The sequence below is a fragment of the Xyrauchen texanus genome, chromosome 23, assembly GCF_025860055.1.
Source record: "Xyrauchen texanus isolate HMW12.3.18 chromosome 23, RBS_HiC_50CHRs, whole genome shotgun sequence".
NCBI lineage: Eukaryota > Metazoa > Chordata > Actinopteri > Cypriniformes > Catostomidae > Xyrauchen > Xyrauchen texanus.
In genome coordinates this window covers 10,132,776-10,250,856 of record NC_068298.1, presented here as the reverse complement: position 1 = coordinate 10,250,856, position 118,081 = coordinate 10,132,776, and the positions used below count along the sequence as shown (strand labels likewise).

Here is a 118,081-nt window from a genome sequence, read left to right as displayed (position 1 = left end):
CATTACTTTTGAACGGCAGTTTATATACGAGTACGCTTAAGTTGTTTTAAAGCTGAATATATTGTGTATATGAATAAGTATTGTAAGAATTATATATTAGATATATAATATTTATAATACATAAATAATTATATTACTATATATAGAATTGTAAGAATTGTAAACAATAAGCTTCATTTCACTAAATTTTACATTTACGTAACTGCTGCTAATAGTTAATAGTTCATTGACCCATTGTGCGGTGCGAGCGGAAATCACCTGTCACCAGCCTGTCTCTGTACTATCTGAAAAGTCATAAATATGACATTAGTTACCATGAGATTAGTGAAAATAATGAACATGAGGTAACATAAAAAGGCAACAGAAACCCTAGCCTGAAATAAGTTGAGGCAAATAACGGTAGCTTAAAACTAATCCTCAAATATTAGCTGATTTGATCTTTAAAAAAACAACATCGCTGTAACAACATACTCATGCTACATACGTATGTCGGTGTGTTACATAAATATATAAAATAAATGCATTTATTGACTACTAATTACCAGAAATCGCAGTTCTGTCACTCTACTCTAACAGTTTGGAATGACCGCAAAAGCACTTCCTGGAACTATCTGAAGTCTACGTGAATCACGTGACGATCAAGCATTTAGAACTTCCGTTGTCGCAACTCTCTCTCTATATGGCTCTGGTAGACAGTAGAGAGCTATACAATCTAACATAAGCACTGGCTAATTTTGTGAAATGTAATCTTGCAAAATGTTTGTGTTATCATGTCTTGTGAATTATTTACAGATACTTCTGCATTTGATGTTGACTGGGTTTTATATGTAACAATAGTTGTTCAGAACATAAAGCAAAAACCATATATTCAAGGTATGCAATGCATAGGGGCACCATGTAAAAGGGGGTGCCAGCGGCTCACTAAAGGTGGTGCAATCATGGAAATGTTGATTCTTATAGGAATGTTCTGGGTTCAATACATATTAAGCTCAATTAACAGCACTTGCAGCATAATATTGATTACCACAGAAAATATTCTCTATGTACCTCATTCATTTCAGAATCATGGATACAGTAAGGCACCCTTACAAAAACCGATCATTTTCACATGCAAATGAACTTTGCGCAAACTGTCCATTGTTTGCTGAAGGTTCACCACAACCGGTGAAGAGCTACAAACTTCTGGCAAACATTTACCATTTTGCAGGCAGCTGTGGTAGAGCAGGTTGGCTGCTAATTGCAGGGTTTGCAGTTCGATTCCCGGCCCACATGACTCCACATGCCAAAGTGTCCTTGGGCAAGACACTGAACCCCAAGTTGCTCCCAATGGCAGGCTAGCGCCTTGCATGGCAGCTCTGCCGCCATTGGTGTATGAGTGTGTGTGTGATTGGGTGAATGGGACACAGTGTAAAGCGCTTTGGTAAACTCTAAAGTTAAAAAAAGAACTATAAGTGCAGACCATTTACGGCGAATCACAAGTTCATTTGCATGTGAAAATAATGAACTGCAATTTTGTTACAATGGAAGTGAATGGAGACAGTCCATAAACATTAGAATACACACTGTTTTAAAAGTATAGCCACTGGAGTTAAACATTATACATGTTAACACGATTTTGGTGTGGTAACATTTTTATTCTACTTGATTTTAGTCTTATAAATTCGCTTATAGGTTTTACAGAGTTGTAATATTGGTTATAACTATGCTCATTAAGGTTAATAAGTGATTTTATCACACTAAAATCATGTTAACACATAAAATGTTTACGTCTTGTGGCTATGCTTTTAAAACAGTGTGTATTTTAGCGTTTATGGACTAGCCCCATTCACTTCCATTTTATGTGCCTTACTGTAACCTGCTTTTTATTTTTAATAAACGAGTTGAAAATATTTTTGTGGTAATCAAAATTATACCACAGATGCTGTAGATTGAATTTAAAGCTGAGGTATGTAAAAACATTTTGGTGTTAAAATACTTTCTTCTATCCCAGCTTAATATATAGCGACAACTATAAGTAAGCCATTTCATGGGTTAAGTTTCTCGAAAACTGTACTGTGTCTCTATAGCGCAATGGATATTGTCTGTCTGTTCGTTGCGACCAGTCTATCCAAACACAATTACATTGGCTCGACCAATGGTGTGATTTGGGGGCGGGTCTATCTATTTCCGTGATCAATGATATACAAGGGGGCGCATTCAGAAAACTGTTTTTAATTACGTTTATTTTTGTAATTCCATTTGGTTGTGCTAGTGGCGCAGAAATTACATACTTCAGATTTAACTTGAACTTGGAATATTACTTTATAAAATAAGGTAAAAAGAACATTTCTGACAGTTTGCAATTTTGAACAGAATCTATATCACTAGACTAAATACAACACAAACGTAACTTCAGATACCTTGGCAGCAAAGCAACAACAGTTGTTAAAATGCAGACGAGGTCAAACATGGGATCGGCCATTTGTTTGTGCATGATCCAGTAGGGGTCAGACAGAGGGTTGCAGCTCATACAGACGGCGCTGTAGGCCAGAGTCATTATGAAGTACACTACCACACTGCCTATAATGATCACCCAACGCACCACCGTCTGTATTTAAACAATCCTGCCATTACTACTGAAAGTGGCAAATTTTCACAAGACAACTAGGTTATTAAAGGGGTCATTTCATGAAATGATTATTCCTGCAGTGTGTAAGTGGACTGGAATCTCACCCAGCTCTTGATCTCAATGGGCAAATGCAAGGATGATGGTGAACAGAGACACTGTGTTAAATGGAGGTCTGAATGAGTATGTCCCAGTGTCTAAACCACTGTATGTCTTGAGAATGTAAAAGAAGTGATGAAATAATTCACTATTCCAAACAATACCAAAGAGAAGCTTGCAGATGTTCTTACACAATAAAGCAGTGGTTCTCAACCTTTTTGACTCCAAGGCCCCCCCACTGTCCAAGACAATATTTGAAGGCCCCCTCTCCCGAAACTAGACGTGTCTGATTAAAAGAATTAATCACGGATAATTTTTTTATTCTTGAAGTTTCAGAGAGTCTGTTTATAATTTGTAGCCATACATCTTAAAGTATTTTTTTAGCATTTGAATTAAGTTGAATTATTTTAATGATTTTTATATTTATTAATTTAAATACATTTTAAGTCAACTTGAGGCCCCCTTGGCAGTGTGGTGAGGCCCCCTAGTGGGTCCCGGCCCCCTGGTTGAGAAACACTGCAATAAAGGATAACAAAGCACACTAGGCTCTGATAAAAAGCTTCAATAATAGTGATCCAAAACGTTGATCGTCTGTATCCCTGTAAACAAACAAAATAAATGCACCAACTTCAATGATTTTACATCAGTCAGAAACTGTACCATGGTTTTTGTATAGTCAGCATAATTTAACTGGTAATTGTACCATAGAAATATGTTTCTATGGTTTCCACGAATGGCTCCTTATTACAATAGTTGGATAAATGTAACCATGGTTTCTATAAAACACACAATTGTATTTGTTATGAAAATAGCAGCTAGACACATTTAGAAACTATACATTTCTTTTTATATATATATATGTATTTGTAATTAATTTGCAATTTTCACTAAATTACAACATACTACAAATTGAATTACTGTAGTGAAACCATGGTACTGTATACTGTATTTATGACATAGCTCAGGCAGGCTCAGTAAAGTGGACACTGACACCTCTTTGTCCACAATGCCAAACATGATGGGAGGAGCAGAGGTGAAGAAGAGGTTTAAGAATATCATGAGCCAGTAGTCGATCATGGCTGTGGCGGAGAACCCACAGAAGAGTTAATACAAGAACAGGAGGTTCACATACACCTACTTATTTGCTACTTATTTAAATTATGTTAAATACTTTACAATGGGACTGAAAATAACTGAATGTAATTTAAAGTATAAATATTTGAGGAAATAACAGAATTACTATTTTCAATGTTTTCTGGACATGGTGGCCACAAGTTGATACATTTCTAAGTACACAACACAGCCAAGAGCAGATGTTTACATTTTTAAGAAAATCAGAGCGCTGCTTTAATGACAAAACTTGCAGGGTTGTGGTTGCTAAGTTGTTCAGAGTGGTTGTTGGTGTGTTCCTTTTTGTTGCTATTGTGTTCCGGGTGGTTTCTATGTGGTTCCTTGCTGGATCAAGTCAAAAGAGCTGACCCACAAGTCTCTATGATATTCAGGTCCCCATTTTTTATTGCTTCAATTGCTTCGAAAAGTAAAAACATAACTCTCCTCAAAAAGCCACACGATTTGAGGTATTCATGTCCATAACAGTGCAGGATGTGTTACTTGCCCAAGTTTGTTGTTAATATTCCTAGCCCCAAGTATGAGCAATAGTAAAAGTGCTAGCCTTAGCAATAGAACGCAACAGTCTGGTTCCGGAAGAAAAAAACGACAACAATTTTTCCACAGACAAATTGATTTTCTATAATAACTTTTAAGCCTTTAAAGACCATGAGATCCAAGGTGTAACACATTGCAATGGCAACGATGAAGACGATGATGATGAAATGAAGAACACAAGTGCAGTTTAATAATCAATGTGAAAACCAAAAACCCTAACTATAAACACAAATAAAACATAACATAATTTTGAAACAGAAACATAAACTTGAAATTGGTAGGCTAGGCTTAAACTTGACATGAACTAGAAAGGTGAAACAAACATCAATACTAGACAAAGGTAAACATGTGGGCTTAAATACATGACATGGGGAACCATAAACCAATGATCAAACAAAACACTAATCATGATAACAAGACTAATAACCTTAAACCAATGACAGATTAGAACTGATAAGACAATACACCAATGAAAACAAGACACATGAACATGGAGGGAAACATGAAATCACATGAGAAGGGAAACAGGAACTACAATTCCCAAAAAAAAGACATGAAAACAAAACATGAACAAATACACATCTAGACATGACACAAGGTTGTTCATCGATGGTATATGCTTCTGTTGAAGCCATCAGTCTGCATTATTTCACCTTCATTGTATAAAAATCCTTTTTAAAGTGTAATTTCTGGTAAACAACTACATTTCCCATGGTCAATCAGAGAAAACAAACCAAGGAGCGAACGCCCTCTCCCATGATGCACTGTGAATGATGCAATCAAGATGGTCTCACTTCACCCCTAAACTACTTATCTATTTGTACATATTGGAATATTTTACAATACAAAATGTAAAACATATTGCTCCTATACTTATAATCAACAACCTTGGAGTTGATGTTGATACTATAGAAATTCTGCTGCAGAGCGATGACATCTCGGATCATTAACTCATCTCTTGTTTGCTGCAATCAGCTAATGTCACTCAATCTATACCACGCAATCGTTCAGTAAAGCTATTCTTTCGACCACTAAAGATAGCTTCACCATTAATCTTCCAGAATTGTCTCACATACTCAGTAAGCCAAAAAGTCTAGAAGAATGTGATGTTATAACAGAAAATATAAATACAATCTTATCCAGCACTATTGATAGAATCACCCCCCTTCAATGAAATAAAATTAAAGGATAAAACCATGGTACAATGATCACACTCATGCTCTCAAGAGAGCACCTCGGGAAATGGAGCACTAAAAGGATAGTGTCTGCAGCTACAGACAGGCATTATAAGCTGCAAGGTCAGCGTTTTTATTAACAAACTCATAGAAAATATCCACAACAATCCTAGGTGTTTATCAGTACTGTGACTAAACTGGTTTGGAATAAAGCTCGACTGAACCAGATATTCTGTTGCAGCACAATAGTAATGACTTAATTAATTTCTTCACTGATAAAATAAAAATCATCAAAAATAAAATGGAATTATGCAATCAACTGTCACAGCTCCTCAGAAAACAGTGATATGATTTTCTGCCAAATTGACTTGTTTTTGAGTATTAATAGGACACCTGATATTTCTATGTCTGTCTTATGGGAGACACTGAAAGCTTATATTAGAGGTCAAATTATCTCTTACGAGAATTACGATAGAAGGCTGAAGAGGGAGAGATTGGTCATCCTTACAAATCGCATTGCCCAATTAGATGCCGTGTATGCCACTTCTCCAACTCCTGAATTGTACAAAGAACGCCTTACAGCTCAGTCAGAGTTTAACACATTGACGGCGGACCGTGCTGTTGAGCTGTTACTTAAAACTAGTAGTGCATATTTTGAACAGGGGGACAAAGCTGGTAGAATGTTGGCACATCAATTACGGCAGACTATCTCCTCTCATCAGATTCCGGAAATTGCCACATCTTTAGGCACTACGACAGACCTAGAAAAAATAAATGGTGAATTTAGAGCTTATTACACTTCATTATATACATCAGAGATAAACGTGGAAAGGTGTGATTTTGGTGTGGATATGGCGGATCAATTAGAAACCCCAATAACTGTTCTAGAAATTTCAGGTGCTCTTAAAGCGATGCAGTCTGGCAAATGTCCAGGGCCAGACGGCTTTCCTGTAGAGTTTTATAAATGCTTTCAAAATAAGCTAGCCCCGGTCCTGATTGATATGTTTAATGAATCTTTTCTGGCTGCTAAACTTCCTCCTACACTTAATCAGGCATCGATTTCTCTAATTTTGAAAAAGGACAAGGACCCTCTTAGGTGCTCTTCATATAGACCAATTAGTTTATTAAATGTTGATTTCAAAATTTTATCTAAACTGCTTGCTTTTCGTTTGGAAACTGTTCTTCCAGATATTATCTCTCCCGATCAAACGGGGTTTGTTAAAAATAGGCACTCCTTTTTTAATTTGAGAAGGCTCTTTAACACTATTTATAATCTTCCGTCAACAATCTTACCTCAAGCAATTATATCGTTAGACGCGGAAAAGGCCTTTGACCGCGTGGAGTGGGCATACTTATTTTATACTTTAGGGAAATTCGGCTTTAAGGAAAATTTCATTTCTTGGGTGAAACTTCTATATTGGTCTCCTTTAGCTTCAGTTAGGACAAATAATAATCAGTCGTCTTACTTTCCATTGTATCGTTCAACGCGCCAAGGTTGCCCTTTAAGTCCTCTTTTATTCGCTGTGGCAATTGAGCCTCTTTCTATTGCACTTCGTGGTGACCCACACATTAAAGGCATTGTGAGTTGTGGGCAGGAACAGAAAGTAGCTTTATACGCTGACGATCTTCTTTTATTTATTACTGACTTCTCTGTTTCAGTCCCAGCCACACTCGCTGTTCTTTGTTCATTTGGATCCATATCTGGTTACAAGTTAAATTTAGGTAAGAGTGAGCTTCTACCTCTTAATAAGGCAGCACATGAATACCCACTTCACACCCTATCGTTTAAAGTCGCTCAGCACGAGTTAAAATATCTTGGAATTCAGGTTACTGCTAAATTCAAGGATCTTTATCGTGCAAATTTCACTAATCTCCTGTCTCGAGTACAAAGCAGTTTTAATCGTTGGTCAGTGCTAAACTTGTCTCTATCTGGTCGGATTAATAGTATCAAGATGAATGTCCTTCCCAGGTTTTTATATTTGTTTCAATGTATACCGATTTTTCTTCCGCAAACCTTTTTTCTTAAACTAGACACTGCTATTTCTAATTTTGTTTGGGACGGGAAGCCACCGAAATTATGTAAACAGTATTTGCAGAGCCCGAAGAAGCAGGGAGGAATGGCCTTACCTAACTTTAAGTTTTACTACTGGGCGGCTCATCTTAAAATAATTCAGTTTTGGTTACATCCTGGTTCACGGTTATTATCATCAATTTGGTTGGGAATGGAACAATCTTCTTGTAAGCCTGTTTTACTTGCAGCTTTAGCTCATTCACAGCTCAAATCATCTATCACTAGTTATACCAAAAATATCATTATTAAGACAACGGTGAAGATTTGGAATCAGTTTAGACGCTGCTTTGGTTTTCAAAAATATTCTATTTTGGCACCAATAACAGCTAATCACTCCTTTCCTCCATCGTTAATTGATCGTGCATTTGAGGTTTGGTCTTATAAAGGTATTAAAGCATTTAAGGATCTCTATATTGACAACACTTTCGCTTCATTTGAACAGCTGTCCAAAAATTCTCCCTCTCAAATCAACACTTTTTAGGTACTTGCAGATCCGTGATTTTGCTTTACATAGGTTTCCTCAGTTTCCTTCTATACCTCTTGACACTCCTCTTGATATTTTCTTAAAACCCGCTCCTGCTTTGAAGGGTATGATTTCATTCATTTACGCTCAGATCTACTCACTAAAATCGGTTTCTTTGTCGTCAATTAAGGCGTTATGGGAGGAAGATCTGGGGATTACATTCACTGAAGATTTGTGGGGGAATGTTCTTGACAATGTACACCACTCTTCAATCTGCGCCAGGCATGGATTGATCCAGTGTAAAATTTTACACCGTACTCATTTGTCTAAGACCAGGCTTTCTAAGATGTTTAATAACATTGACCCGACTTGTGACCGCTGTCACCAGGCAGCAGCAACACATATACATATGTTTTGGTCTTGTCCTGTCCTAACAACTTTTTGGCAAAATATTTTTGATTCTCTGAGTGAGGTCTTAGGGAAGAGAATAGTTCCTGAAGCTGTTACAGCACTTTTTGGGGTAACTCCGGTCATATTGTTGTTGTCTACAGAGCTCAAGAGGTTCATAGCCTTTGTTAGTTTGTTAGCAAGGCGTTTGATACTTTTGAAATGGAAGTCTTCAACACCTCCATCGCACATTCATTGGATTAGGGATGTCCTTTACTTTGCTAAACTGGAAAAAATAAGGCATTTGTTAAGGGGCTCCCAGGCTAAATTTTCAAAGACGTGGGACCCCTTTTTTGAATATGTTGGGAAGTTTACCTTCCCAGACAATCCTGAGTAAACTTAGTGTCCCACGTTTTTTTTTTTTTTTTGCGGCAAATGACTGGGCAGTGATCCTTGGACTGTCACTCACAGCTATTAGGGTTTTTTTTTTTTTTTTTTTTCGTTGATTCTTGGTGTTTATGTTTTTGTATAATTTTTTTTTTATGTGGAGGGAAATGTTGTTTTGGGTTTTTTTTTTTCTTTGTTTAAAATTTAATAAAAAGATTGTTAAAAAAAAAAAAAAGAAAACAGTGTCTCATAATTTTCCTCACAAGCATCTTCAATCCTTCGCTGTCATAGGTCATGAAGAGCTAACAAAACAAAAAAAAAATCAAAAGCCACAACATGTATTTTAGATCCAATACCAACTAAGCTCTTAAAAGAGGTATTCCCTGTAATCTCAGACCCTTCTTAATATTATTAACTCCTAGCTATCCTAAAGACATATCCAAAGAAACTTTAAAATGGCAGTTATCAAACCACTTATTAAGAAGCCACAACTTGATCCTGGCAGACTGGATAATTATTCAAATAATTTCAAATCCCCTATTTATGTCAAAAATACTAGAAAAGGTGGTGTCCTCCCAACTATGTTAATTTCTACAGAGAAATGGTATATACGAACAATTTCAGTCAGAATTTAGGCCACATCACAGTACAGAGACTGCACTTATCAGAGTTACAAATGACACACTCTTATCATGTGAAAGCATCTGCATTTCTCTTCTAGTGCTTTTAGATCTTAGTGCTACAGGGATCAGTTTTAGGGCCTCTTTTCTCCTTATATATGCTTCCCCTGGGAGATATTATCAGGAATTGTGGAATACGTTTCCACTGTTATGCCACTGATACCCAACTTTATATTTCTTCTAAACCTGGCAAAATTTCACAATTCCCCAAATTAGCAGAGTGTATCAATGAAATCAAAGATTGGCTGGCCAGAAATTTCTTTCAACTAAATTCCGACAAAACAGAGGTTCTAATTATTGGACCAAAAACCTCTAAAAAATAATCCACTAAAATATAAATAGACTCTCGATGGATGTACTGTTACATCGTCTTCTACTGTGAAAAAAGTAGGTGTTTTATTTGATACCAATCTGTCCTTTGAAAATCTAATTTCCAATGTTTATAGAATAGCATTTTTCCACCTCAGAAATATTTATAAATAAAAAGTTAAGACACATGCTCTCTGTTGCTGATGCCAAAAATCTAATTCATGCATTCATGACCTCAATACTAGATTATTGTAATGCATTACTGGGAGGATGTTCTGCAAGTTCAATAAAAAAACTTCATTTGGTTCAAAATGCAGCAGCCATAGTGCTGAACCAAGAAATATGATCATATTAGCCCAAATGTACTGTTGTTACATTGGTGGTAGATTATTTTCCAGTTTGGTTCCAAAACTATGGAATAGTCTTCATAACACTGTTTGGGAAACAGACACAGTCACTCAGTTTAAGTATAGTCTAAAGACTAATCTAGGCATACACCTAATTTATCCATCAACTCACAAATAGGCTGCTTTAGTTAGGTCTGCCGGAACCAAAAACATTTCTCAGAAACATTTCTCATAATCTATAACTCTGCAATTAATTGAATGGCATCTACGCTAATATTATTCTATTTGTTTCCCTGTCTCAACCTCGGGATTCATATATAAATAATATTGGCATTATTTTCATGCTGTTTAACTAGAGGGAACCAGCTCCCACAGTGAGCCTGGTTTTCTCCATTAACCATCATCTTCAGAATTTTTGTGTTCCTTGCCACAGTTGCCTTCGGCTTGCTCTCAGGGGTTCTAAATTCAATTATTTATTTATTTAATTACTTATTTTTATACACAATTACACAATGATGACTCTAAGACTTTATAGATATTACAGTTGAATTTTCTGTTAAAGCTGCTTTGAAACAATGTGTGTTGTGAAAAGCACTATAAAAATGACTTGACTTAAACCTAAAATTACTTATTTTATATATTCCCATCATTCTTGTTTATTCAATTACACATTTGCAATGCTTCATGGGATTGTAGTTCATGCCCTTGTGAAAGACACAGTCTTGTAACTTCGCCTTTTTGTCAGATTTTCAAATACAACGTTTGTAATTGATTTTTTTGAAAGGCCTATGCAACAAAATGAATGGGAAAAATACTAGTATTTTTCCAGTATTGTGCTATATAACCAATAATTACTTCTCTAAAAATGGTAATCAAATGTATCCCAAGATCCCAAGTTGATAATTACCATATACTTTAAGAAGAAATAAAAATGACCACGTTGGCCACTCTTGAGTAGCACCAGTGACCTTGTGATTGCAAAGTCACTTGCAATGACGGCCAACAGAATATAAACACAATGGTTAACACTCCTGATCCAGTCAATAACATGATTCTCTTATACAAATGAAGGGCTTATAAAGGTTGATAGATAATATTTGTAGTGCTATACACCTTAGTGTGGATTCCGAAGACAAAAATACAAACCTGCATCCCCTCTTGTTCAGATATGCCAATTCCAACATCTGCAGCTTGAATCATGTTCACATCATTGGCCCCATCACCTGAATTGCCAGAAACAATAATATATCGCATCAAAAACAGAACTAACACCTGAAAAAAAAAAACTAGCATAAGTTGGTTTGCTGGTCTTTTCTGGTTTCCCAACCTCTCCAGGCTGGTCTGTTCGCTGATTTCAGAGGGGCTTTGGGGCTGGGAGACCAGCTACACCAGCTTAAACCAGCTAAGACCAGCTTAAATCAGATAAGACCATCTTAGCTTGGTTAAAGATTTTTTTCAACTGGGATGCTTCAAAAACCAGCTCAAGAGTTTGGAATATAGTCTTTCTGAAACGTAAATTACTTCATAAACCCCTCCGCCCCTATGGTGAGAGTCATGACCCTGAGTTTCTTCCATATCAGTTTAACCACTCTGTTCTTTTGCAGAGGAGTGACTCGACAGCAAAGTACTGCACGACAGTGTTTGCAGAGTTCCTCAAACTGGTCCACTAGGTTGTCTGACATTGTCATGCTCAAGGTCAGGCAATCTATCACCAGCCCAATGCTGGGCTTCATCAATGGGCTGGAAAATGCTGAGTTATAACCCCTGAACTGGGGTCCACTCCGGCTGATAGGGTGCTCCATCGCACCTCTAAAAGTGTGTCATCCAATCTCATTTTACACACAGATTGCATTATACAAGAGATCTTGTTAAAAAGCATCAAAAACATTCTGCCAATCGAATTTTGCGTTTTCAATTAGTCACGTTTACAAAAGTCATGCCATGCCTGCCAGTAAGATAAACATCTAGCTCCTTTATATTCACTAAAGATTACCATATATGTCTTAACATGTATGGTTTGTGAATATATCTGTGTTGACTCAATTCAGTTTCAGTTGTTGCCCATTACACTACGTTGCGTAAATAGATATGATGCAGGTTTTCTATCCAAACTTATTTAGGGAATACATCAAGACATGAAAGATAATGACAAACATCTAATGAAAAACTACTGTAACAACAAAAGTGTGAGGTTTCAGTTGCATAATTGAAGAAGTGCTATTTTATAAAATGCGGATAAAACAATATGCGGAAGATTTCTGGAATGGATTTAATGTTGGAATTAAACTAAAATGTTTTCCTGCCCTCATCCGAACTGTGAAAATGGGTTTACAGTGTAGCAGTATGAGCCATTCAGAATAGTGAATGTACTTTTTTTTCACCTCTACTTAACTCAGACTGGGAGAGACATAAAATAAAAAGCAGCATATCTGACAAATGTTGCAAGCGTATTTATGTGTTTGAACAGGGAACGTAGAACTATAGTCTTGAGGGGATGTTAATGTGTAACACCGAAGACTCTTTTGTCCCAGATAAACCAATTAACACTTTTCCTTTTGTTGGGGTTCCATACATCATAATAAACCCTAAACAACATGTACTGTAAGCCACATGGGAAAATAGTGAAGTACCCAGCATGTTCTTTTTGAGAAATCTGGCCAAGTTAGAGCTGCAGGGTGTAATAACTTCTGGGAAAATATAACTACATTGTTACATTTTTCTTAAGAAAATGTGAGTGGTGCCTGCCTATTCATAATTCACATGGCATTGGTAGAGCTCAAACAAATAGAGCAATGCTTTAGAGTCACACTGTTTATAATCTTTGGGAAACCAATCTGAAGACTTACTTCTACTGTACAACAGCTGTCTATGCATATTAAACTGGGTGAGTAGATTGTATTTTAAAGGGATAGTTAACCCAAAAATGTCAATTCTCTCATTACACGCCCTCATGATGTCTCAGGTGTGTATGACTTTCTTTCTACTCCAGAACACATTTGATGAAAAATATAAGCTCAGTAGGTCTTTAAAATGCAAGTGAATGGAGATTTCTCTTTTGAAACTCCAAAAATCACATATAGATAGCATAAACGTCATCGATACTACTCCAGTGGTTAAATTAATGTCTTCTAAAGTGATACAATCAGTTTTGGTGCAAAATAAGATCAATATTTAAGTACTTTTTAACTATAAAACATTGATTCCATTAGGCTTCACGAGAGCGTGGTCTCTCGTGTGACGTATTCGCGTTGCCATGATACAGATGTAAAATCACGTTCTCAACTCGGTTGAGAGTAATTGTGAGTAAAAAAAAACAGATAAATAGAGATCTAAATCAAAACCAACCAAGCTACCGCACAGCATTCCTCCTCCTCACTAGTAAACAGCACAGCTCAGTTCTCGCGTTTCAAATTCCAATGCGATTATATTACAGGCGCATACTGCTGCAGAACGACATCGTGATTTAGAGTTAAAAAAATACATAAATATTTATCTTTTTAGAAGACATTAATTTAACAGCTGGTGTCGTATGGATGATGTTATGCTGACTGTCTCTGATTTTTGGAGCTTCGAATGAGAAATCTCCATTCACTTACATTTTAAGGACTTACTGAGCTAAGATATTTTTCTATTTTTCTTCAAATGTGTTCTGGTGAAAAAAGAATGTCATTCACACCTGGGATACCATGAGGGTGAGTAAATGATGAGAGAATTTTCATTTTTGGGTGAACTATTCCTTTAACACAGAACAAAAAATATCAGCTTTAAAGTCTAATGATTGGAAGAGTGCATGCAACGATGAAAGCATTGGTTGTGGAGAGCTGACACTGACTGGCATGGTATCAGATGGACAGAAAAATGGGTTTGGCACCTTCTTCACTGTGATGAAGGTGAACACCAGGTCTTCATGGTCCAGCAGCTTGCAGGAGTAAGCAATGTTGATGGCTGTCTCAAGTTTGTCCCCAGTCAGCACCTACACCTGTCTCAGAGCCTGGATGGTTTCCGGAATGTTCTCCTGAGGCCGGTCCTCAATCCCAGTCGCCCCTAATGCCACATATAATTTAAGTTTAAAGGAATAGTTCATCCAAAAAGGAAAATGTTCTCATCATTTACTCAACCTCATGCCATCCCAGATGTGCTTGAATTAGTTTTTTCTTCTGCAGAACCAAGATTTTTAAAAGAATATCTCAGCTCTGTAGGTCCAAACAATGCAAGAGAATGGTGACCAAAACTTTGAAGGTAAAAAAAGCACAAAGGCAGCATAAAAGTATAAAAGTTCATATGACTCAAGTGGATTAGTCCATATCTTCTGAAGTGATCCAATCGGTTGTGGGTGAGAACAGGCTAAAATATAACTTCTTTTTCACTACAAATCTTGACATCAGCAATCTCCTAGGCGACCATAATTTCAAGCTTGATTACACTTTTTAGCGCCGTCTAGCACTCTGCCTATGCATCAAGCACTAGGAGGTGTAATCGCATTTAAAAACATGATCGTGCCTAGAGATTGTAATGGCAAGGTGTGTAGTGAAACATTAGTTATAATTTGTTCTGTTCTCACCCAAAATCATCTGGATCGCTTAAGAAGACATGGATTAAAAACACTAGTCAAATGGATTACTTTTATGCTGCCTTTATGTGCTTTATGCCCTTTTTGGAGCTTCAAAGTTCTGGCCACCATTCACTTGCAATGTATGAACCTACAGAAGAGAAATATTCTTCTAAAAATCTTTGTGTTTTGCTAGAGAAAGAAAGGTATACACATCTGGGATGTCATGAGGGTGAATAAATGAATAGAGAATTAACATTTTTGGGTGAACTGTCCCTTTCAAATCAGGGTTACAAATTAGGATTAGGATCAGATTGATCGGAATTATATTCCTGGAACAACAAAGAATTTTGATTTAAGAAAATATGCAATTCACAATTTGTGTTCTTGCAGAAATATATGAGAATTTTAAAATTTTAAACAGTTTCATTAAGACTCTTTTGTTTGGATAGAAAAATGAAAATCTACAACAACAACATTAAATGTGCATTTAGTAATTTTTTGCTCATTAAAAAAGTTTTACCCCCAAATATATGAATTTTACTTGAAAAATCTGTTTAAAATCATGTACACTCTCATATGAGATGAAGACTGTAGTAATATCAATAGCCTAATAAAAGCTGCCTCATGGGAGCTGCCATGTTGATAACATAACCAGTTGAATACTACTTGCTTTATCTCACTAACCACCTTATTATTGGGCATTTTCGCTTACAAAATAATTGGGTGACGGTGAAATGGGTACTTTTACAATGCCAGTAACCAAAATGTTTGCTTTTACAAGATACTGCATCCACGCTGCTTGGTGTCAATATAAGACCAAAAGACCATTAGCGCAGCATACACAGAAAAAGTACTGAGTGCACCTTAAAAGGAATGCAGATTATATCCAGTAAATTAAGTTGGTTTCTATGTAGGTTGTAGTGTCAATAAGACGCTCCTCTTTCTCGTCAATGGCTGACACCACTTCCTGTCTGATTGCCGACCAGGACTTGTACTCCCGTTCACTGATAACCTTGAGAGACTAAGACAGATCTTGTCACAAGTAAGACAGCTAGAGATCTTTGAAATGGAATTAGTTAGACAAATTAATGAAAAGTAACACAATAGAACCAGATAAATGTAACTTTTTAGCAAAGCACAGCTTTCGTTATCCACTCGTGCCATATCTGTGGAAAAAAAAGGTTTGCCTAATTATAGTTCGACTGGTGGAGCATGGCTAGCAACAACAATGTCATGTGTTCAATTCCCAGGGAACACATAAACTGTTAAGATGAATAGCTTAAATACATTGGAAGTTGGTTTGGAAAAATATGTCTGCTAAATGCAAAAAACTTTCATGCTCACCTAGAAAAAAAAAAACATTCCCCAGTCTTTCCATTATAGCTGAATTAGCCCCTTTAGTATACACGATTAATTGATTGGTATGTGGATGTCAAACTATTATGGACATCCTCCTTCGTGTTGAGTCAAAGGCCAGGACGTCCAACACCTCAAACTTCATCAACGTATAATTTTGGAGCCTCACGGTTACATAATGTGGTGTGTGTTCCACCATGGTGAACCCATAGGCTTTAGCTGCATGTATGAGTGCAGCCTCATCTGGTCTGTGGGCTTCATAACACACCTCCTCTGACCCAGAAACATTGCGCTTATATTTGCATTAACTTGAAATGCCCTTCTTCTGTGTGGCGGAGATGAACTCATAGTCATCTGTAGAATCAGAGACAATAGATTTGTGCAGGATGTCAGAGTCGTCTTCATCTATGGTAAAGAGATATAGTTAAGGGATCTGCAAGGGTCTCCCACTTTCTCTTGTAGAACTTCATGGAGGTTTCTAAACAAGTTGCCAAATGAGTATGAGGAGTTACATCTTCCTTTGACCTGGAAATACAAAGACATTTAGTTACTTGATAGTGGCTATGTTTGGAATTGAATACTAGCATACAGTTTATTGTATAATGCAGATTATGGACAGTAATGTATATTGTATTGCCTAATGTTATGTGAAAAAGTGTATGCAGTACGCAATGGTAGTATATATTGTTGTCACATGATTGCATGCTAATTTAGTGAGTGGAGTCCAGTTATATTCTTGGAAATAAAAATAGTATTTTTAAATTAAGTATGTCTAAAAATAACAACTTTTGGCAATCCAATTAATTTATGAGTCAAGAAAGAGATGTTACAAATTGCGGCTAGTATTACTTCTAGTTCATTCATCACACTGAAAGGTTAAGTTAAGCGTTTGCATTCTGAGAGACAGAACCCAGTGCAGAGTATTCTGTTGTATAAATACAAGTAGGTCAAATATTGTAGTCAAATATAGTAGGTTATATAAAAATGTACATACTGTGCATAATATACATGCTATAGGATATTGCTTGTCCTATTTCTTATATTATAATATATATATATATATATATATATATATATATTGTATTATAAATAGTACGAGCAGAATGGTACTGTAGTATGCATAACATAGCCAGATTCTTAAAAATACACGTGGAAAAGAATATTTTTTTTATTGTTTTTTATTGGTTTTTATTGGTTAATTGAGTAATGTCACAAATGGTCCACTTATTGTAAATATCATAGTACATGTTGTAATTAAGTCATCAGAAGGTTTTAGTTAAGTGTGCTATATGGATTGTTTATATTAAATCAACGTATATTAACCATTTCTGAAATTAATCAGTTACATTATTACAAATGTGATCAGATTTCCTCCAGGATTACTGTGTGTTCTATTAGTGACCTTCATTAATTATGTAAAAACTGAAACTGCCATTATTGCAATTGGAAATGGGCCAATGTTCTTGCATGTTGGTCTAAAATTCCTGTACCGGTAATCTTTCTCTTCATTTACTGTGAATCTGCATACATTGTGACTGCCTCTCAAGTTCTGATGGACCCAGGGTGATACAATCATGCTCCATTGGTAATCAACTTAATTAATGTTGACCCAGTGTCTCTGAACATCTCAGTGCTACAGGTCTGAGGCCAAATATAATTTCTACCCTGGACAAAGTGCTTCGCTCTGGGTGCTCAAGTGCAATTTGGGAAATTAGCGCTGACCAGCAGAGAAGGAACTCAGCTAGACTAAACTTCCCTCACAGAATCAACTCATTACAGACGTATTGGGGAGACTGCTCGTCTGACTGATGAAAAATTTAATTGCCTGGACCAAGTGAGCCATTGCCGTTTGCTTAAGAATTATAATGTAGTAATTATAAAACATACCACTGGGCTGCAAACCACTGGCCAAAGAAGAATTAGTCATTCAGGAGCAGTAATAAAATGTCTTGGGGCAGAGAAGCTACAGCCACAGGTACTCTTTGTGCAAGAGGAATAATTGACATGGTGGGCTATTATTGTTTTTATTTTGACATGAGGGCAGTTTTTGTGCTGTGAGTCAGAGTGGCGAGCATGTCCCCAACCCTCTTGGCTCTAGCAAGGTCAAAGCAGTTGTATGCAGCGTTATTATCATTAACAAAAACTAAAATGAAAACTAAATGCTCCCATTTGCCATTTTTCCCATTTTCTTTTCCAATTTTTTTTTATCAATTTTAAAATTATGCATTTAAATTATAGAAGCTGACATATAAATTTTTGAAGTACAGAAATATATTAAAATAAAATAAAAATTTTCTGAAAACTAAATTAAACTGAAACTAGAAAACACTAACTAAAATTTTCACTAACTCACACTTCACCCTCTTGCCATCCCAGATGTGACGTCCAAAACATTTGAAGCTCAAAAATTCACATAAAGGCAGCATAAAAGTAGTCCATAAGACTCCAGTGGTTAATTCCACATGTTCAGAAGCAATATGATAGTTGTGGGTGAGAAACAGATCAATATTTAAGTATTTTTTACTTATAAACCCTGTTTAGCAGAAAAAAGAAAGTCATACACATTTAGGATGGCCTGAGGTTATGTAAAATGTTGATGAACTATCCCTTTAACTAAAACTACACTTTGGTTGAAAACACATTGATTTCTCATTCACGCTGGAAAAGCATTTTCATCCACCATATCCGCATACTTTGGAAAACTTTGTTGGTAAAAAATACGTTTTCAACCAAAAACGAGTGGAAGTGGCCTAAACTGAAAAGACAAATTGAAAATAATATAGAAATAAAAATTAATTAAATATTCAAACCTATAATAACCCTGGTGTGTGCTCACCCTCTGTCTCTGGGCTGTTACTGTGGAAACCACAACTGTGTTGCAGATGGCCAGGGCCAGATAAAAGTCCAGGTAGGCCCAATTTGGATGCTCACCATCTGACTGTCCACTTCCTGCATTAGTTTCCTGTCTGGAACCACTACTGTTTCCTGTTCGAGAAAATACAAACGGTTTGGCAAGGTCGTGTGTACAACAGAAAACCGTATACCTGATTACATCATTCACAAGACCATGTGGCATGTTTCCATAGTTGGAAAATTGCATGATCTTATGACAACAAAAGGTGTAACGTCATACAAAGAGGCCACAGGAAGTAAGACAATCTGTACAGTATCAGTAGCCCATGTTTAATGCACCCCAGCAGGCCCATATGTCAACAGATCGAAACTGCGCAAATCAGAGCCAACATTGCTGTGCTCATAACTGACACCAAACTGCTCGTCCATCTGCAGGGCAGACCGTGAGCGTGCAGGAAAATGCATGTAAGATGGGTCACGTATGGTGCAGGGACGAGACATCAGCAGTCCACCAGTCAATTCCATTTTGATTAGGCTATTTACAATCAAATGGATTTCTGATGGAAAAAATCTAATTCCACCTTGAACACTGTTTCACTCAGAAATACATCACATTATGGAAGTAAAAATGGTTACGAATGGCAGTTTGATTTTGACTTTAAAGGGGAAGTGTGTATGTTGATTCGTAAAAGGATTGACAAGCAAAGTGGGCCTGTCTACTGAAATGCTATATAAAAGATATACTACAACTTTGAAGAAAGCTTAATAGAGACATAGTGGTGGATCCTGTCATCGGCGATATAGGCAGCCGTCTAGGGTGACAATGCTCTCTGGGGTGGCACGACAGGATACCTGAAAGTAGGTCCATAAAAAGCATGTGAATGTTGGCCAGAACTTTGAAGCTCCATAAAGCACATAAAGGCAGCATAAAAGTAATCCATAAGACTCCAGAGGTTAAATCTATGTCTTCAGAAGTGACATGATAGATGTGGGTGAGAAACAGATCAATATTTAAGTCCTTTTTTACTGTAAATCACCACTTACACTTTAAGAAGTGAAAGTGAAACTACACAGGCATCAAATGAGATTTAGAGTACAAAAAGGACTTAAATATTGATCTGTTTCTCATGTTGTTGTTGTTGATATTAAGGGGGGGTGCCACTTCGGATCTCACTTAGGGCTACAAGTAAGCCATACCCGCCACTGAAGAGACATCTCTTTCCAAATAAATATAAAACACCAATTCTTCACCCTGAAACACAGAAAACAACAATTTCTTGTCTGTGAACTCACCAGAGGACTGCTGAAGGCCATGTCTCTTTGAGCACCCGCTGTGACTTTCGATATGCGACGAGGGGCAGCTGTGACTTGAGTGTTGGTGAGATTTTTGTCTCCTGTGTAGCTGTCCTGTAATTCATCCAAAGGGAAAAGTGGAGGAAGCTTTCTTTGCTGGTAGATGGTGACCTCCTCCTCATTTGCCCCACTGAGAACCAGCAAGCATGCAGCTAAAGAATGACAGAAATACAAGCTTTCTTTATTTAATCCTTAAAGGAATAGGTCATTTATTAATTAAATTGTATTCACCATTTCAACTAGAGATAGACCGATAATCGGTTTGACCGATATTTTTATCCGATAGTTACACTTTTCCACTTTCCGGTTCTTTGATTTGTGGTTTTCAGATAAAGTTACACACAAACAGTTATTAATAATAAATATAAATTTTTTGTACAATTGTGTATTGCAACTTAAAAAAGTTAAATTAATTATTTGTAGGCACAGTAATACTTTGCACATTTTTACCGGTAGTTTTTTAAAGCAGTTCACCAGAGGTTAGTAATAAACTATTAACATGATATCGTGCCTAAAATCAGAAAATACACTTAATTACACTTTGACACTTAAAATAAAAATTAAATGACATTAAATGACATTAAATAATTAGTATTGTTACAGATGGATCTTTAATTTGCACACCCTTCATGTTGTCACAATCTTGTATGAATTTCTGTGTAATGTGGAACACAAAAAGAGATGTCAGCCTCAGTCATCATTCACTTTAATTGCATCTTTTTCCATGAAAGTGAATGGTGACTGAGGCTGTCATCCTGCCTAACATATTCTTTGTGTTCCATAGAAGTTTAAAGTTTAATAACGAGGGTTAGAGGTTTGTTCAAATCCCTAACCCAAAGTATGAGCAATAAATTGCATTTGCAAGCACCACTAATAACGAAATAGATTATAAAACAGACGATATAATAATATATACAGTAGAAGATCCTTAATATAAAAACTTTCAAAAAGAGAAGGTGAGGTGATAAGAAAAGAAAAAGAGTCTAGCAGAACACAGCGACGCACACTTGAAATGCCCCGTTCTCATAGTGACAGTATTCAGTCCCATGATGGTGCAGCGATGGAAGATCATCTTGTTTTCTGTGAGAGTCCCTGTCTCATCTGAGGAGATGTATTGGATCTTTCCCAGGTCCTCTGTGATGTTCAGAACGTGACACTGTACTCGGCTGTCCAGCTTTTCATCATAAAGGTCAACATCCTGAGTGATGAAGAGGATCTGCCCCCTCTTCACCAGCTCAGTCGACACATACAATGACACAGGAATCATTACCTGGAGAGAAATTTGAGTGTTAAAAAATAAGTTAAACTGAGCAATCTCAGTCATTACTCTTATGAACACAAAACGGAATGTTGGAACGGATATATATAATGGAATGTTCTGGGATCAGTGGCATGTTGTTGATTACCACAGAAAACAATTTGGACTCGTTCAGATGTAAATTCAGGAGGAGCTTTTTATCTAGGCCTGCCATTCATATCCCAAGGATATACTGTAAAAGTAGCTGCTTTCTTCACACTGGTGATGATTCTTACAGCATCCCTCCACCTCCCCATCTCCATCTTTACATTATAAAACGCCTATACCAATTATTATAAAAAAAATTCTTTTTCTCGCTTTAGTCAGATAGTTCTAAGATAGTAGATATCAAGCCCAATTCCATGCTTGAGCCCCTCAATTACATACAGTGCAGTACAAAAATTGTGTTTGGACTGGGTGAATATTAAAGTGCACACTATTTTAAAGTACAGTCACAAGACTTTAACTTTGTCTGTGCAGTTATATACCATGTTTCAACTCCTGTTGCCAACTGCCAAGTAAAGCATATAAACCCCGAACCTTTCACATGATTTGTGTAAGGTTACCAGAACTTTCAGCCACCTAGAACAGGTGTCCAACTGCTAAAAGGACAATTTACACAACTTTACAGTTAACGGAACACACATTTTGACATAATATAATAATAATAATAAGAATAAGAATAAGAATAAGAATAAGAATAAGAATAAGAATGCTTTTAAATGCTCTGGAAAGCCTTGCTCCATAGACTTCCATTGTGCATTTGTGTCCATATACATTTTAATTTACTATCACAAATTGAGGGATTATTTAGTCTATTTTTGAATAATCAGATGCTGTCAATAGAACTGATCATGTATTGAATCCGGAACATTTTTGTAAAATGTGCAAATGCTGCTAAAAGTGTACCTGCAGTAAGATGATCATGGTGAAAAACATGTCAAATCCTGCTTGTACTGAAGGAGTGAAATTTCCATTACTGTCAGGGACGATGTGGGGGGGGGTGTGCATGGTGGTAAAAATGTCCAACCAGATAGCATGACCTCATAGATATAGAGATTCATATTTTATTATTTTTGCAGTTCAATTCATGAATGACATTGCTTTTGGCAGTACTGTATTTTAACACAGATATCCCTAAAAAGCTTAATTGTGGTTGAACTAGAGAGAGAGAGAGAGAAAAAGAGAGATTAATCATAGCCTTCATAAGAGACTGGAGTATAAATTATATTCTGGGTGTCTCTAGTGTCCTTACGCCTTACAGAATGAATAGGGAACAAGAGAATTGCGTGAGGTCATAGCAGCACTTTATTCTTTATATCTGTAGACTCTGTAAGATCAGCCTGCATGCTAAAGGATCTCAGACTGAGAGAATATAAGATGAAGCTTTATTGTGTTTGAGTACCGAGTTAAAGTGTCATTTTGAAACTTGTATTTTGATGTACAGTAACACTGATTCTTCAGACCTGGGACAAAAGTTTATTCAGTAGGCAAGAATCAGAGGTAATATACTTTCTGCTCACTGTGTGCTTACTGTGTAGTGTGTTTTGAATGAATGTGGTTGGGAGGGATATTCCCGGTACTGTACCCAGGGCATTGATTTTGTTTATACCTGGAGCCATTGTTGTTTAACATGGATTTGGTCTTGTGTCCTGCAATAAATAAATTACAATCTAAAAACAACAACAACATCTTTAAAACAGCAATGGGCGTTTACAAGCAGTGTCATGTGTATAATTTATCAAGATAAAAACAGTTGGCTCCAGAGAGTCTGAACTGTCATCTTCATGACACAAGTACACTGCCATAGAGTGACATAATGCAACAAAATAAAATGCCTCCATTATAATCAAATAATCTGTTGCTCGCTTACATTGTAGACAGCTTCATTGATTATAATGGGGGAGCGTTCTAGTTTGTTGCATTGCTGACAACGTAAATGGGGTGTGAGAGATTTAGAACCAGACAAAATACATTATATCTATTATATTAAATGCTTCATGATTAGAAATAAGAGTGAAGGGTGATTTATGAAAATTGACACCAGCACTTAATGAAAGTTGTGAATTATAAAAACAAAAAATGAAATGAAATATGTGAAAACTAATAAAGAACAACAGTGAATGGCAAATGTATATAAAATAAACACCAATTTATAATAAAGTGTCCATATTACAGATCATTAACAAAAAAAGCCTGAAAAAGTACAATTGTAGCCTACTACTATTTGAAGTGGTACATTTAAAAATATTAAAATAAATTATAATATTATATCCCACAATAATAATAATACATTTATTAAAATAATAAAATATTTTTTATTTTATTTACTATAATTATTAATATATATATATATATATATATATATATATATATATATATATATATATATATATATATATATAAAATTAATATTATTTTATTTATTTAAATTTTTTATGTATTAATAATTCCTATTTTTTTATTAGTAGTATTTTTATTACATAAATATTACTACTATAACATGTTAAACCCATAAACAATTGAATTGCAAAGAAAAGTAATAGTAAAAAATGTAATACGAAAGCATATATTTATTTCTTCACCCTAACCCTTACTCCTTTCCTCTACGTAAACACAGTAATATGAACCCTGTTATATGAAGTTTGACTATGTACCTGCATAAACCACTATTCCAGCTGCATCGTTAGTATTTCTCACAGTGCACCCACGCAGCAGAAGACTATCAATGCCAAATCCCGTTCTCTTCTTATCAGGCCTCTCCCTGTGACATCAAACACAGCATCTTCCTTAGTCACCCAGACTAATTACCTCTGCATGTGCCACGTGAATGCGGGGCTTATCTTTTGAATGGAGGAGCTTTATAATACTTGGGAACATCAGAAGCATCTCTCAAAATTGTTATAACCCAGTTAATGGCTTCAACAGGACAAAAATGGGGCTAAATAATAATAATTATAATTTGTTATGTTATTGCATGCTCTGGCTTGTGTGGGAAGACTTTGGATATACTGTATTTGGAATAGCACACCATATTACTCTTACTGTTGCTGCAGTATAATATTGGTATAGTATAGTTGATGTAGTTGAACGTGCATGTAATTGAGTGTTCAGTACACACACATAACCTTTGAACAGGTTAAGAATGTGGTTGGGGTTTTCACACACTACAGTACTGTTAAACGTTTGAGGTTGAAATGGTTCACCCTAAAACCCATAAACAACATGACAGTGCTTACACGTTGTTCCTGATTTATATCTTCATTATTAAAATAATAGAGTGATTTGTAACTACTTGCAAGGGTTGGTGAACAAGAACTGCCATTTAACAGTAAAAATCCTCCTTCCCGTGTTTCGGCACCAGTGTAAAGGGAACAAGGGAAAGGAGGAGGCGAGAACTGGCTTGACAATACAAATTCTTTTTAATTAAGAACTTAAACCAAAAGACACAAACACACACATATGACGGACAGCTGCCCATAAACGCTCTCTCTCTGTCGCACCACCGTCCGCAGTCGGCCTTTATCCCTCTCGGAGGCTTGGTTAGCCTGATAAGGGGCCAGGTGTGTAGGATCCAGACCTGGCCCTGCCCTCCGCCCTGTCACACAGACTCTGGCATTACTATTTTCAATAACATTCAGTATTATAGTAAATCTGCTCTAGCACAAACATCAATCACCAAAATGTAGAACTTTAATTAACTGCTTTATCTGAGTGAGTACGTACTGTAAAATGCAAATTAAGAACCTGTTTGAAACTAATGTACAAAAATATATGGTATGACGCCACTGTTTTTAAAACTTAAATCTCTGATTGAAGTCCAAAATAGTTAATGATTTACATCCCAGTGAAATCCCAGTCTATAAAAAGTCTATATAAGATTTAAAGAGTTCCAAAATGATCTTGTTTATGATTGTTAAACAGATATTTTTTTGCCATTAGTTTTTTCTTCTTCCAATGGGCAAGCTGTAAGATTTTCACCACAGGTATAATTTTTTTGTCATCAGCACAGAATGGCAGTGTCTTTACCAGAGTGGAAAAGCCTGGCACCACCTTCCTCTGCTTGAGGTTGGTCTCTCCATCCAGATTGGCCGTGTCCATGTGGCGCACTCCATTAGAATCGGACGTATGCAGGAGCAAAATGCCAGCGGGATGCTCTCATTAGAGAGCACTCGCACAAAATCACCCACCCGAACATCCTTCCATCCTCTCCCCACAAAGCACATCTGTTTCCAGGTAGAAGGCGGGAAGTAATATCTCATATAGACCTATCTGATGCATTGTGGATGTTCTATGTCTACATAGAAATGCACAGACACACTTGGACATATTAATTATGGTCAAGAAGACATGTAAACATGCATATGGATGAAAAAGTAATCATTATGTGGTAAGATGAGACGAAATACAGGACACATTTTAATCTGACCAAATTGCTCTGATTATGTGGGGTCCACAAGAGATCACTAGAGGAAAATGATTCAATTTAGCATTTTTTATTTGATTTAATACATTATTTTTTATTACAAATTATATTATCAGCATAACAATTTGAGAGAAATGATGCGCTGAATATTAACATGAAATTCAGAATTGCATATTATTTCATACAGTATGTTCCCTTATTTCCTTTAATGATAGTATGCACTGAAGCTGACATGGTCTCCACATGTTTGTGCAAATCTGGATGTTCCACGTTCTCCTAGAAAGATCTGAGATGCTTCAAAGAACCTCTTGTGTGTGTCAATGGAAGCATGGAAACTCAACTGATTTATCATGCTCAAAACTACAAATTTGCTTTTGATTAGTGACCTAGAAATAATGCAGAATATTCTTGAATTTGAATATTGATTATTCTTTGTATTGTTCAAACTCTATCACCATGATTTATAACTAGATAACTTTGCCTGACATGGTTTTAATAATGTGAAATCTCTAACAATTTATATTTTATGTCTGGAAAGGATGTAGCAATATGTCTGCACAATAAAACTAGATGACTTTGTATCGTGGTATGACAGCTGTTTACAAAGAACGCATGGAAGAAGATTCCTTTAGCTGGAGTTTACATGCAATGCTGTTTTACACACACGACTGGGTTGGGTTGATTCTTTACTGACAGCATTATTGAAGCGCCTAACACACAAAGGCTGACGTACAACAGAGGAGTCATTTTAAACAACTTTTGTGTGGAGCTCAGATATTCTCTTAAAATAGCTGTCAAGTTACACAAGCTCCACTCAAATGATTATAATACTTTATCCTATTTTTTATATTTATGCATTTAAATTTCATAACAAAATTCCATCAAATTGAGGAATCTTTAACTAAATTAAATTATAAATCAATAAAACTTGAATAAATGCATGTTTTATTCATTTAATTTAGTTAGTACATTAAGAAAGATTACTTATGAAATTGATTAAATCCTAAACTTGGCTAAAATATTATTTGAGTGTTCTCGTTACTGTAATCAGTGGTGTCGCCAAGGGTGGGCAGGGGTAGGACCTTGAATATTAAAGATTATTCTTTGACTTCAAATATATCTATTTATAAAATAGTTTTTTGAATGTGCCACTCCTCTGTAGTTAAGGAAACTTTTGTAAAAAAAAAACACATTGGCCCATCCATTTTTATTGAGGTCCACCCAACCTTGACTGTAATACAGTAAAACAAATACTGTAATGCAATGTTTTTATTTTATTTAAATCAGCATACTGTATGTTAAAAGCAATCCAACAAATACTTCCATACTTTATGCTATAAATAATTTTCCATTTAAATAAAATATATATATTTTGTTGTTGTTGTTGTTTTGTTTTATTTTTTTTGTATTACAGAAATGAGAATGTGGTTTCTATGTAAAATGTACTTAACTGGCATGAATAATTGTTTTTTAAATGGAATAAATCTTAGGGATGGGCTAAAAAGGGGCCTGAGTTGCTCAGCGAGTATTGACGCTGACTACCACACCTGGAGGTGCAAGTTCGAATCTATGGTATGCTGTGTGACTCCAGCCAGGTCTCCTAAGCAACCATATTGGCCCGGTTGCTAGGGAGAGTAGAGATACATGGGGTAACCTCCTCGTGGTTGCTATAATGTGGTTCTCGCTCTCAATGGGGCGCATGGTGAGTTGTGCGTGGATGCCGCTGAGAATAGTGTGAAGCCTCCACACGCGTGTCTCCGCAGTAAAGGGCTCAACAAGCCACGTGATAAGATGCGCGGACTGACGGTCTCAAATGCGGAGGCAACTGAGATTCGTCCTCCGCCACCCAGATTGAGGTTGAATTACTACACCATCACGAGGACTTGGAGCGCATTGGGAATTGGGCATTGAAAAAAACAAACAAAAAAAAGGATAGGGCTAAAAAAATAGAAATGGGCATTTCAAATAATTTGTAGTTGTAATCGATTACTGGAAATTTAGAACAAGAGAATGACAAGATTTAGGTGAGAAAAGCACATTTATTGTTGCTCACGGCAGGCAAAGGTACAAAGAAACGTCAAATTGCAAGTAATGTTTTTATTAGTCAAATATTTCAAATTTAACAAGTACTCGATTAATTGATTACGCTTGCGCATCCCTAAAAATACGCTTCATTTTCATTAAGCAAAATATTTTATATCTTTTTTTTCCATATTGAAATATGACATGCTCTTGAAAGGTTTCATGAGATACAAGTTACTGTATGTCCGTGGTTAATTGTCATAATTAATTTGGTTGACATTTATTCCCCAATGTCAACCAAATAACTGCCATAGAAAACCTGATTTTGGCCACTTAATGTCAACCAAAAACATTTTGAAGATACCACATATTGAAGACAATTAATTTCAAGTTAATCAGACAAAATCAAACAAGAATAAGTTTGCTTTCTGCCAAGCAAGCGATTCTCTGAATGAAGTACTTGATGTCTGTTTCACTGTGAATGGTGTGAGATAAATCTCGCACGGAGCACTCCTCCAGAAGGACACGAATTGTCACGAATTTGCAGTCTGTGATTAGCAAAATGTCTATTTCTGGCATTTAACTGTCAGTCAAATGAGTGCGTGTGAAAAAAAGTATGATGTGTGAGACAAACACCTGCTTGTGAATACTTTATCTTTGAACGTGAAGCATCACCTCTTACCATTTTTGCAGCACATGACAGCAGTGAATTTAGACTCATCTACACACAGCGTCTTTAGAACTAAACTCTCTTTAAAGTGACTGGGCCTGAAGTTTTTGTTTGCATAAAATATGAACAGACACAGCAGGCAATTTAGGATAACAATTCATAATAATCAATCATTATCACCAGTTCACATATCTCGCAGGAAGTTCTCATCCTATCACTCGCACACTCTTATCTGTACGGGATACAGAATGTTTACTTCTAGCAAAGAAAAATAACAAATGTTATATTTAATAAACAGGATAAACTAAATTTACATTTATACAATAGCTCACATTTTTTCTAAATGACATATTGTTCATTCATTTTATCTGTATGTTTGTTTCCTGGGAATCAAACCCATGACCCTAGTGTTGCTAGGGTCATTGCAATGCTCTATCAATTGAGCAACAGAATTCTGTATCAATCGCAATCAATAGTTTCTCAGAAAATAATGATTAAATGGAGACTTTTGCTCAGTCTCCTGCTTCACAGGTATTTCTCCCAAGAAAAGAAGATCTCAACAATGCCTCAAACTGTGCTCAGATTTGCCAAGATACTAAAGTCTATAATCAGAAGTAAAAAAAAAATGCACTATTTGATATTCATGGCACTTGTTAACTATGAAGAGGTGTCAGTGAAGAAGGTGCATTCAAATGTTTTTGTGAGGTTTTTTATAGTCTTTTTATTTTAATCCACAAAAAAGCAGCATTCCTCTCAGTTAAATGGCAGGGGATAGAACAACATTCCTTTCAGTTCAAGACGCAGGCGTTAGACGAAAGAGTTGAGTGACATTGAATACATTTTCTCCCCTTTTCTCTCGCTATTCTCCGCGGCATCCACACCCAACTCACCACGTGCCCCACCGAGAACAAAAACCACATTATAGTGACCACGAGTAGGTTAACCCATCGGGATTGTAGCAACCGGGCCAATTTGGTTGCTTAGGAAGCCTGACTGGAGTCATTCAGCAGCCCTGGATTTGAATTTGCGATTCCAGGTGTGGTAGTCAGCGTTTTTGCTTGCTGAGCTAACAAGGCCCCCATATGTTTCGCTTGTTAAACTTTTGAACTTAAATTATCCTGTTTGTGCACATGAATGGTACCTCAAATCATGCAGATTTTTAAGGAGGGTTGTCCTATTGTCTTTCTAAGTGATCAGACCCAAGCCATGTCTGGAGATCAGAATATAATAGAGACCCGAGGGTGGATTCTATTGACTTGGGCCAGTAAGCAATGCCTTAGCAACTACCCAGAACTCCCTCGCAACCGCATGGCAGCAACCAACGCACCATGTAGGCGACATCTATGTGGGCAAACACTACTCATATTTTCATCAGAAAATGTACAAATCTAATTTATTGGAAGAATGTGTGAACTTAAGAACTAACTACCTATTTTCTCAAATATTCTAGAGCAGAGAAAATTCTCATTTGGAGTAAATTAAACAGCCAACGTTGGAATAAGCTCACTTTTTTGCCTTGAGCTCTTTTAATGAAAGGGATTTCGACAATGTGTGTGAACATTAAAACTCTTTCTCTCTTTGGGGCTGAATAGAAACTAATCAATCATAACATTGGAGGAAAGCACCACACTTCAATCTGTATGGGAGGGAAACATGAACTGTCGTTATACGCATTTGCAACACTGTACAGTGTAAAAGCGTGTGAAGTATTAGATTAGGGTAATGATGATGTTGCTTTCAGACAGCAGATCTGCTTGTGGAGCCAGTGGATTGAGGGAATGTCTGAATGCTGGAAACTGTTTGAAATTCAATTGCTTATTTTTGGGTATGAAAAGAAAACATATAAAAAGTACTAAAAGAGAAAACAGCACTTTTAAAGGACCTAAAAGTCATAAATCATTGTCCATAACTCCAGCGGACATGATGTCTGTATATTTTTTCCCTGGAGATCATTTACTGAGCTAAAATAACATATTTAATAATAAGTTACACTGTATAGACAAAAACACCTCATGCATTCTTTAAAATATCTTAGTTTGTGTTCCACAGAAGAGAGAAAGTCATAAGAGTTTGGGAAGACAGGAGGGTGAGTAAATGATGAGGATTTTCTTTTATTTTTCAGGGTGAATTATCCCTTTAAAAATTATAAGTATGCAGTCTTTGTCCATCTTCTTGTCTGGTTTTCAAATTTTGTTTTGCTTCAAGTCAACTTGTAATCTTGACATTCACATCAGAGGTAGTTGGTTTGGTTAATGGCTTAGAACTCTTTTATGAAGTGCTTTATGAAATTTCAGTGGAAAAAATTGCCATTATCTGTTGTCAATATCTTTGCAGTTCCTCTTGGTGATGCAAGTGGCATAAAAATTACACACTTATCTTTAAAAAATAATGTGCTAGTACAAACACTTATTGTGGAAAAATAAAAATGGCTAAGTGGTTGTTTTAGTAACATCCCCTGGGTTGTGACAGGCACGTAAAGACAGCAATAGTCGAGCCCTGGATATGTTCTGACCCATGCCAGTTCCTGTGCAGGCTGTGCTGTAGGGCCACCTGGGCTCCCCCGTATGGAAGCACTCCGGGAATCACAAAATGGAGCAGCAGCTTAGCTCAAAATAAAATGAAAGAGACCAAGTAACCATGGCAATAAGTGATGGATTTGGAATCTCTTTTGGAATAAAAATATATCTCAGAGTGTACCTGTGACGGTTGAGAAATCTCTCTCTCTCTCTCTCTCTCTCTCTCTCTCTCTCTCTCTCTCTCTCTAACCCCTTCTCTCTCTCTCTCTTTCTGTACCTCTCTAGTGTGGTGAATTACTCATTTTTCCCACCAGCTATTGAGTCATTCTAAAATAGATCTAAATGATGCCTCTCTGTCTACTCTTCTGATGCAACACAATGATGAGGATCTTGTCAAAATGCACACAATGCGTTGGATGCAAGACATTGTGCAGCTCTTCAAAAGATTGGAAAAAATCTCCCACACAAATTTTATTTCTAGGTCAAAAATTCCCATGGGGTTTTGAAACACAGATGAAGTAAAACACAAATTCAAGAGAGCCTGCACGACAACATAGACACTCACAGAGCGATGTGGGGAGAGGGGGGGGGGGTAGAGAGGAAGAACGAGTGCAGAGAGGGAGTGAGAGATTTGACTTAATCATTGTGTAGTCACCAAAAACTTTATAAATCCAGGTTTTTTAAAAACCCTATACAAAATTGTGCAATCCACAATACATTTTGCACTGAAAACCAGGGACTAAAAACAAAATGTTTTCATTTTGGTTCGTTCTGAGCAAAAACTGTATTTTTGTTCCAGTTCAGAAGTTCTGTAGCCTCCTTTCCAAATGGTTACTGGATAGAACAAAATAAAAGAACAGTTAATAATGTTTTTTTAAAATGAATGTACTCTGAGCAAAGGGGTGGGTGAGTGTTTATATTCCTCCACAAGTGTGTGTGAGCGCAGCACTGCAACAGCTGGCTGATCAGACCACAGACATGGAACAACAATACACTGACTCGCTTATTGTTATTCTCTGCAATTTTTACAGAGCCAACCTCATCTGTGAACAGCCAAAATACAGACAGCACATTACAGTTAACAATGAGCCAGGAGAGAGAGAAGTTAGTGAACCCAAATGCAGAATTTAACGAAGAAGACAAATATACAAATTTCAAGTAACACAAGGCTTGAAGAACAAAGGAACTATATAGCTTAAATGCTACTATGGACACGACTAGACAAGGAATAACTGAATATGATGGTCCAAATAGGGGCCTCAAATGAAGGTAAATGAAAAACAGCTGAATACAATTATGTAGGACAGGTGAGGATGATGACTTGGCATCTTGGGAAATGTAGTGCAGAAGGTGATTTCAACATAAGAGTTTCTTGAAGACTGGGGAAAACACAGAACAGTTCCTCTAGGGCTGGAGCAGGCATGAAAGCAGCATTGCTTGCACTTATTCCCGAAAAGAGAGGTTCCCCATTTCTGGAAGAGCTGTACTATGGTGGTATCCAACACTGTAGGGAATCGACAACTGGCTGACAACCTGCATGTGTTTTACTGTAGATTTGAATAGCCCAGTCTCACACCCCACACCCGCTCTGACCTTCACTTCACACAAACACCAACACCTCCTACAACCATCCTCCTCCTCCCCCCTCCTGCTAATCAACCTGCACTTAAGATTTGTGAAGATGTGTGCCGGTCTTACAGAAACAAAAGACAAGGAAAGCACAGGGCCCAGATGGTGTTTCAACCACTTGTCTAATATCCTGTGCTGACCAGCTGACCCCCATCTTCAAACAGATCTTCAACAGATCACTGGAGCGGTGTGAATTCCCTGCTGCTACAAACGCTCCACCATCACCCCTGTCCCAAAGAAACCCAAAATCACAGGACTTAATGACTACAGACCCATCGCTCTAATGTCTGTGGTTGTGACATCATTTGAGAGACTGGCGTTGGCCCACATTCTATTCTCTGGACTAAATTAAATCAACTCTCTGTTCCCACCTCTATCTGTCAGTGGACCAACAGCTTTCTGACAGACAGGCAACAGTTAGTGAGACTGGGGAAATTCACTTCCAGCACCTGTACGATCAGCACTGGTGCCCCCCCCCAGGGATGTGTGCTCTACCCACTAATCTTTTCCCTGTACAAAAATGACTGCACCACCAAGGACCCGTCTGTCAAGCTCCTGAAGTTTGCAGACAACACTACTGTCATCTGCCTCTTCCAGGATGACCATGAGTCTGCATACAGAAGGGAGGTTGAACAGATGGCTGTCTGGTGCAGTCAAAACAACCTTGAGCTTAAAATGCTGAAAACAATGGAGATGATAGTGGACTTTAGGAGGACCAATCCAACATTGACCCTGCTCACCATTCTGAAAAGCAATGTAGCAACAGTGGAGTTATTCAGGTTCCTTGGTTCTACCATCTCACAGGACCTGAATTGAGAGACCCACATTGACCACATTGTACTTCCTTTGCCACTTGAGGAAGTTCAACCTGCCACAGGTGCTGCTGATACAGTTCTACTTAGCAGTCATTGATTCTGTCCTCTGCACTTCAATAACCATCTGGTATGGTTCAGTTATGAAATCGGACATCAGAAGACTACAAAGGACAGTTTGGACTGCTGAGCAGATTACTAGTTACCCCTACCCTCCATTCAAGAACTGTGCACTTCCAGAGAGTGGAAAAGGGCTGGAAAAATCTGATGGGATAAAACGTGATGAAAAACTTTGAAAACTGGTAAGAGTTACAGTATCAAAGATATAGGCAACACTTTTCCTCATTTATTTATATAAATTTCAAGGAAATTTCAAGGAAAAATAAACTTAGGAAGGTCCATGGACACGTTCAACCAAGTTGAATAGTCATGAGTACTATTGCAGACTATTGAAAGTGTACTTTTTATATTGTAAGCTTCAGATCTATGAGTAACAAAATATCACCTTTTTCAATGAGGAAGCATGCCTACACAAAAACAGATGTTTAACATACAGCACATTCAGCAAAAATAATCATCACACCTAAAGCAATAGCATTTTAATGAGAAAAAAATAAAATATCTAATAAAATACTATGATTAAAAGTAATGAGTTAATATAAAGTGTTGGGGAGTAACGGAATACATGTAATCGGATTACGTATTTAGAATACGTTATTTATCTTGAGTAATCTAACAGAATATGTTACAAATTACATTTTACAGCATGTATTCTGTAATCTGTAGTGAATACATTTACCCTGCTCATATATCATATATGTGTCAATGCTTTTTGCCCCAGTATATGGCAGCACAAACATACATACACAAACACACACACACACACACACACACACACACACACACACACACACACACAAACAGAGCCCATTCTGCAGATGTCACTAGCTGACATGGCCCTACAGCACACCATGTGTTGTGTAATTTTGAAAGCAGAGGTTTTAGTACTGGAGTGAACGGCTGCCTCGTCCCAGGATGGCTGGGCCTCTTGTTTCGTGTGGCACGGTGTCACAGCTGTTATATAGAGCATCACCCCTCCTCTATCCATCCCTCTTTCACCATTTCTTTTCCTTCTCTCCATCCCTTCTCTTTCTGACAAATAGGACAAAGATTTGTGAATCCGTAATTCCTCCAGTGGCACAGAAGCATTGAAGAGCGGAAAGCATCTGGTTATTCTGATGTTCTCTTTTTTTTTTTTTTTTTTTTTTTTAAACCTCTTACGTCTCACCACTTGAGAAAAAATAGAGAAAGAAAAAGAGAAACAAAAGGGAATTAGGCCTTGCTTTAACAGAATCCCATTTAAAAACAGTAACTTTGCTGTTGCATTAATGTTTTCAAAGATTCTTCTTCTAAAATTCCTTATATGACAATTATTGACATACAGCGAAGACAGAACTATAGAGTTAATGTGGATAGAATAGTATAAAATTATTAATTCGATCAATATAATTAAATTGTGTAATCTTAAATCTTTATTGAATTTTTGTTCAAAATGACTGAATTCAATTTGATGGAAATTTGTTATGAATTCAAAATGCATAATTATTATTATTTTTTTAAATAGTATCTTCTGAGTTCAGCTTTTATTGTTAAGAACATTTCTTTTTTTCTCTCTCAGGAGAATAATGAAGACTTAAGCAAAAGTCTTAATTTGATCTCTTTTTAATCAAATTAGAGGAAAAGTTGAGATATTAAGGAGATATCATTTGTGATTATTTTGGGTGTATGACAACATGGAATTACACTCAAAAACTATTTTAGCCTATTTTTAAGATGTATGTATTTCAATTTAATATCAAAATTCCATCAAATTGAATTGACATTTATAAAATATAAAATATTTAGGGTTTGCTTTGCTCTATTTTGATATATATATATATATATATATATATATATATCACTGATCAGTCACAACATTAAAACCACCTGACCTGCCTAATATTGTGCAGGTCCCCTCGTGCCGCCAAAACAGCACCAACCTGCATCTCAGAATGGCATTCTGAGGTGCTATTCTTCTCACCACAATTGTTCAGAGTGGTTATCAGAACTGACCCTCATATATTTTTGTTTTTGGCACCATTCTGAGTAAATTCTAGAGACTGTTGTGCATGAAAATCCCAGGAGATCAGCAGTTACAGAAATACTCAAACCAGTCCCTCTGAGAGGTATAAAGGCCGACTGCGGACAGTGGTATGACAGAGAGAGAGAGAGAGAGAGAGAGAGAGAGAGAGAGAGAGCGCTTACGGGCAGCTGTCCGTCATATTTGTGTGTTTGTGTCTTTTGTTTAAGTTCTTAATTAAATCTCATTTATATTGTCAAGCCGGTTCTCGCCTCCTCCTTTCCCTTGTTCCCTTTACACCCTTGTTGATGAGAGAGGTCAACAGAGAATGGCCAGACTGGTTCGAACTTACAAAGTCTATGGTAACTCAGATAACCATTCTGTACAATTGTGGTGAGAAGAATAACATCTCAGAATGCTATTCTGAGATGCGGGTTGGTGCTGTTTTGCCAGCAAGAGGGGGGCCACAATATTAGGCAGGTGGTTTTAATGTTGTGGCTAATCAGTGCATATATATATATATATATATATATATATATATATATATATATATATATATATATATATATATATATATATATATATATCAGTGTAGAGGAGTTGCTCATAAGAGTCTGGTTTCTTCAACTCACTATAGGGAGTACAGGTATCTCCATGCTTCAGTGTGTTGAGAAGAGTTAATTTTAATACAGTCTGTAATGGTGCAAGACCTAGACCTGACAGTCTAGCAACTCGCTGGCCAGTATGCAGACTTTTACTATTTAATTACAGAAGCTCCTGTCACACTAACTGCCAACTCCAGACGTGAACATGCAACTTGTTCTTTCACTTCCTGGCAGAGAAATCACCATGGCAACTAGCCTTGACATTGAATATAGCTGTATGGCTTTGTGCAGGTGGAGTTCTTCAACATAGTTAGCTTCAGGGCCACTAATAAAGGGAGATATTTAGAATTTTGGAGTTAACAAATAAACTGGAAAAGTCATTGTCACCTCAGATAATTTCTCTTTAAAAGTAATTTTCTTAAGGCCCTCAAGAAAGAAGTCTATATAATAACATTTTAACATCTAAACTCCAAATTTGTGCTTCACTGTATTTAGCTCGGAAATCTAATTTGAACTTGCATACACTGACAAAAATGCTTGAGCCTATTTTTAAGATTTACACATTTTAATGTAATAACAAATTTCCATCAAATGTAATTGTGTAATCTTTCACAAAATGTAATTTATAAAATAGTTTTTTTGATGTTCTTGTTAAAGATTATGTAATTCAACTGGGGTGTAGAGGAGGATTTTCAGTGAATAATTATATAAATTTCTCTGTTCATCACACAAAACTATCACATGGCTTCAGAAGACTTGGAATAAAGTACAAAAGACTACTTTTGTAGGGTTTTTGTTGTTCTTTTTGGAATTTGACAGCCTCTTGGTCACTGTCTGCTTTTGTTTTATGGGAAACAGAAACTTGGAGATTCTTCAAAACATCTTATTTTGTTCTCCAGAGTAGAAATAAAGTCATTCGCGTGAGGAACGACTTGACATGAGGGTGAGAATATGATAATAACAGAATGTTCATTTTAGGGTGAACAAAAAATCTGTAAAATTCCACTCTGTAAACCACTGTAACCATAATCAATCCATAGTGATGGCATTTCCTAAACAGGTCTTAACAGTGATCAAGTACATGTGAATTGGACCATACATGCTTGTGTGTGAGTCACTAAAAGGGCTGTTGATGTGAAAAACTGATCTCTATTTCCGCTCAGCTTTCAATGTAATGCTACTTTGGCCTACAGGGTCCTTCTTTTACACAGAGTCCAGAGTGCACTGGAACATTCATGCCTTTCTGCTTTAATGTCCCCTGTGGCAAACCGTCCATCAAAGGAGCGGAAGTGTTGCCTTTTCGTCCATTATGCATTCCGTGGCACCTCACAAAGCATCCACAGCATTCAAGTCTCTCACTCACCTGGCGAGAACAACACCATCTTAATCTCCTCCACCTCACATCTGAGCTTGCATTTATTCATGGTAATTTAATCATAACATGTCAGTGCACATTGAAAAACTATTGAAAATCTTCTAAAGGTATTAAAGTGCTCATCATTTTCCAGGGAACCATAAAGAAATATTAGTTTTATGCAGTGTTGGCAGAATCCAAATTCAAAACAAGAGATAATAAACTGTGAGCAACATGTCCCAACAGGCCTAAATAAAGAACATGAGTGAGTACAGATTCAATATTGTTCTTCTGCTAAATGTAATGAGTGGCTATGTTCAGGATTGCACACTAAGATACTGTACTGTTACTGTAGACAGAGCTTTAATTGTTGGTGACTTCAACATTCACATAGATAATGAAAATGACACATTGGGCTTAGCATTTATCGATATTCTCAACTCTCTTGGAGTCAGAAAAAAATGTGACAAGTCCAACTCATCACCATAATCAAATATTTGATTTAATTCTGTCATATGGAGTTGAGGTTGAAACTATAGAAATTCTACCGCAGAGCGATGACATCTCAGATCATTACATCAACACCATGCTATAGTTTAGGTAGAACTATTCTTTCGACCACTAAAGATAGCTTCACTAATAATCATCCAAAATTGTCTCACACACTCAAAAAGCCAAAAAGCCTAGAAGAACTTGATGTAATAACAGAAAATATAAATCCAGTCTTCTATAGCACTCTTGATAGTATCGCCCCCCTTCAATTAAAATAAATAAATAAATAAATAAAATAAAATCCCCGCACCATGGTACAATGATCACACTCATGCTCTCAAAAGAGCAGCTCAGAAAATGGAGCACAAGTGGAATACAAAATTAGCCAGGTCAGCATATTTTAGCAAACTCATAGAAAATAACCACAACAATCCTTGGTGTTTATTCAGTACTGTGGCTAAATTGGTTAGGAATAAAGCCTCGACTGAACCAGATATTCTGCTGCAGCAGAATAATAATGACTTCATGAATTATCTTCTGATAAAATTGAAATAATCAGAAATAAATTGCAATTATGCAGTCGTCTGTCACAATAACTCAGAAAACAGTGTCTCATAATTTTCCTCACGAGCAACTTCAATCCTCGCTGTCATAGGTCATGAAGAGCTAGAAAAACGTATAAAAAAATCAAAAGCCACAACATGTTAAATCCAATATCAACAAAGCTATTAAAAGTGTTACTGTAAACTCAGAACCTCTTCTTACTATTATTAACTCCCAGCTACCCTTAGGACATGTCCCAAGAAACTATAAAATGGCAGTTATCAAACCGCTTATTAAGAAGCTACTGCTTGATCCTGGCGAAATGGCTAATTGTAGACTGATTTCAAAGCTCCCATTTATGTTAAAAATCCTAGAAAAGGTGGTGTCCTCCCAACTATGTTAATTTTTACAGAGAAATGGTATATATAAACAATTTCAGTCAGGATTTTGGCACTCATCAGAGTTACAAATGACTTGCTCTTATCATCTGATCGCGGCTGCATTTCTCTTCAAGTTTAGATCTTAGTGCTGCCTTCGACACCATAGATCATTACATTCTCTTGAATACACTGGATAATTATGTTGGCATTAATGGACTTGGATTAGCATGGTTCAGGACCTATTTATCAGACCGCAACCACTTTGTATGTGTAAACGAGGAATTGTCAAATCAAACTAAATTTAAGTATGGAGTGCCACAGGGATCAGTTTTAGGGCCTCTGCTTTTCTCCTTATACATGTTTCCCCTGGGAGATATTTTCAGGAATCGTGGAATAAGTTTCCACTGTTATGCCGACAATACCCAACTTTATATTTCTTCTAAACCTGATGAAGTTTCATCCAAATTAGCAGAGTGTATCAATGAAATTAAAGATTGGATGGCCATACATTTCCTTCTACTCAATTCCAACAAAACAGAGGTACTAATTATTGGACCAAAAACCTCTAAAAAATAAGCAGCCAAAACATAATTTGACTTCCGATGGATGCATTGTCGTCTTCTACTGCGAAGAACTTAGGTGTTTAATTTGATACCAATCTGTCCTATGAAAATCAACAGCATTCTTCCACCTCAGAAATATTGCTAAATTATGACACATGCTCTCTGTTGCTGATGCCGAAAAATGAATTAATGCGTTCATGACCTCAAGACTAGAGTATTGTAATGCATTACTGTGAAGTTCAATAAATAAAGTAATAATAAAGCTGCCAGAGTGCTGACTAGAACCAAGAAATATGATCATATCAGCCCAATTTTATTATCGTTACATTGGCTACCTGTTAAATTTCACATTAATTAAAAAATTCTGTTAACTACAAACAATGCTTTGAATGTTCTAGCTTCTCAGTAATTAAGTGACCTTCTGTCATGCTATCTTCCATCACGTTTATTACGATCACAAAAATCTGGCCTGTTAATAGCTCCTAGAATATCAAAACCCACAAAAGGAGGTAGATCTTTTTCCTGTTTGGCTCCAAAACTATGGAATAGTATCCCTGACACTGTTCGGGATGCAGGCACACTAACGCAGTTTAAGACTAGACTAAATTCTCATCTAATATTTAGCCAGGCTTAAACCTAATTTATCCATCAACTCACAATTAGGCTGCTATAATCAGGTCTGCCAGAACCAGAAACATTTATCAGAAACATTTCTCCTAATCAATAACATCATGGTTACTGTTGTAACCTCCATTCCCCGATGGAAGGAACGAGGCATTGTGTCGATTGTAGTGACACAGTGGGTCTCTTCTGAGAGCCTCGTGTACCTCTGAACTTGAGAAAAAGCCAATGTCAATTTGGCAAACAGAAATTGCATGCCCCACCCCTGCACATACAGGTATAAAGGGGAGCGGGCGAGCGACTGTAAGACAGGTTTTCACTGAGGAGCCGAGAATAACGTTACGGCACATTACAGTGCTAGGGATAGTGACGTGGCAAGGGGAACACAACGTCTTGTTCCTTCCATCCGGGAACGGAGGTTACAACAGTAACCATGACGTTCCCCTTCTGTCACTCACTTGACGTTATGTCGATTGTAGTGACACAAGGGGTCCCACTTCAAAACGCCATGCATTACCCATGTTACGTGACTGCTGAGCCAGGTGCAAGCAGGCTGCTGTGTGCTAGAAGCAGCTGGGACAGCTGCACGTAACCCTCCCTAACGCCCCCAATAAAAGGTGTCATATACCGCTCGTAGGTTCCCAGTACCTGTACGGGAACAGGCGACATGACTTGTGTGGGAGCCAGCCGGCTCAAATAATGTTATAGTTGCGTTGGGTAAGGCATCCTTTTCTGGTCCTATTATTTCAGGGGGGAAAAGGCCCTGCGGAGACCATAACCTGCCGACTGGGGGGAGGTAACTTGTGGCTAATACACACAGGGGTTGTCAAGCCACCCGTGGATATGGTGAGATGGTAGATCCTGCCTGACAAGGGAGGAGTTGCTACAGACACGGCGACTGGGGGCAGCGAGGAATAAGCAAGGGAGACACGGGTCCTGCCAGCAGGGGACCGTATAGCGGAAAATACATCACAGGGAGTTGCCTGAAGCGGGAACTATGCCTGTGGAGCCCAAGCCCAGCACGGAGCCCTTGACTCATGGTGGGTCTGGTGGGGAATTCCTCTGCTGATTTCGCTGGCCAGAGGGCAAGGGATGAAGAGCATCCAGGAAGCGAGAGCTTAGTGGCTAACCTGGGAAAGAAGGCGCACTGGATCAACATGGTGAAGGGCGCAAGGTGCAAGTGGAACACCTGGTCGGCTGTTCTGTATTACCGAGTTCTACCGGCTCAGACATGACAAAACACGGGACGAGACCTACTCAACCCTGAGGTTGTAGAATCTATCTGTTCTAGAATCTTGTAGAATCTATCAGCGAGGTTGTAGAATCTATCTATTTGCTCTGCAAATGTCTGCTAGTGAGGTACCATGGGCCAGTGCCCCCGAGGATGCCACACTTCTTGTAGAGTGTGCTCAAACCCGAGGGGGGGGATGCACGGCCTGGGTGTGATAGGCTAGGGGGATAGCATCAACAACCCAATGAGCTAACCTCTGTTTGGAGATGGCGTTCCCATTCCACTGTCCGCCAAAGCAGACACAGAGCTGCTCAGAGCATCTACAGCCCTGCGTGTGGTTCACATGGGTACGCAAAGCACATACTGGACACAGCAACGAAGAGACTGGGTCTGCCTCCTCCCAGTACAGCTTTGCTTGCAGGTTCACGACCTAAACCCTGAAGGTATTCATAGCAACATTGGGCACGTAGCACGGTCGCGGACTTAGGATGAGGTGAGCATCTGCTGGACCGAAATCCAGGCAAGTGTCGCTGACAGAGAACGCTTGCAGTTCCCCAACCCTCTTGATGGAAGCAAACGCGATCAGGAGGGCCATCTTCAAGGAGAGGGCTTTGAGCTCGACTGAATCAGTGGCTCGAAGGGGGGTCTCTGGAGGCCTGAGAGGACCACTGAGAGATCCCAGTAGGGGAACAGGTTTGGCCGAGAAGAGTTCAACCTCTGGGCGCCTCTTAAGGAACCTGATAATCAAGTTGTGCTTACCAAGGGACTTGCCGTCCAATGCGTCATGGTAGGCTGCGATAGCAGCAACACACACCTTCAACCTCTCCTGCAGGAATGAAAGCACTGACCGAACTGCGCATCTCCGCAGGTCTTCAGATCTGGAAGAGCACCAATTTGTGAACAGACGCCACTCGAGGGCATAAAGCTGCCTGGGGGAGCTCTGGCTTGATAGATCGTGTCTACGACTGCAGGTGGTAGACCGCTTAAGTCTTATCGCCAGTAGAGGTGAGTGGAACAGTGGTGAACTCATATTTGCTCTTGCACAACCACTAGGCTCCGAAGAAAAAATCTGTCTGACAGTCGCCTGCCTGCTCCCCTTCATACCCGTATGTCCGGGGGCGGGGAATGCAAATTCTGTATGCCAACTTGACATTGGCCTTTTCTCAAGTTCAGAGGTATGCGAGGCACTCAGAAGAGACCCATTGTGTCACTACAATCGACACAATGTCGAGTGAGTGACAAAAGGGGAACTCTGCAATAAATTGAATGACATCTACACAAATATAATTCTGTTTGTTTCTCTGTCTCATGCCTGCCACATCCAGCTCCGTTCCTGCTTGGTGTCGGACTCCACTGCTATGTGTCGCTGAGTGATGATGACAAATTATAGCCGGTGCAAATTATAGCCGGTGCTAGCCAGACATCACTTCAGTCTTTTACGATGGACTTCAGAGGATGAAATGATGCCTTGTTTATTGTTTGATTACACTCTTGGAATAGAATATATGGACAATCAATTAATTGCAAACAAAAGACTTCATAAGCCAACTAACAAAGGTCAATGCATCTATGTGAACTTCTGCAGTTAATCCAGGATGGATTTCAAAGAAATTAGTCATTAATCTTACAGTTCATAAAAAATCTTTGTTCAAACTCTGACCCTCAAACTTTACAAAGTTTACAAATTTTAAACCATGACTTGCACTGCACACAAACAACTAATATTGGCATTATGTTCATGCTGGTTAGCCAGAGGGGAACTGGTCCCCACAGTGATCCTGGTTTTTCCCAAGGTTATTTTTCTCCATTAACCAAAATCTTAAGAAGATTTGTGTACCTTGCCACATTTGCCTTCAGCTTGGTCACTGGGGTTCTAAATACAATTATTAATTAACTATTTAATTATTTATTTTTATACACAATTTACAATCATATTTAATCAAACTACACAATAATCACTCTTTGTAGACATTACAGTTTCATTTTCTGAAGCTTGATTTTCTGTAAAGCTGCTTTGAAACGATGTGTGTTGTGAAAATCACTACACAAATAAAAATGACTTGACTAAGACACTACTTTATCTATTTGTGCAGTATACAGCATTTATATGATGCTATATGCTATATATGCTATTTATTATGTGTCAGAATGTGGATTTTCTGTAGGCATAGAATACCTAGATGACCTCTCCAAAAGTTGCTATTTAACGAAGCACGCTGCATGGAATAATGTATCCTGCAATACTATGCTCTTTTTTGACTCAACATTTGATCGGACTGCCAAAAATGAAGGCACAAACAAATGAACTAAAAATTAACAAAAAACATATATTTCCAACATGATCGAGCCACTCACATGTAACGTGATGAGGTCATGTGAACAATGTGTCTGCTATTTCACCAAGACGGTGCTTTCTGTTTTGAGTAAGTTTTAAAGTAGTACTCCGTTTCAAATAAAACCAGTAAGTTAAACTATAACCAGTAGCCTTTCTGACTGAGGCAGACAATTCAAAAACACAAAACTTTAAAGAAAATTATGTAAGATAATCTTATAAGAGATGTAAGCTTCATTAAGCTTTAATAATTTAATTTAGATACATTTTCATTATTGTTGACAGTCATTACACAATATATATATTTACATGTCATTATGAAATATCATTATAATTTACAGGATTTTATACAAAATTGCCTGACGGATGCCTTGATTGTATGATCCAGATCCCATCACATATTGTTAGTGAACTTAAGCGATACCATAAATTTCAGAGTAGTAAATGATTTGCTTCTTGCTTTAACTGGTGCACTTTGAGGCCTTTTAAAAACATTCTGATCATTTGCCCAATTTTTCAGAAGCAAGATTTTTTTTTCAACCAAAGTCTTCAACATTAAGAAATACACCAAAAAATACATTTAAATAATGAACCATAACAAGAACATCTGATATTATAACTATTGACTCAGAAATGTTTCTTTTTTACCATGATGTAATATCAGCTACTAGTTTTCAACTTATATCTATTGATAGTGTTAATGTATTACAGATATATTGCGTCTTTCGTTGTTGAGGTTCAATACACCTACGTGTGAAAAAACACTTGAGAGATGTTAAACAGCCATTTTCCCGCATAGCTGCTCACCACACAATGTTTATACAGTGTAGAGATGTGGACTGTTTAGCATTTACATGGCCTAAGTACTTTTGACACAGTCAGAGAGGACAGTTTGTCCAACCACCAGGGTAATGGTCCATGTCCATCTGTCCTTGCCATTCACCATGTCATATGTCCTTTGTCATGGCCCAGTCTGTGAATATTTCCATTTAATTCCCTGTATCAGATAAAGCCTCTGTGTTAACAGGGCTGAGTTTCTTTTCTGGCCCAAAATAAAAATAAAAATACAAATAAAAAAAACAGTATTAAAAGGACCTGTTGTGAAAATACCCTGTATGGCTTCCTGTCAGTGCCTTTGCATTGCGTTCAGCAAATTTGTTTTAAAGAACAGAAGAACTAGTAAATTGACAAATTAAAATGCATTGTGCTCCAGCTCTCTGCAAGAGATAAATAAAACAAATCAAAGCATGCTTTTAAAAGATATCTGATATACAGCTTAAATATAGGAAAATAGACTTTCATGACCGACTCTTTTGACTCCTTTTAAAATAACTTGTAAAGCTTTCTTGGATGCAGTTGGCTACGAAGTAAACATACTAAGCAGAAAAAAATCAAATCCTTAAAATATATGCAAATACAAGCATAAATATTTGATCCACAGAGTAATCTACATATGACAAGTGATATATTGAATCGCTGGAACAAGCCTTTTTTCTCCAGTTCCTCTGATGTTGATGTATTCCTCAATGCTTATGTTCTTAGAACAAAAAAAAAGTCCATCCTGATTTTTTTTCTCCCTTGACAGTCTTGCCTTAGTCTTTCTTCTATATATTTGAAATAAATCAGCAAAAAAGGGTGTACTGTTTTATTTTCTTTTTTCATTTTCTTTGTCGTTTCTTTTCGAGTCCATCCCTCTCTTCTGATTTGCTTAATGGACGTAGTAAAGCCAGTAAACTACGTTGAAAAAGGAAAAGACGGTGGGGAAGATCATTCTCGACCACTTGTCGATGGAGTTGACATCAGACAGGTCTGGGATGTTCACCTTAAGCTGGGAAGCCCGTCTCCTGAGCCTGCTTTTCTTCTGAGTGGCGTGGCGCTCCAGGGCGCCGTGCCCGTAGTTTTGCCGAGCCATCGCCGCTCGGCGGTACTGAAGGGTGGAGCTGTCGTAGGCTAGCATGGTGCTGCGCGGGTCACCCAGCCCCCTGGACAGATCGGAAGGTCCCATTTCATTCTTCATCTCCACTGTGGTCAGTCGGATATCATCGGGGGTCATCTGTGGAAAGAAACACATCAAAGGATCAGGTCTAATTATGTCTCATAATTGTGTGGCAACACATAATCTAATTTAAATCATGCTAAGAAGCCTTCATAATTTGACATTTTAATTTAAACCAACATTATATTTGAAATCCAGCATTTTTCTGAGATCTGTGAAGATGAGGACGTATGAAGGGTGAACACATTTTAAAGACTCTATAAAATCGCTTAACGAGCACAGTTTAACAAGCAAGAACACTTTTTGTAAGCCACAGCCATGAACGTGATTTGCGACATGCTATTGCTAGTCAGAAGTATTATGGGGAGGCAACGTTTTCATTCTAAAGAGCATCTGATTAGACAAATTGAGTGAGAGCAATATTTTTAGCTTGTTTTCCAGGAAGAGAAAGTCTGTAAACTTTAAAAGCATATATCTGACAAAATATTCATGCATGGGATTATTTAAGACTCTTAACGATGCAACTAGAAGCCAGATTTACTACATTTACTTATGTATTTTTTTTCCAGATTTACTGTCTTATTTAATTACAGATCACAGACTAATGCTGTTTTTCCATATATGGGTACAATGATGGATATCATGAACTAGTGAACTACATGTTGAAAAGAGGTGGACTATTCAATTAAAACTATAATGAATGCAGCACAACCATATTTGGCAAAAATACAAAAGAGTAAATGAATCAACTGTGATAGTTACACTGCACTCATGGTAAGCTGTGGAGCAAAGATTTTCAGGCGAATCCAGTTATTTCCGAATTTTAACCATATCATGGTTAAAATTCTATCTACATATAAATAATCAGCCAAATAAATGTAAATAAAAAAAGGCAAAAACATGAAGGCAAAAGTCTAGATCAACAGGGAGGAATCAGTTTGCAGAGATGGAGGTAAGGAAAAGCCGGGGCAGGAAGGAAAGCTTTATTTATTTTTTGTGATAACGCTACAAAAAATGCCCTGCTAAATATTTGAAATGATTTGACCAGTGTTAATTTTAAGTTAACCTTAAGTTTATCTGCAGACTAATCAGCCAAAATGTTTTTGAGCCACTGAAATTGCTAAAAACTTGCTATTGTTAATGCTAACTGCTAATGCTAGCAAAGCAACAAACGTTGCCCTTGGCTAGGGATTTGCACAATCGGCCAGCCTGATTAAACAGACAATTTTTAGATTATTGTATCAACTCTGCTCCATTCAGCAGAAAAACAGAAGTGTTAGTTCCCCTTCGAGTCATTCAATAATCACTAATTCAATTATGACTTTCCTTCTTCAGCAGAACCGAGGTGAAGGTTTTTATAAACTTATTTCAGCTCTGTTTGTCCATACAATGCATGAAAATGGTGCCATTAATCTGTTAGATTTTTGACGGTCCAAAAGGCATATTTAGGCAGCATACAAGTAATCAACACGACTCGATCAATTAATGTCTTCTGAAGCAAATCGATAGGTTTGTGTAAAAACTAAATAGATAATTAAAACTTTCTTTAAAAAGAAAATTATATTAACGTCGACGCATCAGTTACGTAAGTGCAATGGAGAAAACTTGTTTTCTCTTTAAATTAAGTTTATTTTGCTTACCCCATTGTAAGATTTTTTTTTCTTGTTTTGAGTCTAAAGTTCTCTCAATTTAGTCAGATTTATCTTAAAACAAGACTTAATATCTTATCCCATTTTGCTTGACAAGTAAATAAATCATGTTTTAAGAAAGTTTAGATAATTTGACAGGAAAGCAAGACAAAAATACTTGTCTAGAAAATAATATTTTGCAGTGTGCCGAAGGAGGAAAGTCATACACATCTGGGATGGCTTAAAGGTAAGTAAATTAAAATGTTTGTGTGAACCTTTTAAGCATAAAATGTCTGAAAGACATTACTTTTGGCATCTGTCAACAAATTCAAGATCTATTTTCAGAACTAACTTCACTTTTCTGAGTCATTTTTGTAATTGCTTTGTTTAAAGTAATTTTAGTGGATGTTTAAAGTCAGTTCCCATCAGGTTCACACTAGCAGAGAAACCATAAGTGTAGTCACATATTGGGCATCTTCGACTAATGTATGACAACCAGAAAGTGTTTCAACACTATGTGCTTTCTTTTTTTTAACAGTATATCTATTGTTTTATCATTTCAAACCTCACAGCTGTCTTTTTGTGAAACATTTTGCTTTTTGTGCTATTTTTCTTTAAATATATGCACCTTGATTTGATTTTTCATCTAATGCAATGACATTTATACGTTTTTAAGAGTTACTTACATAGGTGTCCAAACCATTCTTAGGGTCACTGTTCATATATCTGCTATTTAGATACCATAATCAGCATCAGCCTTTATAAAACTGAATTGCTGCTACCTTTCGATATACAAAATTTTACAAAAGCTTACCATAAAATCCAAATTACTTTATAAAATGTATTTTATGTCAAATTACCAAAGTTAGCCTGGTTGTACGCTGTGCAATGTCTACGCTCAGCAGTCAAACAGGAAATGGTCATCTGGGAAAAAGGCTCAGGTGCAAACGGTAACTCAAAAGAAGGCAGGACAACGTAATGGTGGAAAATGATGATGGCATCATTATTCTAAAAGGAAGAACAGAAACTCATCCAAACAAATAATAATAGAAAATAAATAGCTTGGGTGTATTTATTTCTGATTGGTTATCGATGCAGAGCCATTGCATTTTTTGACTTCAGGTCAAATACTCAGTACCTTAAGTCTTTGATCGCCTAGTCCTAATGCTGCATCCTCCGTAAAGATCGGATCCCACATCGAGTCATACCCGTCAATTTCCCTCTGTTTCATTCTGGCATAGAGAGCATCGTCTCTCTGAACTACACTTCCCACCAACCACTGCAAGCATACAAAATCAGCACGGTTACAGAAGGCTGCAGCACTAACAAAAAGAAAGAGAGAACTCTTTCAATAAGATTAGAAGGAAAGCCCCAGAGGCCCTGCCATCCATGAGCTCGGACACAGCCCGCACGGAAAGAGCGTGCGAGTCTGTTGTTTACAGTGAACAAAAGTCTGCAACGATCTCTTGGATATTTCATCACAAAAACACAAAACAAAACATGTTTCTATGAGTAAAAGCCCATTAGGTTGTGGTTGAGAACAACCTTATGCTAGTGGGAAAAAAAACATACAGCTACATATCCAGTGGTTTAACAATGCCCAAAGACCACTGACCCTGAAATGACACTGATAGAAGTTACAACATATTACCTCAAAGAACTGGCCACCTACTGACCAAAGGCCTTTGGTCAACAAACCCTAATGATGCACGGTGTGAGTGTGTGTGTGCGCAGTTAGCTCGGCAGTACCTTGTTGGGGTCTGGTCTGAGTTTCTCATTGTTCGCCATGGCGGCTTTTTCCGCCGCCTTCTTCTGCCGCTGAGGGCCTCTGCCGAAGAAGATATAATTGACGAAGGCGTACTCCAGCAGGGCGAGGAAAACAAAGACAAAGCAGCCCATCAGGTACATGTCTATGGCTTTCACATAGGGGATCTTGGGAAGGGTCTCTCTCAAGTGTGTGTTAATGGTGGTCATAGTCAGCACAGTGGTGATACCTGGAAAGCGTTCAAGGAGAATTAAGCACATTACTGTGAAGCTCAAGTCAATTTCAAAGTTTTATAACAAAAATCCCTTATAGATAATTATCCAGTCCATAGAACAGCATGTCTGCTTTAACTAAGCAATTACGGAGGATATTCATCTGGCATCCATAAAAAGCCTTTCAAAAGCGTTTGCACTAAAGTGAATCTCACGAAAACATGTCTAGGTCATATTTCAACCCAGTTATGTCTTATTTCATTTTTACTTTATTTTTGGAAATCGAAATGGGTTGCCCTCTACCCTTGACTTACAGAAGTGGTCCATGCAACCATAACAATTAAAAATACAGTTCAGCACTCTAAATTAAAGGCAGACTATGTGTACCCTCTGCGAATTCTACACTCCAGAGTCAAGAAAATGGTCATATTTCATCCCAATTATTTCTCACTTCTTTTCTTTAAAAGAAAAAATCTATATAATTTATATTTCACTTTTAGGACCAATAAGATTTTTTGCTGTCACTATTTACATGACAGTTAAGCACATGCTAAAATTCATATTATTGTAATGCATGCACACACTTTATTTGGTTTGTTAATAATTGACATTATTCTCAATAATGACTCTCAGTACTGATGTATTACAGTACTGAGAATCATTAGATTCTCAGTACTGTAATACAGTAAAAATAATACTGTAATACAGTTTGTCTTTTTTTTATTTAAACCAGCATTGAAGGCAGTACAATAAATATATTATAGTGTGAAAAAGTATAAAAACTAATAGAAATGCACACTTGCAAAGCTCTCATGAGCAGGATTTGTTCTTGGAGTCATTATGAGTCCTAGGGTTTAAATGAAGAGTTCATTTAATGAAGACCTTTCATTTATAGATACTGTATGTTTGTATAAATAAGACATTGACATTTTCTTTTTTATACAATGAAAAGAATCTTGAATGAAGATTTGAAAAATAATCATTCGTAATTATTTTTTAAAAATAGGTAAATGGTAAATTGATGGTATTCCATAAAAGAGAATTGTTCTGGATTTTCAAATTGAACACTATGAGTTCAAAAAGTTTAATTGAACAGTTTAACTAAGGCAATTCCTTCAAAGATATGGTAACTGTTTTTGGGATTTATGCAAATTAAATGTTATATTAAACAGTGATGTTTTGATTTGCATTGTACATTGAAACTGGATTTGTGAAAATAGTATTACACACCCTTTATATGATGAATGTATGTGATTTGGTATAGATGATGTATATTGATGTGTTACTATTATGTTTTTTATGGATCTTATATTTGTACAGCACAATGTTGGTGTAGTTTGATCAGGTGACTTATGTGATATCATGTCATATATAAACTATATCAGATAGCAGATTTGTGAATGTGTTTTTAGAGGAGGAGCATGCTCAAAACGTCACAACTTATCTATTAAAAATCCTGCTCATGGGTACTTTGCAGGTGTGAATTTCCTTTTTTCTGCTTTGGATTGTTGCTTCTTGTATTCTGCACACTAGTATCCCTTAAATTGGATGTACATGCCTTTTTTGTACATTTTGGCAGTACAACAAACACTACCGTAATGTATAAATATTTAACAAATTATTCAATAGCCTATATCATTACTTTTTCACATCACAGTAATGAGAATGAGATTTGTTTCACATTATATTACTGATGTTTAAGGGGAAATGTGTATAACTGTCATGAAAACAATGTCTCAGTAGAAAAAAAAAAGTCTTAAAGGGTGAAAAATGATCTCGACATATGTTTCACAGGTTTTGTGTAGAATCACCTAATAATACCAATGCACACAGAAAGGTTATGCTACAAGCTAAAACTTTCCAGAGAAGTATCATGATCTAGAGCTAGAGATGTCTTTATTTGATGGATTTTTGTTCTCCAGCCTCATTTCTAACCATCCATTATTAGGTACAGAACAATTCACCTGCTTGTTTTTTTTTCCATCTTCCCTCTAAATGTTTGATTTGCAAGTCATTTACATGCACAATTTCTCTTTGGTCAAATTCACACATTTTATAAAGGTATAGCAAACATTCTCAGTGAAAAAAGCTCAAGCAATTAACATTGAAGCCATAGAGCTTGAGAGAGAGACACACAGAGAGAAAGATGTCAGCTCTATAAATTCTAATACTGCTGCTGTATTTCTGTTTTAGCCATACGACAAGGTTGAAACGTGTTTCAGTGTCACATGCCTCTAACAGCAGGCAGATTAATTCTGACAAGCTCACCCAAACACAAAAGGTCTGGCCTCCCTATCATCAGAGATCTATTCTCTCCTTCCCCCCCAGTATCAGTGTCAGAAGAAGCCTTTTGTCATAATGGCAGGAACATGGCCCTGAACATAAAACACCCTCCATAAAGAGCGTCCGGAAGAAAGTTTGTCAGCTTAATCAGCAGTAATACATCAGCGCTGGTCAGCAGAGCTTCACGGCACTCCTAATAGAGTTCTGAGCAGAATGAAGGGGGATGCTGACAGTACTGTGAGGTGGATTTGAAGCATCATACAATTGCATTTGCAATAAGAGCTTCCTGTTTCTAAAACGGAAAGAAATTTGAGCATCCTGTCATTCTTTTGGAACACATTAGGCAGGTACTGATTGGATGTATACAGTTACCATGATTTTGCCAAGTAAGACTAATTTGTGTATTTTGTATTTTTTTTTGTTCCTATAACAATATTCCTGTAAAAACAAATCCTAATCCTAACCGTTTTCCCTAACCCCAACCCTAACCATTAACTACCCCTAAAATCAGAGGCAAATGATTGGTTGATAAGAATGGTGTGCATTCTTAAATGCGGCATTCCACTTGGAAAGTCGAATTTCCAACTTCCAACTTTCCTCTAGGAAAAGTACTGCCACTTGAAGTCTGATTTCCAGCTTGGAAACTTGTTGTGAAATCTGAACTCTGCATCAATGAGTCAAAGTTCCCACATTACATGACAATTAAACCTGTTAAGCAGAGACAGGTTTGTAGAACATGGTAAATTATCCTCTCTGTTGCCAATTGTACACCTGCAAAACAGCTAAGCTTTGCATAGCACCATATATCCTCAAACCACAATTTGATTGGCAGAAAACTTCTTTGTTGACAATCAAACACCTGCAACGCTGAAGGTAAGTTTGCCATTTTGTTTCTTTATACGTCATCTTCCAAGTGCCAAGCAATGAAACACCTTTAAAGTTGGACATTTTTAGAGATCAGGTAGAAATATTCCCACATCCAACTTTGAATGGAACACAACACAGCATACATTTTACCCGAATCCTACCCTAAATGGGCCAGTGGTGGCTCAGTGGTTAAGGCTCTGGGTTACTGCCAAGATACCACTGTTGGGCCCCTGAGCAAGGCCTTGCTCTAGGCAACAGTACTCTATCTGCTCCAGGGGCGCTGTTTCATGACTGACCCTGCGCTCTGACCCCAGCTTAGCTGAGATATGTGAAGACAACTGCATTTCATTGGCTCTATACTCTACACAATGACAATAAAGTTGAATCTAAATGTGATTGGTTAAAATAATTTTGTTCCAGGACTAACAAGGATATGGGTAAAATCACAGTCACTGATATATTACTCAACTGAAATGAGAGGCAAACACAGATCAGTACCAGAAATCAGAAAACAAATAATACAGTAGCTGATCCATAAGCATATATTATTGAGTGGTAACCATAAGCCCAGCAAACATAGCCATCTCTAAAAAACAGATATAGAAGGTATAGTATGCAGTGTCTGATTGTTGACAAACATCTCTTGATCAGTTATCCCACCTAAAGCCACACGGGCAGCAGAAGCATCGTAGTTGATCCAAAAAGACACCCAGGATAGGATGGTGATCAGGATGGAGGGCATGTAGGTCTGCAGGATGAAGTAACCAATGTTCCTCTTCAGTTTAAAACTGAGGGACAGACGTGGATAGGAACCTGGTCCAAAAACAAAAATATTTTTGGGTCATGCACTATAGTAAAAACACAAATATATATATATATATATATATATATATATATATATATATATATATTATTTTTTTTTTTTTTTTTCTGGCTGTACAGGTAGGAATAATAAGTATGCAGTATGTGATAGTGCAGTGTGGGTATATTCATCCCTCCAGACTGCATGAATTTATCTGTTCCTGAAAGGCTGACCAGTGATGATAAAAAGACTGGAGAAAAACACAAATTATCTGCACTTACTCATATAGCTACTTATCACACATCACTTGAAGGTTTGGCGAAAGGACAGTGTAACATTGTCTGTAATAATGTAAGCACCACAGCATTTCGTCTAGTGAAGATTTTGCAGATAAACTGCAAGGATCAAACTAGGGCTGGGTGGTATGACGGTACATACACTGTAAAAGAGGTAATTTGCAGCCGTTACCTGAAAGATATGTTTTTAAACGATCTAACCCTTAAAAGAATTGTTTTGTTGGTATAACCTAATGTATGTCAGATTGATTTAGTCATGTTAAATAATATTTTTTATTTAAATTAAACCAAAACATTTTGATGTTACCATATGCACTTTTTTAAGTTGCCAGACAATTTTTTTTACTAAATACGACGTATTGCTTTATGGGGCCTTTTCTGCACCATTAATACCAAGGTAGATATATTTACGCTGCCATTATTTGTGCATTCACAGCATGTCGGAATTACTGTAATTACAAGTTGACAAATTGGAGGTTTTACTAGAAGCTGTTCAAGTCCTTGGACCATGTAAATAATTTATTTCCATGGCACAACTCAAAACAAAACAAAATAAAACAAAGCAAAACAAATAAAAAAAAAGCAAAAAAAACAAAAAAACACAGAAAAACACAGCAAAACAAAACAAATCAAAACAAAGCAAATCAAAGCAAAACAAAAAACAAACAAAACAAAAAAGGTCAAGTAGGAGCTTTCATAGAACAAAAACTGTATTTGCAAGTTCAACAAAGACGTGATCGTTACATGGACGTACCATTAGTAGACAGGACTTCATAATGTAATTTACAATTGAGAGTGAAAAATTATAGAGTAATGTGAAAATTAAAAACGCAGTGTGCCTCAAACATGTTAAGACCATGAAGAAATTGATATGCATAACAAGTTGTTTATAATTTGTTCACAGTTGCTCAGCAATGACGCAAATTGCAGTATTAATATAGTCACATATGTATGTACACTGCCTTGCCAAAACTTTTTTGCAAACTCTAATATTTAGTTGGACCTCATTTAGCTTTGATTACAGTGTGCATTCATTGTGTGATTGAATCGACAACCTTATGCAATGTCACAACATTTATTTCCATCATGAGTTGCATTAATCTTGGGCCGAGATCTTGTATAGATGACGGGAGAGTGGAACCTCTCCGTAAAGTCTTCTCCAACACATCCCAAAGACTTTCAATGGGGTCAAGGACTGGACTCTGTGGTGGCCAATTCATGTGTGAAAATGATTCCTCATGCTCCCTGAACCACCCTTTCATGATTTGAGCATGATGAATCTTGGCATTGTTGTCCTGGAATATGTCCGTGCCGTCAGGGAAGAAAAAATCCATTGATGGGATAACCTGGTCATTCAGTACATTCGGGTAGTCAGCAGACTTCATTTTATTGCTGCTTAACGTTGCTGAGCCTAGATCTGACCAATTGAAGAACACTGCCTTAAATCTAAACAGCAACTTTTTTTTTGGCCAGGCAGTGTATATCAGATATTTTTAATGTGGCTCATCTAGTAAAAATTTCAAGTTGAAACTATGAATTGAGTAGTAATATTTTTACCGTTTTCAGTCTTGTGTTTTAAACTCAAGTGTTACATAACGTGAAGCTGCTTTTGTCCTGTTATCAGACTTATCATTAATTTGCTATTAATATTCTTATCTTTTGGTTTGCTTTGTATCCATTCATTTCTTAAATATTTAATTCACTGGATTATCCAAAAATATGCATTTCTACATACAGTACATAAAGTACTTATTCATATAAAATATCTAATTTAATTTCCAGAAAAAATATATATGTCGTGATACATACCATTACCACAATATAAAATTAGTCATACTTTGAGACAAGATTTTGGCCATACCACCCACCCCTAAATCAAACATGGCTTTTAAACAGATCTGCCTAATGCTCCCAAATGAGCAACACACACACAGGAGGACAAACACAACCTGTAGAAAAGACCACGTTCTTGGAGATGAGTTTGTAGTCCACGATGGAGAACTGGGGCAGTTCTATCCTCTCCACTCCCGTAACGGCTCCATCTCCCCCTCGCCAGTAGAACTCAATATCATCTGTGGTGTAGCCATCTGTGGAGAATCCAGAACACATGTGTGTTACAGCAAGCTGACAGAACAGCTTCATACATCTGAGTGCGTCTTAACAACAGAAGAACAACAGCAGCAGCAAATGTGCTCTACATAAAGCCTAGCTGAATTTTGCATTACTGCATCTTTCTGCAACCAAGCTTTATGAATATTGAAGATGACATTTAGATTTCAAAACAAGTAATCATTAAGTTATGTAGGGGGGCACTTGGTTATGAAACAGACACAAATACACATCCGGGAAGGAATCTGTGAAGTGTGTTTGCTTATTCTCCATCCTCACTAAGTTTCCCTATCCATCTGTACCAGTTTGTCTGCGTGCAACTTATAATGAGAACCAGTGACCTATTTAGTGTATTGAATAATTGAAGATGAGCTTCTGATTTCAGCATATTCAAAGGAGTTATCTCTGCATGACTTAGCAACCAGGTACAGACTTAAAAGGCCAACAAAGCTGTAGCCCTTATTAATTAATGCTTAAGTTTGCCATTTTTTCTATGTTAAAATACTTTCTCCTATGCCCAGCTCAAAGGACCAGTTCACCCAAAACTGAAAATTCTGTAATCATTTACTCACCCTCATGTTGTTTCAAACCTGTATGACTGACTTTCTGCAGAACAAAAAAGAAGATATTTTGAAGAACATTTCAAATGTTTTTGTCCATACAATGAAAGTCAATAGGGTCCAAAATATTGGACCCAACTGAATTTCATTGCATGGACCAAAAGGGTGATTAAACGATGACAGAATTGTAATTTATGGGTTAACTATCCCTTTAAAATGTGGAGACAACTAGTAACTACACAAGCCATTTGTAGATGTATTTCCCCATACAAACAATTTCTAATTAAGAACTCTATTAAGACTCTTTGGTGCTATGAAAACATTGCTTTGTTTGTTTTTTGTTTGTCCTGACCCGCACAACACACCAACAACTGATCATCCAATGGTGTGAGTCTGGGGCAAGATGTTCTTTTTGTCTGACCAATGGAAGATGGGGGGAATGTTCAGGAAATCTTTTTGAAAACAGGTAAAGTTAATTCCAGAGAAATTGCACACTTTAGCTTTAAATATCCTATAAAATCACAAGATGAGTGTAGTCTTCTTTCCCGTGTTGGCACACTTCCTCTTGAAACAGGAAGTAGAGGTTCGTCCCTTTAAAAAAAACAACCAATAGCTTTTAGTTTGAGTTTTTCCACCCAAGAACGTGATTTGTTATTGATATTAGAGGGAAGGACCACTTGATTGGACAAAGAGAGTGAGTGCAAGATGAGTCATCAGTTTTTATTTTAATCCATTTTCCCGAAAGCAAAATATTTTTTTCTAAGTATTTTTCTGCTAAAAGATAATTTTCTCAACAGTTATGGTGCGTTCACATTCAACGCGAAGAAATTTTCGACTCGCATTGCTCGAGCGAGTTTGACCGCTCGATCATGTTGTTTAAACTCACGTTTACACGAGTAATGCAAACCCACGAGTATTCCCCCTTCTCTTCCAGAAAAGGACAGGAAGAGGGGCTTCCACGACTTGGTTCATAGTAAAGTACAGCCAATAGATGGAATCAAGTAGATGCACATATTTTCAGAACTTACATGCCTCTGTACATGCATGACGTTGTGTCATACAATTCCGGGTGCCCACACACCGCTCCAATTTTTTCATTCATTCATCTTCTGCTACTACGTCAGTACGTCAGTGACGTCCAGACAATCTCAATGCTGATAGGCTTTCGCAAGCATGCAGATTTTTCGCTCGAGTTGAAAAATTTTAACTCAAGAGAATACGCAAATGAAGCGATTTTGCGTGTTCGAGTAGCGCCATTCACTTCATTCGCACTCGCTTTACGTTGTATGTGAATGCACCATTAGGAATACACTATAATATAGATTACATCAAAGCTAAAAGACATGGACTAAAAGTCACAAAACTCCAGATTAGATTTCAAATACTCTTCTTAGAGACATATATAACAATATGCAGCTTATTCATTTGGTTTAATGGAGCAGAGATCGAAGTAAAATAAATAAGACAACTGCAAAAGAGCCTCAGCCATGTACCAATCATAAGATCTGCTTTCTTAGCGTGGGAGCATTTGTAGACCATAACTGAATAAGGTTGCATCGTGTTCACCCCACTGTCTGAAAATGCTTTTAAATGGAGAATAGATGTAATGGAAAGAGAGAAAGAGAGAACAAGAAAATGCACAAGTGAAGGAGAGAGAGCTCAGGACACAAGAGAAAACTGCTAGTGGACTGGGTAGGACTGGTGTTTCACTTTCCATTAAATCTATTATCTCTGTGCTACTGCGTCTGATTCTGTCAATTGACTTTCTGATTACTGTCAACAGATCACATCACTCTACTCTCCTCGGAGGGGTTCTGTGCCCTACTTATTCCCTAAGGGCCTTGAAAGAAACTAGAGAAAAAGTGTGCTGGATTCCACATCAGAGATGACTGACTGAAGTTTCTGCTCTGCTATGCTTTAAAATCTGCTTCTGAATCGCATCCATTAAAAATGTATCAAGAATAGAAGTTCATCAGGGGAAAGTAGGCTTAAGCTTGCGTCTCATTAGCTCACATGAAATAGCACACGCTGACACAAAGCATTTCTGTTCCAGGACGTTACATTCCCAGCCCTCTGCTTTTTGATGAGTATGGCTACTCGCATTAAATATATGGGGAAAAGGCTCAACTGTGCATACAAGATGAACATACATGGAAGGTTACAGAGACAGAGGCACTTTCCACAAATAGGGTATAAAAACTGAAAATGTTCCTTTCTTATTTAAGAAATGATCATTTAAGAAGTGTTAAACCCTCAAAAAAAAAAAAAAAATGCTGATCGTCAACCTCAGGAGGTTACTAACTAAATATTTTATGAGCTGTTTTCAATCAAGTTTGCAATTTTTGCAAAAACTTTGGAAAATGTCTGAATATAGTTTAAAACTATGATTTGTGTGATTTTCTAAATTAATAATTAAGTTTAAGAAAAAAAATAAAAATACATTTTACATAAATAATAAATCTAAATATATATAAATAAATACAAATAGATACATTTTTGAGTATATATATATATATATATATATATATATATATATTTGTTTTATTTATTTATTTTTTTTCTAAAATGGGTCTATTTGGATTTTATATATATATATATATATATATATATATATATATATATATATATATATATATATATACAATATAATGTATATATTTATATTTACCTTTTTTCTTTTTTTTTTTTTGGCTAAATAATTATGTGCATTTGACGTATTAAACACTAGCAAATTTTCATGCTAGATTTATCTTGTGCAGTGTTAGTTCATCCTCTGTGTCTCTATAAATTAAAAAAATGGAAATAGGGCTGTGTCGATACAATCAAATATCAATATATCAGGAATATTGGATCAATATTTATATTACACTATTTGTGTATTCATATCATGTCCAGCATTTCAATAAAGAAGAAACAGGTCGTCCAAATATGTGTAAACTCTGAAAGCGTAGTCCCTCCGTGCAGTCACAGACACTTCTATGAGAAGTGAGAGAGACTGAGCCTGTTTCTCTCGGTGACATGTTGGGCCTCTCTTACGCATTTGGCATGAGGGCCAGGCAAAAGTACTGATTTTCCAATTAATGTCAATTTTTTAAATCGTAAGATCACACTTTTACTTTGTGCAACTCTCTAAAATGTAAGTAAATCACTCGGATGTACTACTAAATTGTCTGTGGTTACTAGCCACTGGTTGGAAATGTTTGAGATTTCACTCCCCAGATCTTTTTAGTAAACGTTTGGTTTGACTCTTCCTGTGAAATGCGTGTCCAAAAACAAGATCCACGCAAGCTTTCTGTCAAACAGGTCAAAAACTAAAAAATAAAAATGTAAATGCAACAAAACATTTAATCATGTACAGTAGTCAGATTATTAGAACTAAAAAAAATGTTTGTTAATTTGTAAATGTTCATTTCCTGCACACCAAAAGGCATGCACTTTGTAAACCCGATGTATTACTATGTTTTACAAATAAAACATATTATTAGTAGTATCAACCAGTTTGTTGGCCCACAGTTGGCACATTGTAGTGCTGAATGGGTGCTTAAATCCTTTTGCTGCATTTGTGAATGTGAAAGAAAGCATAAACATAACTTTAGCCTACCTAGTCACTACAAATGGTGTAAAACTACATTAAATTTGGAGTTTTTATGAAACAGGGGCTATACTGTATATTGCATTTCCCTTTACATTCATCTCTGTGGACTCACGAAGATGGTGCTTAAGGTTTGAAGTGTTTCCTGCCTGAGCTGATACCTGCTTGCGGCAAACTTTACAGACTGGGTACATAACATAATACTGGGTATATAATATTGTATGCAATATAATACAACCCCAATTCTGAAAAAGTTGGGACAGTATGAAAAATGCTAATAAAAACAAAAAGGAGTGATTTGTAAATTATATTCAGTCTTTTGCTATATTGAAAGCACAACAACTACACATTATATGATGTTTTATCTTGTGAATTTCATCGTTTTTTTTTTTTTACATGTACAGTCATTTCAAATCAGATGATTGCAACACGCCCCAAAGATGAGACAGGGGTAATTTAAGACTAATAACAATTTGACAAGTTGAAATAACAAGGCGATGTGAAACAGGAGATGTTTTTACAGGTGATGCAATTGTATCATAATACTCTATACTGTATAAGGTGTCTCCAAAAACAGCCTAGTCCTTCAAGCGCAAGGATTGTTCAAGATTGTTCAAGACCAACAGATGCTTCAGCAAGTAATCCAACACTTTGAGAACAATGTTCCCCAAAGACAAATTGGAAGGATTTTGGGCATGTCACCCTCTACCGTACGCTATATAGTTAAAAGATTCAAGGAATCTGGTAAAATCTCTGTGCATAAAGGGCAAAATGAAAACCACTTCTGATCCCTCAGAAATCACTGTCTTAAAAAACATCATTAATCTGTAATGGATATCATGAACATGGGCTTGGGATTACTTTAGTAAACATTTGTTAGTCAACACCATTCGCCGCTGCATCCACAGATGCAAGTTAAGACTTGACTATCCAAAGCAGAAGCCATACATCAACACTGTCCAGAAGCGCTGCCGACTTCTCTGGGCTCGGTCTCATCTTAGATGGAAAGTAGAACAGTGGAACTGTGTTTTTTGGTCTGAAGAGACACATTTTAAAAAAATTGGGAAAAGCACAGCCATCGTGTTATCCGGGCCAAAGAGGAAATGTGCCATCCAAGCTGTTATTAGTGTCAGGTCCAAAGGCCAGAGACTGTATGGGCCATGGGTGTGTCAGTGCCCATGGCATGGGTAACTCACACATCTGTGAAGTCACCATTATTGCAGACATATATGTACAAATTTGGAGCAACATTTACTGCCATCCAGCACCGTCTTTTCCAGAGATGTCCCTGCATTTTCAGTGCAGGACAACTTCAAACCACATACTGCCCAGATTTCATGTGCATGGCTGTGTAAGCAGAGAGTTTGAGTACTAGATTGGCCAACCTGCAGTCCTGACCTGTCTCCAATTGAGAATGTGTGGTGCATTACGAAGCACACCAGACAGCAACGAAGACCCCGTACAATTGTGCAACTAATTAGGAGCATGTTGCAATCATCTGATTAAAAATGACTGTACATAAAAAAAAATTAAAAAAAAAGGAAATTATGAAATTCACAGTGTAAAACATCATATAATGTGTTGTTGTAGTGCTTTCAATATAGGGTGAATATGATTTAAAAATTCACAAATTTTGTATTTATTAGCATTTTTCTTACTGTCCCAACTTTTTCAGAATTCAGGTTGTATATGCAATTTCAAGACATCATATTTATTGACAGAATGAATATAATTGTCTAAAATGATGAAAAACTAAAGACTCAATTTGTCAAATTAATATTTTTGTAATTTACAAAGTTAGAGCGTTCCTTGTTAAATGAATAACAGCATTAGTTGAAAGAGAATTTCTTTCATTATAACTGAATATACCCAAATTTGAATTGAAAGCTTCTGAATCAGAGTCGAATCATATTGTGATATATCGTGATACACCAATTGTGACGTGTGTATTGTGATGTACCACGATATATATAGGATCATGACATGTGTGTCACAATAAACCCAGCTCAACAAAGTAATGTGTACTCTATTTTTGGCATGATCCAGAAAAAAAGAGTGATCAATAAGTAATAAGAGTAGAGGAGATAAAATAAAAAAGAAGAGAAGGAATGAGGAAAAACAGACAGCAATTAATAGATTGAGCAATAGCGAGGGTGAGGAAAAAGAGCACTTCACTATGTATTAGAATGAAAGGAAGCCAGGCCTGACCCTCACTGTTTTTGTGCTGCTTAATGCTTCTGGCAACTTAATGATCAAACGGAGGCAGTCTGTGCCTGAGCATAACATCACAGCACTGTAATCCATGACTCTAGGGACATAGATAAAACACTGAGAAGACCTCTCATTCTTCTCCTATGGCGTTCATTTTTTATTACAAGAGAAACTGCATTACACACAATTACAGGCAATAATGACAAAATAGAAAGAACCATTCATCTTGATAAAGAGGGTGATGATTAGCTTTTGTTATGGCTATAAATGCATAATTTACCACTGCTGTCAGTAATGCTCTGACATCAGACTGGTGTGGGTGATGCATTGTTTGTTGTAAAGGGGCGTTCACACAAAAGCGACCAGAAGTGATTAATTTTCAACAAGAGTTGCCGATTACCGGCGACGAGTGACAGTGACTGTTGGCGATGCAACAAAGTTGAGCAAAGCTTGCCACGTGCCAACCACAAATGGGAGTGCAGAGAGTAACCCGCTGCCTGATACAGTTGGATACAGCTGTCGAGAAGCAATACCGACTCGCAACAGCACAGAGACTTGGTGAATTCCAGTGATTTAAACATACATGCATGTATGAAAGTAAGTATGAAAGACCTTCAAGGATGTAGCAGCATGATTCCAACATAATTAGGGTAGTCAGTCAATTAAACATTTTAATAGAACTAATTGCATGCTATGGTGATTAATTAATTAAATTAAATGCGTTTAATTCAAAGACATTACATAATTGTGGTAGATGGGTTAAGCAATGAATAGATAAAAAGTGGCATTAGAAGTCTATATAATTGTATGTTTTATTACCATTTGTTATTAAACATTAGCTCAACATTGGTCTAACATTGGTAGGCAATCCATTTTGTGGTGAACGTAAGATCCATTTTAACAGGAAGCATTATTGTATTCAATCTGCAGTATTTTATTTAATTGTTGGTCTTTGTATATATCCGTCAGACTGTTGTGTGTTGGCTTTTTACAATGATGTATCAAGTTACAAGTTTGTCCCGATGTGCTCTGACCAGTTGTCAGAGAATGTGTCCTGTGTGAACATAATGTATTCTGTTCTGCCTGCTCTTATAAAGTGTGGATAAATGTAGTTACATTGCCTGTAGTATTGCTTAATGATAGGAAAATTCCTTATTACTGAATTTACGCACAGGTCAGGATAAATGTTTTTTTTTTTTTTTTGATAGCCTCAGAAAAAAATAGATGCATAGATCAGGTAGTGCGAAAGGATGTGGGCCAAGTCAAGACGGATGTAGGTGGTGCGAAACTTACAGCTCTCGATCTCCAACGTGCAGTTCTGCTCGTCCAGCGGATATCGCCTCAGGTCCATCATACAGGCAGCCGTGGTGGTGATCCTGAATGCAAAGCAAAGACAAGGGACTGTGGGGATTACTGAGGCTTCTCAAGGACAACAGGGATGAAGCAGAGCTAGAACACCCCTCCTCCTCCTCCTCCTCCTCCTCCTCCTCCTCCTCCGACTGCTGCCTCCATCTCTCTCCCCTTATAATCATACCAGTCTCAGATCTACAGCAGAATCTGCCCACACATGGAAAAGGATGGGGAAAAAGAACAATTTATGGGACTTCCCTGTTATATAAAGATATACTGTAGAGATGAGATGTAGAAAGATAGAGAGAAAGACAGACAGATTAGATAGATAGCGTGAGAGACAGACAGATTGGATGGATGGATGGATGGATGGATGGATGGATGGATGTCTATATATAATATGGTTATTTAAATAATATAAATATAAAATGACACTGCCAAAAAAAAATTTAACTATAAAGTACTTTTTTTTTATTTCCCGTAGAAATATCATACAAGACATATAAAACATTATGTTCCTACTGAGTGTTTATTTCTTGTTTTCCAGTAAAACGAATCGGTTACCTTACGTAACCTCGGTTCTCTCTAGAAGAGGGAACGAGTATTGCGTAAGCTAGCTTACGCTACAGGAAAGATTCATCTTTTCTGAGATATTGAAGCCAAAAAAATATCCTTAATTTTGTATCCATTGTCAACGCAGTGCAGCAACTGCATACCTTGAGCGGGCTAGCTAGCGAGCTCATAGGTTGCTCTGCGGCAACTGCTGCAGCCTATAGACAAACTTGAGTGAACTTGCGTCCAATGACAGGCGCCCGCGCCGTCACTGCCTCAAAGCCCGCCAAAATGGGCGTGGCTAGAGTGCATATAAGCGTAAGTTCGTAGGCTGGAACCCTGGTTTTCATTGAATGAAGCGAAAATCGCTCGTGGCGCGAAGCACGGCCGGCTACGCAATACTCGTTCCTCTTCTAGAGAGAACCGAGGTTACGTAAGGTAACCGATTCGTTCTCTTACGAGAGGTTCTCTCAGTATTGCGTAAGCTAGCTTACGCTCACGGGAACCCATTGTCAACGCCGTGCGCTCAAGCATCCACTGCATGAGCCCGGGAGCCCTTGTGAGTGGGGAATAATATTTGGCCGGCAAGAGTGCGGGCCAGTGTGTGTGTAATACATAAGCACATAGTGGGAAGGAAAAGACAGAGTGGCGGTGCCGGTCTGTGTGGAATGTGTCCCATCAGTGCAGCTCACCAGGGGAGCTATAGCGTATTAAACCGCTAGTAGTTTCGCCTGCAGGGCGGGCACTTCCAGATTGTAAAATCTGACAAAGGTGGAGGGGGAAGCCCAGCCCGCTGCCACACATATGTCATGAATGGAAATCCCGCTGGACCATGCCCACGAGGAGGCCATGCCTCTAGTGGAGAGAGCCCTAATGCCTAACGGGCATGGTAGGTCTTTTGACGCGTACGTGGCAGCAATGGCGTCCACTATCCATCTAGACCGTGTCTGTTTTGAGGCGGCGAAACCCTTGGTGCGCCCTCCGAACGAAAAGCTGCTCAGAGCGTCTGAAAGAGGCGGAGAGCGCAGTATACAAACTCAGTGCTCTGACTGGGCAAAGGAGATTGGCATCGCGTTCGCTATCGGATGCTGGCAGCGCCGATAGGGAAATGATTTGTGCTCTGAAAGGAGTACCGATCACCTTGGGGACATAGCCGTGTCTAGGCTTTAAAATGACCTTGGAGTCACTTGGTCCAAACTCAAGACACGCAGCGCTGACAGACAGCGCGTGAAGGTCTCCCACACGTTTAACTGATGACAGGGCAGTCAGAAAAACGGTTTTGAGTGAAAGGTATTTCAAATCCACGGATTGAAGCGGTTCGAAAGGGGGGGCTTTCATAGCTTCGAGAACTACGGAAAGATCCGGGGGTTCATCCTTCTAGCTCCCCTGAGGAAGCGGATGAGCAGCTCGTTTTTTCCCAGTGACTGGCCGTGCAGGGGTTCAGCGAATGCCGCGATGGCCGCCACGTACACTTTGAGCGTGGATGGGGATCTGCCCTTATCCAGCAGCTCTTGTAAAAACACGAGCAGCGACGACACCCCACATGTCCGTGGGTCCAGGTCTCTGTCGGTGCACCATTTTGAAAACACAGACCATTTGGACGCATAGAGTCTTCTCGTGGAAAGGGCTCTAGCGTGTATGATAGTGTTTATTACTCCTTCTGGCAAAGCGACGGGTAGTCGTTGATCACCCATGCGTGCAGCGCCCAGCGCTCTGGGTGGGGATGCCAGATCGTGCCGCGAGCTTGAGAGAGGAGATCTGCTCTCACTGGAATGGGCCACGGGGCTGTCAGTGACAGCCGCGCAAGCTCCGGGAACCATGTCTGATTCTCCCAGCGCGGGGCTATGAGGAGCACCGAGTGACGCGTTTCCCTGATCCTCTGCATTACCTGTGGCAACAGCGAGACGGGAGGGAAGGCGTAAAGCGGGCAGTTGGGCCTGTCCTGGGCCAGCGCGTCCTCGCTTTTCGAGAAAAATACTGGGCAGTGAGAATTCTCTTCTGACGCAAAGAGGTCTATCTCTGCTCTGCCGAATATACTCCATAACTTCTGGACTGTTTGAGCGTGCAGGGACCATTCCCCTGGGGAAATATTGTCTCTGGACAGTCTGTCTGGGCCGCCGTTCAGGTGGCCTGGCACGCGTCGTCGCCCTCAGCGAGCGCAGGTGGCACTGGGACCAACTCAGTATGCGTTTTGTCAGATGGAAGAGGTTCCTGGATCTGACACCGCCCTGACGGTTTAGATAGGATACCACAGACCTGTTGTCCGAGCGGACCAGGACGTGGTGACCCTGAATGATCGGGAGGAAGCGCACGAGCGCGTACTCGACCGCTATCATTTCCAGACAATTTATGTGAAGGAGCTTTTGATACCATTCGGCCACTGCCCAGGGCTGCAGAGCTGAGATACAGGTCTGAGTCACTCTGATCGGCTGGCGGCCCGTGGCCCAAGCCCGGCGAGACGCGTGGGTGTTTAGCCAATGCTGAAGCGGGCGCATGCACAGTAAGCCCAGCTGAAGTACTGCTGCGGCTGAAGCCATGTAACCTAGCATTCTCTGAAATTTTTTCAGAGGCGTGAGGCTGTTCATCTGAAAGGACGCGGCTAGTCAGCTGAACACGGCGCTAGCTGTGTAGATAAGCGAGCCGTCATTGCCATGGAGTCTAGTTCTATTCCAAGGAAGGAAATTGCCTGACTGGGCTGTAGTGAGCTCTTGGTCCAATTGACTGCAAGGCCCAAACTGTTCAGATGACTGAGGAGAACTGTCCTGTGAGACAGAAGCTCCGTATGTGACTGTGCCAAAATCAGCCAATCGTCCAAATAGTTCAGAATTCGCAAGCCCTGACTCACGAGGGGTGCGAGTGCCGCATCCATGCACTTCGTGAAAGTACGGGTGCTAAAGACAGGCCGAATGGAAGGACGGTGTATTGATAAACCTGGCCGTCGAGGCGAATCTCAAGAATGGCCTGTGATGGGGATTTATCTGAATCTGAAAGTAGGCATCTTTCAGATCGAGAGAAATAAACCAGTCCCCTGGCGCACATGCGCGAGGAGTTTCCTGATTGTAAGCATTTTGAACGGTCTTTTTGCGAGCACCTTGTTCAAAACCCTGAGATCTAATATTGGTCTGAGGCCGCCGTCTTTCTTGGGGACAAGAAAATAACGGCTATAAAACCCCGACTCGCTCAGAGAAGGTGGCACTCTCTCTATGGCCCTTTTGCACAGAAGGTTTGCTATTTCTGAACGAAGCATGCAGGCTGCTTCCGTGTTCACAGTAGTTTCGAGCACGCTCTGAAGCGGGAGGGCGGCGATCGAACTGTAGCAAATAGCCCTGTTTTATTGTGCTTAACACCCATTTGGAAATCCCTGGGATAGCTTTCCACGCTTTGAAGCGTAACGCTAGAGGGTGAATGGCCAAGTCGCCCTGATTGCCGCACACAGTGAGCTGAACAGAATGTGTGAGCGCGCTTACTGTGCTTATGCATGACTGCTTGCAGACAGCAGGGACAGGCTGTTCTGTGAGTGACTTCCCGATTGAGGTGAATGGGGAAAGAGTCACATCTGTGAAGTGATGCGCGAGCATAGTCACGGGCATGGGACTTACATACAGAGAGGTGTTTGCTGGCCGTGTGAAAGAGCGGGCAGAGAAGGGGCGCGCGCACGGATTCGTGGGCGCGTTTATTGACTCTAACACTTGAGCTGGCTGTGCCTGCTTTATGTGAGTGGGCTCTGATAGGGACACGGGAAGTGTAATGCTTGTGTGAAGGGGTGAACACTGGATTGTGGGCACATTTTCTACACATAAGGCATGTTTGCTTTTCACAAAATTTCTTTTGTTCGCCGTGAAAACGGCATTTGAGTGCAGGCAAGCGGGCAGTATCACCGGCTTGTTGGCACAGTCAGCGCGGCCATGCACTTCCCTAGGGATTGAGCTGCAGCTTTGGTGGTGCGAAGGGCGAGATCCGTCGCGCTCCTTAGATCTGAAACAGCCTCTGGGTGCCTGCCTTTCTCATCCCATTCTCGGAGAAGGTCCGCTTGGAGGATCTGTAAAACGGCCATGGAATGCAGAGCAGATGCGGCTTGGCCGGCGGCGGCATAGGCGCGGCTAACACAGGCGGAAGTAGTTCTGCAGGCCTTAGACGGGAGCACTGGCTTAGACCGCCATCTCGCGGAGGGCGGGCAAAGGTGTGCTGCTACCGAATCCTCGACCGGGGGGATGGAAGAGTAGCCCCTCTCAGTGGTGCCGTCCACCAGAGCAAGAGAGGTGGAGACGTGGGATCGGTTCCTGGCCGAGAGAGGCGCGTTCCATGATTTAGAGAGCTCGGCGTGGAGTTCCGGCAGGAAGGGCGCGGCCCGGGCCTGAAGAAAGCAGCCGTCGAGTCTGTTGGGAGCCTGCTCAGAGGGCGGTGACCACTCGAGCCCGAGGCGGTCGACGGCCTGTGTGAGGAGGCGCGTTAGTTCTTCCTCGACTCCGGCACGGGTCCTGCTGGATTCCTGGGCCGAGGAGGAGGCTTGGGAGCCTGACCACTCCTCGCTGTCCGAAGCCATGATGGAACAGCAGCCCTTATCCTCTGCCTCGTCATCCGAGATGGCAACAGTGCGGCCGCTCGGCGGCAACTCGCGGCGTCCGGAGGGCGGGGAGGGTGAAAGCGAGGCTCGAGGGAGAGGCTCCGGCGAGGTAGTCGCTTCTAACACCGGTTCCGGCAGCCTTTGGGAGCGGCGATTCTTTCTGCGCGGCGAAACGAAAGGCGGCGCGGCGGCTTCGGTTTTGAGTGCTTCGAGTCGAGCCCGCAGGGTCGACATCGGAAGCTCCTCGCAGAGAGAGGGCGAGCTCTGCATGTTCCAATCCCAGGCAGAGAGCGCAGATGAGGTGGCGGTCTCCGGCGCTGAGAGAGGCGCGGCATGAGGCGCAGGTGGTGCGAGGCATCTTAAAAAAGACGCTCATTGCTCTTTTTGTGAAGTTCGCTGAGGAACTTGATATAGATGAAAATCAGGGTTCCAGCCTACGAACTTACGCTTATATGCACTCTAGCCACGCCCATTTTGGCGGGCTTTGAGGCAGTCATTGGACGCAAGTTCACTCAAGTTCGTCTATAGGCTGCAGCAGTTGCCGCAGAGCAACCTATGAGCTCGCTAGCTAGCCCGCTCAAGGTATGCAGTTGCTGCACTGCGTTGACAATGGATACAAAATTAAGGATAATTTTTTGGCTTCAATATCTCAGAAAAGATGAATCTTTCCCGCAATACGAGAGAACCTCTCGTAAGAGAACTATACAAACATTCTTTAAACAAGATACATTTACTTGAGAAGCAAAACAACGTAACATATTTTGTGTTCTTGACAGAGAAATCTAACAAAATTTTGTAACTTTTATGCTTATAACAGGAAAACAATTTACCAGTAGGGCAAGAAGAAGAAAAAAAAGGAAAAAAGGGAAAACAAGTTTATTTTTCCAATCCCACTGACAAATAGTTTTTTCTTACTTTTGTTGCTTCTCATTGTTTTTCTTGATTGAAGTATGTTTTGATATTTTATAGCAGGAAATAATGATTTTTGGCAGTGTGGGAGTCAGTTTTGATGATGTTCATTTCAGAATGACATCATCTTGTGTAGACAACTGTAGAGAACTTACTAAACAGAAGGAAAACAATCTCTCTTTTGAGAATGACTGTAAGACTGAAGTTCAGCACCAGTGCCATTTCCAAAGAAAATTAAAAATTAGTTTTGGAATCTAAAATATAATAGATGTCTCTGAACTTCATGTTAGTATAGTTAAAACCTCATCTGGAGAACTGCTTATCTTTAATAATTTAGCTCACAACTCAATTTGAAAACCTTTCACTCAAACTCTTAAACTACCAATGGATGGGAGTGCAAGTTCATTACTTTTCTGCCAAGACATTTATAGCATTCTCAGCTTGGTTTCCTGCTAAATAGGCAGTTACTGGGCCCACAAATTAGACTAACGGTGAGTCAGAATAAAGAGTGAGTGCAATCTTTGTTTCTTTTCACCCCTTTTGAGTCATAAATCAGCATGCTAAAAACATTGATCCTGCGGAGATTCTTATGGCACCGTTCCATAATCACAATTCCACAGGAAGCGCTGGAAGTCCTGGGAGCTCTGGGAAATCAGGAAATTAGGCCAAGATGGCATAGGTACAAATAATGGGCTATTTATAGGTCACTACATCATCAGCAAAAGTCTCTGTACATGTCAGTGTCTAAGAGATGGACAGATTAGGGAGTGATTGGCCTCCATTGTCAATGAGGTTCGGTGTCTCTGAAAGCATGTTGTTGGAAAGCTGTCATGGTGATAACTTCCTCTTATCCTGTTTCTCTCAATTTCATTTAAAGGAAAAGTTCACCCAAAAATGTACATCATCCTTTATTCACATTCCTGTTGTTCCAAGCCTGTATGATTTTCTTGTGTGAAATATACAAGATGCTAGGCAGAATGTTCACGCTGCTCTTTTCCATTCAATGAAAGTGAAAGGTGACAGGGGCTGTCAACCTCCAAAAGCACCATAAAAGAAGATAATCAGATAATCTTTTTCTCTGCCTCAGCTCTCATATTTCATTCATGTTGTATCACAAGTTTGTATCACAAGATTGATGTCAACGATGTTATGTCATTGACTCTTGTGTCAGTGATTGCGATGCGCCAAATTTTAATATGTGCATATTCAAATTGCACAAATGAGATTTGAGAGCTACGGCAAAACAGAAGATTTTCACTGAATAACTACTTCCTCACACAAGACTTGGAACACAGTGCTCAAGTCATATAGGCCAATGGTTTTCAAACTTGCGAGGATCCTCGGCTATTTATTTGAATGTATAATACTATATGACAAACATAGAAAGTGTGATATTATAAAGACAATATGTTTGCAACATGTAATAATTGGCTTTTATATTATTGCACTAAAGTAAATATTATCTAAAGAATATTTAATCTTTTTCCTAAACAATATCAGTATAATATTAGATAAATAAACCTTTAGCAAAACATTTTCATTTCAAATGTATTTGCACAGTGCTATACACTGTATGAGTACAATCAAAAAACAAGTCAATTCTATTCTTGAAAGTATGTTCATTGCAATGAATGCAAAATAAACGCTTATAAAAACTACATGAAAATTTGGCTGTCAACAGAAAAAAATTATCGTGATTGTGGTGAGCAGGGTGGGGTAGACTGGCGTCTGGGCAGTGTGAGGCCGGTAAGATAAGTGGTGAATGAGTTCCACCTGTGTGCCACACCGGTCTCGCGTTCCCGTGAGGGGCGGAGGGAGTATTTAAGGAGAGGAGACAGCGGCAGATGGGAGAGAGAGATGCACTGTGTGTGTGTGTGTGTGTGTGTGTGTGTGTGTGTGTGTGTGTGTGTGTGTGTGTGTGTGTGTGTGTGTGTGTGTGTGTGTGTGTGTGTGTGAGAGAGAGTGTGTGTGTGTGTGTGTGTGTGTGTGTGTGTGTGTGTGTGTGTGTCTTTATGTTCTTACGTAGCTGGCTAAAAAGCAGTTGATGCATGTTTTTGTTTTGTTATACACTGAAAAGTGTTTGTCAAGATGGTCCCAGCTTCCTACTTTTCCATTCTTGAATTGTTACAGTGATTAAAGTCATGATTTAAGACTTTTTATGCACTATTTTTTAGGGAACTCCTAACACCCCCTTGCGGCCCACTAGGGGTCTGTCAGTTGGAAAAGCCCTGGTATCTACTAGTGAACTTTTGTTCTTTTGTCAATATTACAGCTTTACAGACCCTGCTCATCATTCACGTTCATTGTATGTATAAGAGCAGCATAAAAATCCTGCCTAACATCTCATTTTGTGTTCCAAAGGAGAAAGAAAATCAAAGCCGTTTGGAACAACGTGAGGGTGAGTAAATGTTAACAGAATTTACATTTCTGGGTGAACGATTCCTTTAACATGACCAAGGGGCCATTCAGACTGAACGTGTTACAAAAAGCAAAACGCAGCCCAACCAGCATAACAGAACACTGGTGCCTCGAGACGCGTTAAAAGTTGACCTTTTTAACCTTACACAGCATCTAAAAAACATGGCGCTCCAGCACAAGGCTCTGAAAAAATGAAACATGGCGCAATGCTAAAAGACATTCGTCTAGCACATGTTTACATAGAAAAACTATGGAAAAACAGTGCAGATGGATGCAAATACGCATTCGATGTAAACGGCCCCTGATTCTTTCTTAGTTTCTCTCATCCCTGCCCTTTCTCTCTTTCTCCTTCTCTTTCACTTTCCACCTATTGCGCGCAGAAGGAAGCTAGAACTGACCCACACTGGTTTAGTGCCGCTTAACTCCTTTGGCAGCTTGTATAAGCTTGAAAAGGGGTTGAGGAATAAAAGTCAGAGCTGTTTACTCTCAGCATTGTTAGACTGCTACACCCCTGCACTGACCTCACCAACACAGTGGCCTCCTCCTCCACACACTGCTCTGAATTTCGGTAAAACACACTAGGCTTCTAGTTATCCATCTATCAGTGCCTGGATGCAATGCTGTGGTTTCCACAAGCATTGGACAGGTTTGTGTAAAGGGTTGGGTTGAGAGCAGACCCCAAGGCACAGTATGTACCTTTATTTTAAATGACCTTGTTTACAGAGACTCGTGTTGCACACGCCACGCGGGGTTCTGACTAAATTACATTATAAAGGGTGAAAAGAGGTCCCATGGTTGCACATTGTCTCAAAGTCTTTATCTCAGTGCTGATCAAGTTTTGGATTTTGGACACAGAACAGCAAGTAAACAATTTTAAAGGGGATGTACTACATGTGTACAGGCCAAAAATCTAATAAATGACTTCGCTTTAATCAAAATGAAACTTAGTTTGTCATATAAAAATAAACATGAAAACAAGAATCTTTCGCATTGTGACATTGTGTGTATAGTCAATTATAAGTAAGGTTATATTAGGTTGATTTCTAGAAAAGCTTAAACACTGGGACTCTGTGTCTCTATGGCCATTGGACCAGTATTGGCAGATTTACAGGAAATCTGCTTGACAAAAGTCATTATTTTTAAAAGCCATTTGGTGACAATAGTTGTGCTTTAATACAATGTTTGCAATGTTTACAAATGGTATGCAAATGAACAAGTCCCTTTTGACCCTTTATTAAGCTAAAACTCAATATTATGTCTACCATTTGAGCAAAATGTCACTATAGGAAAATGTCCTTTGAAACATGCTGATCAATGCTAATCTAATAGGCAAAGCTGCTGTAAATTAAAATCATAAAACGAAATGTTCATGAGTCCTGTTGTCTATAATATTTTATATTATTATTGCTATTTAAAGTGTGATATTTGAAGTTCTAAAATATTGTGTGAAGTCAAAATTGTTAAAGAGATAGTGCACCCAAAAATGAACATTTTCTCATCATTTACTCTCATGCCATCCCAGATGTGTATGACTTTATTTTTTCAGCAGAACACAACCACAGATTTTCTCAGCTCTGTAGGTCCATACAATGTAAGTGAAATGTGATCAGACCTTTGTAGCTCCAAAAATCACATAAAGGAAACAGGCGTAATCCAGAAGACTCCGGTGGTTAAATGCATATCTTCAGAAGTGATATAATAGGTGTGAGTGAGATTTATATCTGAAAGTGAAAGTTAAAGTGGAGATTTAGACTAAAACAGAAAAAAGGATTTAAATATTACAAATATTAAAATGTTTCTCAACCACACCTATGATATTGCTATAAATTTCCTTTATGTTATTTTTAGAGCTACAAAGGTCTGATTCACTTGCATTGTGAGATACATGAGCTACAGAGCTGTGATATTTTTCTAAAAATCTTTGTTTGTGTTCTGGGACACATCTGGGATGGCATGAACGAGAGTAAATAATGAGAAAAATTTCAATTTTGGGTAAACTATCCCTTAAAGGGGGTAGTTCACTCAAATATGAAAAAAAGGTCATTATGTACTATTCCTCATCCCGTATGACTTTCTTTCTTTCTTGGACCACAGAAGGAGATGTTAGGCTGAATGCTAGTGACTGACAGTCTCAATCACTCACCATTGACTTTTTTTTGCATCTTCTTCCATACAACAAAAGTAAATGGTGACTTAGGCAAACACTCTGCCTAATATCTCCTTTTGTGTTCCACACAAGAAAGTCCTAGGGGTTTGGAACAAAATGAGGATGATTAAATGATGACAGAATTTTCTATTTTTCAGCCAAAATCATCAATACTCCCTGTGGTAACTCCCTTTATAGTGTGCAGTAGGAATGCACAATTAATCGAAAAACGAATCGCGATTATGAGTACGGCTGCCACGATTATGTAATTGTGAAAACTGACGAATACAGTGTTCAATTTATGTCTGCTCCTGTTGCATCAATGGTTTCTATTTACGATATGTTTTTGCAGTGGTTGAGTATTCTAACCAATCACAGACATGTTCGATGAGCAATGAATTGGCAAAGGCCAATCAGAGACGCTTTAATTAGTCCTCTGTCCTATCAGTAATGAAAACTGATCCTAATGTGCAAGTTTTAAACAGTCTGATGCCTAGATGCTTGCTTTATGTACCTCTGTTCGCAGTGGCACATGAAAATTAATACTGAAGAAACATCACCTGACACTCGAAAAAGTTGTAGAACAAAAGCGAAAAGCACTTGGAATTATTTTGGATTCATTGCATGTTGCGGCACTCACTAGCAACGTAGATGGTAAATACACTGCAAATGACCAACGCAACAAAACTAAAATGCTCCCGTTCTAATCAAGACATTTATGCGCTGTAAATCATTTATTTATTTTGTGGATTAGACCGCTTAGTTTTTAAAAATAGCATTCGCGATATTACAGAACTCTGTGCGGAGTGTCAGTGAGCTCGCACTTAATAGTGGAGTAATACATTTTTCATCCAAAACACTTTTTGTCAAATTCCACGAATATCTATTCTCAGTCTGCTAGCTGTCCGTTCTGTGCTGAAAAAAATCCTGTGTTTGTACAGAGTCCTGGCTCTATAAATGGGAAAATAAACAAAGTGGACTGGACCGAACCACACAACACTTCTGCTCGAGCATGAATTTGGGGGGCGGAGCTTCTGAAGGAGCACTGAAGGGAGGGGTGTGATGTTTGGCTGTTGAGTTCAACAGTCTTTCTCAGGAATCGCTTACTCCACCTTTAACTGCAGGGTTCAAACAGTACCCGTGGATGGATTTAGTGATTTTGGGGCCCTAGGCAAAATACAAGAATGGAGCCCTCTTCAATGACAAACATTTAGGTCGATTTTCTCTTGGTGCTGTAAGCATTTTTTTATTATTATATTTTTTTATGGAATGGTATGGAGAATATATTACTACGTCCTGAAAGATATCACTGACTACGGTTACATGGACACAAGAAAGCGGCTTATTGCAAGAAAGTGGGTTATTGTGAGAAAACAGCATTCCCGTTTACATGCACCATATAAGCGGCATACATTACTCTCGTAAACATGTGACTCGGTCAGTAAGCAGCTTTCTCCACAGCAACGTCATTTTCCTGCGACATGGCATCTGAGGAAGATTTCACTATTTTACTCTCTCTATGCATTCGCTTTATTTCCAGATATTCCAGAGTTGTTAATAATGTCTGACAACACATTATAAAAACACAATCTGGCTACTACACACTACAATACTGTATACAGTACCACTGCAATACATTTTATCTTTCTCCTTCTGCCTCTTTCTTAAAGCACTTTTCCTCCATCAACTTGACTTTGAATTAACTATATACTAATTATTAGACTAAAAGTTGACTTTGGTCAACTTTTAAATTTGAAAACATAAAAAAAGTTTGCTATTTACACTTCCAAATAGGGTGAAAACACATCAACAGTCAGAATTTTCTCTTTTTTTTATTATTATTATTATTTACGAGTGTCAACGCCCAGATCATAAACATCATCAACTGTTTATTGGTGACTATAGTGAGTGCTGTGCTCGTGGAAGCAGTGGTGGGTTGTGGTGCAGGCTGTACAGTGTTCTCTTAGGAAGTCTCGATTCCATGAAATTTGTTTCTCTCCACAAATTCAAACCAAACTGATCTAGCAACAATGTAGCTTAACTAGTAACTTGCAACAGAGTATACAGTGAAATCACACAAAACTGTCAGAGCGGTTTGGCTAACCTTCACCTGTTTACGAACTTGTGTAGATGCATAAAAACCTTGGAATATTCCACTACAGCTTGATCTGAGGGGAAAGGGGGTTGATTGCATTGATGGTGTTGAAAATAACAGCAATATCATTCATATCTGTGTTGTATCAGTGATATTTAAAATGTCAGCACAATTTATTTAGCATTTACGATAATATCAAAGCATATCATTTGTATTTTTAGGGCGCCCTAGGTGGATGCCTACCTTTGCCTAGTGCTACACCCGTCCCTGACAGTACCTGCAGTCAGTGATGGACAGTAGCTTCACAGAAAATTGCAACGCTATTAGCTTAACTACACATCTGAGTAGTGAGATGGTAGCTTTGCTAGTTTTAAATCAAGTAGCTTTTCAGTAGCAAAGCTATATTTTTGAAAGGGTAGCGCTGTAGCGTTGATAAATGCTACACCGCTACATCATGCCTTGTACCCGGTGTTTATTAATGCCAGTTTTGAATCAGAACTAAAGATTAATTACCTATTTGAGTTGGATCTTTACAATGAATTGGTCACACGTGATAGGAAAGTAGTCTGAATCGGTTCACGATTCAATCTGAATGACTCAGAAAGCTTGCGCTCACACTGCTGAATCATTTGGCATGCGCTCTCACTTGTCAACAAACTCATGGAATATTTTATAACACGGCAAATATAGATAACGCTGATTGCAGTGGATCTACAATCAATCAATGGCAAGCAAACCTGCAAATACATCCTATGGTTTGCCAGTGATGAAGAAAGTCTTTATTAAGTTCAATACGTGTGCAGTCTGTGAACAACTTCGGCTAAATTTGCCTACCAAAAGAGTATCAAACACTTATTAGTCTCCACGAAAACACTTAAAAATTACCATGACATTACCGTGTTTTTGGGACATGTACCATTACCTGGGAGCACCATGTTAATACACTGGTATATGAATGTGGAAATATAGCAAAGTACCGTGGTATTTTTTTATTACCTTGAAGCACCATGTAAATACAACAGTATATGAATATGGTAATCATATATCAAATTACCATGGTAGTAACATTGTATACTTTGAAGTACTTTGAAGCACCATGCAATTACAGAATGGTGCATAAATAGTTGTATATGAAAGTACCATGATATTAAGGAATTTGGCCTCATCTCAAAAGCTTCCAGTACATACAGAAATACAACAGCTAGACACAGAATTACAGGATGAATAGTATACTGTATGTGCGCAGAGGTTTTATACAGAAATGTGCAAATGAAATTATGTTTAAATGGGTATGGGTTTGTAGAGGTAGTAACATAAATATAAAAAATAAAATGTAAAAATTGTGATTTACATGTTGAACTTGTAAAGTTTTGTATAGGTAGCATGTCTATATATTAATTTACATGTTTGTTTTTTTACGTGCACATATGTATGCACGTACTGTATACTTGTATACTGTATTGCACTAATCTGTAATATACTGTACCATGACTTTTGATAAATGTCTACTTTTGGCATGTAGCTTGTAGTGTAACTTGCTACTTTTTCTGAAGTGTAGCTTTTAGCTTAGCTTAACAAATGTTTCTGTTGAGTAATTGGTAGCTTAGCTAGCTACATTTTTTGAGCAGCTTGCCCAACTGAATGACAGCAGTCATTGTAATGGAAGAGTTTGTCACGTTGCACGATTTCTGTGTACAATTTATAAAAAATTCAATAACAGTTTAGTTTTGTCATGTTAAGAAGCAGGCCAATGTGAATTTGGTTTGTATAAAACAGCAATAAAATAATTCAACTGTTCTAAGCTTGTTTTGGAGGTGTAGCCAACATAAATAATATGGCATGAATGGCATATTTCACGAATCACCGTCATTGTTATCGCGTCTGCTCTAATAAGACCCATTTGCCCCGCAGATGCTATTAGTTTACTTAACTAGGTTTAAAATGTTCACAAATCACAAAAACTCTATCACAATATTGCAAATGGCCAGCTGTGATCTAACGATGATCTTATATGAACAAGATCACCATTAAAGGGTAAGAATGGGTATGAAGATATATCAGTAATAAAACTCAAGAGCTTGCATATTTGGACTTGATAACTTGAACAATAAAAATGTGTACTTGTAAGTTGAAACTTACACTAACAGCACTGATGTGAAATCTTGTGAAGTTGAATGTTGCAATCTGGACAAATATGTATAGTACCACTTGCGATTAACTGCTCTGACAAGTGTAATCGCCAGTTCTCATTCAAACCAATGTCCCACGTTAACATAGGTAACCATGTTACCATGTGATGCTGTTAAAATCGCTCTTAAACTGTGTCAAATTCATTAGAACAGACATCGATTAAACAAAGCGTGTTGATGATGATACCAGCATTGTTTTCTCTTTGACAATTCATATTATCTGCAGAAAAGGCAAGTGAAATTATTCACATGCACGTGCACATCCACAGTTTTTATGATCCACACCGATGGCATTCATTGGCTAGGCATCAACCAGTAAAATTAGTTCAATGACCCCTCCCCCTCCGAACACTAGTCTTGCTATCTCATCTGTAATCACAAGTGCACAAGTGAGTTTTGCTACAGGATTTTCACAAAAATAGTTGCAAAAGTCAAAGCGTGAAGATTTCAAGTTGCAGTGCCAGATTTGAGAGGTTGTATGCGCTGATTTGTGGTTGTTCTGCGAAAATTAATTATATTACAAAAGATAATGTGAAATACAAGTTTGTGTCTGTAGTTGTATTTATGTGAATGTCACTTGTGACTACTTGTCTGCAATTGTGAATTCAAAACAAAAGCTTTGAATTATTGTCTGTGAGTGCAGATTGCAACATTCAACTTCACAAGATTTCACATCAGTGCTGTAAGTGTAAGTTTCAACTTACAAGTACACATTGTTATTGTACAAGTTCTCAAATCCAAATATGCAAGCTCTCGAGTTTTGCTACTGATTTACCTTTATAAATGAGCATCCATCTCGCCACCATAGCGCCTACTGAACGCAGTAAGTAACTTGGTCAATTTAAATCGGCAGTTAATATGTTTTAATATTAAATATATCATATTATTTACTGTATGCGGACCAATCATTTTAGAGGTAAAGACACATATTGCACGTCTGATGGTAGTTTTAGATTTTTATACCACCTTTGTCAGGCTTTAGAGGTGTGTTAAATGTGTGGGGATGTGTATTTATCAACCTGTTACATGTCACACTGGCATACTGAATCAAGAAAAAATGGTTTTGTCAATAGTTCAGAAAGAACCTACATATATTACTTCTACACCACAGATATCCCTTTAAAATAGCTTTTATTAGGCCTAACATTAACAAACATTATTACAACATTTAATGCCTAAAGGATGCTTAAAAGAAACTGGAGTGCAGCTCATATCCACCGTTGAAATCTGCTATCTGTAGAACAATGCGGTTGCCTACATTGTGACATCACAAAGTAATTTAATCTTTTAATCAGCATTAATAATCGTGTTTACAATATCAAGGACAATAATTGAAATTGTCATTTTTGTCATAATCATACAGCTCTAGTGTGCAGCACACCATATAAACAAATAAATATGAGGTAGAGGCAGACTAACTTTAAGAGAGAGCAGAGACAGGCCAGTGGTAGTTTTAACCCCAAGAGTATTTGCAGATGTGTAGCTTTAAATTGCATTTGTTTTTTCCAGGAAATACTTCACATAAGCTTCAGAGAATTTGTTTAATTTATTTGCATGTAAGAGACAAAAATAGATTTTTTTTGTTTGTTTGTTTTTACAACAAAGTTACATATAACTTGTAGCTACACCAAAAACACAAAATTAATTCCAATTCCAGTCTTAACCTTGATGGTCATCCTACTAAGCCAATATTGAAAACTTAAGTGTAAAAAAAACATTGTATTGATTTTGCAGCCAATTTAGCAATTTTCCTTCCACTGATGTCTTTTTATGGAAGCACAGGAGTGCCATTTACAAAAGAATTAAGGAATAAATTATCAATCTATTAATACGTAAAAAACAATTTGAATAAATAAAATATTTATAAATGAACAAATAAAAAACAGCACATTAATAGTCATTTTAAAAAGTATTTGTCAATTGCTCATCATCCATTGGCCAGTTGCTTTTCTTCATCCATTTTCCAATTCCTTTTCTTTATTGTTTGACTTTTCCTTTTATTTTACCGTTTGTCAATTCATACAGCTGAAACCCAGGAGTGCCAATCAAAAAAGAACAAAGGAATAAATGATCAATCTATTAATTTGAAAAAAAAAAAAACTTGAATAAAAAAGTCAATTTATAAATGGACAAATAAAAAGACACATTTAAATGTGTTTATTTAATTAATGTTTAAAAATGTTAGTATATTTAACAATAAAATTGTGCATTAATAAATCTTATCTATTAAATGTTTAAAATTGCATTAAATTTAGGAATAAAATACCATGAATGATCTTTTTAATGCACTTTAAAAGCATAGGTATACACAGCAGTTTTAAAACATGAATTCAATAAACACAATAGTGTCTATTTATTTGTACATTATAAATAGGTATACACAGCAGTTTGGTGTGGAATATATACAGTGAGGAAAATAAGTATTTGAACACCATGCTATTTTGCAAGTTCTCCCACTTGGAAATCATGGAGGGGTCTGAAATTGTCATCATAGGTGCATGTCCACTGTGAGAGACATAATCTAAAAAAAAATCCAGAAATCACAATGTATGATTTTTTAACTATTTATTTGTATGATACAGCTGCAAATAAGTATTTGAACACCTGTCTATCAGCTAGAATTCTGACCCTCAAAGACTTGTTAGTCTGCCTTTAAAATGTCCACCTCCACTCCATTTATTATCCTAAATTAGATGCACCTGTTTGAGGTCGTTAGCTGCATAAAGACACCTGTCCACCCCATACAATCAGTAAGAATCCAACTACTAACATGGCCAAGACCAAAGAGCTGTCCAAAGACACTAGAGACAAAATTGTACACCTCCACAAGGCTGGAAAGGGCTACGGGGAAATTGCCAAGCAGCTTGGTGAAAAAAGGTCCACTGTTGGAGCAATCATTAGAAAATGGAAGAAGCTAAACATGACTGTCAATCTCCCTCGGACTGGGGCTCCATGCAAGATCTCACCTCGTGGGGTCTCAATGATCCTGAAAGGTGAGAAATCAGCCCAGAACTATATGGTAGGAGCTGGTCAATGACCTGAAAAGAGCTGGGACCACCGTTTCCAAGGTTACTGTTGGTAATACACTAAGACGTCATGGTTTGAAATCATGCATGGCACGGAAGGTTCCCCTGCTTAAACCAGCACATGTCAAGGCCCGTCTTAAGTTTGCCAATGACCATTTGGATGATCCAGAGGAGTCATGGGAGAAAGTCATGTGGTCAGATGAGACCAAAATAGAACTTTTTGGTCATAATTCCACTAACCGTGTTTGGAGGAAGAAGAATGATGAGTACCATCCCAAGAACACCATCCCTACTGTGAAGCATGGGGGTGGTAGCATCATGCTTTGGGGGTGTTTTTCTGCACATGGGACAGGGCTGACTGCACTGTATTAAGGAGAGGATGTATTACGTAGATTTTGGGGAACAACCTCCTTCCCTCAGTTAGAGCATTGAAGATGGGTCGAGGCTGGGTCTTCCAACATGACAATGACCCGAAGCACACAGCCAGGATAACCAAGGAGTGGCTCTGTAAGAAGCATATCAAGGTTCTGACGTGGCCTAGCCAGTCTCCAGACCTAAACCCAATAGAGAATCTTTGGAGGGAGCTCAAACTCCGTGTTTCTCAGCTGACAGCCCAGAAACCTGACTGATCTAGAGAAGATCTGTGTGGAGGAGTGGGCCAAAATCCCTCCTGCAGTGTGTGCAAACCTGGTGAAAAACTACAGGAAACGTTTAATTGCAAACAAAGGCTACTGTACCAAATATTAACATTGATTTTCTCAGGTGTTCAAATACTTATTTGCAGCTGTATCATACAAATAAATAGTTAAAAAATCATACATTGTGATTTCTGGTTTTTTTTTTAGATTATGTCTCTCACAGTGGACATGCACCTACGATGACAATTTCAGACCCCTCCATGATTTCCAAGTGGGAGAACTTGCAAAATAGCAGGGTGTTCAAATACTTATTTTCCTCACTGTATATATATATATATATATATATGTGTGTGTGTGTGTGTGTGTGTGTGTGTGTGTGTGTGTGTGTTAATTTTCATTTGAAAGAGGCACTTTCGTAATACACATAAGTAATACACAACTTTAGTTTAAACTGCCATTTGCTGCACAAAAGTGTGCTCGCTTGCCTTCTCTGTGACAGTCATTCCGAGAGTCCGCCTTTTCTCGATCATACACAGAAAAATATTTTAATGAAAATAAAATATTTAAAGATGATCATACAGTGTTTTTAAAATGAATGTGATATAACTGAAAGGAGATGTGCGTTTTCTCCAGTATAAATTCTGGAAAGTCCATCGGCTTTCTCCAGCATGAGTCGTTGCCCTTGTTTACCTCCGTCGCGTGTTTCAGTTGGGGCATGGGTTAGGAGGCTGGTTGTGTTGACAGCATCATGATTACCAGCTCCCATCCTAAACACATATCACAGTGCATGCACATGCAGGGTCGTGTTCAGCATTTCACAGCAAGAGAACGAGCTGTGAAATGGATGAAGAAAAGCAATTGCAAAAAGCTTTTTAAAATGACTTATTAATGTGCTGTTTTATTGCTACATTTTAAAACATTAATTAAATAAACACATTTAAATTCATTTGTTCATTTATAAATTGGTTTATTAAAAAAAAAAATTTCAACGAGCCGCCATTAACTTCTGATATGATTCGCATCCATTTCTTATGCACTGGATTTGCATATCCAATAATATCACGTAAAATACTCAAACCGTCGTCCAATGACAGGCTGTCTTACATCCTCTTCGATTGGCACGTGGGAGAGGGGGAGTCGAAAGATCATTGGTTGCTCCCATGAGTCAACAGTCCAATGATATTTTTTAAACTTGATTCTCAATTGGAGAAAGAAAAGGAAAAGCAAAACGAAAAAGAAAAGCCCTTGGCAAATGGATGAGGAAAAGCAATTGGCAAATTAATTAAGAACAGTAATTGCCAAATACCTTTTTAAAATGCAATTTAAAAGATGTTTTTAAAGTGTATCAAAAAGTGCATTTAAAAGACTCATTAATGTACTCATTTATTGCTACATTTAATGACAATTTAAACATTAAATAAATATGATTATTAATGCACAATTTTACTGTTAAATATAATTACATTTTTAAACATGAATTAAAGAAACACATTTAAATGTATCTTTTTATTTGTCCATTTATGAATTGACTTATTTATACAAGTTTTTATTTTCAAATTAATAGATTGATAATTTATTCCTTCGTTCTTTTTTAATTGGCACTCCTGGGCTTCAGCTGGATTGACAAACTGTAAAAGTAAAAAAATAAAGGAAAGCAACTGGCAAATGGATGAAGAAAAGCAATTGCCAAATGCCTTTTAAAATGCAATTTAAAAGATGCTTTTAAAAATGACTTATTAATGTGCGGTTTTATTGCTAAATATAAGTACATTTTAAAACATGAATTAAATAAACACAATTGTGTCTATTTATTTGTCCATTTGTAAATTGTTTATTTTATTCACATTTATATTTTAAAATTAATAGATTGATAATTTATTCCTTCATTCTTTGATGGCACTCCTGGGCTTCCATATCTTTTCCATTTTTCCAGCTGCATCATATTCATCCATCTTTACACAGAAAGATGGCACACAAGCATGTGATTACACTAAATAAATTAATGCAAGCTATAAATAGAAGCTTGTTCACACCAGCTCTGTCCTATCCTTAGACATCAACAAAGCCTCTGAAAATACACCAACCAGCCATTGCACTTGCATAGAACATAGTCAACCTTTATGTAAATGAGAGTTAAAGAGTATTTCTTAATTTAATTGTATGACTTATCCACTGTAAATGAGATGTAAATGGAACACCTCTTCTCTCAGTCACCAAGTGTAGTTATTTAGATTCGATTAAGTCTATTATCTCCTACTGTAAATGAGTCCACTGAATTTAGACCGATGTGGCCCTAACTGACTTTGTTTACACTTAAATCAATATGAGTCTATTCAACATTAGTCTCAGCCTCAGACGGCACAAACATGGACCATCCACATTAACTGATTGTCTGATGCATATTGCACCCACTTTCTCGATCTGGCAAGCTCTTATCTGATTGGCTGGTTTCACGCAACTTCTGGGAGTTAGGTTTTTAATCACACAGGTTTTTACAAGGTACAGAACTGAAGCAATGAGCACGTCTGATGAAGAATCACTGAATTTTTAGGTTATTGTCATCAAATGTTTGAAAGATACTCAATTTTTGTTTGAAGCACTTAGTATTATGTTATTAGCATAAAGTCAAATGAAAATGCAAAACATAATATTCTGCTCTGTGTCCTAAGCTATGTCTGTGAAATAATTCACTTTTGCATGGACAGAAAATAAAAAATAAAAAATTGCGCCATTTTTCTTTTTTTTTTTTTTTTTTGGTACAGCCATTTGCGGAGATCCATTATTTAAATCATTTTGTCTTAAAATTATGACAATATTATATATTGTCTTAATACAATCTATTTCTGATCATTATTTCTCTAATCTGCAACCAAACAAACCGTGCTTGGTCACATTGCATTTTAGTCAGATTGTTTCTTTTTGTTTAAATGAATGGATCTTGGCCATAATAAGCTGACCAGACATTAAACTGGAGTCACAAAATACAAAACGAAAATTGTCAATTAAAACAAGGGAGCAGTAACCTGACTCGGAGCAGTGTTTTATTTTGAGTTGTATTTAAACCTGTATACTTTCATCTCCAAGGTGGTGTTCCTGTCTTTTAGGAATAAGATAATCAGATCAACCTGCCAGTGCTCAATAGTCAGTTGTAGAAGAGCGCTGTTATTTTCTTTTCCCCCTGATAATTGAGGAACTTGCCTTGGCAGGCTTAGTGGAGAAGAGCACCAGAAAAACACGGACAACACACGCACTCACAAACCCAGAAATCTCTCTGCCCCACCTTCAAACAGTCTCATTTTCAGCAATCTTTCATGTCAAACCAACTGCAACGCACTAAATACACGCTCGAACTCTTACACAAGCACACATACTCGCCCACAGCCTATGCTGTCTTACATATGACTGTTTCCATTGACAAAGTAGCGTGCAGGCAGTCCCTGAAGTAATGTTCTGCAGGCCAGGTCACTGCACTCTCTCACACTCCCTTCAACGTTCTCTCATGTGTATTTAGTCTCTCTACACAATTTTTGCTTTTCTGTTATGTAAAAATATGTGTTGGCTTATGTAATTGGTTACTTACATAGTGAAGCCTTATAAATTACATTTATTGGTTTGCATAACGTAATGGCACTGAATTATCTGCTGCAATGCAGATTTGTAATTTTTAAGTACCCTTCTGATAAGTACAACACTGTCAGTCTGAGGAACAGAATGCACAATATGGGGTTTTGGAATTAGCAACAACAATTTCATCCTTTCTAAACATAGACACCGATGTTGAGTAATTTACACCAGCATAATGCATCAACAGAGAGGGGAAATAAAAACAGGCATCAGAACACATTGTTAACGTGTTATGTGGGTGGTTTGCTAATAGCTCGCACCGGTGAATGGACAGAATTATGAGACTAGTTAAACAGCCTGTGCTGCGATCGTGATTACAGGTCAAAGTTTGGTCGATAACGACAATGACAACCTGAAAGGACGTACCTTAATCCGTACAGCACGGTGCCGTCTGGGTGCAGCCGTATCATGCGGTTCTTGACTGTGACTCCGTGAACGAAGGATTTCTTGTCGTTGAGGAAGTAAGTGTCAGGTACCCACAGCTGGTCCGCCACGCGGTTATCCAAGGTCAAATTGAGGGGGATCTCAGAGTAAGACAAACGTTTGTCTCGCCATGCTTGCTGGAAATACATGGTCAGGGTGTAGTCCTAGAAATTAAAGGAATAGTAAGATCATGAATACTTCTGACAATAAATATATTCTACCTACAGTATAAAAAACAGAAGTAGTATGGGTCAACTGATATGTTTTTCCAATGGCTGATGCCGATAATTAAAGAGCAGGCTGACTGATTACCAATATTATGCTGATAAACAATGGCGTTTAAAATTCTGTGACCACACTGAAAATCTGGGATTCCAAATTTAATTTAAAATTGGAAATAAACAGAATAAAATGTTTCAAAATTTTGAAACATTTTGAACAAACAATGAAAAATATATTTATATTATAATATATTTTTGTTAATGTTAGTCAATAAAAATACAATTGTTGTTAACAAAACGTTAACAAAAACAACATTTGAGTTTTAAAATATATTTGTATATGTTGAACTTAACATTAACTAAGATTAATAAATACTGTAAAAGTATTGTTCATGGATGGATGGATGGATGGATGGATGGATTATATGGTTTTGTAACAATTCGGTTCAATATATACGATATGAGGTTTATGATTCTATATTATCTCGAGTTGATATGATAACACTTAAATGACAAATTATGGCAGAAAATTGTGTTTATTTTTTGAAAAATGGTTGCGCAAAATGCACATAATTTCTCATCAAAATAGGTAAGGGATAATCTACGGCTATGTGTGTTAAACGGTTTTAAATACATGACGTTGAGGTGAAGAACCACCCGACGTGAAGCCGAGCATTTAAAATCGTTCAGTGCACACCTAGCCGTGAATTATCCCGTTTATGCCATGACTACTTGCCAGAATGTATTAGTTGTAGCTGTAATATACTGTATTTTCTGCAGCAAAAATTTTGACCGGGAGAATCTTAGGGCTGTTAGATCTGCAGTTCTGCCTGTTCTAAATCAGACACTGAGAAAAAGTAGTGCGTACACACACTTGGTCAAAACTTTGAATTTAAATGCACAATCCAGAAATAATAATATCCACAGAATGGAGTGGTTGGCACTCCAGATAAAATGAATTATTGAATTTTCATTTATTGTAATTTTCACATTAATGTGGAAAAACTGACGTTACAAAACTGGTAGTGACAGTAAAAGTAGCAATTACTGCATAATAAGGGCAAAACCATTCAAAACATTCTCGAACCTGTAGATTTGAACATCTGAGATATCTGTATGTATCCATCAAGGCTGCACAATTGACTGAATTAATAAAATCGCAATTTGTCCTTGCTCGGTAGCAGGGGTGGAAAGAGTACTGAAAAATAATACTCAAGTAAAAGTACTGTTACATCTTAAAAATGTAGTATTAGTAGAGTAAAAGTACAATTACTCAAGTAAGAGTACAAGAGTAGCTCATTTAAAAGTACTCATGAGTAGTGAGTATTGAGTACTGAGTTGCAAAATCTATGCCGCTTTATAATAAAACTCGATGCTGCAATTTAAAAATGTTGCACACATACAGTAATTTACATTCCTTTTTATAGCTGTTTGCCAGAATGAATAAAGGGTGTTTGTAATTGACAACTTTTAAAATACATCACTTATCTAAGAAACTGTAAGCACTACATTAATCTGATGGAAAAATTTAATAAAAGGGCGACATGATTACAGAAATTAAAAGATGAAAAAGTTATTTTCAAGTTATTATCATAATGTATGAAACAATTACATTAAAATCAGTTTATGTTTAGGGTCTAAATGTTCCTTAATGCAGACAAGACAGAGTTACTGTTGCACATAAAACATGTTCAAAATAATGCAAGGGATGCAAAAAATTATGAAAACCCACTAAAAAAGCAGGGTCACTTGGTGCGTTATGTCCCGCACAATAGAGGGGTTGGTAGTGGTTTGGTACAGGTTTGGTACAGGGGCCACATCAGGCTTCAAAGGAATAATTCACACAAAAATGAAAATTCTCTCATCATTTACTCACCCTCATGCCATCTCAGATGTGTATGACTTTCTTTCTTCAGCAGAACTCAAATTAAGATTTTTAGAAGCATATCTCAGCATTTGTGGTCCATAGTGAATGGGTGCCAAATATTCTCCAAAAAATCACATAAATCAGCATAAAAATAGTCTAATCCATGTAACTCCATGACTTCAGAAATGATATGATAGGTTGGGTGAGAAACAGATCAATATTTAAGTCAATTTTTAGTATAAATTCTCCTCCCTGCTCAGTCAATCTCCACTTTAACTTTCACATTCTTCTTTTGTTTTTAGTGATTCATATTCTTCATGATGACGATATATCGCCATCTACTGGGCAGGGTGAAGAATTTCTAGCAAAAATGTACTTAAATATTGATCTTTTTCTCACCCACACCTATCATATCACTTCTGAAGACATGGATTTAACCACTGGAGTCATATGGATTACTTTTATGCTGCATTTATGTGCTTTTTGGAGTGTCAAATTCACTTGTATTGTATGGCCCTATAGAGCTCAAATATTATTCTAAAAATCATCATTTGTGTTCTGAAGAAAGAGAGTGTTACACATCTGGGATGGCATGAGTGTGAGTAAATGATAAAATAATTTTCATTTTTCAGTGAAATATTTCTTTAAGTAGCACATGGAGGGGCACATTGCCCTCCTTTTGAGATACAATGTTCCACATTGATTTAGTTCTTGTATCTTTTAAGCCTAGAAATAGTTTCATATTCTAATGCATGATGCACAATTTTCTGAAGTTTGTGACTGGTGGAATGTTCTACTGAAGTATCGCTCTGCAAATGTTGATACTTTTCTTTCAGGTATTAGAAAAAACTTGATTAAGGCTAAACATAATTATACATTATTTTATCATCTACTTTCCTGGTAATTTATTATACAAATTAACACACTCTCTACATCAGGGGTCGGTATTATAAAAAAAACTAACAATATTTAAATATCACTGTTTTATTCTATTACATTAATACTGTTAAAGCTAATAAAGCTATTTGGACAGTAAGTAGTGAGTGGTTTTCTCGTTTCCTTGTTAACGTTGTTTGATTAATATCCTTTATATGACATAGTCTACTAGACAGTGCTCAATTCGGTCCATGTACACTTCAAGTCCAACATTTTGATGCAAATACAATTTTTGCCCCACTGTTTATACTCACTGTAGACCAAACCACCTGTGTTTACATTAATGCCTCGTCAGGATGGGAGTTGGCAGAATTATAAAGTGTATTTGATCATTTAGGTGCAATAGCTCAAACACTAGCCGGCAGCCACCTGTCAATCAAACAGCACGCAGCTACAGAAGTCAGGAAATAAAAAGTCAATCTTTTATATTTTATCTAGATAGAAAAATGTGGTTTCTCTTGCTATTGCGATCAATGAAATGAACACCCCTGTTCTAGATGCAGAACATAGGCTAAATATAGAAAATGACTCAAAAGTTTATCATCGATATCGATCTCTTTTTTCCTTTCTTTTCTTTTCAGATAAACATCAAGATCATTTTATTGCCCAACCCTATTGATAACATTGCCTTAATCTCTCACTACATTATAAACACACAAAATCTAGTAAGCAGAAATATGATATTTGCCTTAATATGTTTCTTCAATTTAGAGGTAGGACTAATGATGATATGAGCAAGTTAAACTCACATGACACAATCAAGCATTTGGCCTTTTTCATTGCGAAAATTCCTTTCAGGCGTTGAACTGTTGTTTTTTATTTACAACTATTCATTTACCCATATTTTCTCTAAATGTACTTGTCATATTCCCTGTTGTCTTTTGTTTTTGTGCTTTTATGTTGGAATTCTTTAGTTTCCTGTTTCCTGTGTTAGTTTTGTAGTCCTTGTAGTTTTATTCCGTAATTGATTCTCCCTGACCGTTTCTCATTCCCTGATTGTTTCACCAGGTGTTCCTTGTTTTCCCTTGTGTATTTAAGCCCTTGTTTTCCATTTCCTTTTTTTGTTTTTGCATCTTTTGTCTATGCTCTGTGCTAGGTTCCCTGTCTTTTCCTTTTCCTTTTCCTTTTCCTTTTCTTCTGAGTTAGCGTGTTTATTTTTCAGTTTAATAAAGCTGCGTGTAGATCCTCATTCCTTGCCTGCCATGTCGCAGTACTAAATAACCAATATCTACTTGAAATTCACGAAAACTAATACAATTGAAAACATATTGTAAGTAAATAAAATTAAATACATTTGAAAACAGAAATTGTGCATTATGCATAAACTAGGCAGTTGGTAGATTTTGGTATTGACACTAGAAAGAATGACCACACATTTTAAACGGCCAATCATTATCACTGTCTAAAGCACATGATTTTATCTTCGGGTTAGTTCAGGGGTGGTTTGGACGTGGTTATCAGCATGTCCAGAGAATGAGGGGACAGTGGGTTGGCTGAGTGGTGGCAGGCAGTTTCAGCCCCATATTTATCTCTCTGTGCTTCTCCAGCAGTGACCTGCGAGGGAACTCGCAGTAACCGGTAATCGTCTTCTGCCAAAAATATCCCAGCACACTTGATAAAGTTACTCTCAGGCATAAGAGCAAAGAACCCCCCCTCTGATTCAAAAGCCGCCAGAGGAACCAGCTGTGCATCACACAGTCCCGCATGTGCATGCTCAAACAGCCGCTTCAGCATGACCAAACACACACTCAACACTAAACACACCTGAACACACACACATGCCCTATTTGTCAAACATTTATCCCAACACAAAAAAATCGCAATGCCAGTTTCTAAAGAAAATGTGAGTGTTGCGTGCAAGTGTATTGTAAGAGTCTTGTGAATGGTTTTTAGTGTGCTGCTATGTGGTTGCTACGGTGTTCTGAGTGGTTGTAAGTGAAATGTGATGCAGTTGCTATGTTGCTGAGTGGTTGCTAGGGCATTGCTAGGTGATTGGTAGGGTATTCTGGGTGGTTATATTGTAATTTACACTGGTAATGACAATAAACCAAACTTAAATTAAAATATTTTAAAATACAGAACAGAGAGTACAAATTATTGATAGCAAAGATATGACTAAATAAACCCCTGATAATTATGTAGAAGTACATAGTCTCTCAGAATTCCCTCCCACCGCAACACTGTAAACCCCAATGTTGTCATTACTGGAAAAATCTAGTTGTATTGACTCTTAATTAAACATTACGTGTAAATGTCCAGTTTTGGGCTCATAACACAAATATCTATGTTCCTTTAAGTTATTTATGTAAAAAAATCTATAGAAGAGATTTAAAATGTTAAACCAAATGACTGAGTACAAAATTGAGGCTATGAGGAATACCTATAATCACTTTAATTACTTATTAAAGTAATAAACTTAATTATGTTCAAAGAGAAATTATGGGGGCATTTAAATAGTTGTTATTAAGAATTTATAGAGGTTTCACCTGTTTTGTAAAATTATTTACAGTATATTTGTTTGTTACAAATAGTTGTTTCGTGTGATGACACCATTAGGGTGATCTGTGTCCCCTTTAGTCAAGTTGGAAACTGGTAATTTTATTTAAGTTCACCTTGTGCATGTGCAGTTATATATGCATTACAGTGGAGAATTACGTTTATTTAATGACTGACCTAGAATCGGTTATAATCTTCTTTATTTGAGCTATATTTTTGTATGATCGAAATTTGAGTAAATTCAACTAAACTTATTAAATAGAATCAACAATATTTAATAAACAGCAAATCTGAGATAACTTGCATCTAGTTCCCTTAAATAGTTAAGTCCCTTCGATATGAACACCAAGTTAAGTTAACTTAATTACACAAGTTTGGAGATGCAATTACTCAATTCAATTGAGTAAAGCCAACTTATCAGGGTTTTTCATTGTAGTCTTTGTTACAGTATGTAGGGTAGTTTAGGACAATGCTAAGCGTCATGCTGCAGGTTCCCATTAAGACAAACCCGCACTCACAATGTCTGCTTACTGAGACACTATGTGAAAAAGTTCCAGTATGTATGGACTTCAGTACCATAGACATGAGTGATACCTCAAATCACGTGGTTTGTTGAGGAGAGGTGTGCTATAACTTTTCTGAGCAATCAGACATTGTAATTTTCACCAGGCGGTTGATAAAAGGGTTGAAAAACGTATACAATAAAGGAAGGACCTGAGCCATTTCAACAAGAAAATTATGGAAACTTGGAGGTGGGCTCTTTTGACCAAGAGTTGATGATACCAAGCTGAATTTGATACAGTCTAGGGGCTGTTAGGTAATTTGAGCGAATTTGTTCATTTAAGTTAACATTCTGTAATAAGCTGTTGAGTCAAACTGGATGGATTTAATGAAGAAAGAATGAAGATTCATCCTACACATTAAACATGTTTAGATGATACTAATGTTACTCCTCCATTCTCAGCTTTTACAACCCCATGTTCCACATGGAGCAATCAAGTACAATGAAACAGAAGTGCATATACCATATGATTAAATCTTACAGTATTATAGTGCTGCTAAAAACAACTTCACCGTAAAAAGACAAATTGTGCTGTTGTTAGCCTAATTTAAGGAGCTATTCTATCTGATCTGATGATAAAAATGACTTTTGTTGGTGTAGCCCAATGAAGCCACATTGATTAAGTCATATTAACTAATATTAGGATTCACACACCTTTTGGTCAATGAATTTCAATGAGTTTTCCTAACATTCGTGTGTATCGTGCAAGGATTAAATAAAATATAAGAAATATATTCACTATTGAAATTCTATTGAGTTCCCTATGACTTTTAATGAGTTTATTCATTTGTATGACTATACAGGCCTGGAGTTTACTGTTTTCATGACAGTGGGAACCCTGTAATATTTCAAATGTGTGAAGAGGCACTTCTTTATTTAAATCATGCCATATTTAAATCATGCCAAATGAAGAAGATTTTTGCATCACTGAAATGTATTTTTACAGTGTATTTTGATCATCAGTTAGTCTGTCAATTATTTGTTCCATTCACTGTATATAATCAGAAAAATAAGTCACATTTTATTTCCATCACTGTTTTGAAAAGCATGTTATTAAACACAAACAACAATGTAAATCTACCCTAAATATTTAGTACAAAAAAGGCTTAAAATATAAATGTTACAATATAATAACACAGACCAAACTATACCTATTTATAATGACAATGTTAACTATTTAAATTTTCATCTATGTTTACCATGACTACTATTATTATTCATTAAGAAAAAACCTTACTCTAACATTTTGGGAAAATAGGTTAAACATACATTTTTCCAAATGGAGCGCTGATCCCATGCTACAGAATGTGGAACACCTGGGCTTGGAACTGTCCTCTTGGCTTCAGTGCCAAATGTGAGCATAATTACTATGGTCACAGATGGTAGCAGATGCCTTTTTGGGCTCTGTTTACTTTTCTTTGACATCAATAGATCTCAAACCGCGTCGCAAACACACGGCTTTCTGTGAGCTCACATGCAATGGAGTGGATTTTTCAAAATGTGTCACTACTAATAGAATTATGCATGAAGACAGTTGTGAAGTCCAGTTGTACAGTGATACATATTGGATTTCTGTGACATGGATTGCTAGAATCTAGAATAGTTAACCCACCCATGAGGGTGAATAAATAAAAACAAAAATTAAATTTCTAAAAATGTTTAGGTGAACTGTTACTTTAATTAAAGCATTTTGCGAGTAGATGCAGAGATGTTCTACTAGAGCAAAAAGCCTCTGTTAGGTTGTACTGTTTAATCATCGTTAACAGAGCTAAAATTGCCAGTGCAAATTAAATTAATCAAGGACGTTTCTAAATGTGCAGCATAAATGGACTGATTAAGAGCGCATTAGCTATGAATTCTTTATGCAACGAGAAATAACATCAACAAAAAGAAGTCTTCCACACAAGAAATAGCACCCATTGTATTCAATGTACCAAAGTCATTAAAACAAGATCTGTCTTCACACCTTCAGTAGATTTACTCATAATGCAACTGACCGACTTGCGTCCATTGGCTTGCACTAGTTGACATTTACCATAACATTATCTACAGCATACCTCATGTAAGATAAAGTGAAGTATGTCAGCTCTTAAGATGGATATCTAGATCGATAGATCATATTGAGATAGTGACAGAATGACACGCCATCTTTTGTCAGGTTTCTCCCACAGCGAGCTGACACTGACGCAAAGGCTGCTGGGAGCTCTCCATTAAGCCTGCCACAGCCCAAATCCACACAAATCATATCATATTCATCAGACATCCATCTCCACTGCACAAAACCCACTTAAAATCTGACCCTCATAACCAAAATAAAAAAGTCATTATTTACTTTTTCCAACCCCTGATTTCAGTCAATGAAATAAATGAGGGCGTAAGGAGATTATCAGTGTTGGGGAGCCACTTTGAACTCTATTTTGCCAAGCTACTCATAAAATGGTTAAAGTACAGTCAAGCTAACCTATAAAAAAAATTTTGCTAACTACTCCACATGTTAAAAACTAAAAGTAGCTCACTACACTGAAGCTGTTTAAGGGGACAACGTCTTTAAAAAATACATTTAATGTGCAATGAAAGTATTTATCTAGGACAAAAACAACACAAATCTCAATTAGGGTGACAGTGCTGAACTTAAATAGATGCAATTACTAAAACTGAAAATACACCAAAACTTTGAAGAACATTTAACTATTTTTTATAAATGAATCAGTGAATCGCTCAGACTGATCTCAATAAAATTACGTGATTGTGGAAGCAGTTTTGCTAAATGAAATTGCTAAATGGCAGTTCTAAGGTCAAATGCCCAATGTGTGGCGCTAAAAGCAAGTTAAACGTTCTACCAAACAGATTTGGTTTTTAAGGTTAATGCACTATCAAGATTTAAATGAACAAAACCTACCTCCACACCCTAAATTGTACACCTAAACCAATGCAGTAATGTCATTAAAAAGCAAATGTTATGTGAAAAACACAATTGCTGAAGCAAAATTGTAATTTTGTGGTGTTTCTATGACACTCAAGTGTCTTAAGTCTTCTAACTCGAATAAGCTTACAATTGTTGTCGGTTATGTTATAAAAACTATAGGTCGATCAATCGTGGATTTTGACAATACCAATATCTAAGGTGGGTTTTTTTTAGATTTAGCCTATAGAATTATAAAGTCTTTATATAGTCTTTACGTACAATAAAGGGCACAGACATTGAGGCTCCAAAAGGAATAACATCCCAAAAGCAGTTTATTGTGCACCATGTTATGCAACAATAACCAGAAAAATTCAGATTTAGTGCGTAACGCAGAACTTTTAACCATAAACAAGCCTGAAATAAACCAGGGACTCTTATTTTGAAGTGAAAAGATACTTGGCTCCAATTCAGTGCTCTACAGTCTATATGTATATATGTAAGAATAGCCTTTATCTTCACCAGATGAAGAGTTTTGTATAGTTTTGTATATATCGTTTTTACATCTATATTTAACCAGATGAGGTTAATTGATGAGGAATAAAGAAATCTATCTGCATCTATCGGAATAGTTCTTTGCAGATAACCAACAGTTCAAAAAAGTGATTAATCTGTAAAACTGATATATCCACCGGTCTACCTCTAATGCAAAATATAAAACATTACCTTTCAAATGTGCTATAGTAAAAGTTTTTTTGATATCACAAAATAGCATTGTGTAAGGAACAGAGCCAAAAAGTGTTTATGTATTACTGATAATTGTGTTCATAAACTGTTTTACTCATGATGTGTGTGACAATGAATAAAAGTCATTGTTGTTTTAGTGCCTCTAGTGTTTATTTCAGCAGTAAACTGCCACAATACGTACAGCGAGATACGTAAAAATTATTTAGCAAAAATGTAGCAATGTGATACTTTGAGACCAGGTTGGAATTGTTTATTTACATGTACCATTGTAAAAAAAAAGTGATCCGCTAAATTAACTGGACTTCCCAATCCTACTTGACAAAGACTTTGTACCAATGTTTATTATTTATGTTATCATGCAATGAAAGGGAATGTTGACTGAGGCTGTCAGTCTATTTTTAAATAATTTCTTTCAGTTAGCTACTCCCCAACACTAGCGTTTGTGATGGAAAATCTTGATAACGGGGCACTTAGCGTCACCAGTGCAATAGCTTCACTGTCTCTCCACATGAAAGAATCCCCAACACGTCCATAGTGGACTTGGAAGCCTTCATTAATTTGTCATGACAGGGAAACCATCCGAATGACTGGTTAAGTACATGCCTCTAAATATTGGAGGTTGTGAGGGAGATGGTCTTAAGACGGTCCAGTGGTCATACCCAGGGGGTGCTAATGGCATCACTGACACGATTAGCCTTTATTCCCTTTTTTTTTTTTTACAGCTACTTAAGCACATTTGATAGAACAGCCTAACACCCCTATCACAAGATGATGTATTAACAGATTACACAAGTGAAATGTGTTACATTAACTTCACTTAATCTAAGCCTATAACTGTGAATGTTGTGATGATGGTGTTGATGACATGTTTGGAGATAAACATCTGATGTCGAAGAGATGATTAAGTGGCAGAGTTTATTGCAATGTCAGACAGACTTCAAATGCCAGGTGTTTCAAATTAATCTACAACCGAGCGCCCCTTTGAAAAATTAGCATGAAAAATTTGTTTAATGTTGTTATATGATTAAACTTCGTCCTGAAAACATCGGATTTCTTGTGAGATATGTTCAGAAGACATAATAAACCCCTTTAGGGTGATACAAAGCCTGATCAACATGTTCAAGTTTAATTTCCAAAACAAATTAACTGCTTATTACACAGCTACCTACCAAACAAATACAGAAATGGACATGAAATATTACATGAAACAATCTATCTTCTATAGCCGCTTGCCGCTTGTCCCATGTAGGGGCGCAGGTAGTGCTGGTGCCTATCCCAGCTGTCTCGGGCCAAAGGCAGGGAAACACCCTGGACAGGTGGCCAGTTTATCACAGTGCAACACACACAGACATACACATTCACTCACACCTACAGGCAATTTTAAGGCCTCCAATTAACTTAACCTGCATATCTTTTGGACCAGAACACATGGAGGAAACCCACACAAACACAGGAAGAACTTGCAAACTCCACACAGAAAGACCCATTTGAGCCAGGACTTGAACCCAGGACATTCTTGCTGTAAGGTAACAATGCTACCCACTATGCCACCAGAAACAATGAAACAATATAATTTACATTTTAAATTTGTGTGAGGAAAGACACTATAGAGTGATAAAAGATGTAAAACTAGCACAGCTATGTAGGAATTTGGTTGCTTGCAAAAACGTTAAATTAAACAGCAGTTGTTATCCAAAAAAAAAAGGCTAGTTTTCTGACAATTAGGCATGAAAATCAACACATAATTCAACACCGTTTTGCAGACTGATCACGCTGTGAATTCTGTATCAGGAGGTCAAAAGTTACTGTTACTGAAATCTGTCTTTTTTTGATGAAATTCGAACCACTGTCCCCAGTGGCCGATCCTTGAAGTGTTGTTGAGGTGACATGTCCACAGGGTGGCGCCAAAAGCGAGTTGTATTTTTGTTTGTAAGTAATGTGATACAGTCAACAAGAATGTGTATTTCATTAACCCTAAACCTAAACCTAACCGTCTATCAATGTGAGTCAGTGGGACATTTTCAAACTCTACTCTACTAAGGTTTTCTACAATGTATAAAGAATACAAAATTGACGCTGACTACCACCCCTGGAGTCGTGAGTTTGAATCCAGGGCGTGCTGAGTGACTCTTAAGACTCCAGGTCTCTTAACCAACCAAATTGGCCCGGTTGCTAGGGTGGGTAGAGTCACATTGGGTTAACCTCCTTGTGGTCACTATAATGTGGTTCTCGCTCTCGGTGGGGTGCGTGGTGAGTGGTGCATGGAGAATAGCGTGCAGTCCCCCATATGCGCAATGTCTCCACAGTAACACGCTCAACAAGCCACGTGATAAGATGCATAGACTGATGGACTCAGACACAGAGGCAACCGCCATCCGGATTGAGGCGAGTCACTACACCACCTCGAGGACTTAGAGCGCATTGGGAATTGGGCAATCCATATTGGGGGAAAAAAAGAATACAAAATTGACACATCTAATGCTGCAGTTATCCAGAAAACAAAGTTTGAATGGAGTCTGTAAATTCATTGCAAAAAATAGTGAAGAAAAAAACAGATGAAGAAAACAAAAGCCTGGCAATCACTCTAATAAGCTTCTCTGTAGAGTGAAATGTGGAACAGAACCCATCAGCATATGAAATTATAATAAAAGTTGCTCCTGTTTTGCAGAACAACATGTGACCACACAGTTGGTACTCTATTTAAGGCTGTAGCTAATTCATACATTTACCTACGTCGAGCAATGCTGACTTTGAAAGGATTAAAAAAAAGAATCAGCAGGCTTGACTTAAAACAATCTGTCGAAACAGAGAGGCGCCTACTAAACCTGCATTTTTTGAGAAGGGAGGTGTTGTCATAGCAGCTAAAAGTAAAAATAACACAAAATAACACACTATTTTTTCAGCTACCAATTAAATAAACGAAACTAATAGACTATTCAAAAATTATCAACAATTACGCACACTAGTACTAATTAAGTCGACCAATCTAATTTGGTCTAAATTTGTCTTTTCATCCATTCCTTATTTCTATCATTGCGCAGCCCTGCCTCTTATTCATGTAAGCAATTAATGCTTGTCAGGATAATGATACATAGTTTCCGCCCCGGTAATTATTTAGCCCATGAGCTTGCACAAGTCTGTTTGAATCTTTGCTTTGAAGTGACTATTACGTTTTCAGCGATCCCCTTAAACATATCCTCTGACCAAGCAACAAACAAAGGGTTTTTCTTCCGAACAGTGGGTATTTTCCTCCATAATTTATCTGTGCAAACTGGAGGAAGGGGACTCTATACTGCAACATTCACACAACAGCATAATATGGCTGTAAGTCCTTTTTTATAATGCTCAATATGGTTCTGTTCACTCATAGTTTAGTAATAAACACATGGAACACCTTAGAGGACAGGGAGGGAATTTATTTTCTGAAATAAATAACTTTTGCGTTCCCTTGCAGTAGTTTGCATTCCCTCACAAGATTTACATTCCCTTATAATACGTTTTGCATTCCCTCGCAATAGGTTTTGCATTCCTTTACGATAAGCTTCGCGTTTCCTCACATGTTTCGTGTTCCCTCGTAATAGTTTTTAATTCCCTCACAATAAGTTTTCCGTTTCCTCTCAAGTTTTGCATTATCTCACAATAGTTTTGTGTTCCCTCGCAATAAGTTTTGCATTCCTTCACAATACATTTTGCACTCCCTCATATGTTTTGCGTTCCCTCACAATAAGTTTTGCATTCACGCGCAATAGTTTTACGTTCCATCACAATACGTTTTTTGGTTCCTTCGCAAAGGTTTTGCATTCCTTTGTAATAAGATATGGAGTTCCCTCACAATAAGTTTGCATTCGGCGAAAATGCCTTGTTGATGCTAGAGGTCAGAGGAGAATGGGCCGACTGATTCAAGCTGATAGAAGAGCAACTTTGCCTGAAATAATCACTCGTTACAACCGAGGTATGCAGCAAAGCATTTGTGAAGCCACAACACGCACAACCTTGAGGCGGATGGGCTACAACAGCAGAAGACCCCACCGGGTATCACTCATCTCCACTACAAATAGGAAAAAGAGGCTACAATTTGCAAGAGCTCACCAAAATTGGACAGTTGAAGACTGGAAAAACGTTGCCTGGTCTGATGAGTCTCGATTTCTGTTGAGACATTCAGATGGTAGAGTCAGAATTTGGCGTAAACAGAATGAGAACATGGATCCATCATGCCTTGTTACCACTGTGCAGGCTGGTGGTGGTGGTGTAATGGTGTGGGGGATGTTTTCTTGGCACACTTTAGGCCCCTTAGTGCCAATCTGGCATCGTTTAAATGCCACGGCCTACCTGAGCATTGTTTCTGACCATGTCCATCCCTTTATGGCCACCATGTACCCATCCTCTGATGGCTACTTCCAGCAGGATAATGCACCATGTCACAAAGCTTGAATCATTTCAAATTGGTTTCTTGAACATGACAATGAGTTCACTGTACTAAAATGGCCCCCACAGTCACCAGATCTCAACCCAATAGAGCATCTTTGGGATGTGGTGGAACGGGAGCTTCGTGCCCTGGATGTGCATCCCACAAATCTCCATCAACTGCAAGATGCTATCCTATCAATATGGGCCAACATTTCTAAAGAATGCTTTCAGCACCTTGTTGACTCAATGCCACGTAGAATTAAGGCAGTTCTGAAGGCGAAAGGGGTCAAACACAGTATTAGTATGGTGTTCCTAATAATCCTTTAGGTGAGTGTATATGGCATTAAAAATCATAATAATTCTTCCAAAAAGCATGGTTACAGCACATCAGTTTTACTATAGTAACAAGATTGTTTTTAAAACCATGGTTCTTATCCAAAAAACAGACAATTATGGAAATTAACCAATGAAGTTCCCATGTTTATTTTGGTATAAACCATGTTCCCACAAAATAGCAGTGGTGTCTCTTCCCAGCATTCAAAGCTGCTATTGGTTAATTAAGAGTTTGCGCCTCAATTGGACACGACTTGACTGGGCTCAACAGGACAATTATCATGTCAATTGGGATACGACTTTTTGATGTTTTTTTTAATACTTTCTTTCAATACTGTCAATATGTTACAGACATTATTGATGGCTACTGCAAAAAAGGGAAATAGAAAAGGGCATTCAGTTCATTATTCATTAATCCAGCCAGCATTCAATCCACTCATTTGGGCTGTTGTATGACCAGCACAATTCGAGAGTCACACCTTTTCGTAATGGTTGTCAATCCTAAACACTGACGTGTGAATATATGAGCCATCGTCTTTTGCAAAACAGCAAGGCTAGGCAACAAGTGTGAAAAACAGATTAATTATAAAATCAGATTATTCCATTTGTATTATGTTTCCTCAAACTCAAATGAGTCATCAGAAATGTCCTCAGCCCAAAAGCAAAGCCTATGTTTGCCTTTTCTTATGGCCTATCTCCAAAAATAGCCTGAATGTCAAGCAATGAGGATTCAACTTACATAGACTGGCTTAAACATTTGCATTGCCAAACAACATAGATGACCTTTGGTCGGGGCTACCTTGGCCACAATTACACCATAGTGACTCTTGCTTACATCAGTGCGAATTGGTTGGCAGGAGTGATAAAGTGAGATAGATAGAAGTGTGTGTGTGTGTGGGGGGGTCATTTTAAACAAAATGCAAGAGAAGGCATTTACGCCTAACAAAGTCACTTGGGGCATCTGTACAGCTCCTAATTGAGAGATCACACATCTGTCTAAGACTGAGGCATCGCACCAGACTAATGAGATAGTAAACTGATATGAGGCAGGCATAAGAGTGAATGAGCCATGGTGCATTGGCTTTGAATGGAAATGTCAGATACTAATGATCACAAATCTAAAGGATCAACCTTGTCAACCCTTCGGATAGTCTAGGATGCTGTCAGCTGCCAGCTCAGTGAAAATCCAATTTTGCTGGATCTGCAGAAAACAATGATTTTCATCTTTTCGTTCTAACGATTCGGGATTCCAGGGCTCAGCTGTGAGAAGCAACAAACTTGACAGAGCTATAAAAGTAATTTGTAATTGTAAGCACATCACTACACAGTATGAAGCATCTATGTCCATAGATGCATATTATAACACCTTGCAGGGTTCCCACACCTTTTGACCAATGAATATACATGACTTTTCAAGGCATTTTTGATTACATTTACATTTAACATGTACGCCTTAGGCAGATGCTTTGATCTAAAGAAACGTAACGTATAAGGTATACATTTGATCAGTTTGTGACTTTTCTTGTGACTCAAACCCATGGCCATGGCATTGCTATTACTTTGCTATCAGTTAAAGGGATAGTTCACCCAAAAATGAAAATTCCCTCATCATTTACTCACCCTCATGCCATCCCAGATGTGAATGAATTTCTTTCTTAAACAGAGCACAGACAAAAATATTGTAAGAATATCTCAGCTCTGTAGGTCATACAATGCAAGCGAATGGTGTCCTGAATTTTGAAGCTCCAAAAAGCAAATAAATAAATAAAATCTCCAGTGATTAAATCAATACCTTCAGATGTAATATAATATGTGGGTGAGCAACATATCAATATTTAACTCCTTTTTTACTATAAATCTTCACTTTCACTTTTACATTATTCTTTTGTATTTTGGCGATTCACATTCTTCTAGCATGTCACCACCTACTGGTTGGGGCTGGACAAAGGTGGAGATTTACAGTAAAAAGGACTTAAATATTGATCTGTTTCTCACCCACATCTATCATATCGCTTCTGAAGACATTGATTTAAATAAAGGAGTCATATTAATTACTTTTTACTGCATTTATGTACTTTTTGGAGCTTCAAAGTTCTGGCCACCATTCGCTTGCATTGTATGGACCTACAGAGTTGAAATATTCTTCTTAAAATCTTAATTTGTGTTCTGCAGAAGAAAGTATGTCATATATATCTGGGATGGCATGAGGGTGAGTTAATGATGAGAGAATTTTCATTTTGGGTGAACTAACCCTTTAAAGCAAAATGCTCATCTGATTACTGCATATGGATCTTTAACAATCATTATATAGCGCCAGTTCTAGCAAAGCTGAGAATAACAAGAAAATTATTCACTATTATCACATAATTTTGAAGCCTAACCACCATATCAAGGGTAGAAAGATAAAACAGATATGATAACACATACATGCTGCAATCCCACAAATTAGTCTAAATAAAAGCAAGATTTCCAACATTATCAAGATTCTTTCATTATATATGTTACCACTTGTGTTAATGCATAATTTACAGTGCTATAAATATAAGTGTAAACTCACTTTGCAAACATATTTTTTTTGTTTCTTTTTTTATTTATTTTTATCCAATTCGATGCCCAAATAATATGTAGACCTCTTGGCACATACATTTCACATTCATCGAGTTGAAAGGAGCAACTGGGAAATTAATTGAAAAACAAACTCTATCACCCCCACTGAAATGATAAAGCTGCAATGAGTACGACCCATAAATCTTTAATTTCACAGCCATACATACAGTACAGTATTTCCCTGCTATTACAGATGCACTGCCCACTTCCACCAAAAGGGGTTGCTGTTGTTCAAGATAAACTTTTCTCTTGCCCTTATCAACAGTGTTGCGTTGAATCGCAAATATAATGGTGGAGAAAAATAAAAGAAAGATGCATTCACAAGAATGTTAAAAAGACAATCTTTAGGTATAGGCCTACACCTCACTATGTCCTCCAAATTTAAAAAGAAATGCTTGATTGTGCGAAGATACATAGCATTTGTTATCTTTCTCCTTGAAAAGGCAACGATCACCTTGAACTAGATTTGCGAAAAAACACTAGTCATTAAGATTAAAGATGTTTGCGTGGATGTGTGTGTAGCTCTGTGCCGTATCAAAACCACTGGCCTAAAGAACACAGCGTGAGACATGCGGAGCGCGTGCGGGTGCGCGTGCGAGTGCGCCAGTGCGCGTGTGTTTTGAATTCAAATGTAGCAGCGAAATGCAGAGCAGATACCGCATCATGCCCATGAACTTCTGCAGTTTCACATCATGTAAATCGTCATGTGTTACCAGACGTCTCACGTTTGTGCATCGATATTGCACGATATTGCTTTTTAAAATATTGTTTCGTATGGATCAGAACACATAACATCAATGGAAAACTGTTAAATGCAACATACCATGTTTACTTCGGAGACCATGTCTATGCTGGCTATGTCTATATTCATTCCCACCGCCACCGGAGCTCCTGATGGAGAAAAACGAAATATGATTAAAAATAACTGCGTGCACAACATGCACTTTTACCTTCAGGCTTCAACTGTGTTCTATTACACTACACCTCATTATTATTATTATTATTATTATTATTATTATTATTATTATTATTATTAATATTATATAGGCTTTATTAACATATGAAACAGCAACACCCCACATTCACGTGGCATTGCGCATGAAATTGTTGATTTGTTACAACCACTGGAGGTGAGCACACAAATGCAACTGCATGACTGACAAACGAACATTTAGACGTGTCCTTGTATCAATAACAGCTTGATTCACATGTCTGCGTATGCATCAAATGTGTGCATGTTTTTTAAATCATGACGTTTCAATTACTGTCAAGATGCAACAAAAGTAACACTGCAAATTGAATTGATCCCCAAGTTAGACTCCCTCTCTCGGAAATGCTCAGCTTGGATAAAATGTCAAATAAACATGCGTTCATTTCTCTCATGCACTGACATGCACGCCTGGTTAGAGACTGGGGTGAATGAACAAGGTTTGCATGAGTAATTGGGCATGTTAGTGCGCGTGACAGCCAAAATGCAACAATTATGTGAATTTTACCCATGCATTACCTCCAAAATCTGGCCTCAGCCGAATGTCGTATCCTTTCATGAGCCTGTCCACGGTGTCTTTGACCACTGACATATTGCTCGGGTCTCTGATACTGCAAAAATATCATAAGATGTTCTTAGTATCTTCTTAGATTAAAAACCACACACACACATTTTCTTGTAAGAAAAAAATATCAAAATGCAACCATACCTTTGCGCGCACGCCACAGCCACGATTAACGGACATAATAAGAGGATGTGCGGCGGTTTTCCGATACACTCCATTGCAACACTTCTGGTGTTTTGGATCTGACGATGAAGACACAGCGCACGTCCAACTTACTGGTGCCAGCGCAGTGAAGGCAATGAGCTGCGCATGCGCACACACCAGCTCGAGATCAAAGAGCAGCTCCTGATGATGCTGGATGAGCTGTTTCCATTGCGGGGGAAAAATTAAAGGGACGACTGAATAAACCAAGTCGAGAAAAGGAGGCATCAGGTGATCTTTATGCAGCATTTATACTCCTGGATGAGTCTGCATTCAACTGGACAGGTTAGTGAAGGGTCCGGAAGGTTTAGTAATTATTCAGTACTTAAAATGACTTAAAAGAATAACAAGCATTAATAAACAAAAGTTAAATTCATTGTTGATTGCATAGTTATTAACATTTTGGTTTTGGACTAAGGATCTAAAAAGCAAAGAGCAGGCAAGAGTTATTTCTCAATATGTTATTGTGAGAGACAGAGGGAAACATATTCAACATATTACATTTAAAGACTCCATGAAATCACTTGACGTGAAGAGTTTTCTTTCCTGTGTTGACATTTCCTGAAACAGAAAGTTGAAAGGCTCCTCTGTTTTTAAATTTCCATGGATCATGATTTTCTATTGCTAGTCAGACAGGTGGCATTAGGGGGAGGATCATTTTCATTCTAGAGAGCATTTTATTGGACAAAAAAATGTTTATATGGCCCCCTGTGCAAGCTGAGTCATCAATGTTTTTTGTTTGTCTTCCCAGATGTTAATGACTGTACATTTTAAATGTGTATGTCTGCTAAAAGATAATATCTTCAACTTTTAAGAGTACACTAGCATATAGATAGCATTAAAAAAAGATATTGAATAAAAGCTAAAATTTGGATTTTATGGGGTCTTTAAGTATGACATTCGGATTGGGTTTGGGGGATATTATAGGATTTTGACATTACATAAAGACAAAAAATAATCCTGACTATGCAACACTGATGCATATTTGCATTTTGCTAATTTATAATGCAAGTATAATTACAAACGACAATGCAATCACCAAATAGTATTGCAGAAATAATAGCTATAGGCACAGAATAGCACACAACCATACTACTCTTAATATTTTGTTTATTATAAAGTAGATACACTGCAGAAATAGTAATAGTAGCATAATGGTGTGCAATTCCAAACATAACCAATGGTTGTTTTCAAAATGGTTTCCTTAACACTCCCCCTGTCTTTCATTAGTTAGTTACATCTTTTCACAATAGAGCTGAGAACTAAGAAATATGTACATAGAAACACGGAGAAACATCAGAGAACATCAAATAAACCAAGAGCCGTGAATACACATTACACATTCCACCCCCATTGCCACCATATCACGAAAAAAGCACAATATGTATCTAAAAATGTATGCATTTGGATGACCTAGAAATGGTATTAGTAAAAGTTTGGTTCTATGGATACACTTTTCTTCCTATTTTAAATCTTTGAAGCTGTCAATATAAACCCACAGCTTTTGATCTAGTGCAGTTTGTGTCGTGTCTCTGTAGAGGGCAGGCCACTGAAAGCATTGGTTCAATGTTGCATCACTAGTTAGAGCTGCAGATTATGTCATCAACTCCTTAGTGTGGGACACACACACACACAGAGAGAGAGGAGCAGAACTAGAGTAGAACCAGAGCAGGGTTTGCAACGTACCAGGGTAAGTAATAGAGAATAACGGTGGCCCCCGGCTGTGAATATAAAGGCAAATGGAGTGGAAAATATATATAGGTGATAAAATAGAGAAGAAACAGGATCAAATGCTTGTCAAATAGTGTCAGACAAGCTTGTGCTCTGTTAGGGATGAAGTTTCTTGAAGATGAAAGTGAGACAGAGAGAGCTTCTGGCTAGATATATAAAACAGAGAGTATTTTTCTACCATTTCCTCAGTGAAATCTGCTGGTAGTGAAATATTTACCTCGGACACTGATTAAATAATTTTATCTTGATCTTTATACTTCCACGTCTTTGTTTACGGCAGAGGATATTAGAAACTTTGTGGAACCATTAGAACTTCCTAAACTGTCAGCTGAGCATAAAAATACTCTTGATTCTGAGATAACCTTGGAGGAGCTTAGTGAGGTAATTAAGGTCCTGCCTAAAGGCAAGGCTCCAGGGCCAGATGGCTTTGCCGCTGAAATCTTTAGATCTTATGCTACAGAACTGGCTCCACTTGTGCTAGAAGTTTATACAGAATCATTAAAGAATGGAAAGCTTGCTCCAACCATAACGCAAGCCCAGATCAGTCTGATTCTTAAAAAGGACAAAGATCCAAGTGAGTGTAAGAGTTACCGTCCAATTTCCCTGATCCAGCTAGATGTTAAAATATTGTCAAACATTTTGGCTAACTGATTAAGTTATGATATCTCTTATACATATAGTTCAGGTGGGGTTTATTTGGGGCCATAGCTCTTCTGATAACATTAGGTGTTTCATTAATATCACGTGGTCAGTGGCGAATGATCAGACTCCAGTCGCTGCCATCTCACTTGATGCCGAAAAGGCATTTGATATGGCAGAATGGGATTATCATTTTAAGATTTTGGAATGTATGGGTTTGGGGATACTTTTATTGGATGGATTAAATTACTTCATAGACACCCGGTAGCGGCAGTATAAACAAATAGATTCATTTTATATTATTTTACTCTGGATAGGGGCACCTGGCAGGGTTGCCCTCTTTCCCCATTATTGGTCTGTCATGCCCAGGAACCATTAGCAGCCTCGATAAGAAAGGATGATTTTCCAGGGGCGATGGCAGGAGGTGTGGCACATAAGCTTTTGCCTTACGCAGATTATATTTTATTATTCGTCTCCAACCCCACTAGATCTGTACCTTGCCTCCACAGAATTGTTCATTCCTTTTCTAAATTGTCTGGATTTAGAGATAATTGGTCTAAATCCGAAGCTTTGGCTCTGACAGCGTGGTGCCCGGTAACGGATTTTCAGCTGGCATTAAGTATTTTTGTATTTTATTCCCAGCAAATTTGTGTGATTTAGTTAATAGAGTTGATTTTGACCCTTTTTTTTTATGTTTTTGAGTGATGTGGGCAGATATACAGCTATGATTGGGACGGTTAATGTTATTAAAATTAATTGTATTCCAAAATTCAACTACCTGCTCCAGTCTCTCCCTATAGGTGTCTAGGCCTAGATTTTGTTTTATTATTATGCATTCAGTCTCAAGGTTAATACACTCGGTGATCTATATGAGAGTGGAGTGTTGAGATCCTTTGAAAATATGGTTCAACATTTTGGGATTCCCAGGTCTAAATTCTTCAGGTATTTACAGCTGCGCCACCTGCTCTGTACTATTTTTGGGAGTAGCATACACCCCCCTAGAATGGCAGATACTCTGGGAGAGGTGATAACTACTTTTGGAAAAGTTCATGAGGTATCAGTGTAGTACTCCCTGCTCATTCAGAGTCTGGGGGACAGAGCTTTAACTTCACTCAAGAGATTATTGGAGAGAGATTGAAACTTGGTACTGGAGGAAGGAGTGTGGGCTATGATTCTAAAAAAAACATCAAGTCCACATCAAGAGATTCAAGGGTGTGCCTTATGCAATTTAAGATTTTATATTGATTCTACTGGACCCCCTCTAGATCGTATAGGCTTTGTCTGAAAGACACACCCACCTGCTGGTGATGCCAATCAGAAGATGGAGATATAACCCATGTTTTTGGTGGTGTGTTAAAATCCAAGAATTTTGGTTAAGGCTTCAAAGTTTTATGTGTGACATATTGGGCTCTCAGATTTCATATTGCCCCAAACTCTGTATTTTAGGCGATGGGGCGGTCATTAATATAGGGGATACATGTATAAAAAATTGGGTCCTAGCCAATGTTATGATCGGCAGACATTCTTAGTAATATTCAGATTATTCTTAGGGGATGGAAGTCGTCTGGAGCACCCTTATTTTAAGAGTGTTGCACAGAGATCGGTTGTGGCATTCAAGGAAATGTCATGTAGAAGGCTAGGCAACTTCGATTTTTTAAATAAAAAATAGGGTAGCTATTTGGCCATTTTGGAGGTCTCTCGGGGATGGGCAGTGGAGAGAGTATAGTTACAAATTTGTGTTTGTTTATATATATATATATATATATATATATATATATATATATATATATATATATATATATATATATATATATATATTGTAACACTTCCCACAGGAAGGAGGACAGGAAACAGGTGTTCAGCACAAGGTAAGCTTTAAATTCTCTTTATTTACAATGCACAATGTAACACAAAGCACTGAGTTGGCTTGTCGTCTCCTCCCGACTGGAGGCTCTGTCTCTGCTTTTATGCCACTCTCCTCGTGCTCACTGGAATTAGAGACAGGTGGCATAATTTAGCTCAGGTGTAAGCGCCCTTACCACTTTCCTCTCCGGATGGAGCTTGACCACGCCCCGCTGCCACATACCCCCACCGCCCGACTCAGGCGGGGCATCATCCGGCCCGCCTACCACTCCCCCATTTCTGGAGAAAGTCGGCGACAGCCATCTGCACCCGGTCTGTGGACCACCTTGAATTTAAAGTGCTGGAGAGCCAGGTACCAGCGGGTGATCCGGCGTTAGTATCTTTCATGCGGTGGAGCCACTGGAGTGGAGCGTGATCCGAGCAGAGGGTGAAGGCCGCCCCAGCAGGTAATACCGGAGGGTGAGGACCGCCCACTTGATGGCCAAACACTCCTTCTCCACGGTGCTGTACTTAGTCTCCCTCAAAGAGAGCTTCCGGCTAATGTACAGCACTGAGCTCCTCCCCTCCACCACCTGCGAGATCGACCCCCAGCCCTCTGTCTGAAGCGTCCGTCTGCAAAATAAAAGGAGAGAGAAATTAGGTGCATGAAGAAGCGGCCCCCACAAAGTGTGGCTTTAATCTGCATAAGCGCCTGTTGGCACTGCTCTGACCATTGGACCGGATCTGGAGCCCCCTTTTTAGTGAGGTCAGTCAGCGGGCTGGTGGCGTCCGAATAATTAGGCACAAACCTTCTATAATAGCCAGCCAGCCCCAGGAACTGCCTCACCCCCTTTTTGGTCTTAGGTCTAGGGCAAGTCGCTAGTCGCCGCAGTCTTATCAATTTGGGGGCGCACCTGGCCATGACCCAAGTGGAACCCCAGATACCGTACCTCCACCCACCAATCAGCACTTCTTAGGGTTTGCTGTGAGCCCGCCGCCGCCAGCGATCTCAGGGCGGCCCTCAGATGTTGCATGTACTGCGGCGTGCAGCGATGTATGCGGTCTGAGGATCCGATCCATGAGTCAGCTGAAGCGTGGCGGAGCCCCAAACAAACCGAAGGAAGCATCACAAATTGGTGTAATCCAAGCGGCGTAGTGAAGGCTGTTTTCTCCACGGGACATTGGTGTCAAGGGGATCTGCCAATAACCCTTTGTTAAATCCAAGGTCGAATAAAATCGAGCAGTACCTAACCGATCGAGCAGTTCATCAACACAGGGCATTGGGTGCGCGTCAAATTTAGACACAGCGTTGACTTTTCTATAATCCACACAGAATCGAACAGACCCATCACTCTTGGGAACAAGAACAACCGGGCTGGACCAATCACTGTGGGATTCCTCTATTACGCCCATATCAAGCATTGCATCTAATTCCTCCTGTACTATTTTCTTTTTATGTTCGGATTAGCGATAGAAGTGACAACGCACCACAGCGCCCGGCTCGGTCTCGATGTGGTGCTGTATGATGTTTATACGGCCCGGTAGAGGGAAAACACATCCGCAAATTCCTTTTGTAATTCGGAAACCTCTGTGAGTTGCAGCGGTGAGAGTTGGTCTCCACAAGTAACGGAGTGTTAAGATTGTAGTTTTTGTTTACCTCCGGTCCGAGCTCCGCCCTCTCGGAACTACCGTGGCCAGCGTCACAGAGGCCGCCTCCTCCCTCCATAATTTCAGGAGGTTGAGGTGATAAATTTGACGTCGCCCCCTCTATCGGTACGTTTAACTTCATAATCGAGATCCCCTACTGCGTCGTGTGACCTCAAAGGGTCCTTGCCACTTGGCGAGTAATTTAGAGCTTCGATGTTGGGAGTAATACTGAGTACCTTATCTCCGGTGCAAATTCCGTAGCCGAGCACCCCTGTCATACAGCGGCGTTGGCATTCTTGAGCTTGGAGCAAATTCTCCTGTGTTAATCGCCCCAGTGTGTGGAGTTTTGCTCTAAGATCGAGAACGAACTGAATTTCATTTTTGCTATTAGAAGGTCCCTCCTCCCGCGCCAGCGGATGGCGTCAAGTACACGCGGGGCGTCGCCCGTACAGCAGCTCAAGCGGGGAGAACCCTGTGGAGGCTTGTGGGACCTCTCGTACTGCAAACAACAGGGGTCTAGCCACTTATCCCAGTTTCTGGCATCATCGGTAATGCAATTTCACGAATCATGTTCTTGGCGTTTTATTAAATCGTTCCACTAGGCCATCAGTCTGCGGATGGTAAGCGCTAGTCTTGAATCGATTTAATGCCCAAGAGCTCATAAAGTTCGCGAAGTGTTCATGACATAAAAGTCGGTGCCTTGATCGGTGAGGATTTCTTTCGGAATCCCCACCGGGAGATTATCTTGAAGAGTGCCCCTGCAACACTACGTCGCGGAGATGTTGCTCAGAGGCACTGCTTCCGGATATCGCGTCGCTAATCCACTAGGACTAACACGGCGATGTCCGCGTGCTGACCGTTCTAATGGCCCGGCGAGGTCCATCCCAATTCTTTCGAAGGGGACCTCGATTAATGGTAGAGAGCGCAATGGCGCTTTTGGGGTGGCGGTGGGTTTACCAGCTGACATTCACGACACGCCGCACACCACCTGCGGGCGTCACCGCCAATGCCCGGCCAATAGAAGCGGGCTATTAGGCGGAGAAGTGTTTTCTGTTCCCCTAGGTGACCGGCCATAGGATTATAGTGAGCCGCCTGGAAAACCATTTCCGGCGGCTCCGTGGAATCAATAATTGCGTTACTTCCTCCTTTGTTTGAGCGTCCTGCGTCACTCTATATAACCGATCTTTAATCATGGCAAAATATGGGTATGAAATGGCGATGCCCGGCGGAGCTGTTGACCATCAATTACTCTCACTTGGTCAAGAGCATGTTTAAGGGTTTAGATCCAGCGACTGCTCTAGAGGAAGTCCCCTCAGGGAATTCCCTGAGAGGAGAGGCGGCCACCTCGCCCTTCCCTCGTCATTCCGAGCAGCCGAGGGCGGCCCTGGCTCCGCCTCCCTGCCAAAGCATCGCACACTGCACACCTCTTTATGCAGGACCCATCCGCACACATACCCTCTAAAATATCTTTAAAATTCGGCCAATCGGTACCCAAGATTAGCGGATGGGTGAGGCGGAACTAACTGCTGCCTCCACACTATGGTTTTTCCCCTGAATTTAATCGCCAAAGTCACCATGGGATACTCGTGAACATCCCCATGCACACACCTCACCCTCACCAGTTTAGCTAAACCCAAAGCCCGGGTTGAACCAAGCGTTGGTGGATGGTGGTCTGATTGCAGCCGGTATCCAGCAAAGCTTGGTAAATACCCCTGATCCTTACGGAATCCGGTATGCTCCAGCCCGATAGGGGCAGCCTGCGGGGCGTCGGAGACCCGCACCACCGTCTCCACCTCCATCAGCGGACACTGATCCCGGAAGTGGTCGGGTCTCCGCACCTCCAACAGGCGGCCCAGGCGTTGCGGCCGCACTTGTGCTGGCGAGCGCCCCACCTGAGGAGGAGAGCGGCTGAAAGACGGGGAATGGGAGGGTACATTCTCCCAAGGCCAGGAAGCTGGTCTCTGGAACCCTCCACGCCTGCGCGGGGCAGGAGCGGGCCCTGGGGAGAGAACAGAAGAAGAGAACAAAGGGGAGGGGCGAGGGCAGGGGCAGACACAAGGGAAGGGGAGAGAGAGAGCGAAGAAGAGGGTTCCTCCGCCCTCGGGATCGCCGCCAGATGGTCCTCTGCGAGGCGAGCGGCTTCCTCCAGCGGCGCCGGGTGGTGGCACTGGACCCACTCCGCCGTTTCCGGGGCAGCCGTTGACTAAATTGCTCCAGTACCACCTGATCGATAACACCCTCGGCGTCGCGGTCCCCACGAGCAGCCACCTCCAACAGGCGTCCGGAGCCGTTGGGCAAATCGCGAACAGGCGATCGGACTTTCCCAACTTCATGCCCGGAAGAGCTGGCGATTCTCCTCCGGGCTCCGACCGACCCGTTGCAAAATGGCTCTTCTTAGGTCTGTATAGGCCAGGAGGTTAGTTGCCGGCAGTAGTTGAGCCGCGAGTTGAGCTTCCCGGACAGGAGAGGAACTAGGCGGGCTGCCCATTGTTCATCGCGGCCAGCCCCAGATTTCTGCCGTTCAGCTCAAACAAATCCAGAAAGGCCTCAGGATCGTCTGCTACCCCCATCTTCTGTAACGTGAGGGGGGCAGCGTGGAGCGGGTGTCCGGGGTCGCGGCTGTGGCGGCGCGGCCTCCTGGCTGAGGAGGCTCGGATGGCATGCCGGTCCTCTGCCTGAGCCCGCATGATCTCAAAAAACCGGCGATCCTGGTCCTGCCGGAGCTCAAGCAGGGATTGTTGGTGGCTCTGGTGTAGTGTCGCGAGGGACTGGAGGACCTCCGCCAGCTGGGAGGACTCTACGGGGCGACCCATCTCCATACTTGGATGAACAAATCCCGGGTTTCGGCACCAGTGTAACACTTCCCACAGGAAGGAGGACAGGAATCAGGTGTTCAGCACAAGGTAAGCTTTAAATTCTCTTTATTTACAATGCACAATGTAACACAAGCGCACTGATTTGGCTTGTCGTCTCCTCCCGACTGGAGGCTCTGTCTCTGCTTTTATGCCGCTCTCCTCGTGCTCACTGGAATTAGAGACAGGTGTTAGGCATAATTTAGCTCAGGTGTAAGCGCCCTTACCGCTTTCCTCTCCCGGACGGGCGCTTGACCACGCCCCCACTGCCACATATATATATTTTTTTTTTTCTTTTTTTTCCTCTTTTTCTCTTTCTTTTTTTTGTGTGTGTATACTCAAGTGTGACCACAGGGATATTTGTTGAGGGTCAGGGTGGGGCTGAGGATTGGGAGGGGGAAAGTGAATAATGGGGGTTAAATGTTGATTCTGTGAAAATATGTTTTGCTTTACTTTGTCAATTGAATCAATAAAAAGTGTTAATCAGAAGAAGAAAAAACAGCCAATCGCCTGGTTGCTGTAGTCCAGGAAGTCCCTCCCTGCAGATTAAAAAGCATATCGCTGTTTTAAAACTATGCATTCGCAGAACCAGCATGAAACAAAAATCAAAAAACATTGCCATGATTTGAGTCAAATAAGCAAATTATTATCAAGTCAAGTGGTTTTTATTGTCGTTTCAACCATATACAGTTAGTACAGTACACAGCAAAACGAGACAACGTTCCTCCAGGACCATGGTGCTACATAAAAACAACAAAGGACCAACACAGGACCACATGAGACTACACAACGAAATAAAATACCTATATAAACTACCTATATATACCTATATAAAGTGCACGTGCAAACATGTGCAAAAAGTACAGGACAGTACAACAAATTACTGACAATGAACAGGACAATAGACAGTGCAGCTCGACCAGTATTCAGTAGTGCAAAAAGATGACAGTTTCTAAAAATGTAAACATAACATACTATGAGATAATGTTCTATGCACATAGCAGTTATTGAGGTAGCAGACAGTTATAAAGTGACAGTTATTAAAGTGCAACTCACGACACGTGTGTGTCAAACCAGTCTCTGAGTATTGAGAAGTCTGATGGCTTGGGGAAGAAGCTGTTACACAGTCTGGCCGTGAGGGCCCAAATGCTTCGGTACCTCTTGCCAGACGGGAGGAGGGTAAAGAGTTTGTGTGAGGGGTGTGTGGGGTCGTCCACAATGCTGGTTGCTTTATGGATACAGTGTTTTTTGTAAATGTCTTTGATGGAGGGAAGAGAGACCCCAATGATCTTCTCAGCTGTCCTCACTATCCTCTGCAGGGCTTTGTGGTCCGAAACGGTGCAAGTCCCAAACCAGGCAGTGATGCAGCTGCTCAGGATGCTCTCAATAGTCCCTCTATAGAATGTAGTGAGGGTGGGGGTTGGGAGATGTGCTTTCCTCAGCCTTCGAAGAAAGTAGAGACGCTGCTGGGCTTTCTTGGTGATAGAGCTGGTGTTGAGGGACCAGGTGAGGTTCTCCGCCAGGTGAACACCAAGGAATTTGGTGCTCTTGACGATCTCCACAGAGGAACCGTCGATGTTCAGCGGAGTGTGTTCACCTTGTGCTCTCCTAAAGTCAACAACCATCTCTTTTGTTTTGTCGACATTCAGGGACAGGTTGTTGGCTCTACACCAGTTCGACAGCCGCTGCACCTCCTCTCTGTATGCTGACTCGTTGTTCTTGCTGATGAGACCCACCACGGTCGTGTCATCGGCGAACTTGATGATGTGATTCGAGCTGTGCATTGCTGCACAGTCGTGAGTCAGCAGAGTGAACAGCAGTGGACTGAGCACACAGCCCTGGGGGCCCCAGTGCTCAGTGTGGTGGTGGTGGAGATGCTGTTCCCGATCCGGACTGACTGAGGTCTCCCAATCAGGAAGTCCAGGATCCAGTTGCAGAGGGAGGTGTCCAGGCCCAGCAGGTTCAGCTTTCCAATCAGGTGCTGGGGAATGATTGTGTTGAATGCTGAGCTGAAATCTATGAACAGCATTCGAACGTATGAGTCCTTATTGTCTAGGTGGGTGAGGGCCAGATGGAGGGTTGTGGTGATGGCATCGATCCGTTGAACGGTTTGAACGATACGCAAACTGCAGTGGGTCTAGTGAGGGGGCAGCTGGGTCTTAATCTGCCTCATGACCGAGCCTCTCGAAGCACTTCATGATGATGGGTGTAAGTGCGACGGGATGGTAGTCGTTGAGGCAGGACACTGAAGACTTCTTTGGCATGGGGATGATGGTGGTGGCCTTGAAGCACGTTGGAACAACGGCGCTGCTCAGAGAGATGTTGAAGATGTCGGTAAGAACATCTGCTAGCTGGTCTGCACATCCTCTGAGCACTCTGCCAGGAATGTTGTCTGGTCCAGTAGCCTTCCGTGGGTTGACTCTACGTAGAGTTTTCCTCACATCTGCCATGGTAAGACAGAGCACCTGGTCGTTGGGAGGAGGGGTGGACTTCCTCGCCATCACGTCGTTCTGCACTTCAAACCGAGCGTAGAAGTCGTTCAGCGCATCTGGAAGGGAGGCATCTTTGTCACAGGCAACTGATGTTGTCCTGTAGTTGGTGATGGCCTGGATGCCCTGCCACATGCCGCGTTCACCGCTGTCCTGGAAGTGACTGTGGATTCTCTGGGCGTGCAGCGCTTTGCCTCTCTGATTGCCTGTGACAGTTTGGCCCTAGCTGTTCTTAGGGCTGCCTTATCGCCTGCTCTGAAGGCGAGTCTCGGGACCTCAGCAGCGTGCGCACCTCCGCAGTCATCCACGGCTTCTGGTTGGAGCGTGTGGTGATGGTCTTGGAGAAAGTGACATCATCAATGCACTTGCTGATGTAGCTGGTCACTGATGCTGTGTATTCCTCCAAGTTGGTAGAGTCGCCATATGTTGCAGCCTCCCTGAACATGTGCCAGTCAGTACACTCAAAACAGTCCTGAAGAGCAGAGATGGCTCCTGCTGGCCAGGTTTTGTTACAATTATGTTATTATTGTCAGATTTTATTTCTGATTTAAAATACATTTTTGGAATCTTAACTTGGCAATCCGTTTTGGAGATACAAGCAGATATGAGTTGTACTTGTATGATGGGAAATTGCTTCCCTTGGGCATTGCCAATATGGCTGACGAGTGGACTGACTTCTTTAGAAGTGATATGAGACATGAGAGAAACAATATTTAATTACTGTACATTTTCATTGTCATCTCATGTTTGACTTTCCTAGCCCTTTCCCTACTGAAATGATGCATTAGACCATTTCTACATTTTCCCAGGTGTGTTACAGTATTTTAAATATTTTTATAAAAGAAAACATGTATTTAAAAGACATTATTTTGCAGCATGTTGCTAATCAACCTTTCTTAATCTACGTTTTTATGCTGATCATTGAATTTCAGCAATTCTCCTTTCACCATAATTCAAAAACAACTCCCCAGAACAGAAAAAACCATGGGTTGCATTCTATTTCTTTTATTTACGGCTTTTTTCCCCAGACCAAGTTGCTGTTTCTCTTGTAAGACAACACTAGCAACACCGAGAGAGTGAGAAGTCCAAAGGAGATGTGCAGCACACCAAGTCCTCTGTAGCGGAGTACACAAGCTCGCTGTTGAAAATGTCTTGTGTTTCTCTAGAGAAACTCACTCAACATCTCTGTAGAGATAAAACATACACAAAGACAAACACAAGATCAGCAGAGATGAAAATGTGCCATACAACTGTTCACAGCCTTGCATGTGCTTTTATCGCCTGTATTCTGACGTCAATGATTAATGTTGGATGAAAATGCTTTTTTCAGTGTGAAATCAGGGTTGAAATGCTCATAGATATGGCTCTCTCAATGCCATTTTAAAGCAATAATTAACCCAATAATGAAAAACCTGTATGATTTTTTAAGGGGCATTTTTTAAGAATAACCTGCCTGCTCTCTGCTATATTATGCAATTGAATGAGCACTGGGGCTGTCAAGTTCCAAATTGACAAAACAAAAATATTATACAAGTATCATAAAACGGTCTGTATGTATGACTCTTGTCTGAGGAACAAACTTACATTTAAGTTGTTCCAGTTTAAGTTATAAGAAAGTCATACGTGTTAGGAACGACATGAGGATGAGTAACAGACACAGAACATTTATTTACTTTTAAGTTGAACATTACTGTGCCTTTTTATTTCAAGCAGTACATTCCAAACAGCCTCAATTGACTGAATTTTGCACCCCTCAGGTAAACACATAATGGAACTTTAGGTTTCGAGTTTGATAAGTGACTCTGTTTTGAGAGAATGTGTTGATTTTGTTGATTCGGTAAATCTCCTGCCTTTGGCATTGAGGGCAATTTAGGATTAAA

General features: G+C 38.6%; 1 protein-coding gene across 3 annotated transcripts; it reads right to left on the bottom strand.

Annotated features, from left to right (window-relative positions):
- Positions 1-43,070: 43,070 nt before the first annotated feature.
- Positions 43,071-105,083, bottom strand: LOC127663313 (gamma-aminobutyric acid receptor subunit beta-2-like). Of its 3 annotated transcripts, XM_052154839.1 has the most exons (11): positions 104,945-105,083; positions 104,755-104,846; positions 104,071-104,138; positions 86,113-86,333; positions 63,529-63,611; positions 55,713-55,850; positions 53,326-53,478; positions 49,288-49,532; positions 48,677-48,817; positions 48,399-48,546; positions 45,803-45,967 (listed from the first exon to the last, which is right to left on the bottom strand). In XM_052154839.1, the coding sequence occupies exons 1-11, from the start codon at positions 105,016-105,018 to the stop codon at positions 45,954-45,956; spliced, it is 1,377 nt and encodes a 458-aa protein (XP_052010799.1). In that variant the 5' UTR covers positions 105,019-105,083; the 3' UTR covers positions 45,803-45,953. The 3 variants fall into 3 exon arrangements, with proteins under 3 accessions (XP_052010798.1, XP_052010797.1, XP_052010799.1); XM_052154837.1 differs by lacking the exon at positions 48,399-48,546 and having other exon boundaries at positions 43,073-45,967; XM_052154838.1 differs by lacking the exons at positions 48,399-48,546; positions 48,677-48,817 and having other exon boundaries at positions 43,071-45,967.
- Positions 105,084-118,081: the final 12,998 nt, after the last annotated feature.

What these genes read in the sequence shown, in the direction of transcription:
- LOC127663313 (XM_052154837.1), bottom strand. Translation starts at nt 105,018, where the DNA reads ATGGAGTGTATCGGAAAACCGCCGCACATCCTCTTATTATGTCCGTTA. An exon ending in GCTGAGGCCAGATTTTGGAG is followed by an intron (nt 104,139 to 104,754) that starts GTAATGCATGGG and finishes TTTCTCCATCAG; the next exon opens with GAGCTCCGGTGGCGGTGGGA. An exon ending in CACGTTGGAGATCGAGAGCT is followed by an intron (nt 55,851 to 63,528) that starts GTAAGTTTCGCA and finishes GATTCTCCACAG; the next exon opens with ATGGCTACACCACAGATGAT.